The 136206-nt window shown below is 34.0% G+C and overlaps 20 protein-coding genes and 1 pseudogene across 23 annotated transcripts; 17 read left to right on the top strand and 4 right to left on the bottom strand.

Moving 5' to 3' along the window:
- Window positions 1-2339: 2339 nt before the first annotated feature.
- Window positions 2340-10372, bottom strand: LOC114714289 (T-complex protein 1 subunit alpha). Of its 2 annotated transcripts, none has more exons than XM_028899018.1 (18): window positions 10234-10372; window positions 10058-10139; window positions 9814-9878; window positions 9470-9559; window positions 9306-9392; window positions 9153-9212; window positions 8950-9000; window positions 8343-8438; window positions 7411-7476; window positions 6981-7198; window positions 6505-6601; window positions 5690-5776; window positions 5129-5263; window positions 4311-4415; window positions 3433-3561; window positions 3089-3192; window positions 2870-2960; window positions 2340-2767 (listed from the first exon to the last, which is right to left on the bottom strand). In XM_028899018.1, the coding sequence occupies exons 2-18, from the start codon at window positions 10128-10130 to the stop codon at window positions 2684-2686; spliced, it is 1638 nt and encodes a 545-aa protein (XP_028754851.1). In that variant the 5' UTR covers window positions 10131-10139; window positions 10234-10372; the 3' UTR covers window positions 2340-2683. The 2 variants fall into 2 exon arrangements, with proteins under 2 accessions (XP_028754851.1, XP_028754850.1); XM_028899017.1 differs by having other exon boundaries at window positions 10238-10361.
- A 4103-nt stretch (window positions 10373-14475) lies between these two features.
- On the bottom strand, window positions 14476-16491 carry LOC114714292 (heterodimeric geranylgeranyl pyrophosphate synthase small subunit, chloroplastic). The gene is made up of 2 exons (XM_028899020.1): window positions 16055-16491; window positions 14476-15624 (listed from the first exon to the last, which is right to left on the bottom strand). The coding sequence occupies exons 1-2, from the start codon at window positions 16397-16399 to the stop codon at window positions 14956-14958; spliced, it is 1014 nt and encodes a 337-aa protein (XP_028754853.1). The 5' UTR covers window positions 16400-16491; the 3' UTR covers window positions 14476-14955.
- A 361-nt stretch (window positions 16492-16852) lies between these two features.
- LOC114714265 (F-box/kelch-repeat protein At3g23880-like) lies at window positions 16853-18401 on the top strand. Its single transcript, XM_028898995.1, has one exon. The coding sequence runs from the start codon at window positions 16853-16855 to the stop codon at window positions 18152-18154; it is 1302 nt and encodes a 433-aa protein (XP_028754828.1). The 3' UTR covers window positions 18155-18401.
- Window positions 18402-21216: 2815 nt separating this feature from the next.
- LOC114714264 (F-box protein CPR1-like) lies at window positions 21217-22470 on the top strand. The gene has a single exon (XM_028898994.1). The coding sequence runs from the start codon at window positions 21217-21219 to the stop codon at window positions 22468-22470; it is 1254 nt and encodes a 417-aa protein (XP_028754827.1).
- A 6816-nt stretch (window positions 22471-29286) lies between these two features.
- On the bottom strand, window positions 29287-30795 carry LOC114714262 (14-3-3 protein 10-like). Its single transcript, XM_028898993.1, has 4 exons — window positions 30154-30795; window positions 29661-29780; window positions 29420-29545; window positions 29287-29331 (listed from the first exon to the last, which is right to left on the bottom strand). Exons 1-4 carry the CDS (start codon window positions 30793-30795, stop codon window positions 29287-29289), a joined length of 933 nt encoding a protein of 310 aa, XP_028754826.1.
- A 5097-nt stretch (window positions 30796-35892) lies between these two features.
- On the bottom strand, window positions 35893-37313 carry LOC114714261 (14-3-3 protein 10-like). The gene is made up of 4 exons (XM_028898992.1): window positions 36810-37313; window positions 36300-36419; window positions 36055-36180; window positions 35893-35958 (listed from the first exon to the last, which is right to left on the bottom strand). Exons 1-4 carry the CDS (start codon window positions 37311-37313, stop codon window positions 35893-35895), a joined length of 816 nt encoding a protein of 271 aa, XP_028754825.1.
- Window positions 37314-41116: 3803 nt separating this feature from the next.
- LOC114714260 (putative F-box/LRR-repeat/kelch-repeat protein At1g11620) lies at window positions 41117-42367 on the top strand. The gene has a single exon (XM_028898991.1). The coding sequence runs from the start codon at window positions 41117-41119 to the stop codon at window positions 42365-42367; it is 1251 nt and encodes a 416-aa protein (XP_028754824.1).
- Window positions 42368-47426: 5059 nt separating this feature from the next.
- LOC114714259 (probable purine permease 10) lies at window positions 47427-49066 on the top strand. Its single transcript, XM_028898990.1, has 2 exons — window positions 47427-47463; window positions 47883-49066. The coding sequence occupies exons 1-2, from the start codon at window positions 47427-47429 to the stop codon at window positions 49064-49066; spliced, it is 1221 nt and encodes a 406-aa protein (XP_028754823.1).
- An 18368-nt stretch (window positions 49067-67434) lies between these two features.
- On the top strand, window positions 67435-71248 carry LOC114714258 (mitogen-activated protein kinase kinase kinase 5-like). The gene is made up of 6 exons (XM_028898989.1): window positions 67435-67737; window positions 68817-69049; window positions 69167-69242; window positions 70543-70605; window positions 70733-70893; window positions 71161-71248. Exons 1-6 carry the CDS (start codon window positions 67435-67437, stop codon window positions 71246-71248), a joined length of 924 nt encoding a protein of 307 aa, XP_028754822.1.
- Window positions 71249-76428: 5180 nt separating this feature from the next.
- Window positions 76429-78338, top strand: LOC114714257 (purine permease 21-like; annotated as a pseudogene).
- Window positions 78339-79901: 1563 nt separating this feature from the next.
- On the top strand, window positions 79902-86188 carry LOC114714256 (probable purine permease 10). Its single transcript, XM_028898988.1, has 2 exons — window positions 79902-79979; window positions 84890-86188. Exons 1-2 carry the CDS (start codon window positions 79902-79904, stop codon window positions 86171-86173), a joined length of 1362 nt encoding a protein of 453 aa, XP_028754821.1. The 3' UTR covers window positions 86174-86188.
- Window positions 86189-87674: 1486 nt separating this feature from the next.
- On the top strand, window positions 87675-89060 carry LOC114714242 (F-box/kelch-repeat protein At3g23880-like). Its single transcript, XM_028898973.1, has one exon. The coding sequence runs from the start codon at window positions 87701-87703 to the stop codon at window positions 88847-88849; it is 1149 nt and encodes a 382-aa protein (XP_028754806.1). The 5' UTR covers window positions 87675-87700; the 3' UTR covers window positions 88850-89060.
- Window positions 89061-93835: 4775 nt separating this feature from the next.
- LOC114714240 (F-box protein At3g08750-like) lies at window positions 93836-96567 on the top strand. Of its 2 annotated transcripts, none has more exons than XM_028898971.1 (2): window positions 93836-93944; window positions 95124-96567. In XM_028898971.1, exon 2 carries the CDS (start codon window positions 95194-95196, stop codon window positions 96349-96351), a length of 1158 nt encoding a protein of 385 aa, XP_028754804.1. In that variant the 5' UTR covers window positions 93836-93944; window positions 95124-95193; the 3' UTR covers window positions 96352-96567. The 2 variants fall into 2 exon arrangements, with proteins under 2 accessions (XP_028754804.1, XP_028754805.1); XM_028898972.1 differs by lacking the exon at window positions 93836-93944 and adding an exon at window positions 94300-94318.
- A 1422-nt stretch (window positions 96568-97989) lies between these two features.
- LOC114714243 (F-box protein At3g07870-like) lies at window positions 97990-99462 on the top strand. Its single transcript, XM_028898974.1, has 2 exons — window positions 97990-98410; window positions 98836-99462. The coding sequence occupies exons 1-2, from the start codon at window positions 98042-98044 to the stop codon at window positions 98839-98841; spliced, it is 375 nt and encodes a 124-aa protein (XP_028754807.1). The 5' UTR covers window positions 97990-98041; the 3' UTR covers window positions 98842-99462.
- A 1414-nt stretch (window positions 99463-100876) lies between these two features.
- LOC114714294 (F-box/kelch-repeat protein At3g06240-like) lies at window positions 100877-105519 on the top strand. Of its 2 annotated transcripts, none has more exons than XM_028899022.1 (2): window positions 100877-101778; window positions 105110-105519. In XM_028899022.1, exons 1-2 carry the CDS (start codon window positions 100897-100899, stop codon window positions 105233-105235), a joined length of 1008 nt encoding a protein of 335 aa, XP_028754855.1. In that variant the 5' UTR covers window positions 100877-100896; the 3' UTR covers window positions 105236-105519. The 2 variants fall into 2 exon arrangements, with proteins under 2 accessions (XP_028754855.1, XP_028754856.1); XM_028899023.1 differs by lacking the exon at window positions 105110-105519 and adding an exon at window positions 101882-102142 and having other exon boundaries at window positions 100877-101822.
- A 4927-nt stretch (window positions 105520-110446) lies between these two features.
- LOC114714255 (F-box/LRR-repeat/kelch-repeat protein At2g27520-like) lies at window positions 110447-111661 on the top strand. Its single transcript, XM_028898986.1, has one exon. It carries the CDS (start codon window positions 110447-110449, stop codon window positions 111659-111661), a length of 1215 nt encoding a protein of 404 aa, XP_028754819.1.
- Window positions 111662-118097: 6436 nt separating this feature from the next.
- On the top strand, window positions 118098-119297 carry LOC114714254 (putative F-box protein At3g10430). Its single transcript, XM_028898985.1, has one exon. The coding sequence runs from the start codon at window positions 118098-118100 to the stop codon at window positions 119295-119297; it is 1200 nt and encodes a 399-aa protein (XP_028754818.1).
- Window positions 119298-121010: 1713 nt separating this feature from the next.
- On the top strand, window positions 121011-121565 carry LOC114714253 (F-box/kelch-repeat protein At3g06240-like). Its single transcript, XM_028898984.1, has one exon. It carries the CDS (start codon window positions 121011-121013, stop codon window positions 121563-121565), a length of 555 nt encoding a protein of 184 aa, XP_028754817.1.
- A 1715-nt stretch (window positions 121566-123280) lies between these two features.
- On the top strand, window positions 123281-123985 carry LOC114714212 (protein TIC 20-I, chloroplastic-like). Its single transcript, XM_028898937.1, has one exon. The coding sequence runs from the start codon at window positions 123281-123283 to the stop codon at window positions 123938-123940; it is 660 nt and encodes a 219-aa protein (XP_028754770.1). The 3' UTR covers window positions 123941-123985.
- Window positions 123986-127661: 3676 nt separating this feature from the next.
- On the top strand, window positions 127662-128884 carry LOC114714251 (putative F-box protein At3g16210). The gene is made up of 2 exons (XM_028898983.1): window positions 127662-128460; window positions 128565-128884. The coding sequence occupies exons 1-2, from the start codon at window positions 127662-127664 to the stop codon at window positions 128882-128884; spliced, it is 1119 nt and encodes a 372-aa protein (XP_028754816.1).
- A 3585-nt stretch (window positions 128885-132469) lies between these two features.
- On the top strand, window positions 132470-133711 carry LOC114714250 (F-box protein CPR1-like). Its single transcript, XM_028898982.1, has one exon. The coding sequence runs from the start codon at window positions 132470-132472 to the stop codon at window positions 133709-133711; it is 1242 nt and encodes a 413-aa protein (XP_028754815.1).
- Window positions 133712-136206: the final 2495 nt, after the last annotated feature.

Here is a 136206-nt window from a genome sequence, read left to right as displayed (position 1 = left end):
CTTAATCATCTGAAAATAAGAGAGCAATCATGCATTACAGTCTCCAAAACAAACCATTACTCAGATGCACTTGAAGAACACAAAATAACCACAAAAAAAAGAATTAATTAGAACCCTAACATAATATGTAATACAAAGTCTCCCAACAAAACCCCTTTGGTTGGATTGAGCTTCCACCCTTAAATTCATTCATAATATTCTTACGCATTTGAAGAACTCGCGAAAATAAAAGATCATATTACTAAAGGATTTAGTTGGACTTTTCCAAACAGACCTCTTCAATCTCTTTGTATCCAACTTGTTCAGAGGCTTATCAATCAACTTCTTGAAAGCCCTGACAAATGACAAGTCTTCCTTGCTGTTCCGTATTCATCTTCCTCATTAATCTGATTCTTATTTCCTCCATTAGCAGCAGCCAAGCTCTCTGCATAATTCAATGAAGCATAACAACAATCATCTGCAACTTGAGCTGAAGGAAGAAGATCTTTCAAGCCACTTCTTACATTATGAATTACATTACCAGATGCAATAAAAACTTCATCTTTCCAAGCACCCACTGGACGATCTATGTTTGAAAACAGTCTAATAGTTTTTGTTCTAATCTAACCGTCAAAAACATTGCATTTATCATCATAAACCCACAACTCTAAACAACGATCCATAGTTCCAGACTCAGAGAGAATTAGCACACCAAGAGATTCTCTATATTCTGTAAGGTTCTTGGAAACTTCAAAGCTATCAGGACTTGGCACACTTGTCTTTCTGAGCATATTGTTTTCTGCATCAAAAGAAACAACGAATTCATGACTGAATCTTTGGTTTGTTGTCATTGCCACCAAAAACATATTTCTTTTAACTGTAACAGAATTCTCAACCCAGACAACAGGTCCTTTCACAGTGGCACCATGATGATTGGAATGTTTAACTTCCTTCCAAAACCCAGAATTCAGCGAGTACCTTTCAATTTGCATAGCATGAATTCCAACAGCGCTGCTTTGAGAAGCATAAATTCTTACAACCTCGTAGTCATTGGCACAGGCATTATAAACAAAATATGGTGGGGCGTTTTGAGGTAGCCGAGCATTAGAGTGTCCAAGAATTCGTCTGACTTGCCCCGTTGCTGGATTCCAAAGGAAAAGGCAAGAAGAAGGGTCATGTGAATAAAGACAAACACATATCAAACCATTGCAAGAGCCCACTATCTTAAAACCCATATCAGAATCTGCAACTCTTGGGACATGAAATACTTGGATTTTGTTGCTTGCAATTTCAAACAAAAACAGTTCCAAACCACTACTTAGCTGGTCCCAGTCAAAGCGTTGAATGACGAGAAGAGGGTTCTTCTTGGAATGGTAATGGGGGTGGTCTAAGATGAAACTTCTCAGAAGACCAGGCCATGCCTCACACACTGATCTGAAAAGGATTAAGAACTTCACGGGAAGCCTTATCAAGAATTCTCTGATTGTCCCATTAGTTGAAGTTGCAGGAGCTCTTGACCCCGCGGAAGAGATTAAAGGGGCACCGGAGGGCACAGTGTTGATTTCGTTCATCACCAATCTTGTTTTGAAAGATCATTGAGCTATATACCTAGGAAGAAGGGGCGTCGATGTTGATATACATGTGAACTTGAAATTCGAACAGATGGATTTGTTGAAGTACACAAGGAGGCTAACATTATGGCAGCTTTGGGAGTCGCGGTGAATACCGAAGTGCATCTTAGAAGAACGTTTCATTTTATTTGATTGATGAGAAAAATAAATGCTATTAAATATGCATTGAATAAAGTATATTATCCCCCCTTCAATTCTACTATCATTATAGATATTTATACTTTAATGGCATATCCTCTGCCTCCGGTTTATACAGTTTAAAAAATTAATATAATAATAGTATAATTAAATAAATATTATTTTAAAAAATCTTGACTGAAAAATTACTAAACCTTGGAAATATATTGTCAAATGTAATGCTGAAACGTTAAGAACAGCTAAAAAGATGGGAGGTAGAGTTGAAAATGCTACAAAATAAATACACAAGTCAAGGAAGGATATTTTAGTTGTAAAAAGGGTTAAATTTAGTCATTTTATTCATACTTATTTACTTCTAGTTGCTTTAGTCTGTTTTCGAGGTTACCAACACAAAACCAGCATGTCAAGCTTGGCATGCAGCTACAAATTCCAATCCTCCTAAAAAAATGGGAGGCAGGCAAAATACTTTCAAGGAGGGTTCATGGATTACCTGCTGCTCAACAGCAGACCTGGACCACACACATCATGAAAGAATCCATATCTGCGCAAGGGAGAACCGGGGGGGGGGGGGGGGGGAAGAGAAGAAAAAGGAGCAAAGGCAAACGGCAAAAGTTTCATAAGAGCTCTCACTTGTGTCAGACACTTGCATAGACTTGAACACTACAAAGGATATAAACTCAGTCCACTTACAATATGTAACCTGATCAGAAACTACTTCAACTAATATAATGAAAAATTATCTCAAAATCTTTAGAATATATAAAAATAAATCAGCGTCACTTGAAACAAAATTAACACATTTTCCCTTCAAAAACACGGAAGGCACTATAGCTTCGAATGTAGGAAACCTTCAAATGCACACCAATACATCCCTCCTTTGTTTTTTCTTTTTTAAGGGAAAAGGCCAAAAAGGTCTTGACATGTCGAGGTACACACTACTCTTCATTTTGACTTTCATCCTTAACAAGTTTGATCATATCGTCAATTCGAAGAATTGTGATAGCTGCTTCAGTAGCGAACTGTTAAAAGAAAAAACGTGTAGTTTTCCTCAGATTACTGTAAAGGGAGCTCTTCTGCCAAATAAAAAGCCATCCAAAAATTATATGTAGCCAAATGTTTACCTGAAGTATTTTTACTTTGCTCATTGCAGGTTCAATGACTCCAGCTTCCAAATTGTTTCTGATTGCTCCCTTAGAAAGGTCCAATCCCATGCTGGGGAGGGGAAAAAAAAACACTATCAGGCAAACAAATTCAACATGCCTACCACAAGGAAAGAGATTGTCAATGCCATCACAGTCCTCTCTGCCTCTCACAGACACAAAAGGTAGCTTGTCAAATACCTAGATAAATGTTTCTTATCTGCTTTAGTTTGTGCTGTATGGTGGTAAGCACGTAGTTTTGCAACCAACTCAGTCGCGTCCTTAGCGGCATTGACAGCAAGCACCTGCAAAGTATTATTCACAAATGTATGAGTTACTAAAATGGTTTGTAACAAGAAAATACAACTAGATAGATACTTGGCATCAAAGGGCGATCTATTGCAGAATTTACCCAAAAATATTCTCCAAAATTAAGTCAGAGGGCTAATGATGAAGAGTAAAATTTGGGGAACTCGTCCACAAAATTTTAGACTAACAACCAAATGCTCCCACGAGTGGGTTTTATCATCTAAGCTTGTACTAACCTTGGGAATGATTAGCAAAGATTCAGCAAACTCTGCAATAGCCAGCTGCTCCCGAGATCCCAAAGTTGTCGCAAGATACTCCAGATATACTGATAATGCAGCTTCAACAGCACCTCCACCAGCTACAACCTATATCATGAGTTGTGATAATTTCAGTGCATGAAATTAAAAGAGAGCTGCAAAATACACGAGTCATTCTTTTAAGACATCCCTTAAAACTTTAGCAGTCGTAGAGTTTAAATTCTTCAAGGACTATCTCCTTAATCATTTTCTGAACAAGTAATGGGGAATGTGGAGCTTTCTTTTGCTTCCTTCCCGGCAACAAGATCAACACCTGGTTTGATGACGCCTACAATGCCTGAGGGTAAGGCACAAGTTCAAACTCTTCTATGACTTCTAATCATTCCTTTTCCCCATAATTTGTCAACAGCCCTAGCTGACTTCTGCAGTATGTACAGTAAAATTTACTTCCTTCAAAATACTCATCAACCATGATTTGAACCTTCCACAAAACTTTGCAACCCGATAATGCCCCTTTTAGAAATAAAGTTCATAGGAGCCAAACACCCAGCAATAGACCTTTAAAACCCTTATTGCCAGTCACTCTTCCTCATCCACCTACAGTTAACCTTATGATGCCAAAGGCACTCACATCAAGAGACACCTTCAAGTTAGCTAATTAAATTCTAATTCCCTTGGCATCCTATGATAGATGGTCTCCAATGCAGGTTTTTGTTCCACCGTTCTGCTCCTCAAGTCACAATCTCATCATAGAATACATATGAGACATTTCAACAAAAAATATATAAAATATTAAACTAAAATGAACATAAGGAACTTCAAAGTCAGATAAAAAGCTAAAGTTTGCAGAAGGCTACCGTATTTGATTCAAGAGTTCTCTTGACAATTGATAAAGCATCGTGCAAAGCTCTATCCATCTCGTCAAGCATATAGTCATTTGCACCTCTGAGGATCAAAGAGACCTGTAGAACAGCAAATATGAGTATTAGTATGTCTGAGAAACATATTTTACTTTTAAGCTTCATATTTTACTTTATTTTTCTTTCATGTTTTATTTTATCTTATGATTCCTTTGGGATGGAGGCAGGGTTAGTTATGGGTTCCTATTAGCCTTTACGCAGCTTACGTGAGGATGACCTTCTGGAAAAGGAAATTTGATATGTTCTAGTTGTTCTGCTCCCTCTACCTCAGTTCTTCTTTCTCTTCCTCCCTCTTCATTATCTCCCTCACCTTTCTTCATGTCCCCCCTCTTGCTGTTCTTCATCCTTCTTTCTGCATATCCCTTTCTTCCGGTCTTACCTCTCTATCTCTGTTCACATCTCCCCCATCCCTTCCTCCCTCTGTTTGCATCTTTCTTCAAACATCCGACTAGATTTTTCCTCCGTCATCATCAGTGGCTTAGTGTTTTAATATCAAGGTGCCAATGACACGATAAAAAATGTACACCACCTAAATAATGATAACAAAAATCATATCACCACTTTCTTTTTAATTTGATATCTTCAGGCTCCAATGGACTAAAATTTCAGGTCACTCAGCAAGTGAAGGGTTTAGATCCCAAAGGTGGCAGGCTTAGATCTATGCGCTACCATGATCCCCAATTTTGCTTAATTAGAATGTTGGTTAAACAAGGGTAAAGCACAATTCAGTATCAAATTCGAGACTAGTCACTCACGGCACTGGTTGTCTTGGTCCCTTTTATCATAATTACAGCATCATCAGCAACACGCTCCTCCACAACCTCATCTGCATATCCAAGAAGTGTCGGCTCAAATGTTTCCTCCCCTTCCATATCAGCAAATGTTGAGACCTGCATCCATCAGATACAGTTAACATGGCAAGAGTTAAAATTCATTTGAGAATTTAGTATGATGAACAACAATGTCAGCTATTACAGGATTAAAAGAACCAACACCTAACAGGCCAGGGTGGAAAGCTCAACATGAAATATCAAAATCAACAGACCAGCCCAATCGACAGCCAAGAAAACAAGACAGCCTTTGTAATTTAATTTGAGAAGAGAGAAAAACTCAAAAGTCCAAATAGCATACAATTTTGTGGAAATATTTTCACTTTGTTAGACCATTTCAGCAGAGTTACCAGGTAGGAATGGGTATTTCTGAAGGTAAACTACATGGACGGGAAATAATACACTTCCCATGATGAAAGATTGAAAGCAAATATTTGAACTTACTAACGCCTCTTGTGCATAACAAAGTAAAAGAAACGGACTTACCAATGTTGCACCAGTTGCCTTGGCAACATGGCGCATATCCTCCTTCCGCACTCGTCTTACAGCAATTGCCCCAGCCTCAACAAAGTACTGAAAAAAAATGAATATTAAAATACAACAACAAGTACTTGCAAAGTATGCTACTTCAATTCAAATACAGAACACGAGATATAAACCCCAAAAAAAAAAAAAAACAATCCTTCAATCTTACACAAGATCAACAGTACAACAATTCGAATTCAAATTTACATAAAATTTCACATCCCGAATCCAAGAATTAATCAAACGTGCAACGAAGCAAAACTACTAATCACAGCATTATTAGAAACCGGAAGGCATAAGCTGCAAAAATGGCATGGCACAGATTCTGGTATAATTAGACGAATATATAAAACAGCAAGTATTAAATGTTTGTGTGCATATAAGGATGAAAGGTGCAACAGACGGCTAAGAAGAAAAGAGAGCCCCATAAAAACAAAAGTGAACCTTATAATCCTAGAGGAAGCAAACACAAGAAGATAAAAGATACATGATTAGCAATTTCCCAGAATTCTGACTAAGAAAATGAAGATGCAAATCAATGGAACAATGAGAAAAGCTTGTTTCGTCTTGCATGTTTGGAAGAACAGTCCACTGTCAAATACATTTGTCATAGGTAAACATTCAATATACTTCACAATACACATGTATAGAGATCCTAGGTTCCAATGTCCTAAAAAAGATCACAAGTTTCATAAACCAGAGATAAACGAAATAGCTAGACATTTGTCCTGATTGAATCTCATCTCCAAAGAGGGATCATCTAACAAAAAACTTACCTTCAGAGCCATGTCATCAATTCCTTTAGTAGTAAGAACAACGTTGGCTCCGGCTTTCAGTAGTTTTTCAATTCGTTCTTTAGTCATATCAGCCTCTCTGTAATGAGATCAAGCAACCCCTTATTGAACATATCACATAAGTAATATATTATTTAATGTTTCAAAACATCATGAAATTTCCATAATATTTCAAGCAACCAGTAGACCTTTCACTGCACATATTCAGTTTTCTCAAAGAACCAAAATACATATTATTGACAAAGGTATAAGATGACAACCATTAGTCTGTTACACCAAGAACAAAATTGTGAACAACCACATTTCCAACAAGCCCACCACAACTCCCCTCAAGTGTCTCTTGCAAGGCCCGATATCATGTTCACACCTAACTGAAAACGCTACTTTTAAATTTGTGTAATAATTTTAGCAAAATTCATCCTGCGTAGGTGCATCTATGGCAGTTGTTTATTACATACCTTTGACGGATTTTCTCAAGTTCCCTGGGATCCGAGACTACGACTTGGACACCCAATTGCATTTTTGTCTTCTGAAGATTAAAATCAAGACAAGCAATTTTTGCAGGGGCAACTCTAAGAGGCATTCCTTGGGCAGCACGGCCAGTATTTAGAGCATAACCATTCATTAGATAACTATCTCTAGCACTTTTTCCATGAGCTTTCAATACATTGATTCCCTGGAAATCAGAGGGGAAAAATCATTCTTAAATCAAGTTGAAGCCTAAGATCAAGAATTTAAAATTTAAGCAAGATTGAACTACACACATTACCATTCAGAAATGCTCAAGCCTACAATCGATGACCAGATAACATATTACCAAGTTTGGCTTCTTTTAGCATGGAAAAGAAATTCTCAGGAGAATATTAGAAAGTTCAATATATTACCAACCTTGATTGGGTATTTAATTTCACCCCTGGCATTGGTTGTCTTTACTGCTTGCACCGCATCAACAACCTGAGTATCATACAAAAAATTCAAATTGATTATTAAAAAGGTGATAAGATCAGAAACAACATTTTGCATCCTGCACAGACGAATTAAAAGCTAAGAACAATCACTCCAATGATGATGCTTCTGACCAAAGACAACTCTAAAGGAAGTCCTAGCACTGAATGCAGCAGAAAGAAATCACAACATTTTCCAGAGTTTTCAAATGCAACGAACTTACTGAAATTTTTCAGTGAAGCCTACAGTTTGCAAACCATTTTCAATATTGTCCTATCTCCTACCTCTTCTTTTATTTCCTTAAATTGATTTATTATATTCTCCTACCATTAACATATTCTAGATGTGATTTTAGAAAGATCTATGTACTCAATAACAGAGTTCTTATTCCAGAAGCATAGACACAGCATAGATATCGGGAATTATGTTTATGGTCAAGGAACATTATATCACCTCAGGTTGTGAAAGAAGTAAGAATATAACAACACAACCCAAACAACCAATTGTGCAAACAAGTGAATAAGCCACAAATATCCATAAGAGGTATCCAATGGTTTGCAATTTGTTTAGCTACGCCTGATCACCAAGTTATGCAAAGTTAAACATAATAAGAATACTCATAAAGTACTTGACCGTCCATTCAGCACAATTACAAATGCAAGGAAGGTTAAGAGCCGTGGTGCAGGTGAACCATCAAAACATAATACAGAAAACTACTATTGCTTAAAAAGTTTCAAATCAAAGATGATTTCAGTAAGGAAAAAGGAACCAATGAGCTCCGTAGAAAGCATAAAACATTGGCTCTTTCAAATGCTAATCCAAGTAAATACAGAAATTTAAACAGAAATGTTTAAAATGGCTTTATCTAAATATACCAAGTTCGCAAAGAAGTCACTATCACCAGCTATCAACTTTGATGACATACTGGTCTTGGCACAGTTGATTAGCGAATCTTTTCCAAGCTTCTCCACCTATAATGACAAAAGAACAACCAGACTAATCACGACATAGGATACATAACAGCCAACAAATGCATCAATCTTCACATAAAATCATGGCTAGTAGACGAGAACTAGCCATTGGTTCGCTGAAAATAAGACAAGGAGCCAATAGCCAAGAGAAACAGAGTTTCAATCAATAAAATGTCATATCATAAACATTGTTTTTCATTATATATACTTCTGCATTAATTAAAGAATTATAGGAACAACAAACACATCTGACATACGACAATATTCTTTGCTATCAGAACTCAGAATAATTAGACATATAGAATACCCTTACTCCTAGACAGCTGTCATCGTGCAATAGTCCACCGATGACTTCTCTAAACTAACATTTTTTGTTTTTATATATGCTTGCAAAAATTTCTGTGACAGACTTTTGAAGAGGGAAGAAAAGGAGTAAAGAAAAATAAAATATGCTCCTGTAATTTACAGCAACACTACATCAGCTCAATAATACTAATATAGACGATCTTACCTTGACAGATAGCTTTTCTTCAACATATTTGCAAGCTTCCCGCATAGCAAGCTATCATCCAGAAAAATTAACAAAGAGAAGTGATAAGTTTGCTGCGTAAATTCAAATTCCTAATCAACAAGCAATAGTCTCAGATATCTGGCTTCAAAGGCAATACATACATAAACTACCAGAAGCAAAACAGTAGGAATAAAGATACTTACTCGGTATCCACTAATAATTGAGGTTGGATGAATCTTATTTCTCACTAGATCATTGGCTCTCTGCATAAAAAATAAGAAGTTGCTCAATGACATCGTATGCAGTTATGCCCTACAAATGCATATGAACTGCTAAAAATTGAGGTCGGTACTTACTTTTAGCAACTCTGCAGCTACAATGACCACGGAAGTTGTGCCATCTCCTACTTCTTTATCTTGAAGTTCAGCCAATTCTACCAATACCTGCGAGGCCATGAATGAATGTCAACATGAAGCTAAGGCAAGATAAATCACACAATAAAATCTGACCATCTCTTCACCTTGGCTGCAGGGTGCTCTACTTCCAACATTTTAAGTATAGTAGCACCATCATTAGTAATGGTCACGTCACCAATGTCATCAACAAGCATCTGAGATAAACAAACAACAAAAATGTGCAGTAGTAAGATCGCATATTACATCATTCATGAACTTGTTAACATCTAAAACAAAGGAGCAGGAGTTACAACAAAGCCACGCCAATGGATAATACCTCAACTAACCCAGAAAAACTTGTAAGAAGAAAGGAAAAAAGGACGCGAATGAGATTATACGAACGAATAAAATAATGCGTATTATGACTGTATCAAGAAGCAAACAACACCAAGATAATAGACAACCGTACCTTGTCGAGGCCAACAGGCCCCAGCGAAGATTTCACAATGTTGGCAACTGCTTGGCAAGCCACCACTGTAACCCAACATTCAAAGCGCATTTACGCAAATTAGACCCCAGTATGCAATTATGTGTGAACTATGACTTAATATCAATTCTGGAATCATGCACCAAAACAGCCACATTTTTGGAGTAGACATATGGAATGGAAAAAAGAAGCTTCTTTAATAAAGTGGAAGTTGGAAGGAAGGTACCATTTTGGGTCCGAACGTCTTGTCCAGATTGGCGCTCTCCGGAAATATCAAGTGTTTGTGCAGCAACTGCCATTTCTGATTTCTACAAGGAGAGTGATAAAAACATTACATAAAACTCGAAAGTGAAGAAGCAAACGATAATAACTACTCGAAACAGATCCAGAAAAGACATAAACCTACAATGCAATAGAGAAGTGAACGAAACAAGAACCAGAAAAATCAATGGCGTTGATCGGGGGAGCAGGACAGAGGGGTCTAGGGTTTCTCTATGGTATTTGTTTCAGTGTCAGTCTCCCGGACCTTCAAGAAGGGTTTCTCTCGCGTTCCAGAGTTCCTTTTCTTTTCTTTTTTCTCCTTTTTTTTTTTGTCTGAACTGAAAAATGAATAAAATCAATCAAATAAAAGCATAATAATATAAAACACAAAGCAAGCAATGATTTTACAGCATGCATTTTATTCTTTATTTTTTGCCAACAGCACATCTTAATCTAATTTTATAAGATAAAAGTATTGTTACACTGCTTCCAATTCTTCATATAAGAGTTAGTTGATTAAATTAAATAAATTAAAAAACTAGTTAAATTAGTTATTTATAAGTCTTTTCTAAAATATCCTTACTAATCAAATATATTAGCTGGAATTATTATTATTATAAGGATCACCTTCTGAAAAATGAATAAATATAAGAGGCAAATTATATTGGGGTCTTGTATTTAAAACCAAAATAAAAATCAAATAAACTCTTATATTAAGAATCAGAAGCAGTATACAAAACTTAATGATTATTTGATTAATTATTAGTAACTGTTTCTACTGAAATTAAATTATGGATCGATTCAAGTGTTTTATATTAATTTAAAAGTCAAACTTATAAGCTCCATTCAAAATACATAAATGTATGATTTTTTTCCGGCTTAAATGTGTGATTTTCTTTTTTTAATCTTCGTCATCTTAAATGTGTGACTTCTAAAAGATCATACAATGGACATACATTTGATGCCAAACAAATATAGTAATAGTCATATCAATTTTGTAATTGAATTTATAAAATTTTTAATTAAATTACATATTTGTTAAGTTAATAGCAAAACATTACATGGTATTGTATAAAAATATAAAATTAAAGGAGAATTATAATAGAATCGACGAAAAGGAAATAACTATTCAAAAGTTCTAATAACAAGTGAAGAGTTTTTATTTCCTATTCTGAAACTCGTAATTACAAGTTGTTTAGTTGTTATTGAAATTTTATAACAATTATATTTCTTTCTTTAGACTTAATTGCAATTCTTAAAATTAAATTTATTTCAAATCCCAATATCCACAAATTATTGATAGTAAAATTTAGGGAGTGCTTGGGTAAGATCAAAACTACAGTTTCAGAAGTATTTTTACGGCATACGAAGTAAATATATAGAAAAGTTTATCTCGATTTATGAAAAAATGCTTTTGATATATAGAGGAGTTTATTGGCTTCTCAAATTCTTTTACAATATGAAATATTACTGGTCAAGCCAGGATCTTTCCATTCATTACCTCAATCTTTAACCCGAATTTATTGTCAGTGACTCAGAAAGAAGAGCCAGCAGTGATAACTCCTTTTTTTTTTTTTTAACGCATTAACGCCTACAACGAGGATAATAATAACAATTGTAACAATCAATTAGTGTACTAACAACTCGGAATAAGATGGATGGTAGAAATTATCATATACTGTTGCTAGCCCCTTAATAACAGTTAATTAAAAATTTAATTTAATTATAAATATAAGAGATCAATCTGTTTTTTTTAATATTTATCTACTTTACCCTCTAGTAATTCTTATATTAATTGTTCATGTTAAGAAATTCATATAAAAGAATAGTTTTAATAGACATGATTAATATAGTTATTTTAGGAAATACAACATTTACTTATTATAAATAAGTAAGTTAATTAATTTTCTTAATATTCATAAATTAGTTATTTAATTATTATATTAAAGAGTACGTTCTTAAATTTTGTGTATGGAACAAATTACCAAACTCATCGCAAAACCATCCAACAATGCTTCATACAAACTAATCACAATTTTCAATCCAAATTCAGTGACTTCATATAAACCGTAACGTGTGAGTTGTTAAAATTTAAGAATACAATTTTTTTGAGGAAAAAAAAATCAGTAGTAATCGAAGATATTATTTACACTGCAAGTTTTCAATTTTCAACCTAAGGAGTATCTTTCTCGCAATCGAATTGTTCAAACAAATTTATGTAAGGAGGCTGTTAATAGAAACCAAATGTTCGTATGTCTACACATCGTAGTTCTCTAATTACATACCAAACCAACCCATGTCATCGTTATTACATCATATTGCATTAAATTCCATTGCATTCTTCCTGATTTGGTAAACAAAACAGGCTGTTTATTTTCTCGGACGTAGGTAATTCGATATAATTTCTTTCACAACTTGTTTCTCACGACAATTCTTCAGGAATTTTTTGGCATGATCTCACCTGATCCTTTTTTTGTTGAAAATTTTTTTAAATGAGTTGGGTCTTAAGAGCTCCTCAGGACATGCCTTCGGGCTGAGAAAGTACTTATAAAAGTATTTACAGATCACTCACCAACAAAATCCTTACATCGGTAGTGGGATTCAAATTCCTAATTTTATAAGTTATAAACTGACTCCTTATTAACGGGACTAACTCTTATTAGTATGATTTGATTCCTTCCAATAATTAAAAGTGATTACTAAGTTGGACGCCTCGTTCTTTTAACAAGTTTAGTAATATCAGATGCTTGTGATTTGCAATTTGTTCTCTTAACAAGTTGCGCATAGATTTGTGTGAATAGAGATTGGATTCCAAGACCATGAGCAAATTCACATCCAATGTCAATTGTCCTCAATCTATTTTGAAGATTTCAATTTTTTATTTTAAAATTTTAGAAGTTTTTAGTTTATTAGGATTACAATGTTAAATAAACATAATTTTCTAACTATCCCATTCTTGAAATAGAATTTAATCCTTAAAAAAAATTGAAAATCTCATAATTTTGACCTCTTTGTTTGGAGGGAAAGAAATGATGGAGGAAAGAAACATTTTCCCTGGTAGAAAGTATCTCATGGTTACCTATATAAATAATATATACTCTTCCAGTTCTTAATATAAGACCCGTTTAACTAATTTGATTAGATTAAGGAAGTCAGGTAAGTTAGTTACTTATAAGAAATGCGATATATCTTTTTTAAAATACCATAATCATTTTTCTTAATACCCTTCTTCCATTTCTACTTGATTATGGTTGAGAGAATATCCATATGGGTAATTTAGAGAAAATTGATAAATATGAGAAATGTGTCTTATATTTAGGATCAAAACTAACTCAACAATTGGGTCCTATATTAAGAACCGGAGGAGTATAAGCATATTTTTTTTCCTTTTTTTTTTTCATGTTCCCTAGCCTTATACAAAGCTCTAACTTCTTTCATCCATCAAGTTTTCATTATAACAGCCTCCAATATATTTGATAATATGACATATCTTGTTTGAAACATTACCCTTTTTGCTTAGTATTTCTATCCAACCGCAAAATTTTCTAACTAATTAATCAAGTTTCTTTAATTAGTGATTTTTATCAAGAACAATTTTGAGATTTTAAGATTTTTTTAAAAAAACTAATTTTAACTTTCTTAAGTTATGTAAAGTATTTAATTGAAGGACACAAAATAAAACAAGAGAAAATGATATTTTTCTCACTTGTCCATTGTGTCTTTTCTAAGTTAATTTTAATTTTGTTCCCTCCCATCCTTTCTTATTCATGGATATTGACATATTGTTATCAGCTTAATGACATAAGATTGTATAATTAGGACCTAGGAGTTTGCAGCTCCTACTTGTAGCACATCAGGTTGTTAATGCTAACCCTTAAATTTTTTCTGCAGAAAAGTTGAGTGAATTCAGTAATGGTGACTCATGATGGGCCATCTCGTTTGGACCGAACTGGCCAACTGGGCCGTCTTCCTAGCCCAGAGTCAGCTCATTTTCCCATGAACTTCCATTGCAACTCATAGCATAATTAGTAACAGGACTGAGTCTAGCACAAAAAATTAATCCCTCACAGCGTAACAAATAAAGATTTGAATCTCCGCTGATAGAAGTATTCACATTTAGTACCTGACAGTATTTTTAATAAGATTGTCTCTATGAGGGAGGATATCTATGTTTTATGCTTTAGCTAAAAAAAGAAAAACCCGTAGCATAATTACGTCAAGATCCAAAAGTATCACAAGTATAAGGTCTTCCCAACAACTTTAACTCCACAAAAGTCACAAATGGAGTATGAGAAACCCAAACACTTTTCCTCGTCGACCGCAACGAGTGCAGAAAACGAAAGTATAGCCTTCGACAAAATTTCCAGCAACATGAGTATAGAGTAACCTGAACTATTGGCATCAGAAGACTATGGTATCTTTAGACGGCACTTAACAACGAGAGTTTAGTGCCAACTATAAAGATTGATATAGTATTACTTAAAATCTCAGGACAATGTCACAACTTGAGATCTCTGTATAGACTAACCTGTTTACCTTAACATAAAAATAATCAGTAAAGATTAAGACCGTACTTCAATACCATGAATCCGAACACTCTTGATGAGAATATTATGAGAATAAATAATCGATACATAAAATCAGAATTCGTCAACCTGATTAAGGTTTCAAGCAGAAAACTAAGTGTATCCGCACTGCTTTGACTCGGAAGCTGCTTCTGCACAGGTGATTTTCGTCAGCAAACAATGTAGTTGCTTTTGTAATCATGAGGTTCTCTCCATACGGCACAAAAGAAAAATAGAAGATCCTCGTTCATGCAGATCCATCATATGAATACAAAATCAAATTCCAAGAACCAATCTATTATGCACTGGCATCCACAACACTGAAATTTCTATTCATAGCATAATCCAGAAAACCATACAGAGGAAACACTCGTTCCTGGTACTTCTGATGAAACCCATCTAATTCTGCCTTGGCTTTTGCTTTAAGCTCCTCAGCTAACTCAACTGCTTTGTCTATTCCATAAATCTCCACATAACTCTTCCCTCTGTTTTTTGTCTCACTTTCCTTTTCGGATTTTGTTTTTGTTCTCAAAATATCATTTACAATTGCGTACAATACTCCCACAGCTCTCCCATAGCTCCTCAATCTCTCAATGTCATCGTCTTCAGCACCAGCAATAAGTCCTCCACATACTGCAGAACACTCCCCCATTTCACCATACTTCTTCTCTTGGATGAATCCAACTTCACTAGGCCCACCTTCAAGGTCGAGGAACTGCCCAGCAGCCATGCCGGTGGAGCCTACAGAACGGGCGATCTCGGCAATCACGCGGAGGAGCTGGGGCTCAGGCACAAGGTCAGAGGGAGTGTGGGAAACAATGTGACGAAATCCCAGTGGAAACAGAGCATCACCCGCGAGAATGGCCATGTCAACACCATGGACGGTGTGGTTGGAGGGCTGGCCTCGACGAAAGGCCGAGTCATCCATGCAGGGTAAGTCATCATGGATCAATGAAGCTGCATGAACCTGTCAGAAATAAACCATCCATTCTAACTCAGACTTTCATGCGTAAGAATTACGCCAAACTGCAGTTACAAAAATTAAGTTTTACAGAACCGACTTTCGCTATAAAAATTAAGTCAAACTTACTTTTCATAACAATGAAATGATAATATATCGTAATAATCAAAGATTCTTTTGTTCGAGGTCTTTTACCAGTGTCATTTTAGGTGAAAATTCCTTTTCTTTTATAAGCAGATGCAACTAGAAAAGAAGGAGTAAGAAACAGGTATTGGAGCAACAATCAAAGGAATAATCAAACCACACGAATGTTATTTCTTTTGCGCCCAGAACAAGCAATTGCAGTAACTGTTAGATAAGAAGCGTAAACGAACGAAGGATATATAGGTCTGATTCGTAAAATTATAATGCAAATAGAAAAGGTAAAGAAGAGGACCATTTCGAGGGCGCAGGCGGTGGGAAAGGCGGCACGGCGGTGGGCGCCGAAGAGTTCGCAGGTGGCGATGCACATGACAGGAGCGGAGCGCTTAGCACCTTTAGCAAGGACAGAGTACCTCATAGCTTCATAGATCTGAGGAGGGAAGTTGACGGGAATAGCTTCGTCAAGCTTGAGATTGATCTGAGACATGAGAGAAGTCCAGTAGGACTTCAAATCGAACGAAACGGAAGAAACTGAGGAGGAGGGGGAAGAAAAAGCGCGAACTGGACGGTGAATAAGCTTGGGGGGCTTTCGGGGGAGCCATAGGTGGGAAGAAGAAGGAACCATTGCAAAGGAAGGCATATCGTCTTGGAAATTGCAGATAGGAATTTGGATAGAAGAAAACAACGAAGAAGAAGAAGAGGGAAATGGAAAAATTGGCAATGGGATTTCCGTAAGAAGAAAGGCACGAAACGGCGAGAGCATTTCCATTTGAGGATGACGATGATGACTTGTGCTCTGCGGTTCTTACACGTGTCCAATCAATTTCCATCACAACCGTCCATTTTTCATAAGCAGCGGCTCCCCGTTTTTGTGAAGGGACTGGACTAGCTCGAGCCTAGAGCCCCAGGATCAGATAAACTTCGACACGTGTCCATTGCCTTTGAATTCTCATTTTCTGTAGGGCCATTATTACCCCCACGCCAGGCATTTAATTCTCCAATAAGCAGCCGTCAAAAACCACTCACATTCAATTAGTGGATAAAAACACTAAAAAAATAAAACACTCAATTTAATTTAATTTAATTGTTCTTTATGGCCGTTCCAACTTCTGAGATTGCAAAACGCCGTTATCTCCTTCACTCCTTCGCTCTACTTCTCTCCCTGCCCATGAATGCGAATTTCGAATCCCTAATTCCCTCCGACGAGCAGATGGCACTTGGCGGCGAAAAATCCTTTTTGCCGTTCGATATTATCACCAACATTCTCAAAAGGCTTCCTGTCAAATCCATTGTTCGATTTCAGTCTGTGTGCAAAGCATGGAAAAGTCTCTTCAAAACCCCATCTTTCATTGCTGAGCATGCCCGCCACTCTGCTCAGGAAAACCCTTTTCTTCTCATCCATGCATACGATTACAACTACAGGCGTCTGTCCTTACGGTTGCTTAATCATCAGATGGAAACTGTTGAAGTTCTGAGCACACTCTTTATCGATTCCTTCGGACGTGGTTGGAGAATCATTGGTTCTTGCAATGGCTTGCTTTGCGTGGAACTCGATACTGATCAAGGAAGGTTTCCTATTTCACTTTTGCTGTGGAACCCAGTGACCAATGAGGTAAGAAAGGTACCCCAAACAATATATGATTATCATCACGTTTCCGCCGTAGGATTTGGGTTCAGTAGCGTTGTTAATGATTACAAGATAGTGAGATTTTATCACCCATCGTTGCTTAACAAGAAGGAAGCTCAACACTTGTATCGCAGCAGGCTTTACTGTGTGCAAGTATATTCATTAAGCACAGGTTCATGGAAGGAACTAGAAATGGGGGATTTACGGCATACACAATTTCTCCCCGGAGCTGTATGTGCTAATGGAACTATTTTTTGGTATGGACTGGGGCTTTTTAAAAATATGTTAGTTTCGTTCGACATAGCAACGGAAGTGTTTACACTAACACCAATAGATACTTTTTATTCTGAAGCTGAGTATGGTCTTTGTCCATTTAGGCTTGATGTGTACGGAAACAAACTTGCTATGTGTGATGGTTACTACGTTGAGGCCGAAGACTCTAAAACTTATTCCATTGATATGTGGGTGGTCGAGGAGGGTGCTAGTAAATCTGGGAAGAGTTATAGTTGTACTGAGAAATGTAGGATTGGACCACTTTCAAATGTTTTACGGCCCTTGTGTATTTGGAGGAATGGAATAGTCTGCTGTAAAGAAAAAAGTGAAGAAAGTGAGGCTGAGGTGGGGGCTGACTCAGGAAACTTACTATATCTGTTCAATGTCACTACTAAGGAATGGAAGAAGTTCCACAACTGTTCTGCTGCCTATGACCAGTGTGATATTTTTAATTATGAGAAAAGCCTTCTGTCTGTTTTGCAACATCTAGGTTGACTGATAAGCCTTTCTCAAGTAGGATCATTTCTGTATTCCACATTTCTTTTGTCTCGGTAATTTTAGTGGAAAGTAATCCACATAACCTCTTACCATCTTGGTTGTACCTATAATACTTTATTCTGCGTTAGATTTGTGATCTGGAATGTAGAAATTCAGTACTAGTAGTTCCAAACTCCATTTTAGCTTGCTATATTATCATATGATCAATTTTCTCGCATAAATATATAGTTCAGTTGCTGCTCTATAACAATTTTTGGGCTTTATTGGCTGCTTAACATGTCTAGAGGAATGAAAGGCTTGCATGACAGGTTAAAGCTTCTTGCTCTGTTATTTTTTAATCTAAATCAAATGGAGTGATAGGTTCTAATACACAGCAGAAGAGAGTGAACTATTTGAATTGTTGCTTTGTGTTGCTGCTGCTGGATCTCAGCATTACACTTTAACTGCGCAACTAACTGTTTAAGTTGTTGCTTTGTGTTCTATGCTTAAGCTGGTGAATCACATCACCATAGGCTTGGTATGTAACATGAAGGTGTTCCTATATTTATTAAATCTTAATATTGCAACTTGTTTATATGGATGTGATTTCTCATTTTATTTTCAAGTACTCAGAGTCTTTAGGTCTGTTGATATTGATGCCCTTTATCTTTGTCGTGGAAATGAATTTGTAAAATAGCTCTCACATTTTAGTTGCCCCTATAATCTTGATGCCCTTTATATCAGTTGTCTATAATATGTAGAAATTCAGCATCAGATGTTTCAAACTTTGGTTTTATTGTCTCTACTGTCTCTAAATGTGAAAACATGAAATGGTAATAGCCTACGTAGGGCAATATTCGGAGGCCATGGCCTTATATTTTAAGAGAAATATTAACAGCTTGATTGAAATTGTTATTGTGAATAATATAAGTTATGATTCCATCATAATTAATTTACTTTTATTCATTCATTCTCGTCGAAGTATAATTTAGGATATTAGATGCATTTGAAAAAAATATATTTCAAAATACAAAATATAGCATAAAATATTCTAGGATATTAAATGCATATAAAAAAAATACTTTAGGATATTAGTTGTACCTTTACTCAGAAAAACTGGCTAGCAATATTTCATGGTGTTATTATTTTTTTTTTTTGCTAGCTTCATGATGTTATTATACAGTAAAATGTGATTCCAAAAATAATTATAGTAGAACATAGTTTAATATAGTACTCAAGTTTTTCATGATTATTTTGATTTTTCAACAATTAAAATTTCAAATATACATCTATTTGATATTTTTATAAGTGTCAAGGCATAAATTTGTTTTGAAAGATTTCACTGAGAAACTCTAGGTGTTCAGAAATCTTTTTTGAGAGCAAATTTGCTTTGAAAGTTTAAAATCAAAGTAATATTGTCCTATATTATCACAAAACTAATACTTTTCTGGTCCTAAATATAAGACTCTTATATACATTAATATAATGGTCTTATATTTAGGACCAGAGGAGTATTAACTATTCAAATAGTAATATTAACTATTAACATTTTTAATGATATAAGATAATACTGTCACTATTTTAAACTTTCAGAGTAAATTTACTCTCAAAAAATTTTCTGGATATCTAACACTCATGAGTAGAAATTTTTGGAATAAATTTACACATTGACCCGTTTTAGAAACATAAATAACATTATTTCTTATAACATTGGGGAGGAGGGAAGTATTTTCAGAGGTAGGGTACTAGGATTAGATGATTTGCTATTAACATCTATTTAAATTAACTTTTCTTAAAATTATATCATTATCTTATAAAATATAATTTTAAGATAAGATAACATTATTATGTTTTGTATTTAAGTGAAATTTGATCTATAATTTAAAACTTTTTTCTGCAAAAATCTATGAGTCAAAACGAGCAAGCAATATTTTGTGGTGCTATTACAGTAAAATATGATGAAAAACTATAGTAAAACATGTTTTACTATAGTATATAACTTTTTTTATCATCACTTTGATTGTCCACTACCAAAAAATTTCAAATATTCGTATATTTGATATTGTAAAGACGTAAATAACATAATTCCTTATTGCTTAAGGTTTCATACGGGTAGGATTAGATGATTTGCTATTAAAATTTATTTAAATTAACTTGAAATTGTATTATTCACTTCTAAAATATAAACTAGAAATTTATTTCCCGTGCAATGCATAGGTTGATACATTTGATTAAAATTACAATTATAATAGATTGTTTAGGCAAATAGATATAATCATAATAAATTGTATGAAAACATGTATACAGAGTTAAAAAAAGCTGCAGAATCACTACATACTACACCGACGTGCCTAACCCAGCAAAGCATATTAAACCCCCCTTCCACACACAAAAAAAACAAGCCATATTTCCATTCAATAAGCAGAAAACAAAAGAGGAAAACGAAAAAGTAACGTGATTGTCTATCTTCTCATATTATTGCTCATCAAATGCCAATTAATGAGGAGAAATTGTAATAGTACACGAGGCAATTTAAACAAACCCATGTCCAATTCAGTCGGGTATTAACCCATTTTCAATTTCAATTACGAGATTTTATATGTAAAATAGATAGATAGATTGTAACATAAAACTGTTGTTATAAAAATAAATAAATAAATTTAAACCGTTAAAACATAACATGCATAGTTCATAACTGCAATATAGAAGAAATAGAAATTTTTTTATTTATAAAATATTATAATAATAATTTTACAAAATATAAAATCTGAATTCTCCATTTAATTTAAAGGTAGAAATGAAATTTAAGAAGAACAAAATAAAACAAAAGGAAGAGAGGATCTGCTTCCAACTTTCTTGATGATCGCTCCATATCTTAATATGATTATTCAAATTGATTTTAGGCAAATCACATGCAATTTATATTTTTAACATTTTAAAGAAATTTTTATTTTAATAAATACATAATATAAAATAAAGTTAAATCGGAGATTCAACGAAGTAACACATGAATGAATAGATAATATACGCACCTCTGAATCCCTTTCCTTAGCTCTTAAGCCAGTGATCGTCTCCTTCATATGGCGATTGCAGGCGACAATCTTTGTCTGCCTCTGGAGATCATCCACAACATTCTCAAAAGGCTTCTTCCAGTTAAATCCGTGGAAAAGATTGGAGGCGACAATCCTTTTCTGCCCCTGGACATCATCCGAAACATTCTCAAAAGGCTTCCTGTTAAATCCCTTGTTCGATTTCTTGCTGTGTGTAAAGATTGGAAAAATCTCTTGGAATCCCCAGATTTCATCGCAGAGCACTACCACCAGTCTGCTCACAGCAACCCTCTTGTTATCTGCACTGATTTCAGTCCCAACCCTAGATATTCGCGCTTGTGTTTGGTTCCATATAAGACGGAAACTGTGGAAGTTGAGAGAATACCCGCCATGGATTCCTTAAGGAATCTTGACCGCATCATTGGTTCCAGCAACGGCTTGCTTTGTGTGGTACTACTGAATGGTGTTTATAATCATTCCCCTCCTCCTTCGCTTTTGTTGTTGAACCCAGCGACTAGAGAGGTAAGGCAAGTACCCAGGTCAGCGAAAGATAAGGCTCTGGGATGGGGATTTGGGCTTTGTCCTGTGGTTAGGGATTATAAGATAGTGAGAATTTATGCGACTAACTGTCCTTCAATCAAATTTGACGAGGACGGCGGTATTCACGGGGAAGTGTTTTCGCTAAGAACGGGGTCCTGGAAAGAAGTGGAATCTGGGGCTCTACGGCGGCTTCGAGCATTTCCTTGTGAACCTCTCACTTTTAATGGGGCTATATTTTGGTTGGGATGGGGTGAAGCTTCCGTCAAGATAGTTTCATTTGATCTAACAATGGAAGTTTTTTCATTGATACCAACCCCTTTTTTAATCCCTCTTCGTACTAATCCTTCCTCTCAAATTGTGTTGGATGTGTACGAGAACAAAGTTGCTGTGCTTTATCAATACGGAGGTAGGCTTAAACCTAGTTTCATGGATTTATGGGTGTTGGAAGAGGGAAGTGGTGCATCTGGAAAGAGTTGGGGGTGGACTAAGAAATATAGTATTGGACCAACTTCATGGGGCTTAAGTCCGTTATACTTTTGGAGGAATGAAATAGTCTTTCGATACATACACGAGGTTCATTTGCTCATTCTCACTGCTAATCATGAATTGAAGCGCTTCAACATCTATCCCTCTATCTATAATGTGCGTCAAAAACTCGATTATGTGGAGAGCCTCATGTCTATGGATGGGGATTCTTTCTGCTCAACTCTGGCAACAATAGAAGAACTATCTGCCAGGGAGTAGTCTGCCCACATGGAAAGCCTATTCTGAAGTTCTGTTGGATAAGAAATCAAACAATTTTGATCCATCTTTGTTTTTTTCCATTATGTGTTGGAGCACAAAGGCTAAAGTTTCTGGAGGATATATATTATATTGCTTCATTGCTCAAGGGGCATTCTAGAGTAGATCTTTTAGGTCTTTCTTACTCGCTCTTCTCTTTGTTCTTTTCTCGGTATCTTAAGTTCTCATTTTGTCTGCCATTATGTAAACTTATTCCTTTTAATTATAATATTTAGAGAGCCTCATTATGTTGAATAGCCTTGCTATATATGAAATTCTTGTTTTCACATTCTGGATTTACTTTGACTTAGCAATTTTGGTGAAAACGCTGCCACAAAACCTTTGAACATTTGAGTTTTACTTACTAAGTTTTTTGTTTTATTATTTTATCATTGCACAGTTTTCTTAGAAAAAAAATTACTGGAGCATATTGCAATGGCAAAATGCTATACTTTGATGAAGATGGGACAATATGTTATAACATTTGTTCAGACTTGCAACATTAAACCTTGTCCGAAGGTTCCTAACCTTGGGAAGCTATATGACCAGGATTTATCCCTCTGGTTACATCTAAATAACTATATGTGTGCGCGCGCGCATATATGTCACGAGTCAAAATACTTGATCTTAAAACCAGAAACTGATCTGAGCTCGTGATTTTTTCTGGTTCCTCTATTTTACTGAAATTGTAAGCCTGTATTTACCAATTTTGAAGATTTCTTGTGAGATTACGGCGAATCATGACATCGCTTCTCCTTTAAAACCGAATGACGAAGGATATTGGCCCTAGTGCATGGTTCAATTGCTCTTCATTGTGCTCCCACTATAGTCTTGAATTGTTCATCCGTTCAAATTTTGATGCTAAAGATTAATCTTGCTTTGGAAAATCATCAATTTTGAACTATAAAACCTTTTAACATGTTTGGTTTGGTTGTATCTATCATCTGGAATGGAGAAATTTAGATCAGCACTAGTTGTTGCAAACTTTATCTTTGCGCCTTTCTATTTCATCAAGAATGAATATATGGGTTTAGGTGCTCCTATATATATGAGGAATTAACTGATCTCTAGATGGAAATGAAAGATGGGAGGAAAATGGGGACTTTTAGAAGACTAGTCTGTACTATACTTTTGATTAGTAAGAATATTTTAGAAAAGACAACACATATTTATTACAAATAACTAACTTAACTAATTTTCTTAATTTACTTAAATTAGTCAATTATAAGGATTGGAGTTAGTATACATGCACAACTATTAGCAGCTTCATGTATATTTCGCATCTTCTCTGGTCTATTTCCTATAGCCTCCTCACTAATATTCACTGTATTCGTCTCCTTCCTTATACGTACTTACACAGTGCTTACTAATCGGCAAAATCCTGGCCCAGGTGTACCAATTCTTCCCTTCTCCTTGCAAGTAATTAGATCCCATTTGTTTTGTGCTAAGTCCGCTCTATAACTTTAGGCAATAAAAGAAAAAAAAAACAAGGAAAGGTCCCATTTGATTCTTTCATGTGAGTTCTACTATCTTGAGGCTTCAATATATACTCCTCCGGTCCTTAATATAGAACCCAATTCTTGAGTTGGTTTTGATCCTAAATATAAGACTCATTTTTCATATTTATCAATTTTCTCTAAATTACCCCTATGGATACCCTCTCAACTATAGTCAAGTAGAAGAGGAAGAGGAGGTATTAAGAAAGATGATTATGGTGTTTTAGGAAAAATGTGTCACTTTTATAATTAACTAACTTACCTAACTTTCTTAATTTAATCAAATTAGTTAAATGGGTCTTATATTAAGGACCGGAGGAGTATCAAGTATAATTGAATCTAGCGAATGGGATATATGGGATCTCCCTATTGGCGGTGGTGGATTCGCATTTGTTATGTTGCCTCTAACAGGGGTTTTATGTAATTCTCGGACTAAATTCATATTTTGATCCTATTTTCTTAGTTTCATCGTTTCTTCGTGAATAATTAACCAATTATGTAGACACTTGGGAAGCCATAAAAAAATGTGTTGTATTTTCCATTCTGGAGACTTGTGAAAGAACATGACAATCTTGGTTACACAGGATTTCTTATTAAGGTATGTTTTTTCATTCCAATGTTTTTGTTTGTCTAAAGCACATTCAACGCTGATTAAAAAAAAAAAAGATGAGCATGGGGTATTCATCTTAGTCTAAGTCATCCAAATTGATTTTGGATGTCTAGATTTAATTTAAAACTGTAACGTATTTTAAATAAATTTTTATTTGAATAGACAACGACTTTAAATAAAGATAGTATAATCTTAAAACTAATATTTTTAAAAAAATTATCATTGAAAAAATTAAATTAAAAATTTTAAATTTAAACTATCTATGTTAGATTTTGGATAGTTTGAATTGCATCATAGTAATGAGTCCGTGATATTTATGTTGTGATGAAAATTGAATGAGAACCTTGGTTGTCGCACCTAATTTAATTTGTATCCTCCAAAACTGAAGATTTTCAGGTGTCGTTTTGAGCAGAAGAGAAGAACAAGAAATGAAATTGTGAAACCAAATATGTTTATATAAGTTCATTTTACATAAGCTATGACAAAACTTTTTTTATATATTTATCTCATATTTCGTAAATCACAGTTAAAAAATGGGGTCTGTATAATACCCGGTGACGATAAGAGAGGTACCCCAAACAATATATGATTATCATCGCGTTTTCGCGGTAGGGTTTGGATTCAGTAGCGTTGCTAATGATTGCAAGATAGTGGGATTTTATCTCCCAGCGTTGCTTAACAAGAAGGAAGCTCAACAAGCTGATCACGATAGGCCTTTTTGTGTGCAAGTGTATTCATTAGACTTGGAAGAATTTCATCAAGAACAAGTATTGACTTGTCGGTTCTACTCATGACCTTGATGCGATTTTTTTTTTTTCAATTGACACCCCTTAGATTGAAGGACGTTATTAGATTTTGATAAACAAGGATTATAGAACTTTTAGTTTTTTTTCCCTCTTTTGCATGATCTTTTAGCCTTCTATTCACCAAAAAAAAACAGAAGTTTTTTAAAGGGATGCATGGCATAACAGAAAAAGAACATCTATATACAAAAAAACAGAGAGAGGTGTTTTCGTTTACATGCTTTTTACCTTTTTGGGATTTTCTTTTCTTTTGGCCTCAGTTCCTGTATGTTGCATTTGGTCCATGTTGCCATATGATGCTTTCTTTAGTTAACAGTTTAGGAGCAATTATACTAAAGCATTCATATAAATGGATGCGAAAGTGGACATAGTACAATTTCTTTTGCTCAGACATAGTACAATTTCTATTGCTCATACGGCAATGAAATGGATTGATTTGCTTGAACTTTAAATATAGTACACCTCCTGAGGTCGATGCTTTTACAATGCATCTCTTTTGGAACTCAAGGACTTTTTTGCAGAGCTTCCAGTTATATTGCTTTTGTTCCGATCATGCCTAGGAGGAATTAGGATTTTTAATCTTTATAAGAAACAAAAATGAACAAAATGGCTTTTGATGCACAGTTGAGAGAAAAGCTAAGATACTAGAGAGTGGTGGGAGTGATATTTTTGACGGCAGAATGCAGGGTCAATTTCTTCATGCCCTGTTCTCATTTTAGCACTACATATCATCTACACATGTCAGACTAAATAATCAATGTTTGTAATGGGTTTTTATATCACAAAAGCAAATGTCAGCTAATGGGCATTATGTATAAACCTTGATGTACTTTAGTCGGCTTGGCAAGACTTTGTGCTCAATCATCAAGACAACTTGCATCTTTCTCATCTTTGATTATATGGAACATTCACAAAGAACTTCACATCGTCATCATCGGCTTTTCATAATAGATAGTCTGGTTTCAACAGACTGATAAACTTTACTTGAATTTATTGGCTAGCCCCTTTATTTGATCTTTAAGATCGCCTGCGCGTCCTTGAACAGAAATCCTAAAGCTTGCGTCTTTTTCATTCGCAAGCATACAAATAACATTACTTTATAACAATCATTGTAATGCATGTTTCTGCAAACATGTAATCAGCCTTGGTTTAATCTAAAAGATCAACGATCTCCTTCTTGATCCATTTTCTGTTATTTCTTATGAAACTTGCTACCACCCAATGGTATAATAGGTAGCTCATTCCGATAAAGACAAGCTATCTCCGTGGTTACCTTTATTCCGATCATATGTTCTATCTGTTTCTGATGAAGGTCTCATTTGTTCGGAATCATATATTCGGTATTTCGAATCTTTCCTTAAATCCCATATCTGTAATATCACCATTGGACATCTTCAGTGGTTCATACTTTGAACAATGCTTGTTTGTTTTGATTCAATGTGATGACTCATCCTGTGATCTGTCTCATTATTTTGATTTGGACCTGCAGTAAACCAGAATTTGTTATATACAAGCTCAAGGAGATGGGAAAACCAGCAGATAAAGACATCATGCTGGTCGGTGAGAATTTTGACCGGCTAGATACCTGTAAACGTGGCTATATAAAACCTGCTGATCTCATGGAGGCTAATCTTTGATAACATAAGAACCTCAGTATGGTTATCTTAAGTGCCAGAAATTTCTGTGTCTATGCCAACATGATCAATTGAAGAGGAATATCATGCTGTCCAGTTTCATACTACTACCTCCGGTCCTAAATATAAAATCTCATTTGTAATCTACAAATGATGTCTTGTATTTAGAACTTAACATAGTATCCGCTCATTTCTTGACCCTTCATCATGATCATTGAGATAAGGCATATATGTCGAAGGTGAATGAAGCCCAAGAAACCATATTTATGTCATTATTTTTTCCTTTTGGCCTGTGTAATTTGGCAGTTTGTTTAGAAAATAAAAACATGATGAGAGCATACGATTTTTACACTTCATGTTACACAACAATTAGATTTTTTCTTTTCTCAGAAGAAAAAAGATTTTGTATGCGTGAGTCTGTTGGAGAAATAACAAGAACACGGAGAAGCATATTGAAGTTGTCATTCCTTGAAAGTTGTCATTCCTAATTTAGTTTTTAGCCAATCTAACTTTTCTAAAAGTTAAATTCATAATAAACTATTTTTTCAATATCTAATCCCAACGGAGCCATTAACTTATTGACAGGTGATTTGGGGCGAGAAGGTGAGGTTGGCCGTCGTGATTGCCAAATATTTTCATGACAGAATCGACATAACCTAAACACCTTTGCTATAAAAGGAACTGAGTTGATGCTGCTTGCTCATCGGCTCCCCTCACCAGCTTCCGCAACAAAATGGACACCGCGTTTTGGGTTTCGTGCTTTTGCATTATATATAATCAGCTCATTTGTTTCCTCATTCCAATGCATATGAGATCTAAAACCCCAGTTGGTGCGGAGCATTAGAAATGAAAAATAAATATTGAGATTGAGATTGAGAAAAATTATTATAATAATATTTAGTATGAGTAATTGCTTGTGATATGTGATTAGACAAACCTATATATAGATGTGGATTGGGGAATACTACTTACTACTTCCCCCAATGGTATTCCTAACCCCACATTTGACTAATCTTATGTAACAAGCAATCTCTTATGTTAAATATTTTTTTAATAAATTTTTTTAATCTCAATCATAATCCTTACCTCTAACTTTTAATGATTTCTATCAAACGGGACCCAAGTTCATAGACGGGGAACTAGCATTGACTGTTACTGTAAGCTTTGCAACTACCTAATCAAAAGCAGTGTGTACAGGTTACGCCCAGCATGCATTTTCTTTTTATTTTCCATCATTTTTGCTCCCGTTCGCCTATTACATGACTGAGATTTCCAAAAACTGTTCATTGCCTTGGGACTGTCAATATTGTCCGATTATTAACTGTTCATTCCTGATAGATGAGTCATCCGTGGCGTATTGTTTTCAATTTTTTCATGTACGGTGGAAGATGCAGGAGACTAGTCGTTCATTGAGAAAATGCTGCAACTTCTTATTAGCACACCTCCATCTTTATACTAGTCTACTATGACATTATATCTTAGATCAAGATTTGTATAATGACATTGCAGTTTGATACATGTGGTTCGTTAGCATAGGATACCACATCTCATTATTTAAATTAAACCTTATTATTAAATAATTATGAGCCAAGCACATTCCATTACCTATGTTCCATTCAGTGATTAGTGCCATGAACACTTATTCCAATCACAAATGATACTTTCTTATGTTGGAGTTGATGAATACGTTGAACTGAATTTGTTTTTCATTGCTCTCTCAGAGACATGGACTTTAGGATAAGCTGTCATGAGATATAAACATATCTGTTGGTCGGATGCATCTGTTTAGGCTGTTTGCTCTTCATTGTTGTAATTCTTTGTTATGTTTTTCCAATTAGTTGGTACCTTCTTTGTGGAAGCGTCTCCTGTGTACAGTTAGATTGTCGGACCTTTTGTGATGGCATATGTTATTTGCACCCATCTTTACGGTTGCTATTAGATCTTCGCCAGTAGTCATATCCTCCCGCGCATATGCTAGTTAAGGTAAAACTAAACCTCATTATTATTATATCGGAAAATTTAAGCCGAGTTATATCGCGATGATATATCTAAAAGCCCAAAAATATATCAAGTTCCAGAACTGGCTAACTACCATTAGAGTTTCTAAAACTGAGGAGAGTTCAAGCTTTTTCCAGTAATGCAAAGCTAAGGCATGAAACATGCGAAACTAAAATAGAAGCGCTAGTGACAAAGTTCAGCATCGAAACGCACAAAAATCAAATGGTCAGCCTCCGCGGTTAAGGGAAGAACTCGGAACGCCATGGCCTCTTGTGCAGCCGGCCCTGCATAATGCCCAGTGTAGTCAAGTCAATCAAAATTGTTTTTATGTGCTTCAAAAATATCCAAGACGTTAGTTATGTAGTAAGTTACCGGTGCCTCAGACTCCCAAACCTTAAGCTTGTCTCTTATAAGTTTCATGACAACTGTTGTGCCGCTGTCATCGTAGGGTCCTTTTCCCAGAGTCTTCACCAGCTCATCAGCCGCCTCTTCAAAAGCCTTTCAAGAATGAAAATCAGCAAGAGTTTAGTAGATTTTCTGTTTATGACCTCAGCAAATATAGCATAAACAGGAAATAAGGAAAAGGTAGAGACAAGGATGGAACGAAGGATACCTTCTTAGCTATCTCAGATGCTTCATAAGGTTTCTTAAGAAAATCATAAAGGAAAGTAGAGTGGTTGAGTGCCAGATTCAACTTTGTTTCATGGGTGGCAATAAGATCAGTAGCCAGTTCCTATGAAGTCCAATAGGACAACAAGCCCAAAGTCAGAACAATATTTTTAGAATTATAAGATTTCAAATCATCCATTTTTTTAACAGTTATAATGTTAGGTCATACATGGAAGAACTACATTTTTAATGTTTGAGCAAATGGCACAAATCTAACAGCAAAACAGACCCAGAACAGAGGCGCTGATTGACCAAATCAAACTTAAACACAAACCATTGCGAAAAAAACGAAGAATTCATCCTGCTATAATGAAAAAGGGAAATCAAGGGCGCCGTAAATTGAGGGGAGGTAATGTTAAGTAAAACCTGTGAGATAGTGGGACAAGACATTATTCCATGCAGAAAGAACCAAAAAGTACCCAAAAAGAAAAAAGAACCTGAGCATTCACGTAAGCTGTCTCGGCCTTTGCAGCATGCCAATTACGCTCCTCCTCATCCTTGACCTCAGCCAGGTATCGGTAATAATCCCCTTCCGTCATATAATAGTAGACCTTATCGTCAGTCGCACGAGCAGGGGGAATCAGATGAGATTTCAAGAGCTCCAGCATGTTATAACATTCTTTGGATAAGTGGTACTCAGCATCCGATATATATTTTCCAATAAGATAAAGATAGCTAGAAACGCAATCCTTCTCCCTCTCTTCTTGCTGGGCTGCCAAGAAGGTCTGACGGGCTGTCCGGAGAGATTCAATCACGTTGTTTTGTGCGACAAAGAGAAGATTCCTCTCCTCTACGTCGAGCTCCACCGGTAAGACTGAAGAAAGCACCCATTTATGCATAAAATAAGCCATCTGATCAAATTTGCCTAACTTCTGAGCTAACTGAGCAAGATAGATGCACTCACTCTTGTCTAAATTTTTCGTAAAAAGGGTGGCCATTCTGCTTCGGCAGCGAGACTCGAGGGGAAGGAGAAGAGAGTGAGTGAGCGCAAGAGTGAGAGACTCACAAAGGCAAATAAGAAAGGAGGGAGTGAGGGCGGCGGTGAGCAAGTGCAGGGACCAGGCATATCGCGAAACCATGAGTACGGTGCTGTGAGGGATCCGGATACATTCGTACAGGGGCAGAGTGCGCGGGTGAGGGAGAGTGGAGCGGGCGATGAAGAAAGTTTGTAACTAACGGTGTTGCTAACTTAATTGACATATATAGTATATAAATCAGATAAATTAATAAACATCAATATTAATAATTAAATAATAAATTGATGATGTGGGTATGAATCTAAGGGGTAAAAGTTTAAAAAAAAAGACAGAGGAGATGGAGGATTTTGGTTTTAGTAAATTATATGCTATTGTTTCACCCCTAATATGATTTTAGTCCCTAAAATTTGGATCAATTTTAGTTTTAGTCTCTCAAGTTTCAATCACATGGTTTTAATTTTCAGAATTTAGTCTATCTTAAAATGTTAGTCCAGAAATGTGTAACTGTGTTAAATTTACTAAAGTGTCATAAATACACTAAAGTGGTGATGTGGACTCACCAAATAATATGTGTCTGAATTTTGTGAAACCTTCCATTTTTTTCTTTGTTATTGCTGGTTCCAGGAGGCTGGTCAAAGGGGCATTTTGTTATTTACACAAGATCCAATTAGATGCTATTTAATGAGTTTACATCAGCACTTTTAATGTCATTAAGGACACATTAGCATATTTTAACACTATTACATTTTCAGGAACTAACATTTTAAGATGAGCTAAATTCTAAATACTAAGACCACGAGTTTGAAATTTGAGGAACAAAAAAGGACCCAAATTTAAGGAATAAAAATTATATTAACAAAAAAAATTATTATTTTTTTATTTATTTGATTAGTTCTCTTACGATTAAAATTAATAACACATTAGCATATTTTAACACTATTGCACCTTTGGGAACTAACAGTTTAATATGAGTTAAATTCTAAGTGCTAAAACCATGATTTTAACACTATCCATATATCTTTTTTCTTCTACATTTAAATTACCAACATGTCATGAAAATTAGTTAAAGATAATAAATATATATATAATACAATTTATTTTTCTAAAACAATCTTGTTTATGAGAGAGCGAGTGGGGAAGAGAACGTGTGGAAATAGAAATGAGGAAGAATGAGTGGGAAAAATGAGAGACCTTTTTTGCATAAAAAGGAGGGAAAAAAAGAAAAAAAATACATTAAACAATTAGACAAATTCAAATTAATGTTTACAAAAAAAATAAAGCACATTCAAAAATTTGATACTTATATTTTGAACCGAAGGGGTATCAAAAGATTGGGAAATACTCCTTTCTATTATAAATTTCAAATAACTAATTTTATTTAAAAATCCTAATATTTCATAGGTTGATTATTAACCCCCGCTATTAAAATTACCGTTGAAGTCAAGAATTTTTGTTATGTCAAAATATTTAAATTTTTTATTATAAGGCAAGTTATTTTAGACCCAAAACTTGCAATTTGACATGTAATTTGTTAAGTATTTTTAAAATACTTAAAAAATTACTTAAAATGTTTATTTGATCGAGTCCATTTTAAATAGAAAAATTATAAATTATTTAATATATAATGAAAAATATAAAAATCTTGACATGACAACTACCGGTAACTTTAATAGTAATTTTAATAGTAGTTTTAACGGCAAGAAAATTGATGTGAACCATTAAGATTCTTAATCAAAACTTTGAAAGGTCAGGAAAGTTATTTGTAACTTACTCAAAGTTTAGAAGAGCTTAGTATGTTTTTGTCTTTTTTTTTTTTATAATTTCACTCTACTATTTCAGTGTATGGTCAAAACGAAGAGATTAGGGCTCTTAGAGAAGTATATAAACAAAGAGATGGTTCATTAATCCATACCTCGGAAAGGAAAACGACGGACTTCGGAAATACTAATATGATAGAGTGGAAAGGGACTTGATTAATAAATGTTACGCGTGAAACAATTCAAACGTGAACAAATACTGAAAGCCTGACTAATTACTGAGGCCAAAAAAAAAAAGAAAAAGGAAAGACATGTTACGTGGAACATCTACATAGATGATTAATTAACTGAGTTGGTAAGTTTATAGATATTTATGTTGCATGGTATTGATCCGTCTCTTATTATAAAATCTTTTTAATTAAATTGTGTAGTTTAAAAAAACAGTTAAAATTAGTTAAAAGCAATTAATATGTAGCAAAATTAGTTTTTTTCTCCAAATATACCCCTATAAATAATTAGGTAGGTGTGAGAGAATAATAGTGAAATAAAAGAAGAGGGAGAAGATATTAAATGCATTAAATTAGGAATAAAACAGGTAACAATGCATTAAAAATTCAGACAAATTCAAAGGATTTTATAAAAAACAAACAAACCTATTTAAAAAACTAGATCTTATAATAAGAGACGAAGGAGTATTTGTATTCTTATAAGGGAAAACTATAGCATAGGTTCTTCGAGTTTCAGTCAAATTAAATGTGATCAAGGTGCCTGTAATTTATTTTTCAGGATATGGGTCTTGTAAGTTTAGTCAAATTACGTCCTTCAGTTAATTAACAGAGTTAAGGCAATTTTTTTTTTTTTTTATGATAACTGCGCCCAAACCGGCTCACCACTTCGGGACCCTATTCCATCCCCTTCTTGACCCGCCCTTCACTATCTCCTTTAGCTTCATGATCCAAAGCTCTGTTGAATCTCACTTCCTTTCATCAATGTGATTCCTGTTTCCATGCTGGATTTCCACTTTTCTTTATTCGCCTTTATATTTTAATTGATTAGTCATTTTGCCATTTGACTCTATCTCTCCCTCGCTAACCTTCCGCCCTTCCCCTCTTAATTGAAATCAAGATCACTAGATCAAGTGGTTTAATACTTTGAATGAAACATGATTGAGAATAATGTCGGCACAGAAAACTGTGTGCGCCACTAGCAAGCTTCTGAGGTGAAAATGGAAGAGTTGAAGCTTGCCAGTGAAATTGTTATCCATTATTCCGCCATTGAAAGCCCAACACTCATGCAATCCCTTCATGGAAGTTGACAGGAGCAACAAGTAGGGAAGGAACTGTTATGATCTAACAACGTAACAGTATTCAACACAATACAATGCACTGAAAATCTGGATATATTAGTCAATATACGAGGTCACTGTAATAACAGTTTACAGACAATTACCCAGAAAATGAGAATCGCCACTGGTATTCAGAGAAGATAACAGAAAAGGTCCAGAAAAGGGAAACAGAGAATCAGAAAAAGAAATACGTAGGGAGAGAATCAGGGAGAAGCAAATCACAATTTTCATACACGTCCCATTCTCTGACATCTGACAAACTTTATTCCCTCAGCTTCTGTGGTGGTCGTCTCTCACGTGAGCTCCTTCGCACGCCCAATCCAATGATTGCATGATCGCCATTTCCCTCCACCTCACCATCCATTCTGTCATCCACGTGTCCCTGGGTCCCATGTGCGTTCATGACAGGAACGTATTGAAATACCAAATTTTAATCATCCAATTTCAAATCAGACAAGTTGATTAGTTTAAATCTGAAGCACCCCACCTGACCGTGCCTTCCACAGCATCGACACCCAATCATCTCCTCGGCGCCCTTCCGCGTCAGGTCTTTGGCTTACTGAGCTGAGGCTTGTCTCTTCGGCGGCCTTCCACGCAGTCCATGGCTGCGTCGGCGTCGTCACTCTGCTCCAAAGAGATCCTCGTCATGGAAGGGTCCCGCTTCACCCTCACCACCAGGGCAATGTTTATAGTTACCTTCGGGCATTGCGTCCTATCGCGATGGCAGATCTAAAACTCAGATCTCGAGGGAACACAAGGAGAAGACGATCCGATGCACGATGGAAAACGGAGATGATGGAGGTTGGGCAGGGTCAAGACGGGGATGGGGATGAGATGAGGTGGGTGGTGATTTGGCACCAGTTAACAAGAAAAAGCACAAGTCATCCTGAAAAGCTAGCCAGGTCATTAAATCATTTGCCGCATAATTATTTTTAACATTGTAAGCTAACAGGACGACTTTGACTAAATCCTAAAAATACTCCTCTGATTCTTATTTTTAGCGTAGAGAGAGAAGACAATTTTTTATCCTATTTATAGGGTATTGAGAGAAGTTTTTTGTATGGATGTATAATTTTACCCTTCATTTATTATTGTGTTGATTTTGTTTAGACGAGGTATAATGTATATTAATCTAGACCATGTAAGTGCTCGCTCAGGCCAAAGAGAGAAAAAAAAAAAAGAACAATAAGTGCTTCCAAGGATTTCTCAATACATGACATGCATAAATGCCAGTGCCACTGAAAAACTGCCATATGAATTCACAACTTTATAATTTCGACCAACACCATATGAATTTTTGTGGCGGTTACCTTATAGCAACTTCAACTTCCCATTTTCTCCATTTAAAATAACTCCCCATTTAATACATTTTGACATAATCCTAATTTAAAATATAATAATTGTCATATATGAATACCAACGCAGGTAGTTAATTTGAATAATTTGCATGAACATGTTTTTTCTGTTATTGCAAATACTAAAATTCTGAACATAACTGTCTATTTATGCCGATACTTTATGGGCGGATTAGTCTGAAATCAAATTCAAATTCCAAGTTATAGTACATCCATTATTTTGAATCAAAGTAAAATAATTAAATAAAAAGCATTAAACAACAAGCTTAATCAGAGTCTTTCGTGTGAACTAACTTTATCAAAATATGACATACAAATTAAATACCGGTATTAATTTTACTTTATAATCGTATTTTCTTTTATGGTGCCAATATAGAATGTTCAGTTGTGACTTGTGACTACCACCAGACACTAGAAGCAAACACACCTTAGCTTATTGAAAGGTGATTTGGGGCGAAAAGGTGAGATTGGTCGTCGTGATTGCTAAATATTTTCATAACAGCATCAAGGAAAAAATCAAACCCGCTACTTATAATATCGGGAAATTTAGGTCAAGTTATATAGGGATAATATATTTAAAAGCCGAAAAATATATCGAGTTCCAGAACTGGCTCCCTGCCAGTGGAGTTTGTAAAACTGATGAACGTTCAAGCATTTTCCAGTAATGCAAAGCTAAGGCATGAAACATGCAAAACTAAAATAAAAGAGAAGTGACAAAGTTCAGCGTCCTAACACACAAAAATCAAAAGTTCGGCGTAGGCGGTTCAGTGAAGAATAGGGGACGCCATGGCCTCCGGTGCAACTGGCCCTGCATAATGCCCAATATAATCAAGTCAATCAAAATTGCTTCGTATATATATATGATTGACAATATAAGTCACTGGTGAGTTCTGTAATAAATTACCGGGTACTCCGACTCCCAAGCCATGAGGTTGTCTCTTATAAGTTTCATGACAACTGTTGTGCCGCTGTTTCCGTAGGGTCCTTTTCCCAGAGTCTTCACCAGCTCATCAGCTGCCTCTTCATAAGCCTTTCAGAAATGAAAATCAGTAAGAGTTTAGTAGATTTCCTGTTTATGTATGTCCTCGGCAAGGATAGCATAAACAGGAAATAAGGAGAAGGTAGAGACAAGGATGGAACGAAGCATACCTTCTTCGCTATCTCAGATGCTTCATAAGGTTTGTCGCAAAAATCATAAAGGAAAGCAGATTGGTTGAGTGCCAGACTCAACTTTGTTTGATTAGTGGCAGCAAGGTCAATAGCCGCTACCTTGGAAGTCCAATCAGACAACAAGCCCAAAGTGAAGGTAAGAACACATGATATATATTTTTGGAATTATAAGATTTCAAATCATACATTTTTCACACCAATCTATCAGCAAAAAAAAGGAGGAAAAAACAAAGAACAGAGGCGCTGATTGACCAAATCAAGCTTAAACACAAACCATTAGGGGAAAAAACGAAGAATTCATCTTGCTATAATGAAAAAGGGAAATCAAGGGCGCCGTAAATTGAGGGGAGGTAATGTAAGTAAGACCTGCGAGATAGTGGGACAAGACATTATTCCATACGAGGAGAAACAAACAGTACCGAAAAAAAGAAAAGAAAAAGACTGTCCACCATTTTTCTAACGAATCAAGAAAATACACATAGTCATTACCTGACCATTCTGGTAAGCTGTCCAGGCAGCTTCAGCAGCAATATAACTTTTCGCTCCAGCCTTGAAATCAGCTAGATATCCATGATAATCCCCTATCATCATATTATAGTAGACCTTGTCCTCAGTAGTCCCGGCTCCAGGAAGCAGGCGGTAGACCAACAGTTCCAACATGTTATTACATTCTTTAGATAACTGGTATTCAGCATCGGATATACATTTTTCAATAAGGACAAGATATCTAGAGGCGGAATTCTTCTCCCTCTCCTTCTGTTGGGCCTCCAAGAAAGACTGCCGGCTTCCTCGGAGGGAGTCAATCACGCTCTTTTGGCCCACAAAAAGGAGATTCCTCTCCTCAATGTTGAGCTGCATCGGACTACGACTTGAAGAAAGCACTAGTTTCTGCATAAAATAAGCCGTTTGATCAAATTTGCCTGCCTCCATGGCTAACCGAGCAAGATAAATGCATTCACTGTCGTCCAAATTTTTCGTAAAAAGAGTGGCCATTCTGCTTCAACAGGGAAACTCGAGGGGAAGGAGAAGGGAGTTAGTTGGGAGGGTGAGAGAATCGCAAAAGGCAAGAATAAAGGAGCGAGTGGGGGCGCAATTGGGTGAGGGCGGGGACGAAACATATCGGCCGGACGATGAGTACGGTGCTGTACGGGGGGAAAGTGCGCGAGTGAGGGATCCGGATGCGTTTGTACGGTTTCAAGGAGAGTGGAGTGGGCGACGAAGAGGGTTGTATTTAAAAAAAAGAAGAAGTAATTAACTTCTGCATTCTCTCTCTTGACTACCCACCACCTCACCGTCTCATTCTCTCTCTTGCTCTCCTTTTCATTTTCTCGTGCTCCTTTGATCCTCTCTCCCACTTACGCATCATCCTTGACCTTTTTCCTCATATGAAAATTAAGCTTCCTCTCTTTCTTTTTCTTTTTTCTTTTTTTTTTATTCTCCACGTGTTATTTGCCAATTAGTTAAATTTTTATTGTATAGTGATTAAAGTTGTCTTTTTCTACCACATTAGTTCTGTTTTGAAAAATAGAGATTAATAATTATTTGAAAAATTATTTTTATTATAAATATTAATGACGAATAATTTCATTAATTTAAAATTTTCGTAAAAGATTGTTCATCATTAATATTGATATTGAATATTTTTAAAAATAATTATCAATCTGTTATTTTTTTAATACTTTTCTAAGCATGGAATACTGAAGGGAGAAGCATGAAACGTCACCGAGAAATCAGCCCGAAATAAGTTGTTCTCTGTGGCCTGAGATTACAAAACGCCTTTATCCTTTTCTTTTTGTCTGCCTGCTCGAAACGCCGTTCTCTCCTTCACTACTGACTACTTCACCCTGCTTCTCCCTAGTCCCTGCCCATGAATGCGAATTTCGAATCCCTAATTCCCTCCGACGAGCAGATGGCACTTGGTGGCGAAAAACCCTTTTTGCGGTTCGATATTATCACCAACATTCTCAAAAGGCTTCCTGTCAAATCCATTGTTCCATTTCAGTCTGTGTACAAAGAATGGAAAAGTCTCTTCAAAACCCCATCTTTCATTGCTAAGCATGCCCGCCACTCTGCTCAGTAAAACCCTTTTCTCTCTCATCCATGCATACGATTACAACTACAGGCGTCTGTCCTTACGGTTGCTTAATCATGAGATGGAAACTGCTGAAGTTCTGAGCACACGCTTGATCGATTCCTTCGGACGTGGTTGGAGAATCATTGGCTCTTGCGATGGCTTCCTTTGCGTGGAACTCGATGCTGATCAAGGAAGGTTTCCTATTTCGCTTCTGGTGTGGAACCCATTGACCAATGAGGTAAGGTAGGTGCCCCAAACAATATATGATTATCATCACGTTTCTGCCGTAGGATTTGGGTTCAGTAGCGTTTTAAATGACTACAGGATAGTGAGATTTTATCACCCATCTTGCTTAACAAGAAGGAAGCTCAACACTTATATAGCAGCAGGCTTTACTGTGTGCACGTGTATTCATTAAGCACAGGTACATGGAAGGAACTAGAAATGGGTGATTTACGGCATACAGAATTTCTCCCCGGAGCTGTATGTGCTAATGGAACTATTTTTTGGTATGGACTGGGGCTTTTTAAAAATATGTTAGTTTCGTTCGACGTAGCAACGGAAGTATTTACACTAACACCAATAGATGCTTTTTATTCTGAAGCTGATCAGTATGGTCTTTGTCCATCTAGGCTTGATGTGTAGGGGAACAAACCTGCTATGTGTGATGGATACCGCATTGAGACCGAAGACTCTAAAACTTATTCCATTGATATGTGGGTTGTACTGAGAAATGTAGGATTGGACCACTTTCAAATGTTTTACAGCCCTTGTGTATTTGGAGGAATGGAATAGTCTGCCGTAAAGAAAAAAGTGTAGAAAGTGAGGCTGAGGTGGGGGGTGACTCAAAGAACTTACTATATCTGTTCAATGTCACTACAAAGGAATGGAAGAAGTTGCACAACTTTTCTGCTGCCTATGACCAGTGTGATATTTTTAATTATGAGAAAAGCCTTCTGTCTGTTTTGCAACATCTGGGTTGACTGATAAGCCTTGCTCTGAAGTAGGATCATTTCTGTATTCCAGATTTCTTTTGTCTCAGTAATTTTAGCGGAAACTAATCCACATAACCTCTTATCATTTTGGCTGTACCTATAATACTTTATTCTGCGTTAGATTTGTGATCTGGAATGTAGAAATTCAGTACTAGTAGTTCCAAACTTCATTTTAGCTTGCTATATTATTATGTGATCAATTTTCTCGTATAAATATATAGTTCAGTTGGTGCTCTATAATAATTTTTGGGCTTTATTGGCTGCTTAACATGTCTAGAGGAATGAAAGGCCTGCATGACAGGTTAAAGCTTCTTGCTCTGTCATTTTTGATCTAAATCAAATGGAGTGATAGGTTCTAATACACAGCACAAGGGAGTGAACTATTTGAATGGTTGCTTTGTGTTGCTGCTGCTGGATCTCAGCATTACACTCTAACTGTGGAACCAACTGTTTAAGTTGTTGCTTTGTGTTCTGTGCTTAAACTGGTGAATCGCATCACCACAGGCTTGGTATGTAACATGAAGGTCTTCCTATATTTATCAAGTCTTGGTATTGCAACCTGTTTATATGGATGTGATTTCTCATTTTATTTTCAAGTACACAGAGAGTCTTTAGGTCTGTTGATATTGATGCCCTCTATATTTGTCGTGGAAATGAATTTGTAAAAAAGCTCTCACATCCTGGCTGCCCCTATAATGTTGGTGCCCTTTATGTCTATTGTCTATAAGATATGTAGAAATTCAGCATCAGATGTTCCAAACTTTGGTTTTCTTGTCTTTACTGTCTCTAAATGTGAAAGCATGAAATGGTAACAGCCTACGCAGGGCAATAATCGGAGGCCCTGGCCTTATATTTTAAGAGAAATATGAGGATATTAGGATTAGATGATTTGCTATTAAAATCTATTTAAATTAACTTTTCTTAAAATTATATCGTTATCTTATAAAATATAATTTTAAGATAAGATAACATTATCATGTTTCGGATTTAAGTGACATTTGATCTATAATTTAAAACTTTTTTCTGCAAAAATCTATGATTCAAAACGAGCATGTTTTACTATATAGTATATAACTTTTTTTTTTTTATCATTACTTTAGTTGTCCACTGCCAAAAAATTTCAAGTATTCGTATATTTGATATTGTCAAGACGTAAATAACAAAATTCCTTATTGCTTAAGGTTTCATACGGGAAGGATTAGATGTTTTGCTATTAAAATTTATTCAAATTAACTTGAAATTGTATTATTCACTTATATAATATAAAAATAAACAAATAAATTTAAACCGTTAAAACATAACATGCATAGTTCATAATTGCAATATAGAAGAAATAGAAAATTTTTAATTTATAAAATATTATAATAATAATTTTACAAACTATAAAATCCGAATGCTCCATTTAATTTAAAGATAGAAATGAAATTTAGGAAGAACAAAATAAAACAAAATGAAGAGAGGATCTGCTTCCAACTTTCTTGATGATCGCTATTCGCTCCATATCTTAATATGATTATTCAAATTGATTTTAGGCAAATCACATGCAATTTACATTTTTAACATTTTAAATTTTTATTTTAATAAATACATAATATAAAATAAAGTTAAATCGAGATTACAAATATAGTAAGTTAAATCCGAGATTGTAACATATGAATAGATAATGTACGCACCTCTGAATCCCTTTCCTTGGCTCTTAAGCCGGTGATCGTCTCCTTCACTCCGATATGGCGATTGCAGGCGACAATCTTTGTCTGCCTCTGGAGATCATCCACAACATTCTCAAAAGGCTTCTTCCAGTTAAATCCGTGGAAAGGATTGGAGGCGACAATCCTTTTCTGCCCCTGGACATCATCCGAAACATTCTCAAAAGGCTTCCTGTTAAATCCCTCGTTCGATTTCGTGCTGTGTGTAAAGATTGGAAAAAACTCTTGCAATCCCCATATTTCATCGCAGAGCACTACCACCACTCTGCTCACAACAACCCTCTTGTTATCTGCACTGATTTCAGTCGCAACCCTAGATATTCGCCCTTGTGTTTGGTTCCTTATAAGACGGAAACTGTGGAAGTTGAGAGAATACCCGCCATGGATTCCTTAAGGAATCTTTACAGCATCATTGGTTCCAGCAACGGCTTGCTTTGTGTAATACGGGATGGTATTTATAATGATTCTCCTCCTCCTTGGCTTTTGTTGTTGAACCCAGCGACTAGAGAGGTAAGGCAAGTACCCAGGTCAGCGAAAGATAAGGCTCTGGGATGGGGATTTGGGCTTTGTCCTGTGGTTAGGGATTATAAGATAGTGAGAATTTATGCGACTAACCGTCCTTCAATCAAATTTGACGAGGACGGCGGTATTCACGGGGAAGTGTTTTCACTAAGAACGGGGTCCTGGAAAGAAGTGGAATCTGGGGCTCTACGGCGGCTTCGAGCATTTCCTTGTCACCCTCTCACTTTTAATGGGGCTATATTTTGGTTGGGATGGGGTGAAGCTTCCGTCAAGATAGTTTCATTTGATCTAACAATGGAAGTTTTTACATTGATACCAACACCTTTTTTGATCCCTCTTCGTACTAATCCTTCCTCTCAAATTGTGTTAGATGTGTATGAGAACAAAGTTGCTGTGCTTTTTCAATACGGAGATATGCTTGAACCTAGTTTTATGGATTTATGGGTGTTGGAAGGGGGAAGTGGTGCATGTGGAAAGAGTTGGGGGTGGACTAAGAAATATAGCATTGGACCAACTTCATGGGGCTTAAGTCCATTATATTTTTGGAGGAATGAAATAGTCTTTCGATACATACATGAGGTTCATTTGCTCATTCTCACTGCTAATCGTGAATTGAAGCGCTTCAACATCTATCCCTCTATCAATAATGTGCGTCAAAAACTCGATTATGTGGAAAGCCTCATGTCCATGGATGGGGATTCTTTCTGCCCAACTCTCGCAAGAATAGAAGAACTATCTGCCAGGGAGTAGTCCGCCTTCATGGAAAGCCTATTCAGAAGTTCTGTTGGATAAGAAATTAAACAAGTCTGATCCATCTTTGTTTTTTTCCACTATGTGTTAGAGCACAAAGGCTAAAGTTTCTGGAGGATACATGTTATATTGCTTCATTGCTCAAGGGGCATTCTAGAGTAGATCTTTTAGGTTTTTCTTACTCGCCCTTCTCTTTGTTCTTTTCTCAGTACTTTAAGTTCTCATTTTGTCTTCCATTATGTACAGTTATAATTTCTTTTAATCTTGTCTATGTGCGATACTTATGTTGGATAGCCTTGCTAGATATGAAGTTCTTGTTTTCACATTCTGGATTTACTTTGTCTTGAGCAATTTTGGTGAAAATGCTGCCACAAAACCTTTGAACATTTGAGTTTTACTTACTAAGTTTTTCGTTTTATTATTTTATCATTGCACACTTACGAGAGCATATTGCAATGGCAAAATGCTAGACTTTGATGAAGATGGGGCAATATATTATAACATTTGTTCAGACTTGCAACATTAAACCTGGTACGAAGCTTCCTAACCTTGGGAAAAATGTTCTGATGAGCTATATGAACAGGATTTATCCCTCTGGTTACATCTAAGTAACTATGTGTTTGTGTGTGTACACGCATATATGTCATGAGTCAAAATACTTGATCTTGAAACCAGAAACTGATCTGAGCTCGTGATTTTTTTTGGTTCCTCTATTTTACTGAAATTGTAAGCCTGTATTTACCAATTTTGAAGATTTCTTGTGAGATTACGGTGAGCCATCACATCGCTTCTCCTTTAAAACCGAATGAGGAAGCATATTGGCCCTTGTGCATATTTCAATTGCTCTTCATTGTCGTTGCATTATAGTCTTGAATTGTTCATCCGTTCAAATTTTAATGGTTAAGATTAATCTTGCTTTAGAAAACCAACAATTTTGAACTATAAAACCTTTTAACATTTTTGATTTGGTTGCATCTATAATCTGGAATGGAGAAATTTAGACCAGTACCAGTTTTTGCAAACTTTATTATCTTTGCTTTCTATTTCATCAAGGATGAATATATGGTTCAGGTGCTCCTATATATATATGAGGAATTAGCCGATCTCTAGATGGAAATGAAAGTTGGGAGGAAAATGGGAACTTTTTGAAGACCAGTCTTTACTATACTTTTGGTGACTTTGGTCTAAAAGACTCATTGTATCCGGCTCAAAAACAATCTGTTTTTTTTTAACTAATGAATTAGTATTCATATAATTAATTTATATAGGACGGTAAGTGTGAAATGATGCCACAATGATCTTTTTTTTCCCTGTGGCCACCTTTTCTTTTGTGCATCAGCTGCTAGGTATTTGTTGTCAAGGGAATTTTTTTTATTTTTAAAAAGAATATAGTGACTGAACTACTCCTGAAACATACTATCCGGATCCTTAATATAAAAACTAGTTTAACTTTTAATTTGGTTCTAAATATAGGATCCCAATACACTTGATTAGTAAATATGTTTTAAGAAAGAAAATACTTATTTATTACAAATAACTAATTAACTAATTTTTTTAATCCATCCAAATTAGTTAACTAACTTTTATATTAGGGATTGAAAGTAGTATATATGCACAACTATTAGCAGCTTCATGGATATTTCGCATCTTCTCTGGTCTGTTTCCCCTAGCCTCACCAATATCCACTGTGTTCGTCTCCTTCCTTATACGTACTTACACAGGGCTTGCTAATCAGCAAAATCCTGGCCCAGGTGTGCCAATTCTTCCCTCCTCCTAACAATTATCTAGATCCCATTTGTTTTGTGCTAAGTCCACTCTATAACTTTAAGCAATAAAAAAAAACCAAACAAAGAAAGGTCCCATTTGATTCTTTCATGTGAGTTATAGCATCTTAAGGCTTCAATATATCAAGTATAATTGAATCTAGCCAATGGGATATGTGGGATTCCCCCTACTGGGGGCGGTGGATTCGCAGCTATTCATGTTGCCTCTAACAGGTTTTTTATATGCTTCTCGGACTAAATTCATATTTTGATCTTATTTTCTTACTTTCATCGTTTCTTCGTAAATAATTAACATGTAGACACTTGTGTAGCCATCCAAAACATGTCTTGTATTTTTCATTCTGGAGACTTGTGGAAGAACAACATGACAATCTTGGTTACACAGGATTTCTTATTAAGGTAGGTTTTTTCATTCCAATCTTTTTGTTTGTCTAAAGCACATTCAACACTGATTAAAAAAAAAAAAAGGATGAGCATGTGGTGTTCATCTTAATCTAAACGATCCAAATTGATGTCTAGATTCAATTTAAAATTGTAAAGTATTTTAAATAAATTTTTATTTTAATAGACTAAGACTTTAAAATAAAGATAGTATAATCTTATAACTAATATTTTTTTTAAAATTATCATTGAAAAAATATTTTAAACTAAAAATTTTAAATTTAAACTATTTATATTTGGTCTTGGATAGTTTAAATTGCATTATAGCATGAGTACATGGTGCTTATAGTTTGAATGAGAACCTTGGTTGTCGCACTTAGATTTGTGTCCTCCAAAACCAAAGCTTTTCAGTGTCTTTTTGAGTAGAAGAGAAGAACGAGAAAAGAAATTGTGAAACCAGATACGTATATATAAGCATGTTTTACATAAGTCATAGCAAAACTCTTCTTATATACCTACCTCATATTCCGTAAATTACAATTAAAAAGTTACTTATAAACTATCTTAAATAGGACCTGTATAATGGCCAAAAATACTACATTGGTTTTTGAGAAGTGGCCATATAATTAGCGTGACACTCAAATTGTTACTTGGACTCTAAAAATTATGAATCAAACTTGCGTTTGTGGAACAAATTACGCCAAACCTTACGTCTTCACCATTTTGACAATGAAAGGAATCTAATACAACACTTGAGATATGTGTTATACTCTCCAACAAGTGCGCTTCCGGAGATTTGAACTTGTGTTCTCCTCCTCACGGGGATAAAACCGCTACCACTTCAACTAATAGCTTGTTGGTGTCTTGTGCTCTCTTTTACTATCTCCTACATCTGATTCTCCATATAAGGTTTTATTTATAAAAAATTTATTCGTTCTTAGGTTCAAATTTTCTCATGCCTCCTATGTTAATTATTTTTCCTCGTAATACCCCTATTTATTACTCCTCCGGTCCTAAATGTAAGATCCTTATACTAGTGTGTATAAGGGTCTTACATTTAGGACTGGAGGAGTATTAGAGTATTTTTATCTCTATCATCTCCTTTTTTTTTTGTCTTCTTGGTAATATACGATTCGAGTGAACCACCATTATATTCTACATATTAAATGATTTGTGGGACGTGGTTTTCCATTGCGCTCAGATTCAAAGCCTACAGAGAGCGGACATTTCTTTTTGTTCTTTCCAGAAAATCATATTTTTGGGATTAAATGATGACGTGGAAAAATTATATAGCTAAGTTTTGTTTTCATGAATACTTATCATAACTATTTTTTTTTTAATTTTATGAAATAGTTAAAAAATGTTGAAAAGTACTTATATTTCAATTTTTAATATTATTTGAGAGCTTAACGTCACCCGTCAGATTGTCAACTAAAAATCAAACATTTTTTCAGTAAACAAATTAACTACGTACCCCAAAATTCTGATATTTCCACTTAAATTTTGGCAAAATTAATCCTTTTATGTAATATTAAATATTAATATTGTAATTCTTACAATTCACTTGAATTTTTAAATTGACCCTTATGCGTTAATTTTTTGTTCTAACAAAAAATCACTCCTTATACTTAAAAAAAAAAAAAAAAGAATTTGAGGTGATCCCTACATTTTTTTGGGGTAAAAATTGGGGCATCACGCCCATCTCATTGTATTAGATCACGTGCGGACCACGTGCAACTACCGTCCACCAAAATGATGGTTTTTCTCAATTAAGTTGGAAGAAGAACTATATTTCAATAAAAGACGATAAAAATGAGCACAACAATATACGTCAAAGTATTTTGACCCAAAAAAAAAAAAAACGTCAAAGTATGTTTTCGATTGGAAAATCATAGGTGGAAGAACTTCCGGAAATTAAATGCTTCTTCGTGTCTCTCTCTTTTTAATGTGGCTAACATTAAAATGTTATGTGCTTAATTAAAGATGCTCCTCCCAAAGATTTTTTCTTTTTTTGGCATTTTGAATCCCTTTCTATCAGGATTAACACCTATTGGTCCCTCCAATCTCTATTATTTGATTATAAGTATAAAATCTCAATTCATTTATTTCTTATATTGATCGTTTTTTTCAAACCAATTTACTTAATTTATAAACTGATATACTACCTCTGGTCCTAATTATAAAATTTTATTTGACTTTTATTTTGATCCTAAATATAAGACTCAAATCCACTTTGTCTCTCATATTTATTCATTTTTTTTTAAGACAGTCCTTCTAATAATGGTAGTTCTAGCCAATAAACTTGATTAGCAATGATATTTTAAGAAAGACAACACCTATTTATTACAAATAGCTAATTTAGCTTATTTTTTAATTTATTCAAATTAGTCAATTAGCTTTTATATTTAGGACCGGAGGTAGTATAACTAATGTTATACTAGATATTTTGGGAAAATTATTATAATTAATTGATTCATCAATTTAATCCTATTAACTTACCCAAATTAATTAAGGAGATGTTATATATAAGAACAAAAGGAGTATCTATTATCCATGTATCAACTCAAGTTGGAGTTAGTAACAAGGGAAGTATTTGTCTTTTATTATCATCAATCATGCAAAACATATGGTTTCAAATATTAGGCAAAATAAAATAAAATATTGTCCACTTGAAAGTTAAAACAACCGAGTGAGTATTCAACTGCGAAAATGACCCCCGGTCCCCATATAATAAATGATATGTCAGCGGTAGTTGAGAATTTTGAGTTGTATTTGGCCCCTATCGTCTGCCTGCTATTTTATCCCATATGGCTCATATTTATCTCTTTGTATCATATATCAATCCATCTCATTTTGCTCTTCCACTCATTTTCTATAATTTCTTCACAATTGCCATGGAAGAACCTCAGGATTTGCCGCTTTCCATAATTGGTACGTCATATTTCTCACCTTTTATCATCTCTCTTTTGTTCATAGATCACATGTCATCCTGCAGAAATTTGCTGCACAAATATACATGATCAAATGACATAGCAACTTAAAATTGATGTTCAAAGCTTTTTAATTTTTATTCATGAGAAGGATGCAATAACAGTGGAATCACATGGTTCAAATATAAAGTTTGATGATTTCTAAGAGTGCATGAACCTGAAACATAGGGCAAACTTTGATAAACGCAACTACCGGACAACCTATGTGGTATATAAATGTTTTATTGCGTCTCATGATCATTGTGTCTACAGGTATTTCAGTCACCTGCCCATTTTCTTCCTACAGATTAACGAAAGACAAATATAGAATATGACAGCCTATGTGTGGCTAATGGATCGATCATTGAATTGTTTTCTCAGAGTCTGATGGAGCCAAAGACAAGAATCCAAATGGTGATACAGAGTCTGATGCAGCCAAGAAAACAGATCCCAATGGAAATACCGGTGATATCCATAACGAAGAAAGCCCTGCAAACAAAAATAGAAGGAGACATCAACGTTGGTTGAGAATTGCCTTGTATGTTGTGTCTGTCTTGCTGGGCCAATCAGCTGCAACGCTCTTGGGAAGACTGTATTACCAAGAAGGTGGAAACAGCAAATGGTTGGCAACTCTTGTGCAGCTTGTGGGTTTCCCTATTCTCCTCCCATTGTACTCTATCCCTGCATCCAAACAAACCTCTGCAACAAATACCGTTATTCACAATCATGAACAGCCCTCTGTTTCAAAGCTGGCTCTTGTTTATGTCTCCCTTGGCCTTCTTGTTGCCTTAGACTGTTACTTATACTCTGTTGGTCTCTCTTACCTTTCTGTTTCTACGTTTTCTCTTATTTGCTCTTCACAGTTAGCCTTCAATGCCTTCTTCTCCTTCTTTCTTAATTCACTCAAATTCACGCCTTACATCATAAACTCTTTAGTCATTTTAACAATCTCCTCCATCCTCCTCGTGTTCCAAGCTGATTCTTCTTCAGGATCTACCCAAGTTTCAAAACAGAAGTATATGATCGGGTTCATATGCACAGTTGCTGCTTCAGCTGGGTATGGACTAACGCTCTCTCTGACACAGCTTGCATTCAAGAAAGTGTTCAAAAAGGTAAGTTTCAAGGTGATTCTGGACTTGATAATATACCAATCAATAGTGGCGACATTGGCAACAATAGTGGGGCTGTTTGCTAGTGGGGAATTTAGAGGTTTGAAGGCAGAAATGAAGGAGTATAGAATGGGCAAGGCAAGTTATGTGCTGAATTTGAGCTTTACCGCTATAACATGGCAAGTTTTTAGTGTGGGATGTGTGGGTTTGATCCTGGAGGTGTCTTCTTTGTTCTCAAATGTGATAAGTGTTTTGGGTTTACCAATTGTGCCAATTCTAGCCATAGCATTCTTCCATGACAAGATGAATGGGTTGAAGGTAATATCTCTGTTACTTGCTCTTTGGGGCTTTTTGTCATACACCTACCCGCAGTACTTGGATGAGATCAATTCCAAGACACAGCACAGAAACAATGATGCTTTATCCAGAGACTCACTTAATGGAGTATCTGAGTAAGTAGAAGACAGTTCACTATGACGCTGGGAGTCCAAGAAATTCTCTCAAATAGACACAGCTATATAGAAGCTGCATGTAGTTGAATTCTGGTCTCATTGGTTTGATGTCTGTAAATCAAGTTTATCTAAAAATATCTACAAATTCTCAATGTTATGATGCCAACTTACAGATATAGAAATTAAGTCTCACAGAAGAGACCATTTTCATGGGTCTATCGTGCATATGATACATTCTATGCAAATTTTTGGAAGGCTCTGTTAATAGAAGGACCGCCAATTTATGCCCACCCTGATGTTTTAGTCCTCTGGTTCTTAATATAAGACCTATTTAACTAATTTGATTAGATCAAGAAAGTCAGATAAGTTAGTTAATTATAAGAAATACGACATGTTTTTTTCCTAAAATATCATAACCATCTTTCTTAATATCATCCTCCCCTCTTCTACTTGATTATAGTTGAGGGAGTATCCATAAAGGTAATTTAAGAAAAATTGATAAATATAAGAAATAGATCTTATATTTAAAACCAAAATTAATTTAACAATTAGATCCAATATTAAAGACCAGAGGAGTATAATAAACTACCCGTACAATGCGATACAATGCCTGTGACATTGTCTTAGTTACTATCAAATACGGTACATTAATTTTGAGTAAATTCCAGAAAAAATATAGGGCAATTGTGACTGAGCCTGGAAAAGCCATCAATAAAAAAAGCACATAAATATTTGTCCAGTAAAAAAATGGGAAAACTGGGGGGAAAGCCCCACTGGAAATTTTTCTGTGAGAATTAGTGTTACCAGCTTTTAATTAATCTTACCTTTCTGAACCATGCAACATATCTTGGAGACTTAGTCAACCCCAGAACAGTTCAGCAGCAATAATTGTTGTAAAGTCACAATCTAACACGATTGATCTCCTTAATTATTGAGGTCTCATAGTCAAAATATATGACGAATAATTATCCAATTTTTTTGTGAACCACGATTATTTATCTGATTAATATTTACTTCCTCTGGCTCAAAAATATAAGCGTGAAATGTTTGAATAGTCTGTTTTTTTTTATAAGCTTCATTTGAGATTTGTTAGATCATTTAATGCAATTTTTTTTTCATTTTTACTTCTCATTAATTATATGTCTCTTTGATATCTTTTCTCATTTATCCTCTTTCTTTTTTTTTTTCACTCATTCTCTCTCCTACGCACATTCTTCATAAATAAGGGTGTTTTAGGAAAATAAAATACATTGTTTGTATATTTATTGTTTTTCACCACCTTTAACCAAAATTTTGATTTATATAACTTAGCTATCAATCAACTATCAATCATCAACTATATTCTTTAAAACTTGTAATACCCTATTCATTTTAAAACGGGTCGAGTATCATATTATGATATCCGAATATATTTAATGAATAATAAGATTTGAATAATATTTTGATTGAGATTTGAGTATATTGAATTAAATGAGGAGCATCATTATTAAATAAGATTTCAATTGGAGGTTCAAATAAAAATTAATAATTAATTTTGAATTTAGATAATATTTTAATTGAGATTTGAATATATTGAATTAAATGGGAAGCATCATAATTAAATAATATATAAATTGGGGGCTCAAATAGAGAAATAAATAAATAAATTTAAATTTTCATATGTTCTCCCCAAATTCCACATCTCTAATTCAAATCCAACTTGAATGGATGAAAAAAAAATACTCTTATAAGAAGTGAATCTTGAGCTATCCTAAATAATGCAATTTATTTAAATTTAAAATCTAATCAAATATTTTAATCTGTGCATCGTATTGGGTGAGAAATTTCTCGTTTGATACTTATATTTTGAATCGGAGCGGGGATATGATAAGCATATGTGTGTGTTCTGTAGTTTGTTTAATTAAATCATGCGCCTGTGACGTTATTATCGTAAACAATTATATTTATTATGTTTAAATTAAAGAATGTGATTATATGACTATAATGAATAGTAATTCTGTTCTGAATTTTACTTTAAAAGTTCACATGGATATCCTTTGTTATTTCTTCGTATACAATGGCATTTTAATAGTTTTTAACATAAACATCCGACTTTATAATTCAGATCTTATTTAATCTGTATAATCGAGCAATAAGAGAGAGTATTTGACATGACTTACCATTCCTTTTTCTTAGTTTTTAATCAACAGACTTAACTTTCTAATTATCTAGCAGGGGGAATGGATGCTGGTCAAAAAAAGCAGGGGGAATGGTTGAAGATGATCCTAATTATTAATTTTAAAAATTGACTGTACTTTTTAATTTTGGATCGAATTGGCCGATTAAAGAGGTATAAACAAGAATTAAGTTGGCAATTAGTTTTTTGACCAACAAAGTTGAAAATTATGGACCTGTTTGTTTTTGTTCTTTATTTTCTTGTTCCCAAAACAATTTTCTAAAATTATTTCTTAGAATCAGTTTTGAAAACAAAAAACAAAAGAATTTGTTTGGATAATAATTTTAAAAAATCATGTTTGAAAAAAAATCATAAAAAATTACACTTGGTAAGTAATAGTTGTCACTAATAATAATAAGTGGTAGATAGTAGATAAGAAGAAAAAAAAATTTCTCAATATTTTTCAAAACAAAAAATAAAAAACACAAAAACAAAAACAAGAAAACATGTAAAAGTTGTTTTGATTTTTTAATTTTTAAAAATATATTACCGTTTTTTGTTTTTTAAAATAATCAAATAAAAAAATTACCAAATTTTTTTTTATTTTTCTGTTTTTAAAAATAAAAAATTATTTTCAAAACAAGAAACCAAACAAACTTCATAGTTTCCATCCTCATCATTCGTACATTAACTAATATCACAATTTGATCTTAACATTAGGTTATCTATATTTAACGTTATGTTTACACTTTTTAATAGATGTGTAATCTAAAATAGAGATAATTTTTACACCTTTAAAAAAAAACTATCATTTAAAAATTAAAATTTAATAGCTTTAGATCTAGATTGTCCAAAACTAGATTTGAAAGACCCAAATTAAATCTTCACAATGATAGGGAATGCAGCTAGGCCCTACTCAACTTGGCAATAATTTGCTTTACTGAAAAACTATACACCAATGAATGCCGATAGAAAAAGTGAGCATACAATAAAAAGAGAATTACAATCAAGTCTCATACAAGAGAAATAATTACTAAAAAATCCAATAATAATCTGAGTAGCCTGTAACGACAAGTTATAGAGTAGAGAATAACAATTTCTGTGACTTGTTTTGTAATTTTTTTTCTTGCATAGAACCTCATTGTAATTCTCCCTACAATAAAATATGTATGAAAGTTGTATTTGGAAAATCACAAATAGGCTACTTTTAAGAATCAAATGTTAGTTCAGGTAAAAAAAAAAATTATTAAACACTATCTCCAATCTTTAACATAAGAATTTATTTAACTTTTATTTTAGTTCAAAATATAATACCCCAATCCATTTTGTTTTTCATATTTATTCATTTTTTAAAAATAATTTTTCTAATAATGGTAGTTCTAGTTAATACACTTGATTAACAAGGATATTTTAGGAAAAAATATCTATTTATTATAAATAACTAACTTTCTTAATCTTATCAAATTAATCAACTAGCTTTTATATTAAGGACTTGAGATAGTACTACCTCCGGTCCTAATTATGAGATCCAATTGACTAATTTGGAGAGATTAAGGAATTTAGTTAAGTTAGTTATTTGTAATGAATACGTGTTGTTTTTCCTAAAATATTCTTACTAATCAAGTTTGTTATCTAGAACTATCATTATTAAAGGACTATCTTGGAAAAAAAATAGATAAATATGAAAGACAAAGCGGATTGGAGTGTTATATTTAGAACCAAAATAAAAGTCAAACAGGGTCTTATATTAAGGACCGATGGTAATATAAATTATCTCAATATATCATCATCCATTTCATTTTGCACTCGGACTCATTACTCTCTCTCACCCAAAAAAAAAAAAAAGTTCACAATTGTCATGGGAGAACCTTAAGAATTGCAGCTTTCCATAATGGGTGTGTCAACATTCTCATTTTTCACTTAAAGATATTATCATCTCTCTTCTGTTCTTAGATCACATATCACTCTGCAGAAATTTGCTGCACATATATATTGGCTCATAGATGCTTCAACCACGCAAGTTAATTAAAAGTTTCATCGTGCTTTGTGTCCATATGTTCAAATTTTTTTTGACATTTATTCATGAAAAATAAGAACGTTCATGAAATTAAACTGTCTAAATATGCAATAGAAGGATGCACCAGAGGAACAGTGTGGTTCCAGTAAAGTTGCATAACGTTCCAGTAAACTTGCATGACTTCTAAGACAACAAGAACTTTGAAATAAATGCATACTTTGATAGAACCAACCACCAGACAACTCTATGCAGTGCAAATTATGTTTTATTGCATCTCATCAGTTCGGAAATTCTACAGGTATTTCAGTCACCTCTTCATTTTCTTCCTACGGATTAGCAACAAACAATACGAAATCCTCAAAATTTTAGGATGTATTTGGTATATGACCAGTTCCTTTCTATTATCACACGACATCTCTATGTAGCTAGTAGATTGATCATTTCAATTGTTTTCTCAGAATCTGATGAAGCCAAAAAAAAGAATCTAAATGGTGATGTAGAATCTAATTCAGACAAGAAAACGAATCCCAATGTATGCTGTCTCTGTTTTGTTGGGCCAATCAGCTGCAACACTCTTGGGAAGATTGTACTACCAAGAACGTGGCCAAAACAAATGGTGGGGAACGCTTGTTACTCTCGTGGCTTTCCTTATTCTCCTCCCTTTTCATTGTATTCCTGCCTCCAAATGCCCCTCTGCAGCAAATACCACTCAAAATCATGAAGAACCCTCTGGTTCAAAGCTTGCACTTGTGTATGTCTCCCTTGGCCTTCTTGTTGCATTAGACAGCTACTTGTTCAAAGCTTGCATTTGTGTATGTCTCCCTTGGCCTTCTTGTTGCATTAGACAGCTACTTGTTCTCTGTTGGTCTCTCTTACCTTCCTGTTTCTACACATTCTCTTATTTCCTTCTCACAGTTAACCTTCAATGCTTTGTTCTCCTTCTTCCTTAATTCACTCAAATTCACACCTTAAATCATAAACTCCTTAATCTCCTCCATCCTCCTTGTCCTTCATAATGATTCTCCTTCAGCATCCACCCAAGTCAAAAAGGAGGAAGGCTGATCGGGTTCATATGCACAGTTGCTGCTTCAGTTGGATATGGACTAGTGCTTTCTCTGACACAATTTGCTTTCAAGAAAGTTTTGAAAAGGCAAAGTGTCAAGGTGATTTTGGACTTGACAATATACCAATCACTAGTGGCACCTTTGGCAATACTAGTGGGGCTGTTTGCAAGTGGGGAATTTAGAGGGTTGAGGGCAGAAATGAAGGAGTATGGAATGGGGAAGGCAAGTTATGTGTTGAATCTGAGCTTCACTGCTATATCATGGCAAGTTTTTAATGTGGGAAGTATGGGTTTGATTCTGGAGGTGTCGTCAGTGTTCTCGAATGTTTTGGTTTTGCCAATCGTGCCTATATGTTGGCGTTAGTGTTCTTCCGTGACAAGATGAATGCGTTGAAGGCGATATCTTTGCTGCTTGCTCTTTGGGGCTTTTTATCATACACCTACCAGCAATACTTAGATGAGACCAATTCTTATACTAATAAGCACAAAAACAGTGATGAATTTCGCAGCGACTTGGTATCAGAAGGGATGAACTGGGCAAGTAGGAGTAGCTCACTGAGGCACTTCGACGAAGAAAGTAGTTGTAAGAAGTGGCTGTAAGATGCATAGACAAGTCAAGCTGGACCTAATGATTGAATTGCTATCCCGTTGGATTATTGTGAGTATATCAAGTCATCTAAAAGCTATATAACCTGGAAGTTACGAAGTGTCAATGTGATGCCGACATAGAGATATATAAGAATTTTTAAGTGAGCATGGTCACTTATGAGAGGAGCTTTAAAAAATATAATAAAATAACTTAGCTTTTTTCATTGTAAATATAAGACATGTTTAGAAAAGTCTTATATCTTAATATACGAGGCCTTTTACCATTTTAAAGAGTAGTTAATGTATTTCTTTTAATATTTTTTAAAGCCTAACAGTTAAAATTTGATGGGATGATATGTTAATTTATAAAAAATTAAAAATAATGATGGTGAAAAGAAACAAGAAGGGGAAAAAAACAAAAAAGAGGAGAAATCACTATAAGGTCTTAAAGATGTGATTTAATCACCTTAAAATCTTGACAGCAATTTATGAGCATGTAATAATAAGTTACTCCCTCCATGCTTTATTATAAGATCCAATTTTTTTAATGAATTTATCTCTTTTTATAAGATTCTCTTTGAGTTTGTCTAAGCATTTAATATAGGCTAAAGTATATATTTGGTCCTTTAACTTTATACAAGGTTTCAATTTAGTCCCTTAATTTTAAAAAGTATATTTTTGGTCCTTTAACCCTAAAATTTTTTTAAAAAATAATGACATTAAGATCTTAGATATTGATAAAATATTCTCAAATGCTAACATATTAAGTTTAATATTCAAAACATCTATGATTGTTACAAAAAATCATCATTAAAACCTAATGATTTTAGGGCTAAAGGACTAAATGTATACTTTTTAAAGTTAAGAGACCAAATTGAAACCTTGTACAAAGTTAAAGGACCAAATATGTACTTTAGTGTTTAATATATTATTATCTATTTTACCACTAATTTAATGTGTTTAATATATTTTCTTTTTTCATTTATCGCACTATTATTTTTTCATATTTATCCATTTATATATAAAGGCATATTTGAAAAAAAAATTACAATTGCTACATATTAATTGCTTTTAACTAATTTTAACTGTTTTTTTAGATAACACAATTTAGTTAAAATAATCTTATAATAAGAAACAGAGGATTTTAGTATAAAAAATAATATATTTATGCTAGTTATTTGTTATTGGAATTCTTTAGCAAGTAATTTTTTCGCTGAAGCCTCATGGTAACTCTACCAACAAAATAGTGCATATCTTAATTTGAATATTAAAAAAATGCCTTAACGGTTGAAGATTCAAAAAAATTAGTTTTTTTTCTTTTTTTTTTTATTCAAGTCTTTTATCATTTTATTTAAGTTTTGTTGACATTTTGGCTTTTTGTCCCCCTGCTGGTGGGACTGCGACTGTTTTAACTTGACTCTGTTTTGCAGCCTTTCCAACTTCCGAGATTACAAACGAGGCTATTTCCCTCACTCCTCTCCCCACCCATTCCGAATCCCTAATTCCCTCCAGCAGGCAGATGGCACTTGGAGGCGAAAAACCTCTTTTGCCGGTCGATATTATCACCAACATCCTTAGAAGGCTTCCTGTCAGATCGATTGTTCGATTTCAATGTGTGTGCAAAGAATGGAAAAATCTCTTCAAAACCCCATCTTTCATCGCTGAACATGCCCGCCACTCTGCTCACGAAAACTCCTTTCTTCTCATTGATGCATACGATTACAACCATAGGCGTTCGTCCTTACGTTTGCTTAATCATAAGATGGAAACCGTTGAAGTTCTGAGCACAGCCTCGATCGATTCCTTCAGCACAGCCTCGATCGGTTCCTTCAGACGTGGTTGGAGAATCGTTGGTTCCTGCAATGGCTTGCTTTGCGTGGAACTCGATTCTGATCAAGGAAGGTTCCCTAATTCGCTTTTGGTGTGGAACCCAGTGACGAATGAGGTAAGAGAGGTACCCCAAACAATATATGATTGTCATCGCGTTTTCGCGGTAGGATTTGGGTTCAGTAGCGTTGCTAATGATTACAAGATAGTGAGATTTTATCTCCCAGAGTTGCTTAACAAGAAGGAAGCTCGACAAGCTGATCACAATAGGCCTTATTGTGTGCAAGTGTATTCATTAAGCACAGGTTCATGGAAGGAAGTAGAAATGGGGGGTTCACGGCATATAGAATTTTTCCCCGGAGCTGTATGTGCTAATGGCACTATTTTTTGGTATGGACTGGAGCTTTTTAGAACTAGGGTAGTTTCATTCGACATAGCAACGGAGGCGTTGACACTAACACCAATAGATACTTTCTATTCTGATGCCGGGTGTGGCCTTTGTTCATATAGGCTTGGTGTGTACGGGAACAAACTTGCTTTGTGTGAGGGTTACTACGCTGTGACCGAAGACTCAAAAACTTATTCCATTGATATGTGGGTGGCTGAGGAGGGTGCTAGTGAATCTGGGAAGAGTTATAGTTGTACTAAGAAACATAGGATTGGACCAATTTCAAATGCTTTACAACCCTTGTGTATCTGGAGGAATGAAATAGTCTGCTGTAATGTAGAAATTGAAGAAGGTGAGGCTGAGGTGGAGGGTTATGCAAAGAACTATCTATATCTGTTCAATCTCGCTACTAAGGAATGGAAGAAGTTCCACAACTTTCCTGCTGCCTATGACCGGTGTGATATTTTCGATTATGAGAAGAGCCTTGCGTCTGTTTTGCAACACCTAGGTTGATTGATTAGCCTTGCTCTGAAGTAGGATCGTTTCTGTATTCCAGGTTTCTTTTGTCTCAGTAATTCTGGTGGAAGCTATTCCACTTGTTATCATTTTAGTTGTACCTACAATCCTTGATTCTCCTTTGGATTTGTGATCTGGAATGTTGAAATTCAGTACTAGATGTTCCAAACTTTATTTGAGCTTTCTATATTATCATATATACGATCAATTTTCTTGTATAAATATATAGTTTAGTCGCTGCTGTACAATTATTGTTTGGGCTTTATTGACCACTTAATATGCTAAGAGGAAAAGGAATGATACCATGGCAGATCAAAGCTTCTTGGTTTGTCCTTCTTTCTTTCTTTCTTTGTTTTCTTTTTTTTTAATCTAAATCCAATGGAGTGATAGGTTCTGATACACAGCACAAGAGAGTGAACTATATGATTGGTGCTTTGCGTTGCTGCTGGCGTATCTCAGCATTCACTTTAACTGTGGAACTATTTGAGTTGTTGCATTGTGTTCTATACTTAAACTGGCGAATCACATCACCATAGGCTTGCTGCGTGAGACGAAGATGAAGGCCTTTAAATCTCACTACTTATGAATTGAAGTATTGCTGCCTGTTTATATTTCTCATTATATTTTTCAATTACATAAAGAGCCTTGTGTATGTCGATGGTGCCCTTTACATCTGTTGTCGAAGTGAATTAGCAGAAAAGCTTTAACATTTCGGTTGTCCCTAAAATCTGGATGCCCACTATATCTGTCAATCATAATATACAAATTTTAGTATCAGATGTTGAAAACTTTGGGTTTACTGTGTATGAGTATATAATAACTTGTTTCGCCCCCTCTAAATGTGAAAGAGGAGAAATTAGAGCTGTCAAAATGGGTTTTGGATCTCAAATGGACTTATGAAATAAACTAATCAATCTTGTTTTTAACTGTGGGAAGTAATGGTGCGGTGGAAAGGTAGTATTTTTCAATTTCTTTCTAATAATAAATTAATTTCTTTTTTTTAATGATTTTATTTTCAATATTTCTTTTACAATTGTCACATTACACACCTTTAATATTAAATAAGTACTACTTTTGGTTTTTAATATAAGAGCTAATTAATTAATTTGGAGAAATTAAGAAAGTTGGTTAAATTAGTTATTTGTAATAAATAGTTATTTTATATTTAGAATCAAATTTAATGTAAAACTAGCTTTTATATTAAGACTGGAGGTAGTATTACTTAAAAAAATTTATATCCTTTTTAATCATTTTATATCTAAACTAATTTTTTTTATTAGTCATCGAAACAAATTTTAGTTTCTCAAACTAATTTTTTTTTTACAAAATTTAATTCAAACATAAATCATATTACATCATCTGATTTTTATTTAATCTGACTTTTAAAAATCAAACTGAAAAAAAATAAAAGGTAAAAGTCAAACTGAAAAAAAAGAGAGAGAGAAAAAAAAGTTAGTTATCGGTGCTAATCTAAGCACACCTTAATTTAATTGTGCTCTGTGGCCTCTCCAACTCCCGAGATTACAAAACGAGGTTATTTCCTTCACTCCTTTACTCCACTCCTCTCCCTCCCCATTACGAAAAATTCCCTCCAGCAGGCAGATGGCACCTGGGGACTAGAGCCGATTTTTGCCGTTCGAGACGATCACCTCCATTCTCATTCTCAAAAGGCTTCCTGTCAAATCCATTGTTCGATTTCAATCTGTCTGCAAAGAATGGAAAGATCTCTTCAAAACCCCATCTTTCATCACTGAACATTCCCGCCACTCTGGTCACAAAAACCCTTTCTTTTCATTAATGCATACGATTACAACCACAGGCGTTCCTTACGTTTGCTTAATCATAAGATGGAAACCGTTGAAGTTCTAAGCACAGCCTTGATCGATTCCTTCAGACGTGGTTGGAAATTTTTTGGTTCCTGCAATGGCTTGCTTTGCGTGGAACTCGATGCTGAACAACGAAAGTTTCCTATTTCGCTTTTGGTGTGGAACCCGGTGATCAATGAGGTAAGAGAGGTACTGCCTTGTTGAATTGTTCTCTGCTTACTTTTTTGTTTTCCTTTGTTCTTCTGTTCTGAAGATTTGCTAATATGGAAAGTCTATGATCTTCCTTCACCATACAAAAGTCCAAATTCAAACGGCTCTCAATCATGTCCCATAGGCCGTATACTGAAGCCTTTACGAAGATTTTCATCCCCATCTTCCAGAACGTGAAGTTCTCTCCAGTCTCCATTGAAACATGGCGCCTAAATTTACTCAATACAAGGGAAGACCCAATGTTTGAATACAAGCGCAGATCATGTTAGTGAGGGGTGTTTTTAGTATTTCTTAATCGGTTCAGTTTTGCCGTGTTTGTTCCATCAGAGACTCCTGTACTCCAAACAATATATGATTATAATCACGTTTCTAGGGTAGGATTTGGGTTCAGTAGCGTTGTTAATGATTACAAGATAGTGATATTTTATCACCCAGCATTGCCTAACAAGAATGAAGCTCAACACGCTGATCACGATAGGCTCTATTGTGTGCAAGTGTATTCATGATTAAGCACAGGTTCATGGAAGGAACTAGAAATGGGGCGTTTATGGAATGCAAAATTTTCCCCCCGAGCTCTATGTGCTAATGGAGCTATTTTTTGGTATGTATGGGGGCTTTTTTCAACTATGGCAGTTTCGTTCGACATAGCAACGGAAGTGTTTACACTAACACCGGTAGATCCTTTTTATTCTGATGCTGAGTATGGTCTTTGTCCATCTGGGCTTGATGTGTACGGGAACAAACTTGCTCCGTGTGAGGGTTACGTTACTACATTGTGACCGAAGACTCTAAAACTTATTCCATTGATATATGGGTGGTTGAGGAGGGTGCTAGTGAATCCGGAAGAGTTATAGTTGTATTGAGAAGCATAGGATTGGACCACTTTCAAATGTTTTACAACCTTGTGTATTTGGAGGAATGAAAGTCTGCCGTAAAGAAAAAAGTAAAGAAAGCGAAGAAAGTGAGGCTGAGGTAGAGGGTGACGCAAAGAACTTACCATATCTGTTCAATGTCTCTACTAAGGAATGGAAGAAGTTCCACAACTTTTCTGCTGCCTATGACCAGTGTGACATTTTCAATTATGAGAAGAGCCTTGTTCCTGTTTTGCAACACCTAGGTTGACTGATTAGCCTTGCCCTGAAGTAGGATCTTTTCTGCATTCCAGATTTCTTTTGTCTCAGTAATTTTGGTGGAAACTAATCCACATAACCTCCTATCATCTTGGTTGTACCTATAACCCTTTATTCTGCTTTAGATTTGTCATCTGAATGTAGAAATTCAGTACTAGTAGTTCCAAACTTCATTTTAGCTTTGTGTATTATCATATGATCAATTTTCTCGTATAAATATAAGGTTCAGTTGCCGCCTCTATAATATTTCTTGGGCATAGGCCGCTTAACATGTTAAAAGGGAATGAAAGGCTGCATGACAGAATAAAGCTTCTTGCTCTGTCATTTTTCATCTAAATCAAATGGAGAGATAGGTTCTAATACACAGCACAAGAGAGTGAACTATTTGAATTGATGCTTTGTGTTGCTGCTGCTGGATCTCAGTATTCGCTGTAACTATGGAACTATTTGAGCTGTTGCTTTGTGTTTTACCTAACTGGTGATCCCATCACCATAGGCTTGCTGTGTAACATGAGATTGTAAATTGAAGTATTGCATCTTGTTGACATGGATGTGATTTATTATTATATTTTTCAATTGCCCAGAGAGTCTTACGTCTGTTGATATTGATGCCCTTTTATGCCTGTTGTCTGAGACTATGATATACAGATTCAGTATCTATTGCAGAATACTAATGAGAAAATGATGCTTTATTTGAATACATATAGTATTGGAAGTTGATGTATGTGTATTTTTCTGGAAATTTTTTTACACCTATTTAATTAAAAGTTTTATTTAAAGTAGATGCTGATAGGGTATGATAGAATGAAAGTATACACAATTAAAAATAAAGTATAAAAAGTTGTTAAAATGTTTTCGGTATAAAAATAGTAGTAATTTCCTTCAGTCAATTGATTAATATAATAGAAAATTAGAATGTCATTGCATTTTAATTTTATGTACGTTATTTTTTTTACATAAAAGATAATTTCATTCCAAAACGTTCGAAGAATTATAACAAAAGGCCTCCCCTCTAAATAGATTTGCCACTTCTACAACCGAGGGGGGGGGGGGAGATTTGCCACTTCCAAAGATCGCCTATAAGCGTTTTCTATTTTTCACACCCTTTCATTGCCACCGAACATAACTAACTTTCTTTCTTTTTTTTTTTTTGAGTGAACACAGAACATAATTTTTGTAGTGATTATTTTCTCTTGACCTTTTCAAAGTTGCAAACAAAAGTTGTTTGCTCATGAAGTAATAAATTTAGTACAAATCAGATTTTTTGGTTAAACAATAAGTTTTTCTCATTTGCCAATATATAGGATTGGAACTAGCCAGTTAAGGGATTTATTTCTCGCAACATTACGAATTACTGTTTGCAACTTTGCAAGAACCTCAAGAACTGCAGCTTTCCATAGTTGGTAAGTCATATTTCTCATCTTTTGCACGCACACATACTATCATATCTCTTCTGTTCATAGATCACCTGTCATCCTGCAGAAATTTGCTGCACATATATAAACACATGATCTGGCTTCAATTACATAGCTACTAATTAAAACTGATGTTCAAAGCTTTTTAACTTCTTAATTTAGAAACATATATAGAAAAAAATATATAGAAAATATCTGCATCTAATATCTTCCAAGTTGACTCACGGACAAGCCTGTTGATGCTTTGTGAGTAAAAGGCAAAACAAACAGAAAAAATTTCTATTCGTGGTGGCATGTTCACCAGAACTTCAGCCCTTCGTTCTCTCCAGTCCTGTGAGATCTGCGCGTATATCATGGCCCATCGAGCACTGTCCTCTTTGTCAATATATAATTAATGAATTGTGCAGACACTGTGTAGCCATCACAACCATGTGACGTGTTCTCCGTTCTTGATGGACTAACCAGAGACTTATGTGCGGTAAAGAAAGAAGATGCTGCTTCTGCTAATTCAGTATCTCCCGCCACAAGTTTTTAACGGATGGCAAAGAGCGGAAATTATGGTGGATAATGGACTGTTTATGTTGCCCACAACAAGCATGAGTAAACTGAAAGTTTGATCTCATCATCTTAATCTAATTTCTCAGTAAGAAATATGTGTTGGAAGCCTAACCGATAAGAAGTAAACGCTTGCTCGTAGCTATTAAAATCGTGTTGTGTCCTTCATTTCTGATTGGGAAATCAGAGACTTATGAATCCATACAAAAGGTGTGTCTTATATAAGACATTAGTTCTTAATATAAAACTAGTTTTACAGTTAATTTAGTTTTAAATATAAGACTCTAATCTACTTTGTCTCTCATATTTATCTTTTTTTTTTCTCTTCAAAATAGTCCTTGTAATAGTTGTGCATGTCAAAGGTTCCATAAAATGATAGTTCTAGTTAATACATATGATTAACAAGGGTATCACAGAGAAGAAAATACTTATGCATTACCAATAATATAATTAACTTAACAAACTTTCTTAATATTTTCAAATTAGTCAACTAGCTATCATATTAAGGAGGGAGTTAATATATTATTACAATTTCTTTGTCATTCATAAAATCCTCCACAAGTGAAGATTCCGTCATTGAAGAATTAGAAAGTTAAGGTCAAAGATTTAATTTGAAGTATGTGTAAGTAGAATATTATGATAGATTCGTTAAAAAAGTAAACATCGTAATTAAACTCTACTATTCTCATCGTTTTTTCTCTCAAGAAACATGAGACCTTAAAATATGATCTTTTCTGTTATACCTTGGATATAACCAAACAAGGATTATGATGTCATTACAATTCAATAAATCCTTTACCTACTTTAAAAAGATGGAAAAAAGAAGATTATCGGTGGATGATTGCAGTTACAAAATAGAAATTATATCGACAAAGTTCATTGCATCAAACATGATGACTAAAGTATACATGTGTTAAAAGGAAATAAAAATTCTCAGCCAGCTGGAAAATACATAGTATTATGACCATGAAATAGTAAGTATTCTACTGAGTTCTGATTTAAGCTGAGGAGGAAACTATATACACACAATTAATTAATCACTTGGTTCATGTATAATTAGGTTGGAAGCCACATTTCTCTTTGTATGGAATACATCCAACTGGGTTCATTGAAGAAATATATCAAACATGAACCTTTGATTAAAAATTTTACTGCGCAAATTCCGTCTGGGTAGGTTTACCTGCATAGCAAGAGAGTAGTTCATAAGTATATATCATAAACACACACACATCACATGGACTACCGCACGAGTTCTGGTCATATCATAACACGCTCATCTTGTAGGATCATCTCAAATTACTGGAGATATAGAGAGTCTGAAGTTCGAAAATAAATGGCCTCATTTGTCACATGAATGCATCTTGTAGAAGAGATATCCAAGAATTTATGTGCTTAGCCAAACCACTGTCAACCAACTTTACAATGTTGTCCGAATCGACAAGGAGATTGTCTGGCTTTATGTCCCTATATAATCATACATTAAAATACAGAAAGAATGATATTAATTAAGGTAATCCGAACAAACATTAATTAAAAATTAATTGCAGATATATAATTGAAGTCATGAAACTAACTGGCCAGAGAGTTTTTTTTTTTTTTGGTCCTAGACATGGATATCCTCTTATTGAAGGCAATTTTATTCAAGGCAATATCGGACACTAAATGTGTAGGCACATCTCCCAACAAGGATTCGATCCTTAGTTTATCATGTTGTGAGGGACTAGCCTCTTCTGCTAAACACAATCCCTGTTGGTAATTAGAAAGTTATAATTACAAGTATTTGTGTATGCCTAGCTCCCTCGGCGTACTAATGTCTCTCTCGTACTTTACGTTTGTTTCGTTGCGTGTTCATGCAGACATGGATATTCGCAAGTAGCCACCAAGCCACGTGGATGAAATCGGACGAGCAGGACAAACAATCAGCACCCACCACACAAGGAGAGGTTTCAAACCAGAAATCGGAACCAACGGCAGAAGAAACATGACTGAAATTCAGAGCAATGTAAATAGGATTAGAAGAAAATGGGAATAGCTGGCCAAAAAAAACAAGAAGAAGAAAATGGGAAGGGGCAATAATGTCTTTTCATAATTTACTCAATTGCGATCAAGTATCTTTGGCTTCTTGTGTCATTTTCTTCCTTCTTATTTTATTTTATCTTTTGCCAGATTAATAAAACTGTACATCATAAAAAATATTATCCGCCTAATTTTCTTCCAAGGCCTCTAACAGACAAACCTGGAGTGGCGACTGAAAAGCAAAACATTCAGAAATTGGATTCATTGTTGATTTTCTCGACTACTTTCAAAGAAATAAACTCAACCAGAAACTACTTCCCTCTCAAACCAACTTCGCTTGCTGCAAGAGCTTTGATTATTTTAGGAGATGTTTTGATTAGTGAAAAAGTGTTTTTCAAAAGTATTTTTTCACAAATGAGACAAATCTCTTTATATATTTATTTTGTATACGTAAAAGTATTTTTAAAACCATGATTTTGTTTCCACTCAAACACTCTCTTAATGATGCTGAGCTCAATCAAATTGATAATAACTTTCGAGAATTATTCAAGAGTCAGTTATTAATCAAACAATTCGTTACCTGTCATCAGTTTGAATTCCACTTATCCAACTCCTAATTTTTTTTTTAAAAATATTCGCCCGTATATACTCCATTTTCCCAAAATACCCATCCTTTTAATCAATTATATTGGCGGTATTATACTATTATTAATATAGCTCAAAAGTCATATAAGAATTTAATTAACTATAATAGTGCTCGATTCAAATAAACAACTCAAACATGACCAGGCCATTTCAAACCTAATGCTTGGTAAAATAAACTAAAAATGATTGCATCACAACATTAAAAGGTTATACAATAACCACACAAAAAAGTCTCAGGATCTTGTATAGAGAGAAAAATAGTTATTATCATCAATGGATTATTAATGTCCTTAAGTGAGATATGAACGATAGGATAAAGTTTTAAAAAAAAAAAAATCAGCTGTTAAAGTTGGCGTGGGGGCATATATGCTTGGTCAATCTTTTAATATCTTAGCATGGTTTATACAAGTCATGCCGCTTGAATTCAAAACAAGCTAAGTATGACTGGGCTAGTTCAAACCCAATGTTTGATGAAATTAATTAAAGACCATTACACATCCCATCAAAAGGTTATACCATAACAACAACAAAAAGTCTCGGGATCTTGCATGGAGGGCAGATATATATAGAGTTATTATTATTAATACATTATTAATATCATTAGTTAGTTAAGATGAGACATATGATAAAGGATGGGTTAAAAAAATACTAAGAATCAGCTGTTCAAAGTTGGCGTGTATATATATATTATATATATATATATATATATCCTAGCTTAAATTATAAAGTAAAGATGGACTTGTCATGGTTCTGGCAAAAACAGAGGAGGGGACTTTTGGATTTTTTTTGCCCCCTCTTATTATACCTCATATACTTATTTGAAAGTTCAAACTCGCCAGTCACAATCTCATGTTCAATAAAGTCTTAAAAGAAGTACTTGATATCAATTGAGCCAAGAGCTCCTAACATATGAAATTTAACACTATAATTAACTAAAGATGAATTAATGGAAAGGTTATTAGGATATTTTATAAATAATATCTCTATCATTGATTGAACATCTCTAACTTGCAACAATTATGGTTGTGTTGTTCTCGAATTATGAATGATTTTTTATTAAAGAAAAAGCTCACAGGCGTTGTTTATCCAGTGGTATATTTTTATTATTTTATTTTTTTATCATAAAAAATTACTTAGCAGGAGATTCTTGCTTTTCTTCGTGATTTTTATGCTCTTCCATTTAAATTAATTTCTTCTAATGTCTTTTCTAATTTTTTAGAAGATAGTCTTTTTTTCCTCCTTGATTTAGTATTATGTAAACTTTGTTGATTCTAATATATCATTTTGCCCTTTTTTTAAATAAATAAATCTAAAAGTGAAGTTAATAAAACAGTGTATGTTGCGTATGTCTGGAATTCGAGTAGGGGATTCACGGAACATGACCTTGATATTCAAGGATTCCAAGAAGAAAAAGTAAAATTTGATTACAAGAAAGGAAGAAAAAGTAAAATTTATTTTAAAGTGAGTCAGAGTAAAATTCAGCCCACAAATTCAGAGTAAGGTGAGTCAAATATGATTAATTTCTGTTTGGAACGGAAACATTTGTTTATTATAAAAAAAACAGATTATGTGGCCACCTTTCTTTTAATCTGTTGATTAACTGGTAGGTATTTGTTGTTAAACTCATAAGTTGACTCATCAAATTTATTGTTTTTGCGTTTAATTTTAACTTGTAAAATCATGTTAACTCAGTTTTTACAAGTAATTTGGTCACACTTGACAATGAGCTAATTTTTTAATGAGTCGAATATGTATGAGATAAAACTTGATTCAAAGATGATATTAAAACCCAGTTGTTGTTTTTTTTTTCTTTTCGTTTTTTGATTATTTAATCGTATACTTTTAATAGCTATTTTTATTTATAGCGGTTAACTCTCCACCAGAGAACGTTTTTAGTTGTCAAAAGAAATATAACGACTGAATTGCCCTTAAAACATATCCATACCTCATCGATCATCCAAACTCATTCATCATACGCCGCGGGGGGATCAACATAGCTTGTTGAAATCGTGATGAGATTAATGGTTTCTCTTTCTGAAGATTCCATCTTGGTCTTGAAGGGTTTCATGGCTGGTTTTATGCAGATCACGGCTATAAGAACGGAGGAATGTGTTGCTGATTGCTTTGTCAGACTGCTCTACTTAGCGGAGGGTCATTTAGAACCGAACATGAACTTTTTTGCCTATCACCTCCGATATATTCCAACTTTTTTGGCTCTTGGCATCTTCTATGCTCTATTTCCCATATCCTCAGTCATATCCACTGTGTTCATCACCTTCTTTTTATATATTTACGCAGAGCTACTCTGCAAAATCGCAGACCAGGTGTGCCAATTCTTCCCTTCTCCTAACAAGTATTTAGATCCATGTCAAATATATACCTTATTAGCTGCTACTAACCTTCACTTCATTGTGCCACAACAATAATATATACCTTATACACAATATCTTGAGTTGAGTCATTAATCTACTTTACTAATAAACATGCTTTTATGAACTTGTTCTTAAATATATATGTATATACTATCTCGGCTACTTAAAATAAGAGCTAGTTTGATATTTATTTTAGTTCTAAATATAATATCCCGATCCATTTTATCTATCATATTAATTTTATTTTTTCAAAATAACCCTTGTAATAATTCGCATGTTAATTGTTCCATTAAATGGTAGTTCTAACTAATATGTATGATTAGTAAGAATATTCTAAGAAAGATAACACCTTGTTATTACAAATAACTAATTTAACAAACTTCTTTAATATACTCAAATTCATCAACTAGCTCTTATTTTAAGTACAAGAGGTAGTGTGTATATATATATATAAAATTGTTGCTTCAATGATCAACCAGGTACGTATCATAACTACTAGCAGCTTCATGGTTATTTTATTTCAGTCTGCATACATTCAGTTTGGTTTAACGCTTCTTTTAATCAGTGTTCAATCTTTTTTTGTCGGGTGTGATGTAGCAATGGGGGAAAAGACAAAATAAAGCTTGCAAAATCAGGTCCCATATGCCTAAGTTTGATCCCTGATCCAATCCTGTACTGTTATTTTGGACTAAGTCCAATCTATAACTTTGAAAAGCAATAAAAGAAAACAAAGAAAGGTCCCACTTGTTTCTTTCATGTGAGTCGTTCTAGCATCTTAAGGCTTCAATGTGTCAAGTATAATCGAATCTTGCAATCTTTTGAATCTCTCTTGTTGAGCCATTCAACACCAAATATCCTTCTCCATTTAATTTAAGCCAAGCAAAGGGCGGGTTTTTTTTTTGTGTGGATAAAATTAAAGGCAAATGGACATTAAACTATGAAAAAAAAAATGTAACAAATTGTTTTAGCATCTCACCATGTCCTTAACAATACGTACTCAACAAATGGACATTATATTTTTATCATTGAAGCCTCTTCTTCGAACACACAGTCAGTTAATCCAACAGATTCCTGATGCTGCTAATAATAGTTCAATCCCTTCTATCACCAACTTTAGCCAAGGGGAAACCCAGGATCCTGTTGGTCAACAGAATTATAGCGCTCCTCATTCAGTCTTTTCTACCTCAAATTTTAGCCAATGGGATATATGGGATCCCCCTATTGGGGGCGGTGGATTCGCATTTGTTCATGTTGCCTCTAACAGGTTTTTACATACTTCTCGGACTAAATTCATATTTTGATTTTATTTTCTTAATTTCATCGCTTGTTCGTCAATAATTGTACCATAAAAAAAAATGTCTCGTGTTTTTATTCTTGACAGAGTAACCGGAGACCGGTGTGCTGTAAAGAAACTGAAAGACCCTGACAATTTTGACAACGCAAGATTTCTTATTCAGGTACCTTTTTTGTTACAATGTTTATTTGTGGCGGAGCAAATTCCATGGTGTTCATAAATTTAAACCGTCTAAATTGATTTTGGATGCCCCGCGTTTAATTTAAAATTTTAATGTATTTTCAATAAATTTTTATTTTAATACACATCATTACTTTTAACACTATTAATGACATTTTAGCAGAATTTTAACACCGTTACACTTTCAGGGACTAACATTTTAAAATGGGTTAAATTCGAGGATTAAAAATATGAGTTTAAAATTTGAGTGACTAAAACCAAAATAAACCCAAATTTAAAGGATAAAAAATTATATTAAACCTTTTAAAAATTGCAAATTGTGTCGCGTGTTTTGTCAAACTAACCTTCTTTTTTACAATCCAAACATAATTTATATCATAGTAACTTGCTTTTATCTTAATTTAATTTTTCAAAAGTCCATTGAAATAAAAGCAAATTCTGTCATTATAAATCTAAATAAGCCCATAGTTTCTAAATTGAGAAGTGATGTTTATGTTATTACGTACAAGTTGTGTTTTTGCCCATATTTATAATTAAGGCTTAGAGTAAGTTAAAACAATTTGATCGAAGTGAAAAATACAAACTCTATACTTGCTTTAAGATGTAAATTAAACAGATAACTACAGTAACAAAATATATATTAAAAAATAATGATTAAAGTGGATTTAGTATCCTAATCTTTTTTTGATACATCCAACACCTTAATATTTATGATAATGGATGCATTATAAACAATAGGATTAAGATGCAATTTTTTTGATAACAATTAAGATGCAATTTTAACAACAAAATTTTAAATCAAAAGCGTCCGGCACTAATTAATTTTGAAGGGTGTAAACATAGACATAATCATTAAAAAAGAGAGTAATTTCATTACTCATGTTAAAAAGCCTAAACGTCTGTTTGTTTTTCTTAAGGTGGGTCCCACTCATTTGCGCTTATTTCTTCTCCGTTCTGGTTAGTCATCTTCTTCCATCTTTTTTTTTAATGATTATGCATAATTTTGCATCCTCCAAAACAAAATGGTGCTAGATGCTCTCAGCGCAAAACTTTATTATTAAAACTATACCTTAACCCCTGAAAAATAATATTCGGGTGCTAAATGCACCAAAAAAAAAAAAGATTTGGGCATTAGACATTATAAATAAGTTCAGACTGTTAAATGTACTTGAAAAATAAGATCAGAATGTTGAACACACCTTTATCACAAAAAAAAGAAAAGGAAAAAAAAATCACATGCTTCATTATACCATAGTGGGCTAACATGTGTTTTTTGCATTTAGGAAATCGAAATTCTCAGCCAACTGGAGCATCCAAACATTATAAAGTATCGTGGGAGTGAAAGAGTAAGTTATGCACTAATTTATGGCGACAGAAGCATCAATTGTGCATCATTACTTGTTTTTGAATTCGCCACAAGGTCCTTTTGTGCATGCGTGTGCCTAATCAATATATGGGTTTGTGGGTGAATAGGTTGGAAACCAGATATGGCTATTAACGGAATATGTTCAAACTGGGACACTCACAAAGTACATAAGTGAACTAGGCGCTTTCCAAGAACGTTTTGTTCGAGATATCACTGTCCAAATTCTCTCTGCATTGGCTTACTTACACAGCAAAAGAATAGTCCACAGGTACACATTCCATCCTGTCTCTGTACTCAGTAGTATTATGTGCAACACTGCATCAGTTCCTCGTAACTGCAAGTATTATCTTTTTTTGGTATGTTCATCGATCTCCCTCCAACTGCTTGGTTTATTATGATATGTAAATATTTCGTTGTGATTTGCACTTAATTATACTCATCAACCGTATGGTCCAGCCAAGTTTGTAATAATTTATGTTGTTATAATCTTTAACTAATTCAACTTTTTTCCCCCTTTACTATTATGCTTATATAGGGATATCAAGCCCGATAACGTACTCGTCGATTCTTATGGCATTGTAAAGCTTATTGACTTTGGTTTGGCTAAACATGTAAGTACTTGAATATCTCTCCTACTGCATCTAGTAAACGTAATTTTATTAAAATTTCATTATTCCTTTAAGACTTCTGTCTTCCTCTTCACTTACTCAGCAATTGTGCGTTTTTTCCCCCCGTCCCCAACATGCATGTTGAAATTTGAATGAGCCTCTTGAAAAGAAAATTACTTTCTTTCACAACTAAAAAAAAAAAAATTGCGTGTTTTCCCCCCCCCCCCCTTTCTTTCACTCGATCCTGGCCTGCATCTCACATCACTTCAGTTTTCACCTCGATTGACTTTTTAACACCTAGGGAATTATGATAGTCCCTATATGGTCAGCAACGCTAATAATAACGGGCTTTTCTGTGTTGAAAAGGTAAATGATTCTATGGGCAGTCACTCCATGTGGGGAACTTCACATTATGCAGCTCCAGAGGTATGCATTTTCATATACTCTATATCATCATAATTTACAAAACTACTACCTCCGGTCCTAATTATAAGACCCAGTTGATTTATTTGAGGAGATTAAGGAAGTAAGTTAAGTTAGTTATTTGTAATAAATAAGTGTTGTCATTCCTAAAATATCCTTGCTAATTAAGTATATTGGTTAGAACTACCATTATTAGAAGGATTATCTTGGAAAAAAATACATAAATATGAGAGACAAAATAGATTCGGGTCTTATAATTAGGACCAAACAAAAAGTCAAACGGAGTCTTCTAATAAGGACCGGAGGTAGTATTAATTAATTAACAAACCATGTTTCTCATGCAGACTCTTCAAAATCAAGAATATAGCAGCTCGTGTGAAGCCTATAGCGCTGATATATGGAGCTTGGGTTGTGTAATCATTGAAATGTTCACAGGGAAGCGCCCTTGGCTTGATCTTGATTGGGTATAACACCTTTAACCATTATTATCTTTCATTTTTCATTCAAACAAATATATATACACACACTAATTCGAGTGATGATGATCGGTAAGGGGCTGATTAATGGATGGTTCAGTTATAGTTAAACTTAGCATTAAATGGAATCATTTTATGCAGTGGCAGGTCAACCGTGAAGTGTGTTGGAACAAGCAAGATCCTGAAATACCACAGGATTTGTCGACTGAGGGTCAAGAGTTTGTCCAATTATGTTTTGAAAGAAATCCAGCGAAGCGGCTATCAGCTGCAGAATTACTGCAACATCCATTCACGTCTTGGTAAGTGCAGTTTTGCAGAAAGGCATAACAATGGAAAGAAAATCCTAAAGATGGAGAAATTAAAGAGAAGAGAGATATGGTAGTATAGATGATTAGTACTTCATTTATAGAATAGATTTCTTATATATCTAGGGCTGAAAACTCACCGATTTCTTGATATAGATTTTTTTTTTAAAAAAAAACTTTTTAACTGTTATGAATAATATCATTAAGTTGTGGATGTCCATGAATCAACAACTCATAGGATTAATGACCTTAATTATGGTCTTCATGAATCAAAACTTCCAAGCAGACTTAGCTTTGCACTTTCTTCTCGCTTTCATGAATTTAAATTAAAACATTAAGTTAAAGACCTTTCATTTGAAGACCTTTCATCAAGTGTATGTGCAAAAATTCTTGATAATGTGCGCCACATTATATTCTTTGGGTTATTTTTTTAATGACCAAAGGCCTATGAATAGAGGTTTTGCAATTTTGGCTCATGACTAGGATTTGAATGAATGAATGAACGAACCAGGTAGGATTATAAATTAAATAGACGCTCCAAATCCTCCTCATTCAATGAAATGAAGAGAAAAGAGTCAGAATATTGTGTAATAATAAGATGCAGATGGACCATATATATGTGTGTGTATATTATTTTAGTAGGTTTTGATTCAAAACCCTAATATATAAGACAAGCCTAGTTGAGGAGAGACTGCTTTTCGCTCTCTGTAACTTGAAGAACAATAGTTTCTATTACGAGTAACTCCTACTCCGAAGAAGAAAAACCTACGTTTGCTGTTGAGAATTTGATTCCTGAAGGATTCAATTAATTAATGGCCATATAGTTAGCGTGAAACTCAAATTGTTACTTAGACTCTAAAAATCAAGAATCAAACTTGCGTTTAAGGAACAAGTTACACCAAAGTTTATCGTTCTGGTTAGATTGGAAGAAAAGTTGAGAGAGAAAAAAATGATCACAGGAGAGAAAACAGAGAGAACAAAAAATTAGAGGGAAGTTGTTATCATCCCTCTTACTTGGATAGATGAGAAAAAATAGAGAGAAAAGAAAATTAACAAATATCTAAATGACTAAAATATCTTTATCAAAATATATCATATTTAAAATTAAATTAAATTAAATATTGTAATAGAAAAATTATACTAACGTTAGCATAATCAAATAATTTAAAATCAAGTTATTTGGTTTATATATATTTTCAGATTATTATGCTTTAAAACCAAATTATTTAATAAAAATATTGTTTTAAGATAAAAAAATAAAAAGTGAATAAATTTTTAAATATAATAAAAGAAAATAAATATGGAGAGGAAGTGAGAGGAGGGGCAATCATAAAAATCTTGTTTTCTTTCCCAAATCTCCATATATGGAGAGAAAATTTGGAGAGAAAATAGGACATGGAGCCTATCTTATTTTTTCCTCTACTTTTTCTTCCTCCCATATTTTTTTCCCCATCCAAGCAAGAGAAAACTTGTTTCCCCTCATATTTTTCTCCCTAATTTTCTCTCAATTCAAGCAAGGGTACGTTTTCATCACCATTTTACAATGAAAGAATCCTAATACAACACCTGAGATATGTGTTATGCCAATCTACTCCGTCTGATTCTACAGATAAGATTTATTTAAAATATTTTATTTATTCTTAAGTTCAAATTTTCTCACGTCTCCTATGTTAATTGTTTTTTTTTCCCTCTTAATACCCCTATGTATTAGAGTATTTATATATCTGTAGTCTCCTTCTTTTGTCTTCTTGGTATGCGATTCGAGGAACGACCATTCTGTCTATTAATGATTTGTGGGACGTAGTTTTCTATTGGGCTCTGTTGGATTCAGATTCAAAGCCTACGGACTACAGGGGACATTTGGTTTCGTCCTTTCCAGAAAATCTGATTTTTGGGATTAAATGATGACGTGGAATAATTATATACCTAAGTTTTGTTTTTATGAATTTTTTAAAAATTATGAAATAGTTAAAAAATGTTGCAAAGTTCTTATATTTGAATTTTTAATATTATTTGAGAGCTTAACGTCACCAGCCAGATTGTTAACTAAAAATAAAACATTTTTTTCAGGGAACAAATTAACTACGTGTCCCCAACATTTTGATTATTTACACACACATACATATATTAGGAAAATTAATCCTTTTATGTGAAATTAAATATTAATATTGTAGTCTTCTTATAATTCACTTGAATTGATCCTTATGCGTTAATCTTTTTGTACCAACAAAATGTCACTCCTTATACATTAAAAGAATTAGAGTTAATCCCTACATCATCTTTTTTTTTTTGGCCAATAATCCCTACATCATCTTAAACTTTAATTTTTAGTCCTTAAATTATACGCGAGTCAATCTCATGTATCATTCGTATTTTATTAGTAATTCTATGTAAGTTTTTATTTTTAAAATTACGTTTACAATCATTTATAAGTATGTTTTACATAATTTAAAATAAAATTTTTATGTACTTATTTTATATTTTATAAATCATGACTCAAAAATTATTTATAAATTATTCCAAACGTAACGGCCAGTGACCAAATGGGCAAAGAGACAACCACATGCGACAACCGACGCCAAAATAGTGGTTTTTCTCAAAGTTTTGTGTATGTATTGTACAAACTATATATTTTAGTGACAGACGACAAAAAGAAGAAAATTATAATGAGATGGTAATTAAAAAAAATTATTATAAGTCCTAATAACAAGTAAGAAATTATTATTCACTATTTTAGAATTTATCAATATAAATTGCTCTGTTATTATTGAAAATTTTTAATAGTTATGTTTTTTACTTGAAACTTCTTTCTAATTCTCCCATAAAAATAAGCACATCAGCATGCATGTATATATGTTTTGTGTTAGAAAACCACAAGTGGAAGAACTTCGACATTTTATGTTTAGATAAAAACTAAACTATAGTTTTAGAAATAATTTTACGGTATACAAAATAAATATGTGGAGAAGGTTACCTTAATATACAAATAAATAAATGTTTTTAAAAAATATTTTTAAATATATCCAAATACCCTTTTCGAGAGAACTAAATGCTCCTGCCCGGGTCTCCTTACCAGATAGATAAATAAATACTCCTTTCCGGCGGTAAAATAAATACTCCTTTCCGGCGGTCTATCTTTAATTGTGACTATATGACTTTCTCAGATTTAAGTGTTATAGGACTCAATTAAAGATACCTCTCCCAATTTTTTTTTCATTTAACGTACTGGAACTTGTAACCTCGCGTTTAAGCAATTAAATCCCCTTCTACTAGGATCAACACCTAATGATCCTTCTCATTTCTAATATAGAGCTTAGTGAGAGGCTGGACATAATCATAGATATAAAATTTTAATTCATTTTGTTTTTTATATTTATTATTTTTCTCAAATTAATATAGTTAATTTGTTAGTTGATATTAATCTAATGTCACATGGGATATTTTGGAAAAAATTATGTTACATCTGTTATAACCAATTGATTGATTGATTGATTAAATCTTATTAATTTACCTAAATTAATCAAGAAGCTCTTATATTAATAATAAAAGTAGCGTTTATTATCTATATATCAACTCAAGTTGGAGTTAGTAATAAGGGAAGGATTCGCCTTTTATTATCATGAATCATGCAAAACATATTGTTTCAAATATTAGACAAAAGAAAATAAAATATTGTCCACTTGAAAGTTAAAATAACCGAGTGAGTACTCAACTGCCAAAATGACCCCCCGGTCCCCATATAATACCTAATACGTCACCGGTACTTGAGCATTGTTGAATCGTACTTGACCCCTATCGTGTGCCTCCTATCTTATTGTATATGACTCATATCTATCTCTTTATATAATACTCTTCCAGTCCTAAATATAGGACCTCTTTTATAGTATAAATTACACTACAAAATGGGTCTTATATTTAAGATCAGAAGGAGTATATCAATCCATCTCATTTTGCTCTCCCACTCATTTTCTATAATTTCTTCACAATCGCCATGGGAGAACCTCAAAAATCGCGGCTTTCCGTAATTGGTATGTCAAATTTCTCATCTTTTACACACACATACTATCATGTCTCTTTTGTTCGTAGATCACAAATCATCCTGCAGAAATTCACTGTACATATATAAACATGATCTCACTTCAATGACATAGCTACTTAAAATTGATTTTCAAAGCTTTTTAACTTGTATCCATGAAAATTACCTGCTTGAAATTAACTGCCTGTATATGCATGAGGAGGATGCAACAGAGGAATATAGCATGGTTCTAGTATAAAGTTGGATGATTTGTAAGATTACGTGAACTTGAAACATAGGCTGACTTTGATCAATCAACCCACCGGATATATCTATGTAATATAAACGCGTTGTTGCATCTCATGATATCATTGTCTCTCCGGGTGTTTAAGTCGCCTACCCACTTTCTTCGTAAAAAATGTGATCACATGTGTATAGCTAATGAATCGATCATTTGAATTGTTTTCTCAGAATCTGGTTGAGCCAGAGACAAGAATCCAAATGTTGATACAGAGTCTGATGCAGCCAAGCAAACAGATCACAATGGAGATACCGGTGATATCCCTAATGAAGAAAGCACAGCAATCAAAAACAAAAAGAGACATCAACGTTGGTTAAGAATAGCCTTCTATATTGTCTCTGTCTTGCTGGGCCAATCAGCTGCAACACTCTTGGGAAGACAGTATTACCAAGAAGGTGGACCCAGCAAACGGTTGGGAACACTTGTCCAGCTTGTGGGTTTCCCTATTCTCCTCCCGTTGTACTCTATCCCTGCATCCAAGCAAACCTCTGCTACAAATACAGTTATTCACAATCATGAACAGCCCTCTGTTTCAAAGCTAGCACTTGTTTATGTCTCCCTTGGTCTTCTTGTTGCATTAGACTGTTACTTATTCTCTGTTGGTCTCTCTAACCTTCCTGTTTCTACATGTTCTCTTACTTGCTCCTCACAATTAGCCTTCAATGCCTTCTTCTTCTTCTTCCTTAATTCACTCAAATTCACACCTTACATCATAAACTCTTTAGTCGTTTTAACAATCTCCTCCTATCATACTGATTCTCCTTCAGCATACACACAAGTTTCAAAACAGAAGTATGTGATCGGGTTCATATGAACAGCTGCTGCTTCAGTTGGGTATGGACTGGTGCTTTCTCTGACACAGCTTGCATTCAGAAAAGTCTTCAAAAGGGTAAGTTTCAAGGTGATTCTGGACATGATAACACACCAATCACTTGTGGCACCATTTGCAACACTAGTGGGGCCGTTTGCTAGTGGGGAGTTCAGAAGTTTGAAGGCAGAAATGAAGGGGTATAGAATGGGGAAGGCAAGTTATGTGCTGAATTTAAGCTTTACTGCTATAACATGCAAGTTTTTAATGTGGGATGTGTGGGCTTGATTCTGGAGGTGTCTTCTTTGTTCTCTAATGTCATAAGTGTTTTGGGTTTGCCGATTGTACCGATTTTGGCTACAGTATTCTTCCATGACAAGATGAACGGGTTGAAGGTCATATCTCTGTTACTTGCTTTTTGGGGTTTTCTCTCGTACATCTTCCAGCAATGCTTGGATGAGACCAATTCCAAGACTCAGTACAGAAACAATGATGCTTTATCCAGAAGCTCCCTGCTGTCACAAGGCGTGAATGGAAAATCTGGGTAAGTAGAAACAGGTCACTATGATGCTGGCGGTCCAAGAAAATATTTATAGTAGACGCAGATATATCAGAATTGGATGTAACTGAACTTTTATCTCATTGGATTCATGTCTGTAAATTAGGTTTATCCAAAATTATCTCAAAGGACAATCTAAAAATTCTCAATGTTGTGGTGTTATTTGCAGATGTAAAAGTTCAAGTCTCACTGAGGGACAAGAAACGAACGACAAGTAAATTTAAAGCAAATCCTACAGAATGTTCATGTTCGGTTCACATAGCACATATAAACTGAGCGATTTTACACAGTATGTGTATAGCAGTTACCGTTGTTTGATTCCAATCATATGCTTTTTCAATAGAAGGGCCACCAATTTATTTATCACCAATAACGAATGAGACTGATGTTACATTGGATTATCCAGTTACCTCAACATTTGCTGCTTCCCAGTCATCACATAAAACAAGTTGGCCTAGGGATTTGTGTTGTTTTCTTCACTCTTCTACTTCCGGGAACCTGACAAGCGTATTATAATTCTTGATCAAAGCTGACAATTTTGTGCAAAGGTGTAATGATACAGATTTTGAATGGGATGGGCCAAGAATTAGGTCATGGCCTTTTGGGAAAGAGAGACAATGCTTAACAGGCGGTGAAGAAAATTCTGAACCCTTTTCCCTCTTATATGCTTAATGATGGAGTAATTATTAAGTAGGTATTCTTATTATATTACATCACTTATATTCCACCCAATTTTAAGGTTCTAAATCATAAAAAATGAGCCTAGATGTATTACAGTTTTATACTTTGCCCCTCACCTTCCTACCATCTTCCTTAATACTTCCTGTTTTCTTTCTCGATCTTTCATGGAAATTATTATCCTTAACTCTTCAAGGATCACAAAGCGTGGTGGCTGCGGATTCTGAGTTTATCAAGGAAGGTGATAGTGCTTCAGTTATACCGTTTCCGTCCCTTGAAACTCTTCATTTCATCTCCATTGGATTTGAATTTCTAATTGCAAGTTTTTGACGTCCTTGTTTGATGACATGGAACATCTTCTCCCAAATTTAGAAGAGCTAAGCTATGCATAGGGAGATGTCCAGAAATGGAGCCATTTTCATCGGGATTCTTACCATCCAGTTGGAAACAACTTGAGATAAGAGACTCTCACAAGTTTAAATTATGGCCTGCATTTTAGGTGCACTGATCTGATATCCCTTATTCCAATTACTAGTTTAATACTGTTTTGCGCGCGCACGTGTGTATATGTATGTCTTACATGCAAGTAGACAAGTATGCAGTGCTTCGCCATGCAAAATGTTATTCAATACTATCTTTATTTTTAATATAAGAGCTAGTTGATTAATTTAAATAAATTAAAAAATTAATTAAATTAATTATTTATAATAAATAAATATTGCCTTTCTAAAATATTATTTAATGAAATATTTAACATGTGTAACTATGAAATTAAAAACTGAACCGGACCGGCTGGTTTAAAGTTTAAACCGTAAACAGGCAAACCGATCACCTTTCTGGTCCAGGTGATCACAAAAGCTGAAGAAGAACTGAACCAGTGTGACTTAGTGTAAACTGAAGTGAGCTGGGACTAACCCAAATAACCCGCTGGGCTAAGTGGATTACCGGTCTATTTTTAAAAAAAAGGGGAAGGAAAACTCCGCTACCGGATCTCGCTGCTGTTCTCCTTACCTGCCGCTACCATACAAAATGGCCTCTTGGTTGTACTCCCTCTTCCATTCTAGTAATTAGATCTCCCTCTTCGACCATTGTAGACACTGACAATGTTAAGTTCAAAGAAGAGGACTGATCAATTTGGCCAAGGAGAAGTCATGGAGGCTGCTAAAAGTCCAAGCCTTAAGGTGCACTCCTTCTAGCTTGTGGGTGAGTTGAGACTTGCTGGCGGGTGCTCCTCTCTTGTTTGAGGAAATCCGAAGACACTCGCGGGCTGCTCCTCTCTGGTTTGAAGAAATCCGAAGACACAACTGATAATGGCTCTTGATTGAGGAAATGACCTGAGAAAGAAAGTGATTATTATTAATTCATTATTACTTTTATTTGAGAAAGAGAGAGTCAGAAAAGGTATTAATGGAGAGGAGAGAGATAAAAAATTAGAAAAATTACAAAAAAAGACCTCTAATTATATAAAATTATAATTTGAGACTCTCAATTTGAAAAATAGCAAATAAAGACCCGATCTTACTTTTGTAAAGATGAAATCATGATAAAATATCTGAAATGCCCCTTAGTCAAATAACAAGTTGACTATGAAAAATGACAAGTTCACTTTAGCGAATGATAACTTCAGTAGACCAAATCACACCTTGGATGAGGGTATGCCGAATGACAGGTTGACTATTATAAATAAAAATCATTTTAGCGAATAACAATTTCAATGGACCAAATCACATTGAGGGACATTTCGGACATTTCACCCACATTTCATATTTGCAAAAGTGAGATCCGGTCCTTATTTGCTATTTTTCAAATTCAGGGTCTCAAATCATAATTTTACATATCAAGAGGTTTTTATTTGTAATTTTTCCTAAAAAATTTGTCTGCGTGTGAAAAAAGAAAAGAGAAAAGACTTGATGTGTTGAAGAAGGAAACAGAATAAATCATAATTAAAATAAGAACATATTTATAAATTTTAATTAAATTATATTATTTTAATTATTATGACTCCGATTTGATCCTAATCTAATCCACTGATCCCTTAACTTGCTGTCTTAACTGGATCATTCACCGGTCTGGTTTTTAGTACCTTGTGTGTATTACTACAAGAACTATATTAGAAGAAATGGAAAAGAATGAAAGACAAAGTGGAGTAGGATCTTATATTTAAAACCAAATTGAATGCCAAACTAACTTTTATATTAAAGACCAATATAATTACATGATTCAATGAATCCACAAAAATTATTACTCTTCTTATATGTAACCAGATTCATGTGAGTGAAAAACCAACTTGTAGGAGTCTTTTTCTTATTTTTATGCTTTTATTTACTCTCAATTAACCTCTTGAAGCATGCATTTCTTGAGTTGGAAGATTTTTTGCTACTCCTCTGGTCCTTAAAATAAAACCTATTTAACTAATTTGATTAGATTAAGAAAGTTAGGTAAGTTAGTTAATTATAAGAAATGTGACACGTTTTTTCCTCAAACACCATAATTATCTTTTTTAATACCCATCTCCCTTTTCTACTTGATTTGGTTAAGGGGTATCTATAAAGGTAATTTAGAGAAAATTAATAAATATGATAAATGGGTTTTATATTTAAGACCAAAACTAACTCAATAATTGGGTCATATATTAAGGATCGAAGGAGTATTTAATTGTTCAATGACTTCTTCAAATCCTTTCATCTAATTCTTATGTATACAGACACTCCCGTCCAAGCCAATAACTTGCTACCATGCATTCATTCCAGTGCTTTTCGGAAAAGGGGTATGGTTATTATTCCACCCACCATTCAAAACTTTCTGTTCAAATTAGTGCACAAATTATATTGTGGTTAAATTTATAATACTGAATTAATGTAAATGCCAACTCTCAAACTTGCAGCTGTCTCATTTTTGGCAGGGGCTTGAAAATCCATGAATCTCACATGAATTTAGGAAGAACTGTTAATGTGACGAGACACCCCACAAATTATATTGTACTAGTTCCAGTTCTTAATATAAGACTCCGTTTAATTTTTATTTGGTTTTAAATATAAGATCCTAATCAATTTGTCTCTTATATTTATGCAATTCTTTCCAAGATAATCTTTTAATAATTTAGCTTTAGTCAATACACTGGATTAGTAAGGATATTTTAAAAAAGATAATACCTATTTATTAAAAATAACTAACTTAACTTATTTTTTTAATCTCCTCAAATTAGTCAACTAGCTCTTATAATTAGGACTGGAGGTAGTAGTATTTTGCCAATCTAAGTTCTCTTGCTTTCTTTTTTTCTTTCTTTCTTTTTTTGGCTTATTTCTTTCATATTTCTTTTTCATGCTCTCCTTTATAGGGTGTGTTTGGATTAACGTTAGACAAAACTGACTTCTAGTTCAACTGATTTTTGTAACTGAAATTAGAGTAAAAAGCAATTAGTGTAATGTGATTTATGTTTGGATAGATGCTTTTAAAAAGTCAGTTTAAAAAATTGAAAGTTATTTCGATGATTAATAAAAAAGTTAGTTTAGTTATAAAATAACTGAAAAGAACATAACTTTATTGAATAGTAGTGTTTGAAATTTTATATTTTTAATGTGATAATAGTTTAAAAAAATATGTAAAATTATTATGATAAAATATAAATAGTTTATTTATAAAATTATAAAATAAAAATATGTGGTACGGAGAAAAATTTGAAAACACATTATAATAATTAATTAAATATACGTAATGGATAAACTTGAATATAAATTAAAATGTATTTGGTATGAATAAAAGCTCATTATGCTAATGAAAGAGACGAGGCAGAGAAAAAAATATGAAGGTAAATCTGGGATGCTCATCTTTAATGATTACTGTTTGAAACTGTAGTTTGAAAAAAGAGATTTTTCTCCGTTGAATCTAACTGAGATTGAAGGCCATAAGTTAGTTAGAAAAGTTAGCTCAACCAAATAATATTGTTTGTCCAACTCACTTTGCGATTTCAGTTTCATAATTTCCAATGAGTGTTTACCGTTTGTAACTATAATCCAAACATGACCATAATGTTTTCTCGTTTCTTTTTGTATTTGCAAGAGTACTTTGTTATATTGATTTTTTTTTTTCCCTGGGTTGTAAGGAGCTTAGGTATTAGAAAGTCTTTTTCCCCCAGTTATTGCATTTCTCTTAGCAATGTTCATGGTATGAAAACCAAACCGGGTTCGATATGCTAGTGACTAGGCTGGATTTTATTTCATTTTTCATTATTGGGCTTAAAGCAACATCATTTTAGGTTTTTAAAAAAGTAGCAATCCATCATATTTGTGTTTTATTAGCTTTATTTTATTGGATTATGTGTAGTGTATATATAAATATTCTAATTTCCAAATAAATAATTATCTTTTTATTTAAATATTACTTTATTTAGAGTTATATGTAAATATTTTTATCCATTTAAATTAAATTAAATTATTCTAAATGATTGGTTTGATCTGATTTCGGATTGCAATTCAGTTCTAAATTTTAATTCGAAACTTCAATGATATCCTTCATATTATTCTTCATATACAATAGCATTTTCATAATTTCTAACATAGGCATCTAACTTTATAATTCAAAAATTATTTAATTGTATAATCGTGCAAGACGAGAGCACAGCTGAGACTTATCATTCCTTTCTTCTTCTTCTTCTTTTTTTTTTTAATTAAAGAGGTATAAACAGGAATTAAGTTGGGAATTGGCTTTTGCAGGAAAAAAAATTGGAAATTGGTTTCCACGCTCATGATTCAAGATAAATAATTAAATAATAAGTATCTCAATTGAACTGTCCAAATTAAAGTCAGTCGACCAATATCTAATATTATTTTATATTTTTAGTATATTTTAATTTTAATTGACGTGTAATCTAAAATAGAGATGATTTTTAAATTTTTGTTTTTAACAAAATAAGCTATCATAAAATTTAAAGCTTTAAAACCCAAATTAAATCTCATCACAATGATAAGATCATATAAAGCTGGGCCGCAAAGTCAAAAGCAAAAAGATAAAAGATAAAAAAGATAAAAATAACCTGAAAACTAAATAAGGCCAAGTCTGTCTGTCTTGCAACTTCGCAATAATATGCTTCACTGATCAACCTGGAAAGATGATAAAAATGAGCATCCTACAATAAAACATATGAAAGTTACCAATATGAGTTAGATTTAGTGGAAGGACCCAGATGCTCATAATGTCTCTGAGAAATGTCCATGTCCACATGTAATGACTAATAATGCCTTAAATAGTATTATCTTTAATAAGAAGATATTCTTAGCAAAAAAAAAGTTAAGATCAATTCAGGTCCCAAAAAAGGTATTAATTAAATATTACTATCAGTTATCTGTGATATTTAACTCTTATACATACCAATCATGCAAAACTTGGTTGTGCCAAATATCTTAATCTAACCAACCTAGCATTCAACTATCAATATGTCACCCTATCATTTATCACCAAATCCAATAATTGAGTATTGTGTTTTTGGGGGATATTATCACCAAATCCAATAATTGAGCATTGTTTTTTTTTGGAGGGGGGTTTGATGTGACACATACCATCGTCTCTTCTATAATTCATCTCTCTATATATCATAATCCATTTCATTTTGCACTCCAAGTCTCCAACTCATTAATTACTCTCTCTCTCTCTCTCTCTCTTCCTTTAATAAAATTGTTCACATTTGCCATGGGAGAAGCTCAGGAATTGCAGCTTTCCATAATTGGTATGTCAACATTCTCATTTTTCACATATAGATATATTATCATATCTTTCTCTTCTGTTCTTAGATCACAAATCACCCTGTAGAAATTTGCTGCACATGTATGTGATCTCACACACGCATTGCATCTCATCAGTTTGGAAATTCTATAGATATTTCAGTCACCTATTAATTTATATTTATTATTTTTCTCCAAACTAAGTTGTCTAACTTATAAACTGATATATGATCTAATGACATGTATAAATATTTCAGAAAGATAATGTAATATACATTATAATTAAGCAATTTTTTTAATATTTCAAATTAGTCAATTAAGTCTTATATTAAAAATTTGAAGAAGTATTTAGCATATTTACTCATGAGTGACAGGAAGCTCTTTTCTATTATCATACAACATGTCTATATAGCTATAACAGATTGATCGTTTCAATTGTCTTAGAAGCTGATGAAGCAAAAGAAAAGAAACCAAGCAGTGATGCAGAATCTGACTCAGACAAGAAAACAAACCCCAATGGAGATACCAGTGATTTCCCTGATGAAGCAAGCACCACAATCATAAACAAGAAGAGACACCAACGTTGGTTAAGAATAGCCTTGTATGCTGTCCCTGTTTTGCTGGGCCAATCAGCTGCAACACTCTTGGGAAGATTGTACTACCAAGAAGGTGGACACAGCAAATGGTTGGGAACACTTGTCACTTTTGTGGGTTTCCCTTTGCTCCTCCCGTTTTATTCTATTCTTGCATTTAAACGCCCCTCTGCAACAAATACCAGTCACAGTCATGAACAACCCCCTGTTTCAAAGCTTGCATTTGTGTATGTCTCCCTTGGCCTTCTTGTCGCGTTAGACAGCTACTTGTTCTCTTTTGGTCTCTCTTACCTTCCTGTTTCTACATATTCTCTTGTTTGCTCCTCACAATTAGCCTTCAATGCCTTCTTCTCCTTCTTCCTTAATTCACTCAAACTCACTCCTTACACCATAAACTCCTTAGTCCTTTTAACAATCTCATCCGTCCTTCTTGTCTTTCACACTGATTCTCCTTCGGCATCCACACAAGTCTCAAAAAGGAAGTACGCGATCGGTTTCATATTCACAGTTGCTGGTTCAGCTGGGTATGGACTGGTGCTTTCTCTGACACAGTTTGCTTTTAGGAAAGTTTTGAAAAAGCAAAGTGTCAAGGTGATCTTGGACGTGTTAGTGTACGAATCACTTGTGGCAACTTTGGCAATACTAGTGGGGCTATTTGCAAGTGGGGAATTTAGAGGGTTGAGGGCAGAAATGAAGGATTATGGAATGGGAAAGGCAAGTTATGTGCTGAATCTGAGCTTCACTGCCATATCATGGCAACTTGTTAACGTGGGATGTGTGGGTTTGATTCTGGAGGTGTCATCAGTATTCTCAAATGTGATAAATGTTATGGGTTTGCCAATTGTACCTGTTCTGGCGTTAGCATTCTTCCATGACAAGATGAATGCGTTGAAGGCGATATCTTTGGTGCTTGCTCTTTGGGGCTTTTTGTCATACACCTACCAGCAATACTTAGATGGGATCAATTCTTATACTGATGGGCACAAAAACAATGATGAATTTCTCAGCGACTCAGTATCAGAAGGGTTGAATGGAATATCTGGGCAAGCAGGAGTAGTTCAGTGATGATCTGATATTATTTATAAGCTTTAAATTTGAAAAGAAATATAGTCTATTTTATAAGTTTTAATTTAAGTTTGTCATAATGTTTAAGATATTTTTTCAAGAAAAAATTACAAATAAAGACTCCCTACCATGCAAAATTATGTTTTGGGACTCTCAATTTGAAAGATAGCAAATAAGGACCCGGTCTCACTTTTACAAATATGAAATATGGGTGAAATGTCTAAAATACCCCTCAGCCAAATTGTGATTTGGTTTACTGAAGTTGTCATTCGTTAAAGTGAATTTGTCATTTCTCATAGTCAACTTGTTATTTGGCATACTCTTAGTCAAGTTGTGATTTGGTCTACTGAAATTGTTATTCGCTGAAGTGAACTTATTATTTCACATAGTCAATTTGTCATTTGCTTAAGGGGCATTTCAAACATTTTACTACGATTTCATATTTGCAAAAATAAACCCGGTCCTTATTTGTTACTTTCCAAATCGAGGGTTACAAATCATAATTTTACATATTGAGGGTCATTATTAGCAATTGTCCTTTTTTTAATGTTATCATTAATTATATTTTTATCATATTTTCTTATATATATTTTGGTATATTTAAACATAAAAATTTATTTTTAATTAATTATTTATCATCCGTCAATTAATTATTTAAAATTTGTGAGGAATATATCAACAAAAAGTTACAAAGTGTCAATGTGATGCGGACGTAGAGCTGTAAGAATTTTTACGTGAGGAGTTTTATCAAATATAATAAAATTTTGATAATTTATGCTTTTTTCATTTTAAAGACTTTTATCTTTTACCACTTTAAAGAGTAGTTAATGTTTTTGATTTTTTAATTTTTTAAGCCTAACATATAAAGTTGGTTGGGATGATATATTAATTTGGATTATGGTACATTTAATACTTTAAAATATTTTTTTAAGTATATTCAGTGTCTCAAAAGAATATCTAAAATACTTTACGATATTGGATGCACTTTAAAAAATATTTCAGGATACTGAATGTATCACAAAATATTTTAAGGTGTTGAATGCATATGAAAAAATACTTCAAAGCGCTTGATACACCTTAATCCTATTAGTTTATAAGAAATTAAAATTGATAGTGGTGAAAAGAAACAAGAAATAAAACAACAAAAAGGAGAAATCACTATAAGGCGTTGGAGATAGAATTTAATCATCCAAAAGTCTGATAACAATTTATGAGCATATAATAACAAGTTTTAATATAGAAAATGATAATAGTTACGCTGCTCATTTGTCATCAATAATGTTCAGTAAGTAAACATAAATATATTAAATTTAAGTCTTTCAACATTTTATTTATTTTCTTTTTGTTGGCCTTTTGGCTTTATCTCCGCTGTCGGTGAGAGTGAGACTGTGACCTTTTAACTAATTTAATTGTGCTATGTTGCCTTTCCAACTTCTGAGATTACAAAATCAGATTATTTCCTTCCCTCCTTTACTCCACTCTCCTCTCCCTACCCATTCCGAATCCTTAATTCCCTCCAGCAAGCAGATGGCAAGTGGAGGCGATAAACCCTTTCTGCCATTAGAGATTATCATCAACATTCTCAAAAGGCTTCCTGTCAAATCCATTGTTCGATTTCAATCTGTGTGCAAAGAATGGAAACATCTCTTCAAAACCCCATCTTTCATCGCTGAACATGCCCGCCACTCTGCTCACGATGACCCTTTGCTTCTCCTCTATGGATACGATTACCAACGGAGGCGTCCGTCCTTATGCTTGCTTAATCATAAGATTGAAACCGTTAAAGTTGTTAGCATACCATCGATCGATTCCTTCAGACGTAGTTGGAGAATCATTGGTTCTTGCAATGGTTTGCTTTGTGTCAAAGTCGATCATGATAGAGGCAGGTCTCCTAGTCTTTGGTTGTGGCACCCAGTGATTAAAAAGGTCAGAGAAATACCCCTAACTTCGAATGATTTTTGGGACATTTGCACATATGGATTTGGGTTCAGTAGCACTGTTAACGATTACAAGATAGTGAGATTTTATAATAATGAGTCGCGTAAAAAGAAGGAAGATCAGCGCCACCATACCATTGGGTATGATCGAGTGGAGGTGTATTCATTAAGCACAGGTTCATGGAAGGAACTAGAATTTGAATTTGGGGCTATAGAGCATATAGGATTTATTCCTCAAGCTGTCAATGCTGATGGAACCATTTCTTGGTTGGGATTAGGGCTTTCACCTCTACTAGTTTCGTTCGACATAGCCACGGAAGTCTTTACATTAACACAAATACCAACTGAGTATGGTACTATGTTTGGGCTTGGTGTGTACGATAACAAACTTGAGGTTCACTATATGATTGAGGAGGAGTCTGGATCTCATTTCATCCGTGTAAGGGTGATGGAGGAGGTTGCTATTGAATCTGGGAAGACTTTGAGTTATACTCAGAAATATACAATTGGTCCAGTGTCAGATTTTTTACGTCCCGCATGTATTTGGAGGAATGAAATAGTCTGCCGTAACAAGAAAATTGAGGCTGAGGTGGAGGATGATCCAAGGTGTATTCTTTATCTGTTCAATCTCATTACTGGCGAAGGGAGGAAGTTCAACTATTCATGTGACTGTGACTGGTGTGATATTTTCACTTATGAGGAGAGCCTTGTGTCTGTTTGGAACATCCAGGTTGAATAGCCTTACTCTGAAATACGATTGTTTCTACGTTCCAGATTTCCTTTGTCACTGTAATTTTTGGTGAAATTTAATCCACAAAACCTTATAACCTCTTGGTTGTATCTATAATCCTTGAAGTCCCTTTGATCTGTGATATCGAATGGAGAAGTTCAGTACTACTGTTTTCAAACTTTATTTTAGCCTTTTATATATCATCTTATGTTCAATTTTCGTGGATAACATGTAGTTTAGTTGCTGCTATATGAATTTGTTGGGTTTTGTTGGCCACTTGATATACTTATAGGGAAGCAAAGGTTATCATGACATAGTAAAGCTTCTTGCTCTCTCATTTTTCTTTTAATCTGATGGAGCAATATAATTAATACCCAGCACAAGAGAGTGAACTATATGAGTTATTGCTTTGTGTTTCTTATGCATGAATATGTAGTTTAGTTGCTATTATGCACAGCACAGGAGACTGAACTATATAGTTTATTGCTTTGTGAACTATATGCCCCTTAGATTTGTTATCTAGAATAGAGAAATTGAGTTCTAACTGCGTCCAACTTTTCAACTTTCCACATCATCAGATGTTTAGTTTTAATAGATATATCTAATTGCTGCTATATAAATTATTTGGGTTTTGTTGTCCACTCAAGGAAAGGTTAACAGGACTGACTTGAGCAATTTGTTTTCCAAATATAAATTTGAGGAATGAGGCTTCTTGCGGCCTTAATGGAAGTATTGAACTTATTGGTGAAAGTGAGGGTGAGAATGAAGTATGCTATAAAAACCTTTCTACTCTGTTCCAACTCACCGGAGAAGCTACCCACAGAGCCTCTTGCTGTTTACTGCACCCGGTTGAATAGCCTTGCTCTGAAAAACTCATTTTTATGTGGCTGATTTACTTTGAGAACGGTTGGTGAGAATGAATCCACAAAAGATAGCATTGGACATTTTGGTTGTTTGTATAAACCTTGATGCCATTTAGGTCAGTCATCTTGAATAGAAAAATTCAATGCTAGATCTTCCGGGATTTATTTATATTACTGATGGCCCAAAATTTTTTTTTTTTTTTACTGTCTATACCAACAGGTGTTCAGTTTTCATAGATGAATGCATAATTTAGTTGCTTCTTTCTTTAGATTTTGTCTTCCAGTTAGATTTTGTCCATCATTTCATTTCATTTCTTTATCTGGTCAATCTCACTGCAAAAGAATGGAAGGAGTTCCACAACTTTTCATAGACCTATGTCTGTTGTGATATTTTCAATTATGAGAAGAGTTTTGTGTCTGTTGGCAACATCGATGTTGTTTAGTCTTGCTCTGAAGTAGGATCATTTCTGTATTCCAGGTTACTTGTCTCAGTAGTTTTGGTGGAAATTAATCCATATAGCCTGTTATAATTTTGGTTGTACCTATAATCCTTTATTCTCCTTTAAATTGGTGATCTGGAATGTAGAAATTCAGTTCTAGTTGTTCCAAACTTTATTTTAGCTTTCTATATCATCGTATGATCAATTTTCATGTATAAATATATAGTCTAGTTGCCTGCTATATAATATTTTCTGGGCTTTATTGGCCACTTAGTATGCTAAGAGGAAATGAAAGGTTACCATGACCGATTAAAGCTTCTTGCTTTGTGATTTTTTATCCAAAACAAATGGAGTGATAGGTGTGATACATAGCACAAGAGAATGAACTATTTGAGTTGCTGCTTTGTTTTCTGGGGAATCACATCACAATAGGCTTGTTATGTAACATGAAGGCCTTCCTATAATTGAAGTACTGGAATTTGTTTATATGGATCTGATTTATCATTATATTTTTCAATTACACAAGAGAGCCTTATGCCTGTGGATTGATGTCCTTTATATTTGTTGTTGAAGTGAATTTGTAAAATGGCTTTAAACATTTTGGTTGCTCCTATAATCTTGATGCCCTTTACATCGGTCGCCTATAGTATAAAAATTCAGTAGCAGTTGTTTCAAATTTTGGATTATTTACTGTCTGAATGAGCGTATCATAAGTTTTCCTCCCCTAAATGTGAAAATTAAACATGAAAATGGTTGTGACTGGCCTTATATTTTGGGAGAGACATCAACACATTAAAATTTTTATTATGACTAATGTAAGTTATGATTAATTCACATTAAAATTGTGACTGGCCTTGTATTCCATCAAGCGACTGCAGAGGATGACGCATGAAGTGGGTCAATTAAGTTTAATTTACTTTTTCTATTCATTCTCATCGAGAATTTTTAATTTTTTAGAATTGGATAAAACTTTAAATTGGTTTCTTCGATCCGGTTCCTTTTAGAAGAAGTGTGCTACCTCCGGTTTTTAATATAAGACCTTGTTTGACTTTTATTTTGGTCCTAAATATAAAACTTCAATTCAATTTGTCTATCATATTTATCCATTTTTTCCAAATTAGTCTTTGTAGTAATTGTACATGTTAAATGTTCAATCAAATAGTAGTTTTAATTAATACATATGATTAGTAAGGGTTGTCTAGGGAAGACAACACTTAATTGTTGTAAATAAGTAACTTAATAAGCTTTCTTAATTTATTTAAATTAGTCAACTAGTTTTTATATTAAGAACCAAAAGTAGTATTAATCTAGTGGGGCTTAGAAAAATTTCCATACCCAGTCGTTTAGTTTGTTGTCCATCCTTCAAATTTTAATGAGTGATGACTAGTATTAGGTTTGATCGTGTCTGCTATAAATTAATGTCAACATGATAAACCAAAATTAATAATGTTTTGATTCTGATTAACTCTATTTAAAATTTAAAATTTAATTACTTTTCAATTTTACTCTTATTTAACATATATTATTACAATTAGTATAATGTCTGTTCAATAATAAATGAAATCTTATAAAAATTTAACAATGTAATTTACAAATAAGGCCAAAATAAACATTATTTTTCTGTCTTATAAATAGAACTTACATCACACATTAATCAAATAATGCTTTAAAATTTCTACAATTTCCCGACACATAAAAATAGGACTTTTTTGGGGCTGGGGGAATCCTAGAGGATTGTCTAAATAGCCTAATTATGTCTTTTCATAGTTCATTTTAATATACATGTTTTATTTTTTTTGATGAATTACTTTTAACCTCTTCATGCATGTCTATCATAATTTTTATCTGCAGCATGCAAATATGGAGGAAGTTAAAATTTTTTCTGTTAAATCCCATATTTTATTCAAAATTAGCCGGGGAAAACTCCACTGAAAAAATAAATTTCCAATGCATATCAGTTCGCAATACTTGAAAAAAACATAAGGCTAGTTTGTTTATATATTTTCAACAGTTTTTTAAAAAAAAAATCTATTTATTGGTCTATTTGTTTTTTCTCAAAAAAATTTATAAAATTATTTTTTAAAACAAGTTTTAAAAAATAAAAAAATATGTTTGGATAATTATTCTAAAAAAATTATGTTTAAAAATAAATATATTGAGATCGCAGAATAAATCTTCAATAAAAACTCAAGTCCTCAAATGAAGTGAAAGCTATGGAACGGAGAAGAAAGGGTTTCCAATTTTGCTAAAACAGAAAATTAAAAAAAACTAAAAATTGTTTTGGTTTTTTAGTTTTTAAAAACACATTTATGTTTTTTATTTTTAAAAATAATTAACTAAAAAAATTACTAAATTTCATAAAAAAAGTTTCTCATAAAAACAACAAATTACTAAAGAGATTTTTTTATTACTTTTATTTTTAAAAATTAAAAACTGATTGAAAAAAACAAGGCCCAATCTATTTTTAATTAAGTGTTTAAAAAAACCGGTGATTTGTTTTTGGACGCGGCTTTTATCCTTTTTTCCCTGCCGTTGCCATTCTTAACTTCGAAACTACGCTGTTTTGGGGAAAATGAGAGACGATGAATTTGTTTTTAAAAAATTAGCATCCTAAAATAATTTTTCAGTGTCATTCAGTATTTTAAATTAATTTTTAGTGCACTTAGTGTAAGCTATTTTTCGTTATCAAACATTTAGCACCCTGAAGTATTTTCTAATAATACCCAATATCCTAAAAGTTTTTTATTAATGCCTATCATTTAGTATCTATCACATAGAAGTATTTTTTTAAGTGGTACTCAATGTTTCAAACTAATTTTTAGTTCATCCAACACCTTAAAATATTTTTTAATAATATTCTTTCAGTTCTAAATATAAAATCCCTTTTGTAGTGTAAATTATATTACAAAAAATGTTTTATATTTAGGACTGAAAAAAATACTACTACCTCCGGTCCTAATTATAAGACCCGGTTGACTTATTTGAGGAGATTAAGGAAGTAAGTTAAGTTAGTTATTTGTAATAAATAAGTGTTGTCATTCCTAAAATATCCTTGCTAATTAAGTATATTGGCTAGAACTATCATTATTAGAAGGATTATCTTGGAAAAAAATGTATAAATATGAGAGATAAAATGGATTGGGGTCTTATAATTAAGACCAAACAAAAAGTCAAACGGGGTCTTATAATAAGGACCGGAGGTAGTATTACACTACAAAAAGGTCTTATATTTAGGTTGGTGGAGTATTTAGCATCTTAGAGTAATTTTTAGTGCAATATTTTAAGGTATTGAATACCCTAAAATTTAGTTTAAGATACTTTAATGTACTGAATTCTAGATAATAAGCGTTACTAAAAAAATATTTTAGAATGTTAAGGGAACCAAAATTATTTTAAGATATTAAGTGTTATTAGAAAATGCAGGGTGTTAGGTGTTAGATACTAGGTGCCACTAAAAAATATATTTTAGAGTATTAAATGTTCTAAAAATTAATTTTGGATATTAAATAATACTGAAAAAATATTTTAAAATGTTAGAATTATTAAAAAAAAAATCCTCCCCTGTTTTCCTCCAAAACGGCGCAGTTTTGGCGGCATGGGATGGCCGCGAACGGTAAAACCGTAAGAGAAAAGAGAAGCCGCGTCCTTCGTTTTTCTTATCCGCTTGCTCCCTGGTCCCTTGGGGGCTTGAGTGCTCGTCGTCCCCTCACCCTCCGGTCTCAGTGTTCGGTGCTCGCCGTCTTCTCCTCTCGGTGCTTCCCATCTCCAATCTCTCTTTCCTCCCTCCTTAGTCCTCAATCGGTGAGTCCTCAGCCTCTACTCTCTCTCCTTGTCTGATTCATTTAGTGGGTTTTTGAGCTAAAACCTGATCTGCATCATTTAGTGGGTTTTTGTTTATACGATTTGTTTTTGTTGCTTGCTGTAACTCTCATTGTTCCCCGCCACTCGGATGCTGAGTACTTTGGATAAACCTCAATCTCTGGGTGTCCTGTCTTTCACTGGCTACAAGCAATGCTTATGACAGCGCATTCTCCCAACATATCTAACCCAACTCACCATCATCCCTTTTCTGTTTTCGTCCTCGACGTATTTTATAATCCCAGCACAATCTTGCTTTAATGATTCCGTCATTCCTTGTATTCTCAATTCCAAGTGGAAAAAAAGCAAGCATTGTGGTATGTTTAAGAACTAGCTTTTGAATTTAAACAGGGAGAGTGTAGATTTTCAAATAGTTTATGGTTATGCAAATGATTAATTATTGTAATATAATATCTAGACCTTGATATATTATTTGCCTGCATGTGTAAGGGGGATAATAACCTTTGAGGTTACCTGTAGTCTTTGAACTCTTTGAAGCATGTTCTCTGTTCATTACTCTCGTACTGCTTTTTGAGTCCTAAGAAATGTCAAACTTATTCCGTTATTAATCGTAAAATTTAATTTGTTCATGTCCTTGGCCCTGTATTCTTGTGATCACTTATTTTATCCACGACTTTTAAGATGCAAATCCTTGATCTGCTTGGTTCAGTCACAAATGAAGGAGGGTTTAGACTTAGAAGATTCCATCAATGAAGAACAGAGACCAGCACAGAGTGGCTTTTGTTCCTTTTCAAAAGCTCCCCCAGCATATCAGAAAATCCTTTAGGGCAATTTAGAATATTTCTATTCAAGACTCAGCTTAGGAAACAATATTTCTTAATCACATGCTTGATAAATATTTATTGCTTTGACTTGATCTTCGTTTCATTAGTTCTGTTCCATATGATACACACATCAACAAGTGATTTTCTTTCATAATATGATATCTAATAAGTTATGCTTTATTTTTGTTCCAGTGGCCCCGTGTTTGGTTTTTGATGTTGCTTTCCTGTGTCTTGCTGCAGTGGACATGCTTTACTTTGAAATATTTATTAGGGACACTCTTCTCTGTTTTTTTTTTTTTTTTTAATGCAAAAATTTTTTCTCTATTGCCTTTGCAAGATTCCAAAGAGCAATTATCTCTTTCACTCCCTCACTCCACTCCTCTTCCCAAGAGCCCTCCAGCAAGTAGATGGCGAGTGGAGGCAATGAACCCTTTCTGCCATTTGAGATTATCATCAACATTCTCAAAAGGCTTCCTGTCAAATCCATTGTTCGATTTCGATGTGTGTGTAAAGATTGGAAAAATCTCTTCAAAACCCCATCTTTCATCACTGAACATTTACGCCACTCTGATCATGACAACCCTTTGCTTCTCCTCCATGAATACAATTGCTATCGTGGGCATACGTCCTTAGGTTTGCTTAATCATAAGATGGAAACCATTGAAGTTCTGAGCATACCCTCGATCGATGGCTTTAGATATAATTGGAGCATTATTGGTTCCTGCAATGGCTTGCTTTGTGTCACAATCAATCTTTATCGAAACGGGTTTCCTCGTTCGCTTTGTCTATGGAACCCAATGATTAGAGAGGTCAGAGAAATACCCCAAACAACAAATGATTACTGGGGCTTTTGCAGGTTTGGATTTGGGTTCTGTAGCATCCTTAATGATTACAAGATAGTGAAATTTTATAATCAAGAGTTGCGTAAGAAGAAGGAAATAGATCAAGACTATGATGTTGCCAAACAAGGGCATGATGGAGTTGAAATGTATTCACTAAGCACAGATTCATGGAAGGAACTAGGATTTGGAGCTTTACAAAATATAGAAGTTACATTTACAACTGCTAGTACTGATGGAATGATGGTTTGGGTGGGAGAAAGGGATTCTTTTCCTGTGCTAGTTTCCTTCGACATGGTGACTGAAGTGTTCACAATAACCCCAATACTGTCTGTGGATGGCGGTCTTCCAACCAATCTTGGTGCGTACCAGGGCAAATTTGCTATATTTTTTCGTAGCTATGGATATAATTCTACGGATATAATGGTGATGGAGCAGGTTGCTAGTGAATCTGGGAGGAGTTTGAGTTGTACTGAAGAATATAGCATTGACACATTTTCACATGCTCCAGATCCTGTATGTATTTGGGGGAATGAAGTAGTTTTCTTAGGCATTGAAAGTGAGACTGATGAGTCGGAGGGTATACCAGGGTACTTTCTTAATCTGTTCAATCTCACTACTAAGAAATGGAAGGAGTTCCGCAACTTTTCATCTAACCATGACTGCAGTGCTGGTTTCACTTATGAAAGGAGCCTTGTATCTGTTTGGAACACCCAGGTTGAATAGCCTTGGTCGGAAATATGATCCTTATTTCTGCATTCCAGGTTTCTTTTGTCTCTAATCCACCAAACCTCTCCACATTTTGGTTGTATCCATAATCGTTGAAGCTCCTTTGATTTCGAATGGAGAAATTCAGTACTAGTTGTTCCAAACTTTATTTAAGCGTTCCACATCATCATACGTTCAAACATCATGTATAAATATGTAGTTTAGTTGCTGCAATATTTTTTTTTTTTGGGGGTTTCATTGGCCACTGCATATGCTAAGAAGAAATGAAAGGCTAACATGACAGATTAAAGCTTCTTGCTTTGTGATTTTTTATCTAAAACAAATGGAGTGATTGGTTAGATACATTGCACAAGAGAATGAACTATTTGAGTTGCTGCTTCGTTTTCTGGTGAAGCACATCACAATAGGCTTGTTATGCAACAATCAACATGAAGGCCTCCCTATATCGGCTAAATCTCACTCCTTATGAATTGAAGTATTGCAATTTGTTTATGTGGATTGATGTCCTTTGTATCTTTCATGGAAGTGGATTTGCAAAATGGCTTATATCTGTTGTATATAATATAGAAATTCAGTACCGGACGTCTCAAACTTTGGGCTACTGTCAATATGATCATATAATAAGTTTTTCCCTCCTCCAGATGTGAAAACATGGAAATGGTTGTAACTGGAATAGCCTACGCAGGGTAGTATTCGGAGGTCATGGCCTTATATTTTGAGAGAATTGTTAACGGATTGAAATTGTTATGAATAATTTACATTAGTTTACATTTTTTTCATTCATTCTCATCAAGAACTTTAAATTTTTGGGAATTGGATAAAAATTTAAATTTGTTTCATATTCTAAAATCTGTTTAAATGAAATGTTGCTTACAAATCTAATATTGTTTCACAAGGACCATACATGCAAAGGATATAATGCAGACTCGTTTAATTTGTTATCCATCCTTCAAAGTCTGTCCAGTATTAGGTTTTTGATAACCTTATGATAGAATTATGTTAACCAATAATAAGTCTTTGTTTGCTTTTTAAGCCAATAATAAATCTTCACAATAATATTTCACCCCAAAAAATCTAAACAATAATAAATAAAAGATAACTTAACTTATAAACAAAACTGAAATAAAGATTATCTTTTTGTCTTATAAATAAGTGGAGTACGTACATCACACCTGAATTAAATAACGTTTAAAATTTTCACAAATTTCCAACACAAAAATAAAACTTTTTTTAATCTTAGGGAACTGTCCAAATAGCCTAATTATTTCTTTTAAACTCCTCATACTTGTCCGTTATATTTTTTTTTGTTGAAAAAAGTGTATTATAATTTCTATCTGCAGCATGAAAACATGGAGAAAGTTGCAATTTTTTCTGTTAAATATTGATATTTTATTCCAAATTAATTGCGGAAGATTCAATGCTCCAGTAAAAAAAAAATTTAAATTCATATCAATTATCAGAGAACTTTTTAATGCTTATTTCTCCCTCTCATGCGCAAAACTTAAAAAAATGCTAGTACTATAGTTTTTTTCCGTTGCCTTTACGAATTGCGAGATTGCACAAAGCAATCGTCTCTTTCACTCCTTCACCCCACTCCTCTGTCTTCCCAAGAGCGCAATCTTGAAAAAAAGGCTTCGAACCCAGTGTCATTCAAGATTATCATCAACCCTTTCCCTCCAGCAAGAAGATGGCGATTGGAGGCGACGAACCCTTGTTGCCATTCGAGATTATCGTCAACATTCTCAAAAGGCTTCCTGTCAAATCCATCGTTCGATTTCGATGTGTCTGTAAAGATTGGAAAAATCTCTTCAAATCCCCATCTTTCATCGCTGAACACTTACGCCACTCTGATCGCAAAAACCCTTTGCTTCTCCTCCAGGAATACAATTGCTATGATAGACGTGCGTACTTCTGTTTGCTTGATCATAAGATGGAAGCCGTTGAATCTTTTAGCACACCCCCCAATTGGGGTGTTACTGGTTCCTGCAATGGCTTGCTTTGTGTCAAAATCTATCTTTATCGAAACGGGTTTCCTGTTTACCCAATGATTAGAGAGGTCAGAGAAATACCCCAAACAACAATTGATTCTTGGTTTTGCATGTTTGGATTTGGGTTCAGTAGCATTCTTAATGATTATAAGATAGTGAAATTTTATAATCAAGAGTTGCGTAAGAAGAAAGAAACAGGTCGAGACTATCATTTCGCCAAACAAGGGCATGATGGAGTCGAAATATATTCATTAAGCACAGATTCCTGGAAGGAACTAGAATTTGGAGCTTTATAGAATATAAAAGTTAAATTTAGAACTGCCAGTGTTGATGGAATAATTGTTTGGTTAGGAGAAAAGGATTCTTTTCCTGTGCTAGTTTCTTTTGGCATAGTGACCGAAGTGTTCACAATAACACCATTGCTGTCTGTGGATGACTATTTTCCAGTTAATCTTGGTGTGTACACTGACAAACTTGCTATATTTTGGCGTAGCCATAGAGACAATTCCATGGATATAAGGGTGATGGAGCTGGTTGCTACTGAATTTGGGAGGCGTTTGAGTTGTCAGAGTATATCTTTGACACATTTCCACATGCTTCAGATCCTGTATGTATTTGGAGGAATGAAATAGTTTTCTTAGGCATTGAATGTGAGATTGAAGCAGGACGATGTACCAGTGTACTTTCTTAATCTGTTCAATCTCACTACTAAAAAATGGAAGGAGTTCCGCAAATTTCCATCTGCCCATTAGTGCCATGCGGGTTTCAATTATGAAAGTAGCCTTGTGTCTGTTTGGAACACCGAGGTTGAATAGCCTTGCTCTGAATATGATTCTTATTTCTGCATTTCAGGTTTCTTTCGTCTTTAATCCACCAAACCTTTCCGCATTTTGGATGTATCCATGATCCTTGAGGCCCCTTTGAACAGTGATTTGGAATGGGGAAATTTAGTACTAGTTTGTTTCAAACTTTAGTTTAGCTTTCTGTATCATCATATGTTCAATTCTCATGTATGAATATATAGTTCAGTTGATGATATGTAATCTTTTGTGGGTTTTATTGGCCACTTAATATGCTAAGAGGGAAGGAAGGGCTAACCTCATCCCAGATTAATGCTTCTTGCTTTGTCATGAAGGCCTTCCTATATCCGTTAAATCTCAGTACATAAAGTCCTTCCTTTAGCTGCTGCTAGATCTGAGCATTCACTTTTATGTGGATGTGACTTATCATTATGTTTTTCAATTACACAGAGAGCCTTATGTGTGTTGATTGATGCCCTTCCACATCTGTTGAAGCTTTAACATTTTGGTTGCCCCTATAATCTTGATGCCCTTTATAACAGTTGTCTTTAATTAGAAATTCAGTTATCAGATGTTTCAAAATTTGGGTTTAGTGTCTCTATGAGCATATCATAATGTCTTTTTTTTCTTTTTTTGAATGGAGTTGTGTGAATTTTCATTCAAAAGAGTACAAGAACAATGCAATCAGAGGACAAATACAAGAACCAAACAACCTCCTTGATAAAAGACTGCTGGAAGTTGAAGATGGTTCATGATCAAAGTTCCAAGTCCCAAATTCTAGACCCAGGATCACTATAATAGTTGGGCATGGCTGATGAATTTTTCCTTTTTATGACTTCAGGAAGAGTTCTAGTAACACAATTATATTTGGACAGAAGAAGCTTCACCCATAAAAGCTCGATTTTGACAACTAAGATCTTTAATTCCCACTCCTCCATTTGTCTGATCATTCTGAACAATTGTGAGAAATAATGTTAGCAACTGCAAAATGGACATGTTATTTCAATTTTAATATTTTAATATAATATTATATAAAAAGTTAAAAATAATAGTGGTTTTATGAAAATTGCTTATGCAAGTATTTTGAAATTAATATACTACTATTGGTAATGAATGAGTGTTATTTGTCTTGCGGAAATTGGAGTCCGAGTACTATGTGAAATAAAAATATTTATTATTTATAGTTTTATACTGTAGGGCAATGTTTCTTTGTTACCCTAATGTCATTCAAATAAAAAAAAAAAAATTAGTAGGATGAAATGATCCACAAACTACTCATTTTTTATAACCTTATCCACAAGCTACCCCTCTCTCTCTCTTCTTCTTTTTTTAGTCAAAGATCTACAGGTTACTTTTTCAATGCAGCCTAACCAAACAAAAAGAAAATAACATTTATTTAAATGTGAGACAGCATATGAACTTGAAATCAATGTAAAACGTCCTTCAGACCCTTGCTCGACTCCTCCTCTTCGTATGAGTGCCAATTCCGAAATCCTAATTCCCTTTCGCAGGCAGATGGCGAGCGGAGGCGACAACCCCTTTCTGCCATTCGAGATTATCATCAACATCCTCAAAAGGCTTCCTGTCAAATCCCTTGTTCGATTTCAATCTCTGTGTAAAGAATGGAAAAATCTCTTCAAAACCCCATCTTTCATCGCTGAACACCTCCGCCATTCTGATCACCAAAACCCCTTCTCCTCCGTGAACACAATGTTCGTCATTGGTCCTCGTCCTTATGTTTGCTTAATTATAACATGGATACCGTTGAAGTTCTGAGCATTCCCTTCAGACGCAGTTGGAGAATCATTGGTTCCTGCAATGGCTTACTTTGTGTCGAAGTCATTCATAATCGAGGCAGGTCTTCTAGTTCGCTTTGGCTGTGGAACCCGGTGATTAGAGAAGTTATAGAAGTACCTAGCACACTGAATGATCATAGGTACGTTTGCTGTCTAGGATTTGGATTCAGTAGCATCGTTAATGATTACAAGATAGTGAGATTCTACAATCAAGAGTTGCGTAGAAAGAGGGAAAATCAATACTTTCAATTCATCAAGCATGATCGGGTGGAAGTGTTTTCATTAAGCACAGGGTCATGGAAGGAACTGGAGTCTGAGGCTTTACGGCATACAGAAGTTTTACGTGGTGCTTTGAATGCTGATGGAACTATTTTTTGGTCTGGATTCCGGTCTTTCTCATCCATAATAATTTCGTTCGACATAGCAAGGGAAGTGTTTACATTAACACCAACACCAAGACCAACTGAACATGATGTTTCATTTGGTGTGTACGGGAACAAACTTGAGGGTCACTATGTGATTAAAGAGGGCCCTGGATCTCATTTCATCGGTGTTTGCGAGGTGGAGGACGTTGCTAGTGCATCTGGGAATGGTTTGAGTTGTATTCAGAAAGATAGGGTTGGACCAATGTCAGGTGTTATACGTCCCGTATGTGTTTGGAGGAATGAAATAGTCTGCTATCACATTAAAGAGACTGAGGTGGAGGGTAACCCAAAATGCGTTCTTCATATGTTCAATCTCATTACTAATGAACGGAGGACGTTCAACTGTTCAATTGACTGTGACTGGTGTGATATTTTCAATTATGATGAGAGCCTTGTGTCTGTTTGGAACACGCAGGTCCCCTAGCGTTGCTCTCACATATGATCATTTCTACATTCCAGGTTTCTTTTGTCACAGTATTTTTGGTGGGCTCTTACATATGATCATTTCTACATTCCAGATTTCTTTTGTCACAATAATTTTGGTGGGAATTAACGCACAAAACCTTTTTACACTTTGGTTGCATCTATAATCCTTGAAGCCCCTTTTGATCTGTGATCTGAAATGGAGAAATTCAGTACTAGTTGTTTCAAACTTTATTTTACCCTTTCATATATCATGATATGTTCAATCTTCATGGACGACATATGGTTTAGTTGCTGCTGTATGAATTAGTTGGGTTTTGTTGGCTACTCAATATACTTAGAGGGAAGGAAAGGTGGACGTGATGGATTAAAGCTTCTTTCTTTCTCATTTTTTTAATCTAATGAAGCAATAAAATTATTACCCAGAGCGAACTGTATGAGTTATTGCTTTGTGTTTCTCATGGATGAATATATAGTTTAGTTGCTATTATATACAGCAGAAGAGAGTGAACCATATGCCCCTTAGATTTGTTATCTAGAATGGAGAAATTGAGTTCTAGCTGCTTCCAACTTTTCGACTTTCCACATCTTCAGATGTTTAGTTCTAATGTGTGTGTGTTTAGTTCTAATACATCTATAGTGTGCGTGTGAGCGTGCGCGTGTGCGTGTCTAATTGCTGCTATATAAATTCTTTGGGTTTTGTTGTCCACTTAGACATACTGGAAGGAAAGGTTAACAAGACTGACTTAAGTCATTTGTTTTCCAAATATTAATTGGTAGAATGAGGTTTCTTGCAGCCTTACTGAAAGTATTGAACTCATTGGTGAAAGGAGAGTGAGAGTGAAGTATGGCATATATACCTTTGTACTCTGTTCCAACTCACCACTAATGAATTGGAGAAAGTGAGAGTGAAGTATGGCATATATACCTTTGTACTCTGTTCCAACTCACCACTAATGAATTGGAGAAGCTCCCTAACATTTTTAGATGCCATTATTGTTTTATTTTTCCATTATTGATTAAGCTTGCACTGAAACTCTGATTGTTATGTGGCTGATTTACTTTGAGAACTTTTGGTGGAAATGAATCCGTACAAAAGATAGCATTGAACATTTCGGTTGTTTCTATAATACTCCCTCCGGTCCTATATATAAGCTTCACATTTGAAAAGGGGTTTGGTCCAATTTATAAGCTTCATTTTGAACTTTGTCTGAACATCTAATACTTTTTTCCAATTTTACCCTTAGTTGATTTTATTTAGTGTTTTATCTTTTCCAATGACTATGAATAGCATTAATTAGAAAGGTGGCTAGCTTGATTTCCCTCCAATTATTTTAATAATTCATTCTCTCTCTGTTATATGAACTCTCTCTGTGGCATATACTAGCCTATATATTCTCTCTCATCTTTTATTCTTTTACTCCCTCCGTTCCTTATTATAAGAGACGAATAACCGAATTACGTTGATAAAAAAAAAAACAATTAAAATTAGTTAAGAACAATCAATGTGTAAAAGGTATAATTTTTTTTCCAAAAAAGCCCTCATTAATAAGGAGAGAGAGCATGAGAGAGAACAATGGTAAATTATTCAAAAAAAGAGAAGTGGGAATGAGAGAGAGTGTGAGTTGAAGACAATAAATATGGGTAAAATAGGACATCAACACAAAAAAATAGAGACAACTTCTAGGTGTCTCTTATATATAGGAATATGCCATAAGCATCAAATGTCTCTCATAATAAGAAACGAAGGGAGTATTGTCTCTCTCAATTACTCTCATAATAAATAAGGGCATATTTGGAAAAAAAATATTTTCTTTAATCTATTTATTGTTTTGACTAATTTTAACTCCTTGGTTGTTAAATGCGATTTAGTTATTTGAAGCTCATATATAGGACTGGAGGGAGTAGAAAAGTTATGATACTAAATCTTCCATGATTTGTTTTTATCACTGATCTAATTGTGCTTGATGTGTATGAGAACAAAGTTGCTATGCTTCATCAATACCCTGCCCATGAATCTGCATTTATTGATTTATGGGTGTTGGAAGTGGGAAGGGCTGCATATGGGAAGAGTTGGGGTTGGACTAAGAATTAAGAAATATAGTTTCAGACCAACTTTACGTTCCTTATATCCAATATGCTTTTGGAGGAATGAAATATTCTGCCAAAACCTTGAATGTGTGAGTTCGCTCAATCTCACTACGTACTGATAACAAATTGAAGAAGTTCCAAATTTCTTTGCCTGTTGGTGTTGTGAGTGGAGGATTCTTTTATGTAGAGAGCCTCGTGCCTATGCACGACACATATGTTGGATAGCCTTGTCATGAAATTCTCACTTTTGTATTCTAGATTTACTTGGTCTTGCTAATACATTTTGGTTGTATCTGTTATCTAGAATAGAGAAAGTTCTATCTGCTTCTGATTTTTTATATTTCTATGTCATCAGATGTTGAGTTTTACTTGCTATGTTTTTGTGTCTTTTTTTTTTTCCGGTAAACATTGCACACTTTTTTAGGAAAAAAAATTACAAGAGAGCATATTTCAAAGGCAAAATGCTACTTTGATGGAGTGGAGACTTGCATGTGCATCATGTCGTCATTTATTTATTCTTTTTCATGATGAAGATGGTACAATTATTAACATTTGTTCATACTTGCAACGTTAAACTTAGCGTGAAGCTTCCTAATCTCGGGAAAAATGTTCCGATGAGCTATATGAGCAGGACTTGTTCCTCTGATAACATCTAAATGAGTATATTAAGATACGTGTGAGTGTGTGTAGAGAGATAGAGAGAGAGAGAGAGAGGGAGAGAGAGGTACAGCATGCTGCATCGTGATGCAGATTTGTTGTGTGGTGATATTAAGTGCAGCTCTGAATGCTAGAAACACAGCTTCCATTATCCCACCTTGGTCGGTGCACGTATATATATGTCGAAGCCAAAATACTTGATCTCGTCTCTTTGAGACCAGATACTGGTCTAAGCTTTTATTTTTGTTGTTCTATTTTTCTGAAGTATTTTGCCTGTATTTACCATTTTTGACAATCTCTTGTGAGGTTATGTCGGACCATCATATCACATCTCCTTAAAACCTAATGACGAAGGCTGTTATAGCTCTTGTGCATATTTCAGCTGCTCTTCATGGTGTTTTCATTGTAGTTTGGAATTGTTGAGATCAAGTAATTTTTATGGTTTACATTAATTGTGCACTGACACATCCTCGTTTTCAAATCCTAGAAGGGGTGTTCTTAATTGGAGATGTCTATCTAGAAATGTTCAAGATGACTAAGATCTGATCTCTTCTAAAAATTTATTCTGTTTTGAGATTATGAAGAAAATGGAACTCAAAAGAAGATATCCAAAGCTACAAAATACTCCTAGAGAAATTCAGCTGCAAGTACATGAGAAAAAGGAAAACGAACCATGCATAACATCTGAATGGCCTAAATAAGATAAGCACACACCGATTTTGGACACAGAAGTTGCAGGAAAATCACTGGGAATCTCCTTTCGCAGGGAACAAACCATAAGTGAAAATCATAGAAACAGTGGCTAACTGGCAAAGGAGAAGTTGCCCTGTGATTCATATACAATCAAACTATCGTTATTTATTTCTTCATACACAATGGCATATCCTGTGGAACAATCCCTCCTTTAAGTTGGTGCATATGGGTTTACTCTTTTGTCTCATCAACCATACGGTCCAGTAATAACAAAAAGGTTCAGCTTTTGTTTCCAAAGAATAGTACCATTTGAACTTTGAAGCATCTTATCTGGCAAGACCCAGCCATTATTCCAAGCATCTACAAACAAGGTCTTATAATTAAGATCGGAGGTAGTATTAATAATATATGTATTTGTACCTACTTCCAAGGATTGTTGTATATGTTTGCAAGAAACTGGCTAAGTAACTCTATTTTGGCATGACTAATGAAATAACAAGATGACAGATGGCTAGTTTGTTCAGCTTCAAAATAAAGGGAGCAAAAACAAGTTTAAATGCATTAGTTGCATTAGTAAAACAATAAATAAAAAAAACATCATTAAGCTTTGGTATTGACCCTCACTACCGTGTATATTTACAAGTGTTTTTCAACTCAGCTCTGGAAAAGGTCTGCTTTTGGACGAACCAGCCAACGGTCTAAGAGCTGGAAAACCAATATATGCAAAAATGCAAAGAAGGCAATGTGAATATTAAATTTCTTTGCTTACTAGCAACGTATTAACAGTTTGTAAGCGAAGTATCTCTCAGTCAAGTGTTAACAGTTAATTGGAAGGTCACAATAGAAGTGACATCAAGCCACTTCAAGAAACTTTGAAGTCATACGCAAATTTTTCATAAAATTCTCAAGAAAACTGCAAGTCAAGGCAATTTTCCAGAAATAGTTACAGTATGATGCTCAACATGTTAAATAATTCAAGTATTCATCAAGTCCTTACATAAGACTCCTTGGTTTTATTTGATAGTGACAGGAAATAATAAAAGAGCCCTTAGATGGTAAGAAAAGATTAATTAATTCATTTGCTGGTAAAAAAAAAAAGATTAATTAATTCATACTAAAAGTAAGAGACAAGAAAGAACACAAGATCATTACTAGTATATAGTCGATTCCAAATGCTACCAGAAGCAGTGATGACTTCCAAGTCAACTTGTCTAAACGGTAAGAGGCAAAGTACAAGTGCTAAGGTTAGTGTTGCATAAACAATCAGAACCGAGATAAGGATTGCGAAAATGCCGAAGTCAGGCCTACGACAGTTAGCAAACTTCGGATTTGCCTTTGAAGCAGCTATGGAGAAACTTGAAGGTCGGTAATGTTAATTGAAAAAAATCCACTAAATACTATAATACCTAGGTGCTTCCTTTTCTTTAGAACTTTCTAAAGATTTTTAATAGTTATCGTTTATATAAATTATTCATGATTGAAAAATAATTTTCCATTATCACTAAAATTTTGCTAAGTATGACTGCAAAATAATCTTTTTAATACTTTAATCCGAATACTTAATAATATTTTTTTTAAGAAATAATGTTTTTAGTACATACTAACTCTGGTCTAGCACTAGAAAAACAGGCAAGCCGGCTTAGACCTGTGTCTCTAAATGCATCATTTTGCTAGGCTCGGCCCTTGAGTTAGCAGACTCAAAGTCAGTGCACAAGCTTTCGGCCTGTTTAACTGAAAAAAATAATTTCATTATTTCTATTGACTTGACCAATGTGGCCAATGTGAGACTTGCGTTTCTTTATTTGTAAAATATTTTATATCTTTTCATCTTCATACCTATCACTATCATATTTAAGTATCATATCTAAGTTTTATCTGCTATATATGTATTTGACGAAAGTTACAGTTTTTTTTCCCCCTTTATAAAACACTAATTTCTTCCTCTCAAAGTTAATGGCAAGGCATAATATGGCCAATGAGAGGTGTAAGAAGATTTCATTTAAAAAGCTAAATTTCCAATGCATATAATACAACTTCCTTCCCTAAAAACATTTTTTTTCAGATTTAGCAATATATGAAATAATTTTGCAGATAACAGTTCGATATTTTATAGATAAAGAAAACTATCTAGATCGGAGAAGGAAAAAAACCACAAGTCAATTATATTCATTATTAAATGTTATTATTTTAAAAATAAGATACATGGGTATGTGCCATCGGAGAACTTGATATAATAATATAACTGGAGAACTTGACATAAGGGATATAAAGAATTCGATGCAAGTACCCTTGATGGGAAAATAAGATTTTTTTTGGGGCAAACGAGAAATACAATAAAATAAATCTAACTCGCGAAAATAAATCTCTCCTATAGTCTTTAAAATAAAGACTGAAACAATGATAATGATACGAATCTGAATCGAATAATAGCAGCTCGTTGGTCTCCTACACTCCGATCCCTAATTCGTAATTCCCTCCCGCAAGCAGATGGCCGCTCGATGTGATAATCCGGTTCTGCCCCTGGAGATCATCATTAATATTTTCAAAAGGCTCCCAGTTAAATTCCTTGTTCGATTTCTGTGTGTAAAGATTGAAAGAATCTCTGCAAAACCCCATATTTCATTGAGGAGCACTACCACAACTTTGCCTACAAAAATCCTCTTCTCATCTTCCATTCATTCGGATCCGACCCTAGATATTATTCGTCCTTATGTTTGCTTCATTATTATAAAATGGAATCTGTGGAAGTTGAGAGAATACCAACGACGGACGGCTTACCAAGTCGTTTTCATGAGATCATTGGTTCCTGCAACGGCTTGCTACTTCTGAAACTCGATCATAACGATGATTATTCTCCTCCTTCGCTTTTGATGTTGAACCCAGCGACTAGAAAGGTAAGGCAAGTGGCCAGAATAAACGATGATGTCACCTATGACCATTTTATACAGGGATTTAGGTTTAGTCCTGTGGTTAAGGATTATAAGATAGTGGGAATTCATGTTTATGATGTTAAATATAGTCTCTTCGTGGACGGAGTGGTAGTGTAAAAGTAGAACTTGGGGCTATATGGAGTGTAATATTTGAATCTAGTAATCTAGTAAATCTGTCACTGCTAATGGAGCTATATATTTTGGTTGGGATCTGATGATAGTGACGACAACGACGACGGTGAAAATCAACGTCGTGTGATAGTTTTATTTGACATAGCAATGGAAGTATTTACATTGATATCATTACCTTCTTCGACCTCAGATACTCCTCTCAGTAGAATTGTCCTTATGTGAACGAGGACAAAGTTGTTATGCTTCATCCTTCCTTTGCGCAAGAAGCTTCTTTTATCGATATATGGGTGTTATTGGAAGAGGGTTGTGATGATGCACATGGGAAGAGTTCGGGTTGGACTAAGAAATAGAGAATTGGACCAACCTTACGTTCCTTATATCCAATATGCTTTCGGAGGAATGAAATATTCTGCCTTAAATTTGGTTGTGGGGGACGTAGTTTGCTCAGTTTCACTACTAATAATGAAGTGAAGAAGTTCCACATTACTTTACCTGTGGGCGATGTGAGTGAAGGATTCTTTTATGTAGAGAGCCTCGTGTCTCTGTGTGACACGTGTGTCGAGTAGCCTTGCCATGAATAAATTCTCACTTTTACATTCTAAAGTTACTTTGTCTTGGCAATTTTGATGGAAATGTACCCACAAAACCTTTTGTACATTTTGGTTTTATCTATATTCATCAGTTCTATCTACTTCTGACTTTTTATTATCTTTCTATGGCATCAAATGCTTGAGTTTTACTTGCTATATGTTGTTATTTCATTATTTTACAATTGCGCAGTTTTTTTTAATAACAATTTACTAGAGAGTTTTCCATAATTCTTCCACCTTGGTTGGTACGCGTATTTAAATCTCATATAAGTCGAAATACTTGCTGGATCTTGAAACCAGAAAATGATCTGAGCTTGTGATTTTTTTTTTTTGGGTTCTATTTTCCTGACGTTAGCCTGTATTTACCAGTTTTGAATATTTCCTGTGAGATTATGTTCTGATGAGCTCTGTGACCAGGATTTATTCCTCTGATAACATCTAAATAACCATATCAAGACATGTATATGTGTGTATATATATAGAGAGAGAGAGAGAGAGGTGCACGTGTATATATAGGCTTACTGTGTTTATGAGAACAAAGATGCTATGCTCTGTTTTCACTTTGTAATTAAAAATTCGGTCGCTAATTTCTGTTACCAAAGTTTACAAGTTTAAAAGATTTTATAAATTATTTAAATTTATAATTCAAAAATTTTAAACACGCCTTTATTACAAAAATTTATAAACATATTTAGTCAAGTATATATATTTATTAAAAAAAAATCAGTTAAATTTTTAGTCAAGTCTTTTATATTTATCTTAACTGAATGAAATTCATGTAATTATAAAAATATAATTTAGAAATTTATTGGAATGAGAGGTAAAATTAGTAAATAAAATTTATTTTAATATAAATTTCAGTTAGAGATTATATTTTTAAAATATTTTTAGAATATTCCTAAAACATAAACTAAACTTTATCCATTTATTATCAAGAAATTAGTTAAAATCAGTTTCAAACAATAAATATGCAAGACATATATTTTTTTATTTTAAATATGCTTTTATTAATAAAGAGAATAAGTAAAAGATGCTTTTTTTGTATAAAAAAAAGATGCAATAAATGAATTAAAGAAGAAAGGGAATATATGTAGGAAAAAATTGGAAAAAATTCATTAAATGCTTAAACAAAAATAAATGTTATCTTATAGAAAAAAAAAACCCCTCTAACAAAGTTTAACTTATATTTTGAACTGGAGGAAGTATTAACTAATTGGATTAAAATGTACGTTCTTAAAATAGAAGGGAGTTCTGTGTAATTAATACAAATTAAAAAGGTAATCTAAGTATTTTATTCTAAAAAATAATTTTGCATATATCAGCTCTGTGTTTTATGGATACATAACTACATATATGAAAAACAGGATATAATGAGTCAAACCAATAATATTGAAAATAAAGATTGAGATGACGATAATAATTACAAATCTAATTTAAAATTTAGTAACAGAATATCTATAAAGAGAACAAGGTTACGTGGGCCCAGAAGGCTTGATCTGTACTTCTGAAATCTGAACCCGTCGCGCGATGTACTTATAACGCATCGTCTCCTTCACTCCGATCCCAAATGGCAACCGGAATCGATAAGCCCTTTCTTCCCCACGAGGTCATCGTCAACATTCTCAAAAGGCTTCCTGCGAAATCCCTTGTTCAATTTCAACTGGTCTGTAAATATTGGAAGAATCTCTTCAAAACCGCATATTTCATTGAGGAGCACTGCCAGTTCTCTGCTCAAAAAGACCCTCTTCTTATCTTCCATGCATTCGGCTGCAGCCTTAGATATTCGACCTTATCTTTGCTTCGTTATAAGACGGAATCTGTCGAAATTGAGAGAATAAAAGCGACGGATTCCTTCACTCATGCTTGTGGTATCATTGGTTCTAGCAATGGCTTGATCTGTGTGATACTCAGTTATGATGATGATGGCGGGTCTCCTCCTTCGCTTTTGTTGTTGAACCCAGCGACTAGAGAGGTAAGGCCAGTACCCAGAACAATAAATTATTATGGAAGCTGTGGCGTTTATGGATGGGGATTTGGTTATGGATGGGGATTTGGTTTTAGTCCACTAGTTAGGGATTACAACATAGTGAGAATCCATAATGCTAGGTTTTATTTTAAAAATGGTCGTGCCAGTTTAGACAATTCCTGTGTTGAAGGAGTGGAAATGTATTCATTAAGAACAGGGTCATGGAAAGAAGTAGAATTTGGTCTTATAAAGAGCGTAAGACTCCAATATTCTAAACCTGTCACTGCTAATGGGACTATATTTTGGTTGGGATTGGAGTTTAAAGATGAAGATCATCCTTTGATAGTTTCATTTGATTTAGCAGAAGAAGTTTTCACATTGACGCCAATACCTTCTTCAATCACTGATCCTCGTACTTATGCAAATGTGCTTGATGTGTACGAGAACAAACTTGCTATGCTTCATGGTTACTATTCGTATACGTCTTCTTTTATGGATTTATGGGTGCTGGAAGAGGGAAGTGGTGAATATGGGAAGAGTTGGTTTTGGACTAAGAAATATAATATTGGACCAACTTCATGTTCGTTATATCCAATGTGCTCTCGGAAGAATGAAATAGTGTGTCAAAACATTGGAAGTGAAAAGAATGGTAAGTGGGAGGATAACCCAGCTTTTTATCTGTACAATCTCACCACTAATAATGAATTGAAGAGGTTTCGTGTCTCTATATCTGTGGATAGTATGAATGTAATTTTCAATTATGTAGAGAACCTTGTGTCTATTTCCGATGAGCATGTTGAAGAAGCCTTGCTATGAAATTCTGGCTTTTTACATTCTAGATTTTCTTTGTCTTAGCAATTTAGGTGGAAATGTTCCCACCTAACATTTGAACATTCTTGTTTTATGATTTAATATTTGAAAAGCAAAATGTTACTCCCTTCGTTCCTTATTATAAGAGACATTTGATACTTATGGCATGTTCCTATATATAAGAGGCACTTACAAGTTGTCTCTACTTTTTTGTGTTGATTTACTATTTTACCCATATTTATTATCTCCAACTCACACTCTCTCCCCCTCTCACTTCTCTTTCTTTTAATAATTTAATTGTTCTCTCTCATGCTCTCTCTCCTTATTAATGAGGTCATTTTTGAAAAAAAATTATACTTTTTACACATTAATTGTTCTTAACTAATTTTAACTGTTTTTTTGATCAACGTACTTCAGTTATTTGTCTCTTATAATAAGGAACGGAGGGAGTACTTCAAGAAAGTGGAGACTTGCATGGGCATCAGGTCCTCATTTATGTATTCCTTTCTGGGATGAAGGTGGTACAATATATTAACGTTTGTTTAGACTTGCAACATTGAACCTAGCACGAAGCTTCCTAATCTCAGGAAAAATATTCTGATGAACTATATGGATTGGACTTCTTCCTCTAATAACATCCATATATAACTATATATATCAAGTAAATATACATATATATACTCCTCCGGTCCTTATTATAAGACCCAATTTGACTTTTTATTTGGTCCTAATTATAAGACCCAATCCATTTTGTCTCTTATATTTATGCATTTTTTTCCAAGATAATCCTTCTAATAATGATAGTTTTAGCCAATATACTTAATTAGCAAGGATATTTTAGGAATGACAACACTTATTTATTATAAATAACCAACTTAACTTACTTCCTTAATCTCCTCAAATAAGTCAATTGGGTCTTATAATTAGGACCGGAGGAGTATATGGATATGTATAAGATTCTAATATCAGTTGTTTTTAACAACTCTTAGCCCCAGCTCTTGTATCCACTATCCACCAACTTAGACGCGTGAAGAATATATTAAGAAAAGAGATAGAAAGAAAAGATATGCGCAAACATATAATAATTGGATTTGATATGAAAAATAATGTATAAGATATTTTTATTCAGTATTTTGTATTTAGTATTCACAGGTCAAATTTTTATGGACCCAAATAGAGGTAGTTTTCTTAAACTTGAACTTGAACTTCCATATTTAAGCCGCTATATCTAATTTTATGATGGCAATGGCTTTTTTATGTTATCTTTTCTTCTAAATTTGTAATTTTACTGATGAAGGATTAATGAACTTCAATTTATTTCTAACTATTGAAATAATAATGGTTTGGAATAAAATAAAAATATTAAATAAATAAGAAAAATACTTTTGAGTTTTATAATTTTGACAGGCTCATTCTTTGAGAAAAAAAGCTATTGGGAAAGCCCAGAAGAAAGGAAAACACACACAAAAAAACCTGAAAATTGTGAAATCACAAATCAGGTATATGATGATTGAAAATAACATAGAGGAAAATAAATTTAAACTAGCATTTTAAAATTAAAAAAAATGACAAAAGTGTCCTTTTGATTTCTTTTTCAAAGTTTTAACCCCTGTTGGAGACCATGCCGGTGGTAGGCCACCGCCGCGGCTGGCCATTTGACAGATATTTTTTCTTGTGGCAGTCTTTTTTTTGGTCATGGGAAATTATCTGAGAAAAGTGGTGAGAGTGGGATCTGATCCTACCATCCTATAGTCATTTGGACAAAAAAAAAAAGTAACTAGAGAGGTAAGATACTCTATCAGAACAACAAACGATGATGGTGGTTGTGGCATTTTTGGGCGGGGATTATTTGGGTTTAGTCCTGTAGTTATGGATTACAAAATAGTGACAATTCATAGTTCTAAGTTTAATTTTAACAATATCAAATCGATTTAGACAATATATGAGTTTACCGAGTGGAAGCGTATTCACTAAGAACAGGGCATGGAAAGAAGTAGAATCTGGGGTTATACGGAGTGTAAAACCCGAATCAAAACCTGTCACTGTTAATGGTGGTATATTTTGGTTGGGAATGGAGTCTGAAGATCATCGTCGCATGATCATTTCATTTGACCTAGCAATAGAAGTTTTTACATTGACACCAATGCCTTCTTCAACCTCTGATTCTCATACTCATCTAAAGGGTTGTATGGAAACCAAACTATAGTTTTAAAAATAATATTATGGTATACTGCACGAAAACAAAGTTGGTATGCCTCATGGTCAATATGTTAATAGATCTGCTTTTACTGACTTATGTTTACCACTAATAATGAATTGAAGAGGTTCCCCATCTTTTTATCTGTTGATGATATGAATGGAATTTTCAGTTATGCAGAGAGCTTCGACAAGCATGTTGAATAGCCTTGCTATGAAATTCTCACTTTTACATTATAGACTTTGTCTTGGCAATTTCGGTGGAAATGTACCCACAAAACCTTAGAACATTTTGGTTGTATCTATAAGCATTGATGCCCCGTGTATCTGTTATCTAGAATAGAGAAATTCAGTTCTATCTGCTTCTCACTTTTTACTTTTCTATGTCATCTGATTTTGAGTTTTCCTTACTCTTTTTACTTTTTTCCCCTATCATTACACGCTTTCTTTTTTAAAATTAAATTACAAGAGAGAGCATATTGCAAAAGCAAAATGCTACTTCGAGGGAAGGGAGACTTACTCGTGCATCATGTACTCATTTGTTTATTCCTTTTCCGGATGAAGATGGTATTCAGACTTGCAACATTGTACGTAGTACAAAGATTCCTAATCTCAGGAAAAATATTCTTACGAGCTATATATGAACAGGACTAATTCCTCTGATAGCATATAAATATAACTATATCAATTAATATATATATATATATATATATATAGAGAGAGAGAGAGAGAGGGGCACACGATGCCGCAACGTGATGCAATTTTGTTGTGTGGTGAAATTAAGTGCAGCTCGGAATGCCAGAAACACAGCTTGCATGCTTCCTCCTTGGTTGTGCACGTATATGTCATAAGCCTTTTAGCACTGGTATCAATTAATTGTGCTTCAAGAAAATATCAACTTTGAAACATAAAACCTTTTAAATTTTGATTGTGTGTATAATCCTTAATGCCCTTTAGATCTGTGAATTAGAATGGAGAAATTCAGTTCACTACTAGCAGGTTGCAAACTCTATCTTTGTGTTTTTTATCATCATATGTTCAACATAGGATATATAGTTTAATTGTTGCTATATAAATTATTTGGGTTTTGTTGGTCACTTAATATGCTACTCCTCCGGTCCTAATTATAAGACCCAATTGACTTATTTGAGGAGATTAAGGAAGTAAGTTAAGTTGGTTATTTATAATAAATAAGTGTTGTCATTCCTAAAATATCCTTGCTAATTAAGTATATTGGCTAAAACTATCATTATTAGAAGGATTATCTTGGAAAAAAATGCATAAATATAAGAGACAAAATGGATTGGGTCTTATAATTAGGACCAAATAAAAAGTCAAATTGGGTTTTATAATAAGGACCGGAGGAGTATGAGGCAATGCAATTTGCACTATAGATATTATATTTAAGAACAATTTTATAAAATTATTTTTCAAAAGAAGTTTTGAAAAGAATAATTGTTTAGACAATTATTTTAAAAAAATACATTTGAAAAAAATACAAGACAAAAAATACATTTGAAAAAATTACGAGACCTGTTATCTACATCATCCAAAATAGCAAAGTTATTAATCTAGCACCAGGCATAAGTTTAGGAGAGAAATGTTTAATCAAGTTCACTATTACATAAAAGTAGACCATTATTGAGAAAATTAGCGATCAAATTCAATTCTTTCACAGATCTTGTTGCTAAAATTACAGATGCAATGAAGAAATCGCTAAATTGCAAGAGAAAAAAAAAATTTTGTTGCTAATTTCCACGGCTAATATGCAACAAATTTTTCAGCATCGAGAAAACATGTGGCAAGTGATGACACTGCCTGACGGGTTGGAACCTCTCCTCTTTCCTTCCCATCCTCTCCCCTCCTTTTCTTTTTTCAACCATTGAATTAACATTTGAACCATTCAGATTTAAATCTTCTTAAAACTGTTATTAAAATATTAAATTACAAAAATAAATAAATTATAAATTATAAACTATTAAAATTTAATTCTACTGGTTTGCAAATGCACTAAATATTTTTAAATTTTTTTATAATTAGTTTATGAAAATTAAAATCTGAAATGTTGAAATATTTTAATCTAATTATTAGAAAAAGAAGAGGAATAAAGAGGTTGGAAAGGGAATAGTAGAGGATCCGAATCTCAAGTAGTTGAGGTTGTCGTTGACAGTGATGTGGTAGTGGCCAACATGAACACATGGCCGGCGTGACCGTCGTTAGCAAGACATGTGGCGGGTAGTGGGTAAATGAAAAAAAAAATCATAATTTTTCAAAACAAAAAAAAAAAGCAAAAATGCAAAGAAAAAATATTTAAAAGTTGTTTTGATTTTTTAGTTTTTAAAACCATATTATTTTTTTATTTTGTAGAATATCTAACTAAAAATAAATCACTAAATAATGTTTTATCTTTAAAAACAAAAAATTTAAAAAGAAAAAAAAAACAAGTCGAACTTTCTATTAAAACTTTGATTAGTCTTTCATTGAATTATTGGATCAATTTTTGAAGAATTAAGTTTAGAGTTGATAATATGGGTTGGACCTGGAGATGCAACCTGTCAACCCACTAAAAATGGTAGGTTAGGATTGGCTAAAGGTCAACCTGCCAATAAACAAAACTTTTTAACCCGCACTACCTAATCCACGACCGGCCACAAGTTACCTCACTAGCCCATGGGCTTACCCGCATTTATTTTTTTGATTTTTTTTAATTTTATTAATTATTATATGTATATTATTATATTTTATATCCTATCTAAAAAAATTAGAGAAAAACCTATATGATTTATTTGGTATTTTTAATCAAGTATTTAAAGGAAAGATAAAAATTTCATTATATTTTCTTTATATTGTATAAGGAAAAATATATTAAAAAAGAAAAAAAAAAGAAAATAATAGTTGGCGGGTTTAGCCAACCCGCTACTACACAGAGCCTTTTCAACCTGCATCGCCTAACCCTAACCCACTACGAGTCAACCCGCAATAGCCTAATCGTAACTTGCCATGGGTTGGCTCATATTGCGACCCCTAGTTAAGTTTAGTGAATATTTGGAAGAGTAAAATAGTATGAAGGGATGATATTTTAGGAGGCTTTTGGTTTTAAAAAAAAAAGGGCACTTTTTGAAAGTGTTTTTATGAAGTAAAACTCATCTCACATACTTATTTCATATATGGTAAAATTATTTTCAAAATCATAGTTTGGTTTTCACCCAAATACCCCCAGCTTAGACTAACTGGAGGATAACATGAAACCTTATATATGTTCAATTATGCTGAGAAAGCCTGACATGAAATATGATACTCATAAATTATAAATATTTAGACTTATTTTTCAGACGTTATAATGTATAATTTATAATATACATCGTACTGTATTGACATTATATTGATGGAAATAAAAATGGACAATTAAAGATTCTATAAGATTTTATGAGACTTAATTAGACAGTTGCAGATTCTATAATTAGGAATATTTGACAATTAATGAGACGATTTGATAATAATTTATTTTGGTTTTGATTTGATTATTATTAATTATCATCAATTATCAGCCCATATAGAAATGGAAAGAAAAAAAATAATTGAAGATTTTATAAGATTTAAATAGGATCAATAATATTTTGACAATTAATGAAACAATTTGAAAATAATTTATTTTTAGTTTTAATTTGATTGTTATCTCTCACCGTCAATTATCTTTTATCACATGACAGACTCCCATATTATCCGTAATATCATAAGTTAACCCTAATAATATTTAAAATGCATATTTATAAGGAAAAGATACAATGTTTACTAGGAAAAACTTTTGTATACAATTTATTTTTAAAATGCAGATTCCATTATTTTTATAAAATCAACAAAAACTTTTCAACACACATACTCCTTTGGTCCTATTTATAAGGCAGAGAGAGAAGATATTTTTTGATTCTATTTATATGGTATTGAGAGAAATTTTTTACATGGATGTACAATTTAAACCCTTATTTATTAGTGTGTTGACTTTATTTACATGAGGTATAATATATATTAAATAGGGATAAAGTTGGAAAGTTAATAAATTTTAAGTGAGAGTTGATGAAGTTTAAGATTTTTCTTAGTTTATATGAAACATATTGAAAGTGTCTTATAAATGGAATTAGAAGAGTAATCTTCTTTAATTAACTCTTCCCACACCCAAACCCTCTACTCCACTCCGCCGTTCACTCCTCTTCCCGAGAGAGCGAATTTGTAATTCCCTCCAAAGCAGATGGCGAGCGATGGCGGCAACCTCTCGCTGCCCTCCGAGATCGTCATCAACATTCTCAAAAGGCTCCCGGTCAAATCCATCGTTCGATTTCGATCTGTCTGTAAAAATTGGAAAAATCTCTTCAAAACCCCACATTTCATAGCTGAACATGCCCGCCACTCTTCTCACGAAAACCCTTTGCTTCTTCTCCATGAAAAAGATTTCGGTTCCAATGGTAAGCCTCCGTCCTTACGTTTGCTTAATTATAATATGGAAACCATTGAAGTTCTAAGCATACCCTCGATCGATTGCCTTAAACATGGTTGGAAAATCATTGGTTCTTGCAACGGCCTTCTTTGTGCCGGAGTCGATCTTGATCCAGATGGGTCTCCTCGCTCGCTTTGCCTGTGGAACCCGGTGATTAGAGAGGTCAGAGAAATACCCCTAACTACAACAACGAAGGATTACTGGGGACTGTGCGAATTTGGATTTGGGTTTAGTAGCAATTTTAATGATTACAAGATAGTGAAATTTTATATTCCAGAGTTGCGTAAAAAGAAGAAGAAACGTCAACCCTATAATGCCGACCTACTCGAGCATCATAGATCGGAAGTGTATTCATTAAGCACAGGTTTATGGAAGAAACTAGAATTTGGAGCTTTACCAAAGACAACAATTATATCAAAAAATATCAGTGCTGAGGGAAATGATGGAACTATCCTTTTCTTAGGAGAAAAGGACAATTTGCCTGTGCTCGTTTCCTTCGACATAGCTACTGAAGTGTTTAGATTAACACAAATACCACTACCCCGTGATCTTCCAACTGCTATTGGTGTGTACCAGAACAAATTAGCTATGTTTCGGCACTGCAACATCTCTTTTCATTCTATCCATATATGGGCGATGGATGAGGTTGCCGGTGAATCTGGAAAGAGTTTCAGTTTTACTGAAGAATTTAAGCATTGCATAATTTCGTACTTTTTTCATCCCTTGTGTATTTGGAGGAATGAAATAGTTTGCGTTGACAAAGAGCGGTGGCATCTTGACGAAGACGAAGACGAAGACGAGTGTTATGATGAATCAGTGTACTTTCTTAGGCTGCTCAATCTCACTACTAAGAAATGGAAGGAGTTCTACAAGGTTTCATCTTCCTATGACTGGTGTGATGGTTTCAGTTATGAGAGGAGCCTTGGGTCTGTTTGGAACGCCCAGGTTGAATAGCATTGCTTTGAAATATGATCATTTCTGCATTTCATGTTTAATTTCTTTTTTCTCTAATTCACAAAAACCTTTGAAGATTATTTTGGTTGGATCTATATATAATTCTTGAAGCCCCTTTGATCTTTGATCTGGAGTAGTGAAGAAATTCAGTATTAGTTTGTTTCATGCTTTATTTTAGCCTTCTGTATATCATCACCCTATGTTCAATTTTCTTGGATAACATATAGTTTAATTAGTTGCTGGCTTGCTGCTATATAAGTTTGCTTGGTTTTGTTGGGTTGTGTTTTAGTGGGGGTTGCCTACAGACGAATGATTGTAAATCAATGGGAACCAAAAAAAAGAGTATAATTAAATTATTGAAATGCTTTCAATATAAAAATAGTAAAAATGCACTACATGCCCCCCGGTCTACAGTATATGTCACTTCTAGAAAAATAACAGGTCCAAAATATGTCATTAAAGAGTAATTAATGCTTATTTGTCAATTTTGTCCCCATAATTAACTCTTAAATGTGACTCTTTGTATTTTTCTTTTTTGTTTGCAATCTCATTTAATACGGATAAAGTTGAAAAAATTTTCAACTTGAAACATGTTTAATTAATCAACTACTATTTTTTGATATTGATGAATTAGTTAAAATGAATTATGCTATGGATCGGAGGAGTCCTTGTTGTGAGATTTTTTTTTAGTGATTAATTGCTTTCATGGCACTACACATTAATTTTCCCTTAAAAAATTGCCTACGACCTGTTTCTTTAGTACTACCTCCCATCATAATTATAAGACCTCATTTGTATCTGCAATGAGATTTCATAGTTAGGATAAGAGGTAGTAATATTTTTTCCTGCCTTTTCATTGTCACCGAACTTATTTTTTCTTCATCCTTTTAGAGCTGTTGATTCTTTTCCCAACATAACCTTCGAAGTTGCAAACAAAACTTTTTTGCGCATTGAGTAAAATAGTCCAACATAGAAAACTTTTCGAGGTTATGAAACAAATTTATGATTTTTTTTCCTTCTCATCTTTAGATGCATTCTAAAGACAATTTGATCTCTCACTTTCAACTATATAAAAGAAAATTATTTTCCCTCATTCGTTCATTTGTTTCCCAACCACATTTCAAGCAACCCCAAACAATTTTGTGACCGTCAAGTGCAAATAATGCCTTCTTCCCTCAAGCGACAAAATGAAATTGAAAGATGACAGGGCCATTTTTCAATAAACAACATGATAAATTATTAAATTAGATGAACAAAATTTCATAGTAAAAAACTTTTCAAGGCTATGAAACGTAAATCTTTTGACTTCTTTAGTCATTCTAAACTTTATTTGATCTCTCTCCTTTCGCCTATATAAAAGGTAATTCTTTTCCCTTGTTCTATATCATTCCTTTCTTACCATTTCAAACAAGGAAATGGAAGATGAGGGAGTCATTATTTTACCACAAGATCTCATAATAGAAATTCTCAAAAGGCTTCCTGTCAAATCCCTAATTCGATTTCAATCCGTTTGCAAACTTTGGAAAAATCTCATCAAATCCTCATCTTTCATCTCTACCCACTTACACTACTCAGCTCACAACAATCCTTCTCTTTTCTTCGAACAAACCCGTCTTGAACAACGCAATCCTACATTCTTATTTCGCTTGATTCCAACATGAAAAATGTTGAAGTTCAGATACACTCGAGACGCCCCCCTGGATCCATTCCATCATGGATTATAGTCTTATCAGACTTGTTGGTTCCTGCAACGGCTTGTTCATTGTGGAAATGGAATTTATTGGTGGTCCTCCTGATGATGATGATGATTCTATATATTTTTATCATATTTTTCTATGGAACCCAGCGACTAGAGATGTCAGGCAAGTTCCCGAGCCATCAACACGCATCCATTCAAGGAATCCAAATTATGGATTTGGGTTCAATCCTGTCCTTAATGATTACAAAATAGTGAGAATTTATACATATGACTTTGCTTATGCTGGGAATCGACGTAAAATCTTTGTGGACAAAAATTGTGCTCATGATGTGGAAGTGTATTCATTAAGAAGAGGGTCATGGGAGAAAGTAGAATCTGTGGTTTTAAATAGAGTAAGGTATCTTAAATCCTTTCAAGCTGTCGTTTCTAATGGAACTATGTTTTGGTTAGGGAAGATGGATGAAGAACATGATCTTTATGTGGTAGTTTCATTTGAGATAGCAACAGAAATATTTTCACTGATGCCACTACCTTCTTCATCAGTAACCCCTAATTTAGGTTCAAAATAAGGCTTAGCGTGCATGAGAACAAACTTGCTATGTTTTGGGGGCCTTATTATAAGGTTGGAAAGACTGATTGTTCTTTCTTTGATTTATGGGTGATGGAGGAGGAAGGGAAGAGTTGGAGTTGGACTAAGAAATTTAGTATTGGTCCAACATCAAAGTGGTTATATCCCTTATGTATTTGGAGCAATGAAATTGTCTGCACCAATAATGGGCCAATTCCAGGAGGGTTCAGTAGTGAAAGTGATGAGGATGAAGAAGAGAATGGGACAAGCATCTTTTTATCTTTGTTCAATCTCACTACTAATGAATGGACGTCGCACAACTTTATAAATGAAATTAGTTATTATGAGAACATTTTCAATTATGCAGAAAGTCTTGTCAGTCTGTAACATATCCACAACGAGTAGCATTGCTCAAGTGCTTTCAGCATTTTGGTTGATCCGATCCACTGTTATTAGAATAAAGGAAACTCAACCTATAATGTTTGACTTTGACTTCTTCTTTTTTTTTTTAAATTTTAATGACGCCTGCCAATTTTTTCCACGTTACTTTTAAGTTTGGGCTTAAAAAAGTATATTTTGGCATTCGGCTTCGGCTTCGGCGGCCTACGTAAATAACCCAAACCATTCCCGCATTCTCTGCCTCTCATCTGGCTCGCTTGACCTCCGTTCGTCTCCGACCAAGTAACGGCGCTCTCTCTCTCTCTCTCTCGCCGTTCGTTCTCTCCCGCGGAGGTACTCTTTGGCTCTGAGCCTTTGATTTAGATGATGTGTAGTCTTTAGCTTCTGCTTCAATTGGTTCAACAATTTGAATGCCTGGGATCTGTTGATTTTGCTGGCTGTGATGATTTCATTGCTTTAGCTTTATTATTAATTTGGCTGCCACTGATTTTTGCTGGTTGAGTAGTGAATGTAGAATAAATGTGTTTTCTTTCAACCCAACTATGCTCTATTAATCAAGTTCTGGAGTTTCGATTTTTAGAAATAAGTTTTTCTGTGCTAAGATAAGTAAAGTCTCTGATAGAGTTACGGCGTGACTGAATATGGAGAAAGTGGGGGTTGGTGGGGAAGGAGTTTGATCAGATTTACCCATAAATTAAAAGTAGAGTTCTGGATGTTTGTTTTATCGTTTATTTAATTGTTTATTTTTGCATTATGAATAGAGCAGAAGCTATATATGAAGTACTTTGATGTTTATTCAGTTTAGGAGATTCTCCTTAGCTACTTTTTCTCCTCACAATTCCAAGATATATTTGTTGGATTGGTTACATGTTGAAAAAAAATCATGTTTTTCTTCCCTTGTTTATTAATCAATGCCTTTTCTTGTGATGCTGGCTTTCAATCAGGTTTTTGACCATGATAGGAAATGTTTACCCTTTGACCCAAAGTTCATCTAGGGTTTATCGGCCCTCCCAGCATTTTAGCCGTCTGTCCTCTTGCAGTTCTAGCATCCAATGTTCCTGCAGGGGGCTTAACTTACTGGGGCTTAACTCCTGCCCGCCAAGAGGTATATGGCTTGTTTAATTTGTTTGTTAACATGACCTCTTTTTTTTTTTATTTAATATGATATGAATTATTGAGCTGATAAATCCATCATACAAAACATTCTTATTAGCTTGCTATTTGGTGAGAATGTGTTACTGTAATCATTTTACACAATTGAGATGTTCTAAGTTATGACTGATATTTCTTATTTCATTCTAAGTTCCCTTCATAGGAATGATGCTGTCCTCAAACATTATTTCTGCTGCATCAAGCCTAAATTTTTCTGGTGGAGATCAAAGTCTTGGTCTTCTTTACCCCAGAATCACCTGGCCATCTTCTAGGCAAAGAAGGTTTTGTGTGGTTCCTCGAGCATCATCAAAGGATGATGTCCCATACAGCTTCCGATATCCAGTGATGACCAAAAAGCCAAGATGGCTATGGAGGACACTTGCATGCCTCCCATACCTTATGCCTCTACATGAGACATGGATGTATGCTGAGACAGCATATCATCTTCACCCATTTCTTGAGAACTTAGAATTCATGACATACCCTTTCCTTATGGCAATTGGGAGTCTGCCAAGCTGGTTCCTCATGGCTTACTTCTTTGTGGCATATCTTGGGATTGTGAGGAGAAAAGAATGGCCCCACTTCTTCAGGTTCCATGTGGTGATGGGAATGTTATTGGAGATTTCTCTCCAGGTGATTGGCACTGTGAGCCGTTGGATGCCTCTAGCAATCTACTGGGGAAAACTAGGAATGCATTTCTGGACTGCGGTAGCTTTTGCCTATCTGTTCACAGTGTTGGAGTGTATGAGGTGTGCTCTTGCTGGGATGTATGCGGATGTTCCTTTCGTGTGTGATGCTGCATATATCCAAATTCCTTATGACTAAGGAAGAAGATGTACACAGCATATTTGAATTAGTTTTTTTAAAAGTGATTTTGTGAAAATCGAGATAAATATATTAGAGGAGTTTTGTTTCAGGTTGCATGAAATTTTTTTTAAGTGCTTTTTGAGCATTTCTTAGCCCCCGTAGAAAAGGTTAGCTTGGATTTTACTTTTCGTATTGCAGATTTTGTTGAGCAGAAGTAATAAACTGTGGGATTTCATCAATCTAGATTTTTTTTTTCACTTGTTAAATACTACTAGTCTTGACATAATTATTCTGTTGAAAATAATTTTAATGGTTTGAATTTTAATATTTATACTTTTTGTTATTTAATTGAAAGGACTATGTTTTTTAAAAAAAGTGCGTGCTAGTTGGAAAATTCTATTTATTTTGTAAGTATATATAAGGATATATATATATATATATAAGTATTGTGCCACCTTAAAAATTTGACTATATAAATTATACTCGAATTATGTTGGTCCAAGAAGAAAAAAAGGTCTATTTTATCTACATAGGATTCAAATCTTTCTTATTTATTATTTTTACTATAATTAACTAATTTATTTAAATTTTATAATCCACCTCAACTAGTTAAGAATTTTTTTTTAATACAAGTACCTATTGGAAATAATTCTGTTAGTAAAAGTTAAATAGCTACAAAGCAATAAGACTTTGATTTTTTGTTCGGCTGAAATACTCTTCCGTCAAAATTGCCGATCGGAAACAGTTCAAGTAAGAAGCCCAAGACGCAAAGCAAGCCCAATCTCCACCCGCAGGCCACAACGCAGACCAGAAAAACAAAACGACATAATAACACCAAGTTAGCTCAAAAAGACACATTGTCACAAAGAGACGCAACGCGTTCGCATTCCGTGCTCATCAGCCTGATGAGCACGGAGTGAGCATTTTTAATTTTTTTAATTTTATTTTTTTGTTACAAAAAAATTTATACCATCTCAAATTATTAATATAAAAATTATCTTGATATTTAATTTAGTCTTAAATATAATATTCTAATCAACTTATCTCTTATATATATATTTATTTTTTCAATATAGTCCTTATAATAATTGTACGTGTTAAAGATTTAATCAATTGTTGATTTTAGTTAATACACATAATTAGTGAGAGGCATTTTAGATAAAACAACACTTATTTATTACAACCGGCTAATTTAGCTAATTTTTGTAGTATACTTGAATTAGTTCGCATTCCGACGCTAGGATCATCGGTTCCGGCAACGGCGTGCTCTGTGCTGAAATAGTTGAGCATGGTGTATCTCCTCCTTCCCTTTTACTGTAGAATGCAGCCATTAGAGAGGTCAGAAAAGTACCTATAACAATTGATTTTCAAGGGGATTGCTTTTCAAGATTCGGGTTCGGCCCAATTCTTAATGATTACAAGATCGTGAGAATCTTTTCCCTTCATTATGAGGTCAACCGAATGGAAGTGTATTCATTTTGTACTTGGTCATGGAAGGAACTAGAATTTGAGAACTTAGATAGAGTAACATTTTGTCATAAAACAGCTGAAAGTGTTACTGCTAATGAAGCTATCTTTTGGCATGGCTACAATGAAGATACTATTACAGTGGAGACCTTTTATTTCTATTATATTCTAAATGACGTTTTACTCTTGTTTTAGGAAGGACCTAAAAAGAAAGGATATAAAAAGTAGCTTCTGTTTACTTCTGTTTTGAATAGAAGAGAAAAATGATATTTACGTCTATCTTGCTTTAAAACAGAAGTAAAAAATGATGGTAATTTTTTACTTCTATTTTTCAAAACATAGGTAAATGCTGGTGATTTGTTACTTCTGTTTTATCATAATAGAAGTAAATAATTTTCCCATTCTCTACTATTTGCTTCAAATAGATGTGAATGTGCTCGTTTTTTTAAAGAAAGTTTCACTTCCTGTATATCACTTGCATTACAATAACTACCATGTGATACATTTTCATTAGCCACTTTCCAACAAGTTCAAATATTCTAACATTTAAATAAGTCAATATTTTTAGCCAACATACATTAACTAACTAGTCAAAAGAACAAACTGCAAAAGTCAAAATTGATAATCTAATAAGATGAAGTTATCTCTAAACATAAACTTTATCAATCCCTAGACCACTATTTTTTAAGTAATTGCTGGGTCAAAAGGTCTCGAATAAAATTAATATCATCAACAGTGTATAAGCAATCATTATCAAAGATCTGTAAATTAACAAATGAACAAATATAAATATATGAAGAATAAGTAACAATTCAATTTAAAAATTCAACAACTATTACAAAACTAAAATTATATTTACTTATCTCTTCAAATTTTTTAGTACATCCACTCTCAATTTGCTATTAAATTAACCTCTCAAGATCATCATAACTATATTACCATTCTAATGCAATGTCAATATATGAAAATCCTCTCTTAGGTATTTTGACAAACAATTTGTGTACATCAATATTCAAACAAGTTGAACAAACTTTTTAACCTTCAAATCCACTATCCAATCAAGTTTAAAACTTTCTAGATACAATTCAAGAATTAGCAGCAACATGAACAAAGAACCATCCATTTGCAGCACGTATAGAAACCAAAAGGAGGAATGTTGCACTTCAACTTACCTTATTTAATGGAGAAATGGCGTCGACATGGACAGGAGAAGAGAGGACATAGGTGGCTTTGACGGTGAGCTTCTTTCTTCAATGGGGACGCCGAGTTGGAGAGGAGGAGAACCACATTTTACTTCCTGCTGTGTAAGCTGTGCGAGCTGAAGCTGGAAGAGCTGGATGAGCTGAGGACCTGATGCGACTGGATGAGCTAGCGGATCTGATGCGAGGACGAGCTGGATGTTCAAAGCTGGAGCTGGAATGGGAGGGAGGGAAAGACCGAGTGTGCGTAAGCTGGAATATTGGGAGGGAGCTGGAACTGGAATGCGAGGACAAGCTAGAGGGCAATTTTTTTCTAAAATTATTCAGGCTCCTTCTCATCTGTTGTTATTTAACAGACGAGAAGAAGCTAAGCTTCAACGTCTGTTGTATAATACCAGACGAGAAGCACCTGGACTTCTCATCTGTTTCTAGTAACAGACGAGAAGCTTCTTGTCTGTCACTGATGAAACAGATGAGAAGTGCCTGATTCTCGTATGTGGTCTGAAACAGAGGAGAACTTGGGCCTTATTCTTGTCTGTTTTAACAGACAAGAATACTAGCTTTTCTCCTCTGTTTTTCTAAACAGAAATGAATGAGAAAGGTAAAAAGTATATTTTCTTATAGTATAGATATTTTGCTTGGCTAGTTTCATTTGAAATAACAAAGGAAGTGTTTACATTGGCCCCAATACATGCATTACGCTTTAATGAAACTGAAAGATTTACGGGGTATGACAACAAATTTGCCGTGCTCAATATTGATGAAGAAACGTATGAGACTTATTTGATTGATTTGTGGGTAGTGGAGAATCGTTAATTTCTTCTGGATTTTCCTGCTTGCCTTGTTCTGTGATTTTCTAGGTTATTTTTTTAAAGAAAAAACTGATTTTGGCTATGGTTTCAGTGCTTCAATTTTATTCGCTTGCTTCGGTTCCTGTCAACTTTGCAAAATGATGGGGTTGTAATATTTACTGGTTTGGCTCTGTTAAATATCAAATATTGTTATAATTTTGGTGCTCAAATTTTGCATATAAACTCTGATCCAAAAGCGCAGAGTTCTAAGGTTGACCCTATATGCCTACAGTGCAGGCTAAAAGGTTGTGGCTTGGTGCCGATGGTTTTCTCCAAAACACTTTGATACCTTTCTCAATGGGGAGAACTGTGAAGCCTCTGAGGACCTTTCTTCCTGATGGGATAATCGTTAACATTTTCAGAAGACTTCCAGTAAAATCTCTTATCCGATTGCAATGTGTATGCAAGCATTGGAAAAATCTTATCAGGTCACCGTTTTTTACTCCAGTCTTCAAAACCCTTCACTTCTGCAGATGGCCTCGACCTATGTCCTCTGGTTTTCACTGGGTTTTGCTGGATCGTGACATGCGACGACGTGTAGTTCAGAATTCACAGATCTCTTTGATCGATACCTTGCCCCAGTTGAGCATACATGGGTCAAGCAATGGCTTGCTCTGTCTTAAAAGCGCATCTCAAAATTCCATTTTATTGTGGAATCCGGCAACCAGAGAATCCAAACAGGTCCCCGCAGCTACCAATCGTTTTGGAGGCCATTGCTGTATAGGATTTGGGTTTAGTCCAATTGTTAATGATTATAAGATCGGGGTGATTTATGATCATAACCTTGAGAGGGTTTGGAGAGTGTATCAAGTTAAAGTGTATTCATTATGCACAAGGTCTTGGAAGGAAATAGAAGTTGGAAACATGGAGGGTTTATATGTTAACGCTCATAGTGTTAGTGATAATGGACATGCCTTTTGGTTTGGGTTCAAGAATGAAGATGATGATTATTGCTCAATAGTTTCATTTGACATAGCAACTGAAGTATTTACATTGATCCCAATGCCTGCATCAGATGATAGTTTGTTAATGAGAACGCTTGATGTGTATGAGAACACCCTTGCATTGTTTTGTATCAAATGGATTGCTCCGAGTGAATATTGCATTGAATTGTGGGTGATGAAGGAAGTTTCAAGTACATCACGGGAGAAATGGATTTGGGCTCACAATACACTAGCAGCGCTTGTTCAGGCTTGTCAATGTTATATCCTATTACTATTTGGGGCAATAAAATCATATGCCAACCTGAATTTGATGGTGATTCTGAAGATCATGAAGGCGAGAAGGATAATGACCCACTTACTCCTCTTTACATGTTCAATATTGGCAGTACTGAATTTAGGATATTTGCTATTCCTTCCTGTAACAAGGGCTATGGCCTAACAATTGACAATTATGTTGAAAGCCTTGTATCAATTGGCAATATTCATGTTGAGAATCCTTGATAACTGTAACAGATGCTACAATACTTCGTTAAAGTCAGGAAGGGATTGGTGTAAGATTGTGTTGTTAGTTTAAACCTTTCAAACATATTATTATTGGTCTTTTTACTGATGCTATTTTACATGACAGTGCTGGTTCCATAATTCATCCTCTATTACTTGAGTTTAGTTTTAATTTTTGATGGCATTTAGGACACCTAGTGTCCGCTTTGGATCATATTATATTGTTAGGTACCTGAGCAATTGACTTATCCGAAATATGGATTTGCAACCAGGATGCGCCTCTCAGGAAATTTTTTTTTAAAAACAAGATGAGATTTGAACTCAGTTTACCCACTTATATGTATGTTTATTGTAAGACGATGCTTAGTCAGTACACCCAAATACATCTTGCAGGTAAAGCATCCTTCCTTCTATGCCAAAGGAAAAATAATTAATTTCAGTTGGAATTTCAAATTCCATAAAACCTTCCAAATAGTATAATATTAACTCAATACCTGAGAATTACATCTATTCCTTTCTACGATATCATTATCGCCTTTCTTTAAAGAATAACAACCATGATTATCACGTTTCCAGATAAGTTCTTGATAAGATTTAGCCGCCATTATTAATGAAATATTCTTTGTTAAGCGCAATAAGCTTTCTACCGTCAAAGCTTACACTGATAAATTCTATTGCATCTGTCTCGGACATGGTTAATTAATCAATGCAATATTGCATGTTTAGTTTTTTTCTTCGAGGGATTTTCAATGCCAACGTCAATATTTCTTGTGTTTACTTCGTTTATATATTGTTAAATTGAATATTTTATGCTTAATTCTCCATGTACTAATTATATTGTTGGGACATGGTTATTAGTAATTAACTTGGGGAAAAAATTGAAGCTAGCTTTTATAATCCTAATCCTCGTTAATTAGTTGGGTTGCAAAGAAAGAAAGAAATATTTTGTCGTGAAGGAAGAGGGTTTCTTCATCTCAAACTAGCAAATGAAATAAAGGAATCTAAGGATGAATCGACTCGACATGAAGAAAGAGGATTCTAATTAAGCCTATGTAATTTAGAACACATTATATTATGTAATCATAAAAGTTATACTTTACATATTCTTCAAGATAAATCTAAGACCAAAGACACGGGTGAAGGATATTAGTCATTCAACCGATTAAACCATTGGTTCAAGATATATTGTAAATCAATCGATGTTGAATTCGGCGCCAAATTAGTAGTAACTAAATTAATTAATTTTAATTATATGTATATTTAAGGAAATCATTACTGATAAATTTATAATGTAATAATCCATCGCTATACGGCTATAATATTAAAATACATTGATTTCTCCTCTATTTTGCCTTTTCATCGTACAAATCTTCCCTATTGTAAAAACTTTCACATACCTCCCTTGATACCAAACCTTCTATTTTACGTAGTCTCTCTAAAATATTTACATACATCATAGATTATACATCAATTTATAAGTAAAACAAATTAGTTTAGGAAAAAAAATGATAAATATAAGTACTTAAAAGTAATTTAATAAATTTTTATATTTTTTTAAATTAGTCAACTAGGTCTTATATGCTTATATTAAGGACTAGAAGTAGCACCATAGTTTTTTTTTTTTTTTGGGATTTACAGTACCAAGCCCACTCCGTTCCTGTTTCATGCCTCAACTATCAGGAGTAATGAAATCGTCCCCTTCTCCCATGCCAGAGACGATGAAGACAAGAATGAGGAAAGAAAATCTTATATATATGTGTGAGTGTGCATATGTTTAATATCTCTACTATTGCGTTCAAGAAGCTCGCTACAACTCCTTCTAGTTGTAACAGATTTTCAATTATGTGGGAAGTCCTGTATCATTTGGCAACATTTATAATAAAGAGGCAGGATCTTAAATATTAGTTATTACATGGTAGATTTTATTCGTTTACGTGCTCTTGAGTTTTGATTGAAATGCATCTATAGTAATTCTAAACATACAATTTGTGATGCCATTTATCAATATACTACTACAAAACGGATCATTTATGTCCCCATTTTCCACAAAATAACAGAGGATAATGGAGGAGGACACATGTGCATTCCAGGAGAGATGGATTTATTTCGGCTCAATCTCACTTTTAATGAGTTTAAGAGTTTTCTTACAGGGTATTACTCTCACCACGGAATGGAGTGAGAATCAACAGTAATAAGGAAATAATTATGATCTTTTCCCGCCAAAATAACTATGACTTTCATTACTGGATTTAGATATTTTACAATATATCTGTAAAATATATATATATATATATATATAATATTCGATTCAGTTTAGGGTGTGTTTGGCTCAATAGAAGGGATGGGAGAGGAGGGATTTTAATGGAGAGAAAAGTGATAAAAGAAAGGGGAGGGATTTTAATATTACTTTATTTAGATTAATACGAGGAGAGGGAGGGGAGGACTTTTAATGTTACCTTATTTAGTTTAGGGAGGGAGGTGAGGCAAAATATTTTTTATGGACAACATTGCCCTTATATTATTTAAGTTGATTTTTACAAACTTTATAGAGTAATTAATAAAATAAAATTATAAATAATATTTAATAGATGATCGACTTTTTATGATTAGCAAAATTACATACATATAATGATAATACTTAATTAATAGCTACTATATATCCAACAACTATAATTGTATTTACATCCAAAATCTGGTCTAATGAAGTAAATGTGTTTAATTTGAGTATTTTTTTTTCCACTTTTCATTTCTCTTTATGTTGTTGATATGAGTAGTAAAATAACTTTTTTGAAGACGACATAGATGGCTTGTTTGTACTTTTTTTTTTGAATGCTTGATTTGCATTTTGAAAATTAAAATATATTTGATGGCTTTAATATTTGATCGCATATAAATGAGGGAAGAAGGACATGATTGAATATATAAATATACCAAATCACATACAATTCGGTAGTGAAGGGTAACATGGGTTTATTAGAAAATAATATGGGCATATTAGTCAATACAAGTCAAAATATTACCCTTTCCTCCAAATTCTCCCAATTTTGGTGGGGAGGGGAAGGGAGGGAAAATGTTAAAAAAATTCCTCTCCCCTCCTAAAATTTTTATCTTGCCAAACAAAAAAAAATGATTAAAATCCCTCCTCCTCATTTCCCTTCCCTCCAAATTCTTCATACCAAATGAACTGTTAGTCTAATTAGAATTTTTTATTCTCAAAATCATGCTTTCAAATAAATTAGAAATATTATAAAAAAATATAATATATGATAGCTCATTTCTCAGTATTGTCTTTGGATTACATCTGTGATCATCTGTCCCTAATATTATTTATTTAATTGTTTTGTTGAAATCCTCTTCGGGTAGATCCGATAAAACTGGAAATCCTCCTCGGGAAGGGGATTCCCATCTCTCCACTTCGCCTCAGCCTTCTCCTTCTCCTTTAGACGGAGTCACGCCATCATAAGTTCAGAACCCTAGTCGGAGAAAAACCTTCCGATCCTGTGGCTATCACTCCTTGACGTCAACTTCTAGTGCCCTAATATTGACTGCCACGGACGTCCCTCCTCTAAGATTCCTCTTCCAATAATGGCGGCCGCTGTGAAGATGCAGGAAACGAAAGCGCACACAGCCTTTATTCCCAAGGATATCATGGCCAACATTTTCAAAAGGCTTCCGGTTAGATCGTTATATCGGTTTCAATGTGTGTGCAGAGATTGGAAAGATCTGATAAAATATCTCATCAAGACTCCACCTTTTGTCCAAGACCACTTCCACTATTCCAACTGCCAAGACCCTGTCCTTCTCCTTGAGCAGTACCATCCCAAATTCTGTGGTATTCGCCTCAGTGTGCTGGATTGCGATATGCGAGTCGGTAAAGTTCAAAACTTACCTTCTATTCATTCTTTATATAATTCTGAGGTGTTGGGTTCCAGCAATGGCTTGGTCTGTGTCAAAACTGAGAATGGTATAAATCCTCATCCCATTTTGATATGGAACCCCGCCACTAGAGACATCAGAGAGGTGCGCACCAGAACTATCATTCATTTTGACCTTATTGACGGGTTAGGATTTGAGTACTACAGAACTTACATTGAACCTAAGCTTGTTGATTATTTTGGATTTGGATTCAGTCCTCTTGATAGTGATTACAAGATTGTGAGAATTAATCTATTTCATCCTTCTACTATTAAAGCCGTGGACTTGTATTCGTTGAATTGCGGGTCATGGAAGCAAATAGACTTTGGAAACCTAAATGGCATAAAGATGAGTTCTGCATATATCACTATTAATGGAGTTATGTTTTGGGATACTGCGTGGTGGGATGATAATAAGGATCTAGTACTTTCAATTGACCTATCAAAGGAAGTTTGTAAATTGATACGGATGCCTTATTTAGGCTATGCTTCTCATAGAAACCTTGTTGAGTATGAGAACAAACTTGCTCTGGTTGCTCGCAAGGGTGGATCTAATTTGATTCATTTGTGGGTGTTGAAGAAGTACACGTGTCCATCTGAGGATAGCGAGGAGGAGAAGAGATGGAAATGGACTAAAATATATACTAGTAGTCCTTGTCCATGCCCTTACTTAATTCCAAGGACTATTTGGAGGAACGAGATTGTCTTAGTGCCTGATCAGATTGAGAATGATGGTCAAACGACAATAATTTTATATCTCCTCAATCTCACTACTAATGAGTTTAAGAGGCATGCCGTTATATCTTCCCCTCACAACTTTCAACAAATAAGGAAAGGCACTAAAAGAGACGATGTTGAAATTGATATTTTTAATTACATCGAAAGCCTTGTATTAGTCAATCGGCATCATTAATGATTACAATGCAAGTTTAATTTAATTAAACACTACTTTTGGCATGGAAATTCAGTTTTTAAATCAGTCATAATAGATTATATCATAATTTATTTAGTTGTTAAATCCTTCTTGCAAAGTTATGAGTGGAATGATAATTTATGTAAACTTTGTTTTGGTAATATGCCTTCTATGATTTCTGTTGTTTAGTGTTTTTTAATTCTTAATATTGTTTTAACCTTTATGGTATTAATTCATAAATATGCATTGGATGTTACCCTCTAGCTTAATTAGAGTTTTGTTTAACATTTCTCCTTAGCTTAGTAGTATTTGTTTGTTTATCATGTTAATAGTTTTCAGGAATATCATTCTTATAAAAACTTTTAAAAATTTTTTGTAACACCTAACTCTCTTATATACTATTTGGGTTAATAACAGACTCTGAACCACTTCCGTAAGGTTTTTGACCGGAGAAAAACTGAGCCATTTTTTTTTTCCGTTTCAAAATACAAACATTTGGAATGGCCCAAAATATATACTAGCAATCCTTGTCCATGCCCTTGCTTAATTCCAAGGACTATTTGGAGGAATGAGATTGTCTTAGTACCTGATCGGATTGAGAATGATGGTCAAACGACCATTTTATATCTCCTCAATCTCACTAGCTAGCAATGAGTTTAAGAGGCTTACTGTTAGATCTTACCCTCACAACTTTCACCAGATAGGGAAAGGCAGACCTTTCTAGTAAGCTAAAAGAGACGATGCTAAAATTGATATTTTTTTAATTACATGGAAAGCCTTGAATTAGTCAATCGGCATCATTTGATTATATTGAAAGTTTGCTTTAATTAAACAGTTTTGGTTGAAATTCATCCATAATAGTTTATATCATAATTTATTTTTAGTTGTTAAATTTTTCTTGCAAAGTTATGAGTGGAATGATCATTTATATAAACTTTGTTTTAGTAATAGTAATCTGTCTTCTATGATTTCTGTTGTTTAGTATTTGTTTAAGAATACTCCTTCGGTCCTTATTATAAGACCCAATTTGACTTTTTATTTGGTCCTAATTATAAGACCCAATCCATTTTCTCTTTTATATTTATACATTTTTTCCAAGATAATCCTTTTAATAATGATAGTTTTAGCCAATATACTTAATTAGCAAGGATATTTTAGGAATAACAACACTTATTTATTATAAATAACCAACTTAACTTACTTCCTTAATCTCCTCAAATAAGTCAATTGGGTCTTATAATTAGGACCGGAGGAGTATTGTTTTAACCTTTGTGGTATTGGTTCATAAATTGCAATAATCATTGCATTGGTTGTTACCCTCTGGCTTAATTTGAGTTTTCTTTAACATTTCTCCTTAACTTAGTAGTATTTTTTTGCTTATCATGTTAACAGCTTTCATGAATATCATTCTGATAAAAGATTTAAGAAAACTTTTCATGAATATCATTTTGTCATTTTTACCATAAATTAGTTACCAAACACTATTAAAACTTGAGCCAAACCAAATCAATGACACTTGTTCAGTTTTTGTCTACTGAAGTTGGTTTGGTTTGATTTTTAAGCGACTTGGTACATTTATGGGTCAAGTTTCAATTATTTTTTAAAAAATATATAAAATTATATATTTTGGCTAAGCATAATTTTCTCACTACGTTTTTTTTCTTCCTATTCCAAGTTTCCAACTTCATGTTACTTTACTCAAGCGCCTGTTCAATATTTTATTTACAGAACTCAACTACCCAAAGAGCTATTTTGACAACCCGATGTTTTTTTTTTTTTTGATAATGGAAGGATTCGATGTTAGTAAACCTCCTTTGCTCGACATAATGTTAATTTCAAAATTTGGATTGTAACATATTGTGATTCTCTTGACATCCCCTCCCCTCGAAAAGACTCACGGGACATTTTGTGATATTCAATAAATTTGGAAGGCAATTCAAGGTAATTTGAAATGAAGTGTGAACCAATTTATTTAGGTATATACATCCAAATATGCATAATTATTAGAAAATTAATTAATATATTGCTTGAGTGTTATCATTGATTTAGTGTACATTCGATGAAGGAGATTATTTTTATATCCTGGTGCAATGGAAAATGCAAGCAGTTTTTATGGCATAAAGAAATAAGTGATTTTTATCTTTTGGAACTGTGATATTACTATGTAGAGTAAGTTATAAAGAGTTAATGGAGTTTTACTTAGGAAGTTTAATTAACCTAAAAGAATGAACTTATTTTGGTTTAATTAAGTTAATTAAACCAACTTTCCTCGTATGCCTTTCGGAAGTTTAATTAAGTTCTTCATTTTAAAATTCGAAAAATATTAATAATCTTGGCCTGCAAAACATTAAATTCTAGCTCTCTTTTCATCATACACCGCCTTAACAAAGAAACAGATTAAGGAACACATGCATGAAAACTAAATTGGCTCTATGATTCAAAGCACGTCATTTCCATTGGTTATCTTATAATTTTACTTGGGTTTAATTTATGAA

The sequence above is a fragment of the Neltuma alba genome, unplaced genomic scaffold (assembly GCF_004799145.2).
Source record: "Neltuma alba isolate B1F8T4 unplaced genomic scaffold, ASM479914v2 tig00011497_pilon, whole genome shotgun sequence".
NCBI classification, from domain to species: domain Eukaryota; kingdom Viridiplantae; phylum Streptophyta; class Magnoliopsida; order Fabales; family Fabaceae; genus Neltuma; species Neltuma alba.
Note: the sequence above shows the minus strand (reverse complement) of the source record. Positions and strands in the feature narration are given on the sequence as shown.

Coding starts and splice junctions, on each gene's coding strand:
- LOC114714255 (XM_028898986.1), top strand. CDS start 110,447: ATGGCAACCGGAATCGATAAGCCCTTTCTTCCCCACGAGGTCATCGTC.
- LOC114714256 (XM_028898988.1), top strand. CDS start 79,902: ATGTTAAGTTCAAAGAAGAGGACTGATCAATTTGGCCAAGGAGAAGTC. Junction 79,980..84,889: donor CTAAAAGTCCAAGCCTTAAG/GTGCACTCCTTC, acceptor CATGAGTGACAG/GAAGCTCTTTTCTATTATCA.
- LOC114714260 (XM_028898991.1), top strand. CDS start 41,117: ATGGCGATTGCAGGCGACAATCTTTGTCTGCCTCTGGAGATCATCCAC.
- LOC114714250 (XM_028898982.1), top strand. CDS start 132,470: ATGGCGGCCGCTGTGAAGATGCAGGAAACGAAAGCGCACACAGCCTTT.
- LOC114714240 (XM_028898971.1), top strand. CDS start 95,194: ATGGCGAGTGGAGGCAATGAACCCTTTCTGCCATTTGAGATTATCATC.
- LOC114714265 (XM_028898995.1), top strand. CDS start 16,853: ATGGCCGTTCCAACTTCTGAGATTGCAAAACGCCGTTATCTCCTTCAC.
- LOC114714259 (XM_028898990.1), top strand. CDS start 47,427: ATGGAAGAACCTCAGGATTTGCCGCTTTCCATAATTG. Junction 47,464..47,882: donor TTTGCCGCTTTCCATAATTG/GTACGTCATATT, acceptor TTGTTTTCTCAG/AGTCTGATGGAGCCAAAGAC.
- LOC114714243 (XM_028898974.1), top strand. CDS start 98,042: ATGGCGATTGGAGGCGACGAACCCTTGTTGCCATTCGAGATTATCGTC.
- LOC114714258 (XM_028898989.1), top strand. CDS start 67,435: ATGGTTTCTCTTTCTGAAGATTCCATCTTGGTCTTGAAGGGTTTCATG. Junction 67,738..68,816: donor TCTGCAAAATCGCAGACCAG/GTGTGCCAATTC, acceptor TTATCATTGAAG/CCTCTTCTTCGAACACACAG. Junction 69,050..69,166: donor GTTCATGTTGCCTCTAACAG/GTTTTTACATAC, acceptor TATTCTTGACAG/AGTAACCGGAGACCGGTGTG.
- LOC114714294 (XM_028899022.1), top strand. CDS start 100,897: ATGGATACCGTTGAAGTTCTGAGCATTCCCTTCAGACGCAGTTGGAGA. Junction 101,779..105,109: donor TGTCTGTTTGGAACACGCAG/GTCCCCTAGCGT, acceptor TTCTGTTTTGAG/ATTATGAAGAAAATGGAACT.
- LOC114714242 (XM_028898973.1), top strand. CDS start 87,701: ATGGCAAGTGGAGGCGATAAACCCTTTCTGCCATTAGAGATTATCATC.
- LOC114714261 (XM_028898992.1), bottom strand. CDS start 37,313: ATGGCCACTCTTTTTACGAAAAATTTGGACGACAGTGAATGCATTTAT. Junction 36,420..36,809: donor CAGCTTACCAGAATGGTCAG/GTAATGACTATG, acceptor TGGACTTCCAAG/GTAGCGGCTATTGACCTTGC. Junction 35,959..36,054: donor CTTGGGAGTCGGAGTACCCG/GTAATTTATTAC, acceptor GGCATTATGCAG/GGCCAGTTGCACCGGAGGCC.
- LOC114714212 (XM_028898937.1), top strand. CDS start 123,281: ATGATGCTGTCCTCAAACATTATTTCTGCTGCATCAAGCCTAAATTTT.
- LOC114714254 (XM_028898985.1), top strand. CDS start 118,098: ATGGCGAGCGATGGCGGCAACCTCTCGCTGCCCTCCGAGATCGTCATC.
- LOC114714264 (XM_028898994.1), top strand. CDS start 21,217: ATGGCGATTGCAGGCGACAATCTTTGTCTGCCTCTGGAGATCATCCAC.
- LOC114714253 (XM_028898984.1), top strand. CDS start 121,011: ATGGATTATAGTCTTATCAGACTTGTTGGTTCCTGCAACGGCTTGTTC.
- LOC114714251 (XM_028898983.1), top strand. CDS start 127,662: ATGCCTACAGTGCAGGCTAAAAGGTTGTGGCTTGGTGCCGATGGTTTT. Junction 128,461..128,564: donor AATGCCTGCATCAGATGATA/GTTTGTTAATGA, acceptor TGGGTGATGAAG/GAAGTTTCAAGTACATCACG.
- LOC114714292 (XM_028899020.1), bottom strand. CDS start 16,399: ATGCCTTCCTTTGCAATGGTTCCTTCTTCTTCCCACCTATGGCTCCCC. Junction 15,625..16,054: donor CCGCCTGCGCCCTCGAAATG/GTCCTCTTCTTT, acceptor TATTTCTGACAG/GTTCATGCAGCTTCATTGAT.
- LOC114714262 (XM_028898993.1), bottom strand. CDS start 30,795: ATGGTTTCGCGATATGCCTGGTCCCTGCACTTGCTCACCGCCGCCCTC. Junction 29,781..30,153: donor CAGCTTACGTGAATGCTCAG/GTTCTTTTTTCT, acceptor TGGACTTCATAG/GAACTGGCTACTGATCTTAT. Junction 29,546..29,660: donor CATCTGAGATAGCTAAGAAG/GTATCCTTCGTT, acceptor CATTCTTGAAAG/GCTTTTGAAGAGGCGGCTGA.
- LOC114714289 (XM_028899018.1), bottom strand. CDS start 10,130: ATGGCAGTTGCTGCACAAACACTTGATATTTCCGGAGAGCGCCAATCT. Junction 9,560..9,813: donor GGCCTGTTGGCCTCGACAAG/GTACGGTTGTCT, acceptor TGTTTATCTCAG/ATGCTTGTTGATGACATTGG. Junction 4,416..5,128: donor GGACCAAGACAACCAGTGCC/GTGAGTGACTAG, acceptor GCTGTTCTACAG/GTCTCTTTGATCCTCAGAGG.